The sequence below is a fragment of the Cupressus sempervirens genome, chromosome 5 (genome assembly GCF_028749045.1).
Source record: "Cupressus sempervirens isolate cs-2001-9-10 chromosome 5, ASM2874904v1, whole genome shotgun sequence".
Lineage (NCBI taxonomy): Eukaryota > Viridiplantae > Streptophyta > Pinopsida > Cupressales > Cupressaceae > Cupressus > Cupressus sempervirens.
The window spans coordinates 988,573,061-988,717,239 of NC_143122.1; the positions used below are offsets into that span (position 1 = coordinate 988,573,061).

At 34.2% G+C, this 144,179-nt stretch overlaps 1 protein-coding gene and 1 pseudogene across 1 annotated transcript; one reads left to right on the forward strand and one right to left on the reverse strand.

Annotated features, from left to right (window-relative positions):
- The first annotated feature begins 30,295 nt into the window (after positions 1 to 30,295).
- Positions 30,296 to 31,748, forward strand: LOC149559244 (pectate lyase 1 pseudogene; annotated as a pseudogene).
- Positions 31,749 to 50,030: 18,282 nt separating this feature from the next.
- LOC149559245 (defective in cullin neddylation protein (DUF298)) lies at positions 50,031 to 99,158 on the reverse strand. Its single transcript, XM_089833172.1, has 9 exons — positions 98,876 to 99,158; positions 87,900 to 87,987; positions 85,918 to 85,992; positions 85,806 to 85,842; positions 84,920 to 85,003; positions 84,681 to 84,741; positions 84,502 to 84,608; positions 50,571 to 50,636; positions 50,031 to 50,491 (listed from the first exon to the last, which is right to left on the reverse strand). Exons 1-9 carry the CDS (start codon positions 99,123 to 99,125, stop codon positions 50,396 to 50,398), a joined length of 864 nt encoding a protein of 287 aa, XP_089689298.1. The 5' UTR covers positions 99,126 to 99,158; the 3' UTR covers positions 50,031 to 50,395.
- Positions 99,159 to 144,179: the final 45,021 nt, after the last annotated feature.

Here is a 144,179-nt window from a genome sequence, read left to right on the forward strand (position 1 = left end):
ATAATTATGGTTTCAAAACTACATTGGCTTATTTTTTGTCAAGATGCCAAAAATAGCTCAAAACAATATTGACACTAGGGATGATGTAAAAGGGAGATACATAATTTTATACCTAATGTAGCATCACATGATTGGTTTCTATTTATAACTAAGAGATAATTTCATTCAATTATAAGTAGTCATCATCAACAAAAACAATTTTAAAGTTTAATTATTGATATGATATTTCTAAAAATGTTTAACATCAAATCAACAAAAATAATTATTAAATCTTGTAAGCAAAATGGAATGTTTAATGTAAAAAAATGAATATCAAAGATGACCAAACTTGTTGGCCACCTCTAGAAATGAGTTTTTTTGGATAATATCCCTTTCAAAAATATGAGATACTTTTTCTCTATAGTTTCTCGTGAAAATATGTATTTATCATTTGTGCATCTTCCCAATCAGCAACATCCTTCTTTCTCTTTTGTAATATCTTATTTAATTACAAACTAATTTTTTATGTTGTTAAATACACCCAAATTGGACACCATTAGAAATTAAAGTAGAGTAACATTTATGTCTCTTGAACTTGAACTTAAAAGATCAAAAAACATGACTAACCTGACTATCTCTTATATAATGACTTTAGACTCTCTCTGAAATCTTAAAATTCATAGTAAAACCCTTTAGTACCAACTTAGAAATATAAAATAGCTCACATATAAAGGTCTAGTACACTATAGATACAAAATATCCAAAACAAGGTGCAACATCATAGAGCTTGCAAACCATAATTTCCTAATCACTGGGAATGCACACCAAAATATCAAATAAGATGTAGATGCAAACCAACAACTAGAGATGTACAAGCTTTATTTCTTGGTTTATTACAAAACTAAAATGAAAACTACAAACATAAAAATAAATATAATTTCTGCAAATAACTCACAACATTGTTGTGATATGCACAAAACAACTAGAACTACATAGAATCCTTACAAACTAATCAGTGCGATCTAGAGGTAATGTCAAGAGATATTATTGCTCATTGCTCATTCAATATCTTGCACACAGTATTTTGCACAAAACTCAAGAAATTCCTTTTTTTGTTTCTTACACAATCTTAATCAACAACAACCGAAAATATATATCTCTTTTATCTGGTAATCTCAAAAAAGAATTCCTTATAAATTCAAAATTCAAAATTAGTCACTAGGATTGACTAACTTGAAATTTTTTTAACATATTCTACAATGTCAAGGGCTACGTGGATCTAGATTACATTTAATATAATAATTTGAATTAAAATAATATAATATTCAAACACTTCCCCTTTTTCCTACTATGAGAAACACTAATCATGCTTGATATAAATAAACTATGTATAGATTTCTCCTTGGGCACTCAAAACTTAAAATGCCTAAAGGGTTGGCAAAAAAGTATGCTAGTTTCTACATAGATATACCAAAATCCATTTTTATTTCACCATTCTCAACTAATTATATGATTAAAATGATTCATTATTTCAATATTATTTCTTTTTCCATTAAATGTTGGACCTTTCATCAAAGTTATAAAGGAAATATTGTGGTTTCATCATCTTGGTGTTCCTTCAAATTTGCCAAGATCCTTCTTAGCCAAACAACTTGAAAGATTGTGATCTTTGAAGTATGTGAAGTAGTGTCAAGTTTCTTCTTAGAATTCCTTGAGATTATACTCAAACCCATATGAAAAAAATAATCTAAAATCCTCTTCCTATCATCTAATACAGGAGCATCCTAGGGTAGTTGGCAATCATATATGTTGGACTGGTTTTGATCTTGAAGTTGGTGAACTTAGTTGAAAGGAGGTGATGCTTGGTCACTATTGGGGTAGTTCTTGGTTGTAGTTTTCCCAAGGAACTAAATCATAGAATGACCTCGATGATTCTTGGATGGAGTTATTATTGTTGGAACTTGTGCTTGGTGATCTTTGCAGCTCGACGGATGTTGAGATCAATTGACACTATGCTCGATAGGTGTTTTGGTGTTCTTGCAGTGAGTGGCACGATGGTTATTGGAGATGCTCAATTGTTGTTGTTGTTTCTCATTGGTTTGGTTCACTAAGGAGTGTAGTCTTCTTGGATCTAATAGGTTGACCTGTGCATTTAATATGTGCTACACATGATTGTGGCATAGATCGATCGTGAGATGTGTGAAGGCCTATTTGGGGTCTTAGTTCTTTCTCCTATGTGCGTTAATGATTTTTGTAAGCTGACTAAGCCATATTTTGTTTCTAATTTGGATTCTATATTATTCTATTTGTAATAGGATGACTTGTGGTTTTGCAAGTATAAAAGAAGGGTTTGGGTTATGTTGTAGGAGATTTAGTGAACAAAATGGAAGTTAGCTAGAGAGGTGTAGTAGAGAGGAGAAAATTTTAGCAGAGCTAGTAGCTGAGTATGGGCTTAGAATCAAGAAGGTCTTTTGGTGACTTGTGAGCACAAGTTTAGATCTTGCTTGGCGTTCTACCAAATTACTGTGTTGTTACAAATTTGGGCTATCTTACAAATTTGGGCTATCTAGGGTTGGGGGTTTCTTGGATTTTGTGAGATCTTGCAGAAGTGATACTATAATTTCTTACAAACCTCCATTGGGGATTCACTAGGCCTTGCACTGCATCACTATCCAAACTTACTCCTCAATCACTATTTTTCTAACCAACCAACACATAATCATTTGTTATAATATGAAAAATACCATATCCTTTGGTACAATTCATATACCTTTGAATTCTCTTACTCTCTTTCCGATTGGATTCCTTCGGATTTTTCATAAATCTACAAATTAAACTTACTAGATGCACTATAACAAACCTAATTTTTGGTAAATATATCAAACATTAAAACAAACTTATATGAAAGGTCAAATTCACATACTTGTCTCAGTCATTCTTACTCAACTTTAGACCTACAACTATTTATGTTTGCAAAGGTTTATTGGTCTACATTCTAAATATCTTCAAGATTTGATTTGAATGTTTTCTTGAGAGATGAAAATACCATCATGCATTTATTTTACTTCTATGCCTATAAAACACATCAGATACCTAAATATAACATTTCAAAATCTCTTTTCATGATCTTTTTAAAATCAATAATGAGGAAATCATCATCCTTGTTAAGAACCAAATTGTCATAATAGTAGTGTCATGCCCAAACTACGTGGGCAAAAACACACAATTTTTTTTTTTAATTATAATTATTAGAATGCTCAAGTTGATAAGTTTGCGATCACATTTCAAGAAAAGATTCTCTTCATTACATCATAAGTTTATAAACTCTTGTGGAGGAATACATTGTTAAATTGAAGCTCTCATTATAAGAATAATATCGTCATTTATTTTGTTTCATATTAATCTTAAAACAATAAATTTAAATTTCCTCTATAACATTATAATTAAAGATAGATTTAACATTTATTACATAGCATCTTTCATCTCATATAAGGTTAACATTATAAAAAAAGAATTTTAATCAAGTTCAACTAGATCAAGTTCAATTATAAATCTCTTAGACAATTATCGATTGACAATTTAATTGATATTGAAAAGTCACTTTAAGAAAAAAAATTAACTAGAATTAAAACATAATATATATATATATAATTTATTAACTTTGAATATTTCGACTACTTTAACATAATAATTAACTATCAAAACCCTACTAAAAATTAATTAACAACTAACTAAATTCTAACTAATTTAAAGCTTTCTAAATTAATTAAACAACTAAATTAACATAATATAGAAACTAACTAAACTTATTATTACAAAACTATATTAAAATGACAACTATCCAAATCACACTAATAAACTAATACCACTAAATATATCTTAAAATATAAAACAAAAACTTAAAACAAATAACAAAATTAATAATTAACTTAAAACTTTATAAAATATTTAAACAACTAATTAATAAATTTTTTTTAAAGTACAAAATTACATAACTAATTAATACAAAACTTAACTAATATTATTAACAAATAAATTAATCTAAAACTAAACTAAACTATCATAATAATAAAAACTAACTTAAATCTTTATTACATTAACTAACTTAAATCAACTTAGTTAATAACTACAAACTAACTTTAAAATAACTTACAATTAAATAAAATTATACTACTAGCAAAAAAAACTAATCTAACCTAACTAACATCTAAACTAAACCCTTCTCCCCCTACACCCTACTCCATGCACAATCAAATGCGCTTCCCCAAGCACTACACTTTGGATAGTGTGTTGCCCAAGTGGGGGAAAAGTATCTCCAGACTGGGCGACCAAGGGGAGACATCATGGTTTGCATTAAAAGCAAACATAACAATTTGATAAAAGCCTTCCCTTAAAAAAAAGAAGATGAGCACCTACAATGCTCAGGGAGAAGGGGATGTGACGTGGGGACAGGGTGATGTCACCCCCCATGCACATTTGTTGACTAAGTTTAAAATTTTGCAGCAAAAGTCTTTTCAAACTTCATCTAAAAGCTGTGTCCAACAAGGGGATATGGGGAAGCATTAAACCCATAAAGTTTTATAGGTAAGATTATAGATATTTAGGATATATTTTCTTCTCTTTGTTTTTTTGATGGATATTTTAATATTGTTTTTTAATTTTAAAATTAATTAACAATAAAGAAAAAGGTATAAAGAGGGAATCTTTAGATTCTCTGTTACCAAAAAGGTAACAATTCCTATCCCATACAAAAGACAGAGAGTTTTCACTCTCTTGTAACACATGTTTTTTTTTTTTTTTTTTAATTCTAAGTATAGATTTACAAGGCAATGTATATATTTCTTTTTGGTCTATATTTTAAGGTGTATTTTTTTGAATAGATTTAAAACATTGATACCATAGTTTGAGTCACATTACACCATAATCATTTGTTCTCCAATATAACTTGAATTGAAATAATTCGACCTTTGTCATTATTTTCTTTTTAATGAAAATCTATAGACTTGTTACAACCTTAACATACCAAGAATATGAATTATCTATTTTATTCAATAATGCAATAATTGTTTGATTCTAATAATCATGAAAACTGAATCTACATGCATGATCGTAATTTTCATTTTCAACATAAAAGAAAACTTTGAAATTTTGCCAAATTGAACATCATCAATTCCATCCTATTTTTGATGTGCATCCATCTAAATTTAAATCACGATAAAATCACATGATAACCAATTATACTCAACACCAATTTTATTGGCAAACCTAATTCAAAGGCTCAGTCGGGAAAGAACTAGGAAGAAAACCCGGCTTAGTTGCCATTACAACAAAGTTTGAAATACAAATTACATAGGATATCAATCCCAAATTACAACAATTTAATAGAATTTTCTTCATGACCCTCATCAAGGGATTTATAACAATTTCTAGAACCATGGAGGGAATAGAATCTGATCAGGTGACCACAAGCATGACCAAGAACAAAACAAACATGCATATTCATACAAGGCTTTCACAATAGGATTCACAATGAATCAAAACTAGGGAAAGGTGGATTTTTCCAACAGGAGAAGTCAAGCACAACACCAAAATAGATGCTGAATCGGGGCTATAAACCAAGAACTTATGTTCTTCCATTTTAACATGCCATACTCATATGAGGTTGTGCTGATAGGTAGCGGCCCATAACACCCTACCCTCTCTCCCTCTTCTCATCCTGAGAAGAGACTCTACACTGGTTGGAGTCCAACTAAACAGACCTTTCCCAAAATTGGTCACTTCTGCCCTATCCAAGGGTGAGTAATACCAAAATATCCATGCAAGAAAATCTCAAAATTGCAAACATAAACATGAAAGGAAATCATCCAAAATAACATGGTTTTCAAATCTTCCCAACATACCCACAATCATACAAACATTCAAATAACAACAAGGTAACATAAGCATGAAACAAACATGAAAATCTATACAAGAGAGATGAGAATTCTTACCTTCACAAAAGGTAATGGAAAATGAACAAGTTTGAGTAGAGCTTTTCCCTTCTTTCCTTCAATCTTCCAAGACTCCTCTCTAAATGTAGAGATTGGGTAACAACCTCAACTAGACCAAGAAGGGCCTCTAAATAAGCCTCAAACTCAACCACCAAAGGGATCAATAACTTCACCCACCCACCTACAAATATAGAAGCTCCTAACTCAACCCACACTATGGTTAACCACTAAGTGGAGGTGAGGCGAGACAACTCATGGTAGCCATAGTCAATTTTCGCACAAAAGCAAAAAGAGACTTTTTGAGTGGCCTCAAAAGTCAATAAAAGGGGCTTAGGGGTTGGAAAATACCCCCAACCCATACCCATACCCCTTGGGTATAAATATTACATGTTTTAAAATCTTAGGAATAGGTTTAGAGCCAAACAAAAGCTAGGAATAAAATAGGACCATCTAACAACTCTAACAATGCAGATTAAGCACTAATCCGAATTAAGGGATGACTAACCTGGATTAAGAACCCAATTAGCAAACTGACACTAAATTAAACCAACATAGGTCCAAAGGTTACACAGCTAACCCAAATAAACACACTGAAGAACATACACAATTCACAAGTGTCAAGCGACACTAAAAGAACATAGTTACAAACATTAACATTCACTGAACACAGAAAGAAAATACATACATCTCATAGTTAGAATAGTTGAATTACGAACAACAAGGTTTCCAAAATTAACACATAGAGATCAGTTATGTTCCTCCGTCGATTTCCTCAACTAAAATATCTTCACACTCATTGCACACATCAGTAGTCCTGAAAATCACATGTACATATGTATATATACATATCAGAAATTCACATGAATTGAAACATACATCAATCAGGGTTTCTTGCATTCTACTTATATCCTTAATCATAAAGATTCCAAAATCAATGTGTTAATCCTACATTTTACTTAATTCATCAACATACATATATCTAAAACCTTAAATGACGAACATCAATTATCTAGAAGTAACATCACACAGCATGAAATAATATAATATGTTATAAGCATCAGATAATGTCTCGACATCTCGAGTCATGAGTATCAAACTGATAAAGTAACAACTAAGGCTACGAAGGTTCGGGGTGAGGCCTCACAGGTAGATCACAAATAAAAAAATTACATCGTCTACCTTGTGTGCCATCTTAAAATGGAAGCACTCATCATTTAAGATCTTTTAGATCCTTCCCTTTAGTAGCCTTCTGGACCATAGATGGATTTTTTCTCAATCATCTCTTTCTCTTATTCAAACTTATGGACAAACTAGCTAAGTTGAGGAATTCTTAGTGGGATTGAAGTCTCCCCAGTCTTCCATTAATGAAGGGAATCTTCAACCAGGTGGTGAAGTTTCATCGACAGAACCTTACTACTCTCCCATTTTTTGCCATGGATGTTTGGGATACTTTAGCCTCAACCTAGCATTGCAAGTTCCTAAGTCGTCTAAGGTTCTAGAGAGCTTGATTATCATATTCACTCACAACTACCTAGGTGGTGTTAAGCAATATTCAAGCTACCTATGGAAACAAGGTCTTGGTAGCCTTAGTTATTCTTCATGTTGAGGATATCTCTCTTAGGGCCAGTGGATCTCATTGTTTTGAGAATGGATCTAATTTTGTTAGGGCAAAAGAGGGTTCATTGAATCTCACCTTTATTGCTAAGCATAGTGGTGATCTAAGGGCACTCACATGTCCCCTATTAGAATGGAGGCATCATTCGGTAAGGAGGAGGCCTCTATAGAGGATTCAGGTAATGAAGAAGACTTTTTTGGTATTTCTAAGGAAGTATGAAGCAAAGAGTTTCTCTCAATCAATCAAACAAAGGTCAATCTTGGGAGCCAACAGTCCTGACCTAGGCATTTCATCGAACAATTTCTAGAAGATGTTGGGAACATGAAGGGGAAGATGAAGCTCAGATCTAGGAGAGATATTTTCTCTTCTAGAGCACCATGAAGTTCCTTACTTGGAATGTCAAGCATTGCAATGTCCCTGACAAGAGGCACCTGATCAAATGATCTTTTGATCAAGAGAAAGTGCCTAATCAATTTATTTTACACAATTGGGGGGTTTTGTTGCTTAAATTTAGGAAAAATATATCTTTAGGTGAAGGGATTATTTCTAAATTGGGAGTCTTTAAGTAATTAATCATAATGCATTTGTATAATATTGGAAGTCATAACTAACTTTGTGACTATGGATGGCACTAAGTTGGACAATCTAACTTCCTAGTTGAACAATTTAACAATTAAGATCTATGTTTTTAAAACATAATTTAATAGTGCTATCATAGAATCCAAATTATATTTCACTTTATTAACATTAAAATTAAATATTAGACAACATGGTGATTGCAATAGGAACTATGTTCCTCATTTTACATATTTTTCTATTCTTTGTTACCTTGGGCTCAATGCTCGTAGACTTGTATAATAGTTCATTATTTATTCTAATAGACTTGGTTGATATAAGGTAGATAGAAGAACGTAGGAGGAGGAAACAGTGGAAACCCTTAAAGAGCAGGAGGCAATACAAACATTGATAAATTTGCCTACCTCGGGAACTCCTTCACACCAGCCATTGCAAATATCTGTACCAACATCTAGTACTACAAAATTTGCAAGGGTACTTCACTATGGAGACCTCGAATTAGATGAGGAGATAGTCATACTAGGGTATGACTCAAAAACTATAACCATTGATCAAATAAATGAGGTTCAGGAAGCACTGAATAGGAGAAAAAGACAAGAGATACTCAGGAAAGAGTATAAACAAAAGCAGACACTACATGAGATTAAGGACATCTTTATGGATGCCTTTAGTTTTCAATCACCAAATGAGTCAAAGCATATTACGGAGCAATTGACAAATATTGTTGACCAGGTGACAAATGAAGACCAAGAGACAAATGCAAAACTTATGGAATGGTCTGAAAGAAAATTCCAGGGAAAATTAAATGAACAAATATCAAGTCAAATTGCACTTTCCAGGTTGAATTGGAAAAGCTAATTGACAAAGTGAAAAAGGTACTTGAGAATATATTCTCATTGTACAAAAAGTTGTGTGACTTTTCATACTTCACACAGGAGACTAACCAAAAGACAAAGAGCTTGGAAAGAAATTTAAATATTTCTAGCATGCAGCTACCTAAAGATCCAGCTCAAAGTGAGAAGCATTTTACCTAGACGCTTCATACTCAAAAGGAAATAGCTGTGTTAATAGCAGAAGAGGCCAATATCAAGGCAAAATTGATATAGCTCCAGTCCTCCATTACCCCACATTTAGAAATACTCCATAAAGAGCAACTCTATGCTGAAACTGTTCTCAAGAAAGACCCTAATCTTTCTACATCAGATGGACTTATTCATCTTGCTGCAGAGTCTATCATCTAGGATAAGTCACTAGAAATTGCTTTAAACAATTGGGATGCAGCTCTCAAGATGATTATGGAGGAAAACAGCACATTTTTGGCTAAATATGGTCTTAACCCTTAAACATTCTTTGACATAAGTGTCAAAAAGGGAGAGAACAAAAAGAGATATAATAGGGGGAGATACAGCTATTATGAAGATGAATTAATGGGGAAGAAAAGATAAAAGTAGGAGCATGATATACAGATAATGGCACAATCAACTCAGGGGGAGTTACAAAATTTTTTGAGGAATATATTGTAAGTTACAAATTTTGATCAAGTTTTCTTTAAACTCTGTATATACCAAACAAATTAGTAAATGTACTCATAAGGTCAATTAAGTGTTTTTGTCACTCATGTCAAAGGGGGAGATTGTTAACTTCATAATGGTTTTTGACACTTGAGTGCCAATACACTTACCTACTTTCTACATTGGAGCCGAGTACACCATGAGTACCGACCCACAACATGAGCCGAGTTAGGAAAGACTTTAGGTGCCAAGTGATCTTCATGACCTGAGTAGTTTTCAGATGTCGAGTGAAGATCAGGTGCTGAGTAAAGTTCAAGTGTCGAATGACTTTAATTGCCGAGCAGAATAAAGTGCCGAGTGATATTCAAGTGCTGAGTCATAGATGATGCCAAGTATTACAGAAATAAAACAAGTGCCGAGTAAGCCAGTTTTGTTTAAGTGCCGAGTTATCTAGGAAATAGCATGTGTCAAGCATCAGTAATGCTTTAGGGGCTAAGTAACTCAGAATATCAACATAAGAGTTTGTAATTGCATAAACTATGATGCAAACAGTTTTTGTAGCTGACATAAGGTAAATCTCAAAGGATTAAATGATAAGATCAAATCTTTTATCTTTCCTATGCAATCTACATGCAGCCAATAAGAAAAATGATGAAGGCATGCAACCAATGGAAGAAGTGCAAACAATGAGCGAAAAATAGAGATTCAATATGGATCGAAGATCCATACCTAACCCTAAATCCTCAAATGTCTTTATAAGGAAGACAAAATTTCATTGTAAAATATACAAGCAAATATACAAGGGTGTATAAGGAAATCTACTTTCAGAACAAGGGTTATCAGATCAGAAAGGATCAAGATCAGAGAAAGCAGAACAAGTGTCTGCATTCAGCAATCAAGGATTGTAATCTATCAAGTTCATTGTACCTAATACTTTCTAGCAATTGTATTAGAATGAAAATCCTATGGTGATAGGTTAGCTTAACAGCTATTTTGTAGATCCTTTAAATAGGTGATTAAATCCTTTAACAGGGTGACACTTCATGTAAAGTGTTTGTAAATCCTCTAACCAGGTCACTATTGACATAGTGTAAAGTCTTTAACAGGGCAGACCATCATAAGTGGTTGAACAATATTGTTGCAGCAATTTTTGTGGGTATCATCCCCACCCCGGTTTTACCTTCTTATTCCTAGAGGGTTTTTGGGTTACCAAATTCCAGTGTTATCTGTTGTTGATGCATGGCTTAGTTTCATGTTTACTTTTTGTATTTACATGCATGCAATTTACTTCCACCTAAAAGTTTTATTGGTTAAAGTGTGATAATTCTAATTCACCCCCTCCCCCCCCCCCCTCTCATAAGTATTCTTCCTATTTGAATATTCCAACAATTGGTATCAGAGCGACCAGGTTCTCACAAGGAAAAGTTTGATAGCTTGGAGAAAAAGATCTAAAGATGGAAGTTTTCAAACTTGGAAAGATCATTGAAAACCAGGTGATTGATGTGCATCTCGCTCTACAAAAAGTAGAAGAAGCAAGAGTGGAATTAAGAAAATCTTTAAAGAGAAGAAAGGAGATAGCCATAGCTGAAAATGATATACACTACAAGGAGGTTGATACCACACAAGTGTTTTCCAATGGAGACACTAAAGAATTTGATGCAGTAATAGCAGAACTGATAGAGAAAAACAAAGTTCAAGCAGAGGAGATAAGATCTCTCAAGAAATAGGTAATGAAACTTCTAATAGTCAATTTTGTTTATATGAAAGTGAAAATATTTTTTTTCTACATATTAATCTCTACCCTTCATTTTAATAAGGACTTATGTAAGAGAACATTGTCTCCTCTCTTTGAAGTCTAATGGTTATGGCAATTCCAACGAACTTATGCATGTGTGTTTGCTTATATGATCTTTGAAGAACCCTTTCTATCATCATTAACATTTACATATTTGTAGCATCTTCTTAGTTACATCTTTGGATTAATAGACCATGTTCCATTCCCTTAATGTCTTATTCTACATATACTTAAATTCTAAGAATAACCATCCTTATGTACAGAGATATTAAAGGATTGGAAAATAGCATGGTTAACTATTTCATAAGTGCATTTTGGTATATATTTTATAATTTTATTCATATGCATTCATAAATAAGATCTCCATTTATATGATTTCAAGTTTATTTTCAAGATCTAGGATGTTTTTTTGATTGACAGGAGCATAAACAAGGTATGTCTAGAATGTTCACCCAAGTTTCTTAGAGAATTGTCTTCACCTTAATTATTGAATATGTGATTGAAATAAAAATATATATCAAGTCATTAGAAATAAATTCAAGCATTTTCCCTATCTCTACCCCTTATCTATGTTTCTCTTTCTTATCTCTCGCAATATATTCGTCTCTAATTTTATCTATCTTAAACTATCCACATTTTGGGAAGGAACTTTGACACTTTGTTTTCTTTATTCTATTGAAGGGTTTTTTTCGCATGTTTTGAATTTTCTAGAAGCTTGTCACATTTTAAAAGAAACAAATTTTCATAAATTATAAAAATTTCTTACTCTTCTTGATGCTTTAACTAGAGTAAAATAAAATTAAGTTATGTATCAAGATAGATATCTTAGGGTACATATGAAGGTAAGAAAAATCTAATAATATCTATAAAACTTAGAATTTATTTTCTTCCTCTTCTTGAAGTTTCCTGACACACAAATAGTGTATACTAAAATACCTTAAGAGTTTGATGTCTAAAAGCAATGCATTTTTTGGGGAGAGGGGGTTGGGAGAATGATAAATTAATTTGCTAATATTCAATTGTGTTAATTTTTTTTAGTAATTATCATCAATCTTTACTAGGAAAGTATTGAAAGAAAATGAGTTATTTACAAATGTTAAATATAATGCCTTCATTTTTTCACATGAGTGTAAGTGAAAAGATAATATGTACCACAAGTGATCTTATGAAGCCACTACTCTCAATCTACATACGGCCTCTGAGGCTCTTGCCATGAATCTATTTGATACAGATCTCCAAGTTTGGCTTGCCAACCTTCGCCACCAAAAGCAGGTTGCAGATAGTTATGCTACTAGGGAAGCTCAAATCAAAGCTTGTCTCCATTGGTTGGAGGTTGGAAATCAGGCTTCCAAGGAATTTTTTAGTGCTTTGATGGCTTGTCATTCTACTGTGGGTATTAAGTGCATTCATGAAGATCAGTAGGTCTTTACTGACCTAACTCATATTCTCCAGGCTTTTGTGCATCATTATAAGCAGTTTTTATGGCTCAGGGGCCCTCTATTATGTGTGATCAAGCATTGTAGACCTGCCTTGCTATTACCCCCAATAGGCTTGCTCTAGAGTAGTATGCCTTTTGTGAACAAAAGCTTACTATTTTAGGCTTAAAGGAAGCTATCTTATCCATGGCTGATGAAAAAGCCCCTAGATGTGATGGCTTCCCTTGTGAATTCTGCAAGATGCTTTGTGATGGCATTTGTCCTAACTTGCTTCAAGTTTATCTTGAAGACTAAAATTCTATTTCATTAGGTAGCATTATTAAAAAAGGGAATATTAAATTCATACATAAAGCTGGAGATCCTAAAGAGATTTGCAATTGGAGGCCCATCACCTTGTTGAATGTATCCTACAAGATCATTCCCAAAGCCCTCTCTCTTAAAATTTGGCATTTGCTTCCTCAGATTATTCAACCTGAACAAATTGGCTTCATCAAGTCCCACTATATCTTGGACAACATCATTGTTGTCTAGGAAGGAATGGAAGGGGCTAGGCAATTCAAACAGTAGGCCCTTTTCCTAAAGATTGATTTCACCAAAACATATGACCATATTGAATGGCCCTTTATTCTTGCTATGCTTCAAGCTCTGGGTTTTGGCCCAGTTTTTTGTCAATCTGTGCAGATGCTATTTTGGGATGCTTCTTCTTGCATCACCATTAATGGTCACCAGTCTGAAGCTTTTGGGCTCTTTAGATCTATCCGTCAAGGTTGTCCTCTTTTACCTTCTCTCTATATTTTGGCAATTAAGGGCTTTGGTTATTTGCTGGCCAATGCCATCTCTCGAGGGCTAGTGCATGGCATCTCTTTACCAAAGTCGACCACCTAGCTAGTTAATGGCCATTTTGCTGATGATTCTTTTCTCACATTGATTGAGGATGAGGAGAATATTTCCAATGTTTTATTGTGTTTAGATATTTTTTGTCTTGCTTCTGGATCAACTATACAATGGCACAAAACCCTTTGCTACCGACAATCTTTTCCACCAAGCCCTCGCTGGTTGTAGTAGTATGGCTAGAAATGGGTCCAACATGGTGAAAATATTAAGTTCTTGGTCATTCCCTTTTCTTTTCAAGCTTCTCCTCTAGATTTTTGGAATGTTGTGCTTGCTCGAATTGAGAAAAAGCTAGAATATTGGATCACTAAGCCCCTTTCACTTGTGGGGAAGTTCCAAATATGCTCCAAAGTTCTTGCTGATACTCATGTATATTATTCCTCTTGTTGGGTTCCCTCCAAAACCTCATACCTTAAGCTTGAACATCTTCTCAAGGAATTTCTCTGGGCCTCTGATATTGTGCATCATGGCTTTCATAGAGTAGCCATGGACTTGTATTATTTACCCAAGAATTCTAGTGGTCTTGACTTGCTTTCCACTTGCAAAAAGGGGATAGACCTCTATGAAAAATGGGTCATATGGGCTCTCCCTAGAGATGGGCCTGGAAATTTTTGTTACATCACTGCATTTCTTCAAGCTTTCTAGTTAACTGCCTGGCCTAGAAAGGCATTGGTTTTCAAACCCTTCTTGTGACTTCTAAACTTATTCAGATTCAGGGTACTTTTTTTGCTAAGAGCATTTGGAAATCCTAGGAAGCCATTAAACCTTGGCTTCATTGGGTCGGTAATGGATTCAAAGATGGTCTCTCAATGAATCAACAAAACCTTTCATGGTTGCCCTTGTTTGCCACTCAAGGGGTGCCTTTAGCCAAGATTCAAGGAGCCAGTGCTTTGCATTTATTTCATAGGGGTATCAAAATACCCAAATATTTATTCTCTAGGTTTACCATGAGCCTTCCCTCATGGGAAGAATTGCAGGTGCAGTATAGGCTTATCCATCTAGATTGACAGATAATTGATCTTCTAGTTTCTGTGATTCCTCCCAATTTTTTACACAAGCTTAGAATTCACTCATCCTACCTTTGGTGGAAATATTGGAAGTGGTACCCAACCACTCTAATGACTAGTTACAAATCTAGGTTGGGGTATCGATGGTTGGTGCCCCATCTTCCGATGGTTGATACACTCAATCAGCATTGGAATTTGCATTATTCACATAAGACTTGGAGTCCTAGCTTTTCCATTGTTTGGCATGCTATCACTGAGCCAAAGATTTCTTAATTCACCTGGTGTGTCCTCTTCTAGGTTTTTCCTTTGGGTCCTTAGCTCCAGCATCTAGGGGTTCCTAATCCTAGATGTCGTTTTGTGGCCAAACTGAAAGCTTTCTGCATATTTTTTGGTTTTGCAGAAGAGCTCAAAATTATTAGCTCTGGATTTTTTATTTCTTCAAGCCTTTTCAACCATAGGCTTTTACTTGGCATATGGTGGTTATGGGTGATGCTCCTAGACTCCCTTTTAGATATGCCCAAATTTGGCATGCTTTCAAAATAGAGATATTGTTCACAATCTGGAAAGATTGCAATGTTGTTTTATTTTCTCATAGCTTTCTTGAGATTTATGTTGTAATTTACTCTAAATCACGTATATGTAATAATGTAATAATGCATATCCAAGTACAAACTAACAAAGTCATAGTGGAAGTGGCTCACCTATAGGAGCTACTTGCTCACTAGGGAAATGCCCCTTGTACAATTTCCCAAGTACCTCTGGATGCTTTATTCAATGACTGTACTCCTCCATATGGCCTTCAAAGAGGCTAGAGCACTTTTGGTTGGTGTTTATAGACCCCTAGGTCACAGGCTCATCATTGCTATCCTAGTGGTGGCTTTGTGTGCTGTCGTTGCTTGGCCTCACCTCCTCAGAGGTTAAGCTCAAGTTGGTCCCTAGTGGCTCCCCTTGCTACCACTATTGTAGGTTGGTCAGCTACTCACCATGACCCAATGTGGGTGTTCCCCTGATTGGATTTAGCCATTTCTCCTCCCAAGTCCAAAGAAGATAAAGATAAAGACATAGATGTTGCTACTGCTAACGGTTGAACTCCCCGTAATCCAACCACAAACCCCAAGGATTTTTAGGTTCTGATGACAAAGACCCTCCTTCTGCTGGGACTTCTCTTGTAGCCTAAAGTTTTATGTTTCTATTTATATATGTTTTTTGATGAATAGTTGATCTCCAGCCTTGGGCCATTTGAAATCGTGGGATGATCATGTATCCCACATCCCCTTTTTTGTGAATATATATCTTTAAAGTTTCAAATTAATGGAAAAGGTCTATTCATGAAAAAAAGATTAAAAAAATTTATATCATACTGGTATCCTTTAATTTAAGGAGAATTGTATTTATGTCTATATATAGAAATATATGCAAGAAATTGTGAAATCTGAAAAGAAATATGGAACTTTCTCCATAAATGACACATATGAATATACATGGGCTAAAGAACATTAATCTTCACTTTGAGTATGATTAGAGGAATATTCAAAAGGATTTCATTTCATAGACAAAGAGGAAGTAGGAAACTAGCTTTCTAGTTCATCAATCATCATCAGTAAAAGAAGACATTGTTATAAAAAAGAGTAGAAAACCATCCACATCCCCATTATATCAAATGGAATCACAAAATTTATAGAACCCTATTTATCTATATCAGTACAAGGTAGAACGAGAAAAAATTACTCAAATTTGTTGCTAGGGGAGAGGACATAGTGGTCGAAAGCATTCAATACTTATTATAGTATTTTCCATTTAATGCTCCAATTTTTTTTGAAAATATTACACCATTAGTTGTCACTTTAAATATTTTAGTGTTGACATTACTACACATGATTAGATGATTTTTTTTTTTCTTAAATTTTTTTTTTTTTTTTAAATTGATGTTAGATTAGGACACCAATATAACATAACAGGTCTTTGTGGACACCTTGAATAAAAGAATACTAATGTGGAATTATAGTTGAAGATGTGGCCAATGTATGTATTTATATATAATTGGGAGAGATTTGGAATTTTCATGTAGGATTTTTAGATGCATGATCTCTCCTACTAAAAATCATACTAAGAAAATGAAAGAGATGCATCATGACTCTAGAAGTAAAGGAGGAAGAAGTTGGAATTGTATTATTAGCAAATGATCTTGGCCTATGGTGAGTATTGCACTCTCATAAGTTATGGAGAAGTATTTCTACTGCTCTTTTCCTCAATATATTTTGCATCTACTATATTCTTTTCCTTCCATCATTATCTATATAGGTCACTATTTTCTATCAACATGACATGGTAGTTTCTTTTCCTTTTTCCTAATAGTGTATTCTTTTATCTTGACACTTTTTCTTGATTTGTATTCTTTTATCTTATCTTGTAATAAATGTGTAATTTCTCATTATCCATACATATATTATCTATTACCACCAAGATACCTAATTTTTTCTTCATACTAACACAACTTTTCGTTGTGGCCTCTATAATGCACTTATTTCATAGGTAGTTTTCTATAATCATCAATAGCATTACAAAAATGACTTTCGTACACAATTTTACAATGCTAAAATGAATACAAAAAGATGATATTTATTTACAAGATAAAAAGATTCAATATATTATTCAACGTAATGATCCTTGATGGTAGCTTTCATAACTCCTAATATTTGTAAGCCTTAAGGAGTCATGTTGCCTTAAAAACTATGTAGTACATATAGTAGGGATTAATATAGTTAAAGCATACCTTAAAATTTAGTAAGAGTTGATGGAAGAAACCAAAGGTTCTATAACCACATATTTTTTAGGTCTAAGTACAAACCTTTTGAAAATATAATTAGAGATATTCAACAACCTGGAAAAAAGGTAAGAGGCAGTGAGTGGGTGAATTAATTATTGTAAAATAATTTTCTATTCTTCTTAGTCTTTTTAGATCATGAACACTAAAATTGACATGAAAAAAACCCAAATGTGAAAAAGGTCATGAAGAATGCTAATTCTCAATTAACGGTGACACTAGTTTCAAGGCAATTTTTACAAAGAAGTGGATCATTTCCAAGTTACTCACTATGCCAATACAAAAACAACTTATTACTAAATAGTCAAGTACTTTCAAAATATGAACTAATGCAATTGCAATTACACATGCATGAAGTCGGCTCCTTTTAAGAACATAATAACTATGTAATTGTATTCATCCAAAGATACATATTGATGAAAACTCTAAGGTAATAACCACATGCATATGAATCTACCAAATAGATTGGGATAAAACAAATAGATAATGACAACTAACTAATAGAAGGGGAAAAAATGAAAAGTGTTTAAAAATTAATTTGAAACCCTCAACTCTAACACATCTAGGTTAGTAGAGAAATACATTATGACAAATACAAGATTTTTTAGTCAGTATTAGATCTTTATTTTTTCCATTTCTTTATATAGCAGTTTTTAGTTAGAGTGTTTTTTTTTTAATTTTTGCAATTTTTTATTTTTTTGATTGGTGACATTATTTCATAAATTTTAAGGTTTAGCTTTATAGGATAATTGGTTATGAAACTTCAAATAATAGTTAACATTGTTTGCCTTTGTAAATTGTTGTGTATTGCCTATTTAAGGCATGTTTGTTGGTTTAGTAAAATATCAAACACAATCTAATTTATTCTATCAATTATAGATCATTTAAATGTATCAAGTTTATATTTAAATTTTTTTAATTTGGTATCAAAGTGATCTCCTTTAATGTGTGTGATGGAGAATAGACTATTGTGTCATTAAAACAATGTGTGGAATGAAGAAAAATATTATACTCAATCTGGCACGGAGAGGAGAATTGGTTAGAAAATTAAGATTCTATCACATAATTTGAAGGATGATGAGAGTAGAGGTATGCATATTGAAACAAGGGAAATAAGAAGAGCACAACATAACACAAATAAAATGCTAAATTTGATACACTAAAATATGAATCTTTTATTCATAATTCTCAATACACATTGAAGGCTACTACACTTTCTATTATGTAGCTTATTACTACAATATCAGTACATTACATTTATTTATTTCTTGAACATTATCAAATATTTAATCTTAATTTTGTAAAGCCTATGTTCACTACTTATGACAGCACTTTGAACTACATATTCAAACTGTCATAAATTCATGATGGCAATTTAATCTACAGTGGTATTATTTTGACTCACTTAGACCCAAACAAAACTCAAACAATTTAGACTTCCATAAATCTTGAATTTCTACAATTATCACATGTTAAATTCTTATTGATACTTAATAGAATGTAATTATACATGGAATTGTGAGTTGAGTAGCGGTTATCTCAAAACCCCCCCTCTATGCTAAGACTCACAGTTCGATCTTAAGATACTCAAATTTGACTCATGCAACTCATAATGAAGATTATCATCATTAGATAGTAATTCTAGTATAATTCAAGTATCTCTTTAACAAATTCTCTCTTTCATGAGATATCACAAGGCTCGATCTTCCCTTCCTTTCTCAAACATAGAAAAAAAATCTTGACACTTCTATGTGCCAATCAAAACAAGTAGTAATCAATTACTTCCCTCAAATATCTTAACCTTGATCCACCACTATCACTTTTGACATGCAGACTTGGAGGTTTGGACAACTTTCTCAATGTCCTTGTCACCTATTACCAATGGAATCCATCAATCCATTCATACTCAACCTATATACAACCTTTTATAGATTCTCTAATACAACCTTTTGTATATTCTCTATCACAATCTCTATCCAACAAATCTTTTCACTATAAATTTTCAACCCACAGATGGTACAAGGGTGAAGATCCCAACATCTACCCTCAAAATGTGCTCTGTGACAATGGGAACATGAAATGCATTCTTTACTTTGAATTGATTTATTTGAACTTGCAACACTAGCAATATCAAATCCATATCTTTTACCAAATCCAAGGCCTTCAAATGTTAGCCTCCAAATGGGTTTGATGGGCTCCTTTGTGCCTTTCCCATGCTTTCATAATCTCCTTCTTGAAAAGCCCATTTTCTACATAATCTTCAAACCAATGCTATTTTTAAAACATCCATTGTTATTATGATAACATTTTCCATCTATAACTACAAACATGTTCTTCCCTAATCTGTGCACTCTTTTCCTATAGAAAATTTGATTACATCATCAATAATAAACTAACATATATCACTCATATCACATGTAACATCACATACTAATTTCTTTAATTTAAAGTTTTTGTTATCTTTTTCCAAAACCTTTACCTTATTTCCCAAATCCTCATTCATCTTCTAAAGATACTCTAATTCCTTTTAAAGGTTCTTATTTTCACAAACTTTCTCATAAACATTATTTCTCAACTCCTTAATGCTATCTAACAATTTTGAATTTGACTTTTGCGATTTCAAAAATTCCTCACTCAACGTATCTTTTTCAAAAATGAGACTTTCATTCTCTTTCTTTACTCATTTTCCTATCTTCCCCATCGAAATAAATCTAGTTGTAGCCAAATCAATTACCTCAAACTATGACAATAATATCTTCTTATCTAAAAGCTACAATCTTCTTCAATTTCTTTAAACCTGTTCATTTTCTAAATCAAATTTGTTTTCCTACAAACCTTCTATAAAATTTATGTCAAGGATCATTCCTTACATCTCTAATACCACTTGTAGAATCTAAAAAACATGTAACAATAATCTAAAATAATGGAAATAAGAAGAACATAACATAACACAAAGAAAACATTGAATTTGATACACTAAAATATAAATCTTTTATTCATAATTCTCAATACACATTGAAGGCTTCTACACTTTCTATTATGCAAGTTATTAATACAATACCAGTACATTACATTTATTTATTTCTTGAAACCTATCAAATATATGTGCTTAATTTTGTAAAGCCTATGATCACTACTTGTAATAGTAGTTTACACTCCATATGAACTTCCCTAAATTCATGATGGCATTTTAATCTATGGTGGAAGTATTACTTTGACTCACTTAGACCCAAATAAAAATCAAACAACTTTGACTTCCATAAATCTTGAATTCATGCAATTATTGCAAGTGAAATACTCATTGATAGTTAATAGAATGTAATTGTAGGTCAAACTATGAGTTGAGCAATAGTTATCTCAACATTTATGAAGTCTTTTGATGTAGAACTTGAACCATGAGTTTGGAATCATTTTTTCCTCTACAAAGATCATGAGACAACTATGTTGAAACTAGTGGTGGAGGAAGAGTTCTTCACTATTTTAAGCTAACAACCATATGTAATGAAATGCATTTGTCTCTTAGACACCAGTAGATCTTTCTTCTTATTTGTATGACATCTATCATAAGGAAAGAAAAAAAAATTAACAAGTAAATAAATAGGATCAAAAAGAGAAATCATCTTGAGAAATGAGATCATAAATTTGAAGATTTTAACATGATTGCAGAAGTAACTATTTAATGAAAAGTATCCTATGGGAGTTTCTACATTCAGTTTCCTAGGTTCGCCTACTTGAGAATAGGGCATTTTGAGGAAGAACCAATCAAATTACCAAGGTATTCTCTAGATTGTTTTGTTCTTGCTAAAAATTTTAGGCAAATGTTTCTTGTGGTTAAAGACAACCTTCCTAAAGGAAAATGGGAATTTGTATTCCCCATTACACTTGGTTCCTTGGCTTGCAATACAATGATAAATTATTCAATTAGGAGTGATTTATTGAACTTTAATTAAGGATTCTATCATGAAAGGAGGGATTTTGATAATAAGAAGTTTCTAAGACTAGTGCTTGGTTTGGGAGACCAGATTCAGCCAATGTCTCACCTTGAAGACTAATGGGAGGACTACAATAATGAACAAGAGGTCACCAATAGAGATCACTCAATGCTGATATTCTCTCAAATCACCTCACTAAAGTTGAAATTCAAGCTAGAAGTGTTGGATGAGGATGGTTCAGAAGCCATTGAACTAGGTTACAAAGACATGATTGAATGGGATCAATGAGATAAAAAAAACCTTGGGTCTACATCCATACTGGATTGAATCAATAATTGGTTATGAGGGAAAACCACCAAGTCACCTAGTGTGATGCAAATTGAAAAACCTACAAAGGTTGTTTCTTTCTCTAAATATTTGACTTCTGACATTCCCCTGTCATCCAATGATGTAGGTTTTGTTTCTAAACTTAAGAAGAAGAGAGGAGCGGTACCACCAAACCATTTGATAGCTCCCAAAACTAGGTCCAAAACTAGGCCTATTGTATCAGTTCAAACAACAGTTCAAGAGCCTAACCTTATGGATTTAGAGCAGTATAAAGAGGACAACCTTAAAATGTCAAGTAATAAAGAAATGGAAAAAATGTTGTGGGCACTATGAATTTGGTTCAATCTGGTATCATGACTCCCCCCTTAAACAAAAAAATGGGTGATAGTTACAAGCACCATACCTCCCTAGTTATCTAATTTGATGAACAAGAAGTGTATTCTCAAGCATGTCTCTATGCCCGTTAAAGACATAGTCACCAGATATGCCACTCACACTCCTAAGAACAAGAACATAAATAATGATCCTCACCTAACCAAAGATCCTATCATATGGAAGGTGATTGTAGAGGTGACTACCTATAGGCAAAAAGAGGGTTCACATGAAGTGGAAGCTAAAGATTCCAAGGGTCACAACCAAGGATTTGGGAGTCCTCATGATGCAGAGACCCTAAAGACCTAACCCAAAGTCAGAGTGCACAAGGTTAAAAGATGGTCAAGGGGATCTAAATAATGAGGAGAAAATAGCCAAGTGATCATATTTGATCAACTCCACCATAGACTTCAAGGTTTCAAAACAAAAGAGAAAATTTAGTTTTATTATCCCACTTTCTAGACCCGTACTCAGTAATTAATAACTTTAAACCCAAATATTATTTGGACAATCTAACTATTGGAACTACAGAAAACTATGTTTACTAAGACATATATCAAAATTATAAAGATCCAATGTTGCATTAAAAATTTATTACCTCTACATTGAGACCTTTTTTGACTGTCATAGATAAGTCACATTGGCATACTTGACAACATTGTTTTGACCACTCTTCTATCCACACTCATTGGGTCCTAAATTTCCACACCCAAAAAGAGACCTCCTCACACCTTCAACACGATTTTTACAATTCTCTTAAACAATCCACCAATTTTCATGGTGAACAAAGCCCACTTTACTTGACTATCCCACTTAAATCTGCATTTTGATTGTCATTACAGTCACCATTCTTGCATCCACATGTGCAAAACTCTCTTCCCTGCACCTAAAATCATCATGGATTGATAAAATACATTATTATACATAATTCTACCAAGTTATACCCTTTTGTCAATCTAGAAACATGATATATTGCATTTTCTAACTCACTATGAACCCTAGGGCAGATTTATGATTATTTTCACCAAAATTTTGATAACTTCTTCAAATCAAAACCAAGTCAATTCTAACTTGATTCAAAAGGAAGGTAATTTAGATTATAATAATCACCAATTATTAAGGAATTAATATCAGTCCATTGAATAATTCAAAACAATAGATTTCAAACTGTCAAAATGTTGCAATTCTGGAAACGCACATGGAAAATAAAACTTATTGCTTCAAAACTCACAAATCTGACCCAACTCTAATACCACACCCTAAAAATTATTGACTCCAATGTATTTATATCCCTCAATACCTTATAGGTTGAAATCCCACCTAAAACTAATTTATAACTAATAAACGCAACTTTGACAACTTTTTATGACAAGAAAAGTTGCTCAACATAACAAAAAGTTGTAAAACTCAACCCTAATCATTCTATCACCTCCAAAATATCAATATGGTCATTAGATGACCTTAAAAACTCATTTTATTCATAAAACATCTATTTTATCCATTTTCACCCCATAGACTCATTTCTAGCCCTTCTAGACCTAGTTTGTCATAAGTGACAACTTTACACATTTCATTTCATAGTTTAGCTCTATTGGACATATTAATAGGTTTTTGGACCTCATAGGTAAAATTAAAAATCATATTCATGTTTGATTGCCATTTTAGGTTACTTAAGTGCTCAAGTGCCCTGCACCACCTCACCAAGACACTAGAAATCACACCTTTAAATTCTTGGTTGACCACATGCTGAATCAATCAGAAAAGCATAGCAAAGAAAAGAGACAACTAAACAGGTTGTTTATTATTATGGTTGAATACATTGATTCTCTGATGAATGTTGGCACACTTCCATTAATCTACATTCCCCAGTCGTTTGACCCCAATTCTTTTGATAACTAGCAATCGATCAAAAAATGCAAAAAGGGAAGATCTTCTTGTAAGCCATAAATAGTTGGATTGGGTTTTTTGTGGAAGGAGATAAATTCATCCTTAATTTATGTAGAAGGGAAGGCACTACTTTAAGAAGTCAAAACCCTCATTCATGTGTGGGAAAAGGATGATGCCTGAGGTCATGCAATAGTTTTCCAAGTGCAGGAGGTGGAAAAGTATGACGTAATGAAGTTCTTCTCTAAAAATCCTATGAAAATTGTGGCTCCTTGCATGCTTTTCATATTGAAAAACAACATGATTTGGAAAGTATCCTTGTAAAGGGTCTCCTTAGAAGAGATGCAGGAAATTGAGAATGAAATTAAGGAAATGCATAAGGGGGTCTTGAAGGACATGCAAATAATTAATCCTATTGGTATTCTATAGTTAGAGGATAGAAATGCGGATTCAAAAATTTTGATAAAAGTTTCCAAGATGCCATGTTTAATATCAAGGATAGTGACACTCCTACTCCTTAGAATCTCATTGTCATGGACAACATGGGATCCATGTTGTATTTGAACAAGGAACTCATTCCCAAACTGAGCAAAAGGATTAAAGAGTTCAACTAGAAAAATGATGCTTCCAGGTTAAAACTACTCAGCCTAAAGAACTCGCATTCTCATACAAACAAAGAATCCTTGAGCACTTTTCAGAGCTGGAAATTAGTTAAACAAGCTAGTTGAGAAGATGATAAACTCGACGAAGAAAATTAGTTTCATAGAAGTTGTCTTTCTGAAACTTTTTTATCGAGATAAGTTAGATAATTGTTTTGTAACTAAGACAGATGAGTTTTGATGGATGCCTCTCATATTTTAAAACTATATATGTTTGGGCATAAATTTAATAAAGGATTAGCTTTTAGATAGGGAAAATATAGTCTTAATAGAAGTATGATGTTTTTTTTATGGTAATTAGTGAAAAGTGGCAAAGATAATTTGAATGTTTATTTAAGACTTTGAGCTTGAAGACTTATATTTATATATCTATCAATACACTTTACAGTTTGAAACTTTGTGTTCAAACTTGGATATGGTGGTTACTTTGAGAACCATTGTGTCAATTATTTTATGACATTGATTACTATTTTAAGTTTTTGATCTTTACTATCATGTTATTTGATGAATTTAGAGTTTCTTAATTTCTCAAAAGTTTTGTTCATACTAAGAGAACTTTGTGTTTCTTAGTCTTTTTATATCTCTAAAAAAATTAGATTTCACCTCCATACCAAGAGTGTGTGAGAGATCCTTAAGTGCTTTTAGGTAAAAGTATGTGCATATGTTTTCTTCTTCAAAATTAAATTCATTGATATTCTATCAAAGCCATTTGTACCTCTCATAATTTAAAGGGAAACGATTAATAAATCATTTACCTAACTATTGTGAACTTCATTATTTTCTCATCCTAAGTATTGAGAAAGTTATTTAACTTTCATAAAAAGGAAGATAATTTGTTCACCAAGAGATACTAAATAGAATGTAACTATAGGTGGAACTATGAGTTGAGCAATAGTTATCTCAACACATATGAAGTCTTTTGATGTTAATTTCAATTTGTAAATTCTGTTTCATTATATATGAGAAAGATTTTTAAAAATCATATATTTCTATTAATAAAGAATATCATACATGGAATGTGAAGCATCTATTTTAATAGGAGGCTAGAGGAAATACAGGTAAGAATGAACTTGTCATCTTGAGCTAGCTTCTCACTCAGAGATGATGATTACATGAGAAGAAACTATTTGTGTCAATGTAAAGCTAGGGCTTGGAAAATTTCTCCCTAAAGAGAGTAAGGGGCTTGACTTATTTGTGTCCCTAATGAAAAGAGTGGGCTTGATAGCATGATTTTTCTTCCAAAGAGTGGGGCAAGCCAAAATTTGAATATGATTTGTCAAGAACATGAAGGGCCATCATGCACACTTGGAGCAGATGTGAACTTTTGTAGGAAAGACATCTCATGGGTAGACATATTAGTGAAGATATTTTTCATAGAGCTACAAGAGGTATTCGATACAATCAGAGGAGATGTGGATTTTGGAGGAAACCTATCTCATGTGTACCACTATAGGAGACATTACAAACACTCAGGTAGATGTGGAATTTTGAAGGAAATGGGTCTCATTGTGCAGGGCACCTATAGGAACTCTTATATTATGAAGACAATTATAGGTTGTATGGTCAGAAAATCCACTAATGTGATTAGTTCAGTGCTCTTGAGTGAAAAAAGGATTGGAGTTGGCTTAAAATACTTGCAACTTCCACCCTTACTCAAATTAATGTAATAAGGAGGGAAATGTTCTCCTTTTCTTTGTTAAGCGTGTGTTTCATGTGGTGTACCTTTTCTCTTCTTCCCACCTTCCCTTCTCTTCTTATTGTAATCTAGGTATGTACTTTGTAATTTTTTTATTTTTTTTAATCTATCTTCCTGATGATGGATAATGTAGCATAATTCAAATTATTGATGATAAAAAAAAATTATACAATTGAATCCAAAAGTTATCCTCAACAGTCATCTAGATTATGGAAATATAGTAGTGCTACTTTGAGAATTTCGAAAAAGGGAAGAAGCGTGTAAGAGTTGAGTCTATCAAAATTGTAACAAATAATCCTGATTATTGATGATAAAAAAAGGATACAGTAAAATCCAAAAAAATTCCTCTACATTTGTATGGATTATGGAAATATAGTAGTGCTACTTTGAGAATTTCCAAAAAGGGAAGAAGTGTGTAAGAGTTAAGTCTATCAAAATTACAACAAAACTTGAAAGAATTTTTTTTTTTACTTTTTTAGATTACTCATATTCTTTAGATACTCCACTCCTCATATGTTTGCAATTACAAATCTTGAACAATTCTCTATTTGTATGAGCTTGAATTATTGATAAAGTATGACATAACCATTTCCAATTATATTTAATATATAAAAAATTACGAAAATAATTTTAAATCTTAGTGGAGATATAAGGAGATTTATGAAAAAATTATAATATAAAAATTTAAGGGGGCAGTAGTAATATGACATTTGTAGACTTTATCATTGTATGAAACATGGAAATCTTAGAATTACAATTCATAAGAAGCCTAAGGGATAAAAATAAGAAAACTAGATAAATTTGGAAAACCTATTCTAATTAATAAATAATAAATAAGTGAAAACTTAAAGAAGCTCATTTAGTACATAAACTTCTCTATAATTGAAGTACCATCATATTTGTAAATTGAAACTATTTAAATATTTTTCCATTGTTTTTGAATCAATTCATATTGATGATTGTAAGAACTACAAATTAAATTAAATTATAATTTAATTATTTACTTACTTCTTACAATATTCTATGTTTAATGAGTTGATGAAATAAAAATAGGTGATTGCTCTTAGCAATGTCTCAAATATAGATAGTGTTAGTTTTGTCAATGATGAGTTTAGTAGAATAAAGTTTCTTTTTCAATATTGGGATATAATATTTACCCATCTTTAATCCACCATATTTTTCATTTTGAGATCATTGTAACTTGTTTATTTTACATATGTGGTTGATAAGGTTGATAAAGTTGAATTTGTATAGCCTTGTAGATTAAATAAATTTAGTTTAAAAATAACGGTCTTATATTTTTATAATCTTACTTTGAGATAGTATAAATGTAGCCTTATAAGTTTATTTTCTTCTAACTTCAAGAAATTTTTATCTATTTACATACAATATTGCACCACATGACATGTAAATATCTCATGTTTGTTAATTTATTATTTTTTCTTGACTTAAAACTTCAAAAAAAAATAGCATCATCATAGAAATCAAATTTAAAATTGATTCAATCTAGATATTACATTATAAAAATGTATGATAACAAAAATATTGTTAGTTTATTTATTTTAACCTTAATTTCTACTACTTGTAGAGCCTAGGTAGTCTTTCTTCGTTGATGTAAGTATAAAGATCGGTAATTATATAATTGGTGATTTATTAAATTTTATGATTCATAGACATGATTATGACCATGTCTATTTATAAATAATAAATAGAATATACTAAGTGTCACATGTAGAAAATAAAATAGAGGATCTTCTTGAAGACAAGGTGTATCTCGAAGGAGAATAAAAGCATGAAAATATGAAGTTGAAAACACAAAACATATCATAGATACCATAAGTAATGAAAACCTTAGATGAATGTAGTTGTGATGACTTTCTCATTAATGGGCGTGGGTAACACTTAAGGAAAAAAGGCTAGAAATATACGTGATTTTAATGATATCACAATAAACGTAATGTGTGGCACCAATGTACTCTGATGAATTGATGAAGCTCACAAAAGATTTGATAGTTGATTCATTATCAATCACCAGATGCATGGGAAAAGACCACAATGCATGACAATCAATTAGAGATATCTAGGGATTGATGGAGCTTAAAAGAGATTTCTTGAAGAGAAAAGATTCAACAATGAACAAAAGGAAATCAGAAAAGTTGTTAAATCATCTATGAATCCATGGAGCTCATAAAAGGCTTCAAAGATGAGAGTGATTTCACTGATGGGCATAGTAGACAAGTTGTGGGTCTAGCAACTTAAATGTCAAAAAGCATATGTGGAGGAACCTATATGTTTCTAGGAAGGGGAACATAGCCAACACATGATAGGATGCACATAAAAAGTGGGCTTAAAATCTTAGACACCCCAATGTCTATAAAAGCCCTATTATAATGACACAATGGACTTTCAATAGAATACTCAAATATTATGAACTTATGTTTCAAAAATATGATAAGACTTAAGAATCATAAAAGAAAAAATGTTAACCCTGATTTTATTGTACTAATTTGATGAGACTTAAGCAAGACTACATATCATCCACCAGTCAATGTACTTTCAATACTATAATAATGCGATATTAGATATTATATAAGAGATAATACATAGTTGTACTCAAAGAGTTCAAAACCAAGAAAACTATAGACTAGTACATATTATATTTTAGAAATTTACTAGCATTTTTTTTTTTGAGGATCAAATTTGTTCTTGCTCTTAAGCAACCACACAATTGTCATTCGAGTCCACCAAGGGAACGAGGATGCAAAACTGTCATCAAGCTGTTTATTTACTTCTGAAGCAGAAACCATGTCCACCTGTGAGGGCAAATGCAATATCAGATAGAAGGCCGCAAAACAGAAAAATTGCGCTCAAGAGAAACTATTTACCAATACAAACAATCTATTGTCGCCATGGTTTCAGTGGAAGTTGTCCTGAATACAGTTAGTAAACGGAGGGAAGCGTATCCGATTGGTGGTTAGATTTTGAAGCACACACTTAGACAGAATTAAGAAAATCGGATATATCTTATCTCCATTATTATATCTAACCGTATGGTGGACTTTAACCAGAGAATGCAAATCAGAACAACTGACAAGAGTTATCAAAGTTGACTAGATTGCAGAAAGGCTGCTGGAGTTTGCATTTTATAACACCAAAAAAACATGTTTCAAATTTGCGTAAGTTGTGGGCGAAACGGCTTCTCTAAATCGTCCTGCAACAATGTGGTCTACGTTGAATTTTAATCCTCACTTCCTTCTTTGATAAAATAAAGAAGGATACGACGAGCTAAGGCTTCTTCAAATGTTTATGAGCTACACGCGTAGTTTAGTTTTGAAGCAATCGGAATACATATCCAACACACTATGATATGCCTTGAATTCTAATGGCGTTGTAAGTAACAAACAGAGTGAGCGATTCAAAGAATCACAAGGCATAACCCGCAGGTTGCTCAATTCTTAAGCCATTTCCAGCTGTTACAGAGGAGGCTATATATTATCTCCAAAATTTTATGGCGAACTCTATCCATATAATGCAAAATAGCACTGCTGATAATAATCAGAAGCATCAGATAAAGTTTTAGAATGTTTTAAAGTCACTAATTTATATTTAAATTCGTATTTAAAGTTTTAGAACGGCGGCTAGATGCTAGGTATTCATGTGTCGTGTGTGGTGAGCCCTATAAATACAAGTCAATTGAGAGGAACGAATCCATTCAATTGAGCTCTTTGAATACAAGGCAAAGCAGAAGAAGTAGTGTTTACTAACACAATCAATTCACTGTTGCTTAGTAGATAGTTTGCAATGGCTAGAACTGCAGGGTGGACGCAATTCCTCTTTGTTTTTCTTTCGGTTTCTTTGTCTTCTTCAACGTCTTACAACCCTATTGATAACTGCTGGAGAAGAGATTCAAAGTGGGCACAAAACAGAATGAAACTCGCAGATTGTGGCGTGGGCTTTGGAAATGCAGCCAAGGGAGGCAAAGGAGGAGAGATGTACACAGTCACCAGTCCAGATGACGATGCTGTCAATCCCCAGCCCGGGACTCTGAGATACGGAGTTACACGCGACGGTCCTCTTTGGATAGTTTTCGGCAGGGATATGAAGATAAAGCTGGAGATGCCCCTGTTCGTGGCCAGCCACAAGACTATCGACGCAAGGGGCTCAATTGTCCACATCAGCAATGGGCCTTGCATACGCCTCCTCAACGTTAGCAATGTTATCATCCACGGTTTGAACATCCACGACTGCAAGCCAAGTGTCGCCGGAATTGTTCTCCTCTCACAATCCTTAAGCCACGAGACCATAGATACTCAAGATGGAGATGCAATTTCAGTCGTTTGTTCGCGAGACGTTTGGATCGATCATAACAACCTCTCCAGTTGCGCAGATGGGCTTGTAGATGTCACGCTTGCTTCTACCGCAGTTACCGTTTCTAACAATCGCTTCTCTTATCATGACAAGGTATGTAAGCCAACTCCTTTTAGACTTTAATTGCGAGGTACACATGAATTCATCTACTATATAAATGCATCGCGAATCTTGACTGTTAAATGGAACGCTACAGGTGATGCTTCTGGGACACAGTGATGATTACACAGCTGATAAAAACATGAGAGTCACTGTTGCATTCAACCACTTTGGACCTGGCTTAACTCAGCGCATGCCAAGGTAAATAAACTTTTTATTTTTATTTATGGAGGTTCAGTATTCGTTCTGCCAAATTCATCCATCCAGAGATTCTTTTAAATGTAAGAGGCCTTGCATTCAACAAGACTTGATCCACCTTTCAACTTCAACAAAATTCAACCGAAAACCGAAATTTCTTTGCTTCTGCCTACAAGTTGTGCTCCTTTGACCTAATCACATTGGTGGTAATTGGTAATTGGTATTGTGCAGGTGCAGACATGGGTATGTGCATGTTGCGAATAACAATTATGAAGCATGGGGAATATATGCAATTGGAGGCAGCGCAGGCCCTATTATCAGAAGCGAAGGCAACCGCTTTGTGGCCCCCAACGAGGAGTACAAGAAGCAGGTGACGTGGCGTGAGGGTTCTGATGGAAATGGTTGGCTGTGGAAGTCTGTGAGGGACATATTTTTGAATGGGGCATACTTCGCTCCATCTGGCAAAGGAAAAGCACTTCCCAGTTATAACGCTCAGCAGAATTTCAAAGTATTCAAAGGAACACTTGTACCTATACTCACACAAACTGCTGGAACCCTGTCCTGTACTCCCAACAAGCCTTGTCTATAACCATCGACATTGAAATATAAATGGTTGAAATGCTTGTACTGACATCAATCAAAAACTTTGATTTCGATGTTTATGTATTGGGAAAGAGACTAACATAAGGAAGGAAACATTAGATTATTTATCTCATTTAGGAAAAGAAAGTGAATAAAATTTGAGTGTTGTTGCATATTTGCGTCGGATAGCTGGGCTCAAAAAACTCAGTAATGCGATGCAATATAGGAACTTTTTGAGCTTGTGGGTTGCTAATTGTGGAGATGATTCTCTGGATCATGGGCAGTCTTTTCTTTTGACAAAGTAAAACTAAGCTTAGATAAGGAAAAGAAATAGAAGAAATGTCATTATAATCTTATATCTACCACTAACAGCTGATACATAAAAAGGGCTGAAATTAGTATATTGATAAAAGTATTCACAAAATTATTTAATTCAAAGATTATTTATCTTACAGCTTAGATCAATATACTTTAAAAAAATCTATTAAAGGTTATGATTTTCTAATAATTAGAAATATGAAAATGGTATTTTTTTCATAGTTTTATTATACAAAGAAATTAAAAACAATCACAAACCTACAATAATATGTTAAATTTTGTAATCAATATTTAAGGGTCTTTTGTAAAATAAAGGAAAAACACAACATAAATATCACATTCACAACAAATATCAAGACATTCACCATCAATATTCAAAACTAAAAATGGAGAAGGAAACAAATTTTTGTTATGAAATATCAAGACTCTCCTACATTATGAGGAATAAATGTTCATTTATGATCTACAAAGCATTCATGACCTAATAAATCACTCTCGAAACTTTGAAATATAGAAAAATGTAGAAGAGATGAGAACTTGTAGATATACAAAAAATCTATAAGAGATCAAGCAAATGAGAAACTCCACCAAAAAGTAGGTGGAGTGGCTACTATTATACAGTTGTGATATTGCCATCAGAATTTATATAGCTTACTACCTCAAAACTCTTCTATAAGGAAACTCCACCCATGTGGGGCCCTCAAACTAGTGTGTAAATGCTCATGAAGTAAACAATTACTCTCTCATTCACCTTGACAACATTTTGAATCTTCTCTTATTTTTAGTTTGACCATTAATTGACTCGTACTTAAATATTATTTTATCTGCATTATCCATAATATTAACTAAAGTTATGTATAAAACTTTATCCAATATCTCATATTTACATCTATCTAAATAAAAAACATGTCTCTAAGGTTAGAAAAGGAAAGAAAAATCTCCTAGTTTTCATGCATATGTGCTTAAGTGGTCTACAATTCATACTACTTAGGACTTCTACAAAATAAGTCCATTTTAAAACTTAAAAATCATGATAAAGTATTATAATTACTAGACAAAAATTTAATTAAAAGATAGAAATGTCTCCCTAAATTAATGGCTTGAATTAGGGTGTTAAAAACTCTTGATATAAAAGTTGTCTTTCATTTCATTTTGATCTTTTTCATGATTTTCTTTTTATTTGATCTTTGTCACTACAATTTCAAGGGTTTGATGGAAATCACTAGTGTAGATCATAACTCATCTACAGGGATGCTTTTAATTTTACGATAATATTTTTTAACTTGAGCACTTTGTTCATGTAAAAATAATCCAAATAGTCCTTCCCTTTCCTCTTTGATAAACTAGATCGAGTTGCTTGTAAATATGTGCTTTTGTTGGTTTATAAATAGATGGATTTCATATTTTGAGTTCTTTGTAGAATCCATCACCTCCATACTTGTATATTTTATTTCCCCATGTTCTCTATAGGAACCCTCGAAGGCTTTGTTCTTTCTTGTGAGTTACGCGGCCCTTTATTCCACCATTATTTTATTAGATCATGGTTCCTTATATATTTTGGCTTGGTCATTTGAATTTTATCATGATAATTTTATTCCAAAAGTAATGGTTTTATTCCACCATTATTTTATTAGATCATGGTTCCTTATATATTTTGGCTTGGTCATTTGAATTTTATCATGATAATTTTATTCCAAAAGTAATGGTTTTGTCAATGTTAAGACTAATCACTTTGTATTTCTATGCTTACAATTGTATTTGTGTTTGAATCTTCCAAAACCACTACCAAATGTCTATATTCTTGTGCTCTCACTTGCTGCACTATTATCTTGAATTGGTTTCTATTTGATGATGTTATTTATGTCCATGTCATATAGTTATTTGGAAATAATCAATACTTTATTATTATATTTTATTTAACTCTCATTTATGTTGTTATTTATCATTGGATTTGCAACGCAGGAGCATCCTTGGTGTAAGAGCAATCTTGCATCACCCAAAAATATTTCCTTTCAGTTGTTTCAATAAGGGTTGTCTTAACACAAAGTTGTTGTCTGTGGAGGCTTGCTATTTAATAAGTTAGTCATATGAGTACGAAATATTCTAATTTCAGAGGTGAAGGTTCATTTTAGATATATCAACTTGTCAGTGGAGTTTGATGGCTAGATTATATGAATTTGTGAAGTTATTACAGATTTTTGGTGTGTATTTTGGTAGAAAAACTTCAAGCTCAATTTTGAAGGCCTTAGAGGCCCCAAATGAGGTCTAAAAACTCAAAGAATGGGTGCTTGCATCGATATCAATATGTATAGAAATAGCTAAGGTTTCTAAAAAGTGGTTATAATAGCCAATCGGAGCAACAGTTCGAGAGTTATGGCCTTCCAAAGTTGGGCTACCCAAAATTTATAAAATAAATGTCAAAGGTGTATTTGGTCAACTCTATATGTATTGTTAGGGTCTATAGACCCTAGGTATTAAGTTTGAGTATCTAGAACCTTTCGAAGAAGCATAAAATTGCCTATTTAAAAAATGCTCACACATTGTCTAGGACAGCTCTGGGTGATAGTTCACAACTTTGTCTTGCAGATTACTACAATGAAGGTGCCCATGAGGGTTAGCATATTGTAATTCTAAATTTTTTGATTCCACATTTGTGACGATAATAAGAAGCTCATATTTTGTTCTCGCAAATTGTTATTGTTTCTTTGTTTTTGTTACATGTTAATGGTAATAAGGAGAGCACCCTTCATCTAGTGGTATTAGGGCCAGGTTCTTGAGTGTGTGGATAGATCACCAACTATGAGGCAATTGGCACCAAGACCATGGTTTGGGCTAAGCGTGTAGACAAATCGTCGATTTAAGAGGAGTAGCACAAGATTGGTGGCAACATGGCCTTAACAACCAAGGACATAAAAAAATTAAGAGTTATGATGAATTCACCCAAAAACTCATAAAGTGATTTGATCAAATAGACACAGAATAGTACTTCAAAAGATTGACCCAACTTAAACAAGAGGGATCAGTGATTAAATTTGCTAGGGAATTTGAAAGGTTATCAGCCATGGTACCTGAAATATCACAAAAGAGACTCACCCATTTATTTATAGATATATTAAAGGAATCAATCAAGAGCACAGTGGGAGCACATGAACCAAAAAAATTAGAAGATTCTATCTAGAAGGCATTAAAATTTGATATGCACCAAATGAAGGATAGGTCCAAGAACCATGCATTGAGCACACATTCTAGACATTATGAAAAAGAAAGAAATCACACCAAGGAATTCCAGAAGAATGAGCTATGTTACCATTGCAAGGAACCATGGGAACATGGCCATAAATGTAGAAAAGAACTCAAGAGCTATCATGACAAACTAAAAAGAAAAAATTCATGCTTTCAATACAAAGAGAGTTGGGAACCAGGACATATATGTGGAAATAGAAGCCAAGTTCAAAAGATGGATGACACACTTGATGGGGAAGCAAAGGGAAATATGAACAAGAGACCTAAATATAATCAAGAAAGTAATGAAGATGCGAAAGAACAACAAGAACTAGATGAGCTGCAATTTTAGTGGTGACTATGTGTGTGTGTGTGTGTGTGTGTGTGTGTGTGTGTGTGTGTGTGTGTGTGTGTGTGTGTGTGTGTGTGTGTGTGTGTGTGTGTGTGTGTGTGTGTGCGTGCGTGTACAATGTGTGAATTATAATAATTAGTGAGTCAAATTACCTCCTAAGTAGACCACCTTGATGGATGTCAAGTGCTGCCATCAAGGTCAAGAGGGAAAATGTTTCGCTCTTGGGTTTAGGTAGGATATCTAAGAAGGAAGAGAATTTTCATCTAAGTAAATCACCTTTATGGATGCCAAAGTGCTGCCATCAAATCCAAGAGGGCCAAAGTTTTGCTCTTGGACTTAGATTGGGAAAAGAATGTTAAGATGGACATCTAAGTAGACCACATTGATGTAATGGTAGAATATTTTCATCAAGGCCAGGAAGGCCAAAGTTTTGCTCCTGGGCTTAGATTGGTCAAGTTAAGAAAAATTTGACATCATACCAACTTAATTCAGTTAAGAATCTATCAAGTAGACCACCTCATTAGATGACCGATGTCTTCCATTGAGCCAAAAAAAATTAGAAGATGCAAGGAACCATGGGAACGTGGCCATAAATGCAAAAGAGAGCTCAAGAGCTATTGTGACAAACTAAAAAGAAAAAATGTATGCTTTCAATGCAAAGAGAGTTGGGAACCAGGACACATATGTGGAAAGAGAAGCCAAGTTCAAAAGATGGACGCCATGCTTGATGGGGAAGAAAAGGGAAAGATTCAAACAAGAGACCTAAATATAATCAAGAAAGTAATGAAGATGCGAAAGACCAACAAGAACTAGATGAGCTGCAATTTTAGTGGTGATTATATATATATATATATATATATTGGTGAGTCAAATTACCTCCTAAGTAGACCACCTTGATGGATGTCAAGTGTTTCCATCAAGGCCGAGAGGGCCAAAGTTTTGCTTTTGGGCTTAGGTAGAATATCTAAGAAGGAAAAGAATTTTCATCTAAGTAAATCAGCTTGATAGATGCCAAAGTGTTGTCATCAAGGCCAAGAGGGCCAAAGTTTTGCTCTTGGACTTCGATTGGAAAAAGAATGTGAAGATGGACATTTAAGTAGACCACCTTGATGGAATGGTAGAATATTTTCATCAAGGCCAAGAGGGCCAAAGTTTTGCTCTTGGGCTTAGATTGGTCAAGTTAAGAAAAATTTGACATCATAACAACTTAATTCAGTTAAGAATCTACCAAATATACCATCTCATTAGATGATTGATGTCTTCTATTGAGGCCAAGGGGGCCAAAGTTTTGCTCTTGGGCTTGGTAGGGTATTGGTTTAGAACTAATTTATCATGAATCATCTTTTCTTTAGAAATATTATATACACATACATGTTAACGATTAGTTGTTCTTGCAAGATTCATGATCAATTAAATGCACTAGGGAAGTATATTTTGTAAATCATTTCCTTTACTTCATTGTGAGAAACAAATTATAATATTAGTGAAGAACATATGATGTGTCTGCATCATGTATGCTTCGTATTTTCATGCATTCATGTGACTACTTTGTTTCTGCTTCGTGTTTTCACTCAGTAAAGATGTATATTTCCTAAATTTTCGAGGCCTTTTGTATGAAACTATGTTTTTTGTCTATGAAGAAACTTGTGTATGAATTATTTTTCTTGAGGACAAGCAAATTTGAGATAGGAGGACTATGATATCCCTATTTTTGACATATAATTTAATAATAAATAAATAATAAAGAATAAATAAATATTACAATTACATTATAAACCAATAAGATGATATTTTTTTAAATATTATCACATTTGAATATAAATACTATTATTAAATAATGATAATAAATTGATTAATAAATATATTAATCAATATATATATATATATATATATATATATATATATATATATATATATATATATTAATAAATGTGGTACAGTAATTAATATAAAATGATAATACAATATGGATATATAAATATAAAAGTAAATATTGTAATATATTTAAATAACATATAATAATAATAACAATATATGATATAATATATATTATAACATAACTATAACAAATTAATTAATTGATACCTAAGGGACATGTCTATTAGTCACCACTCTGAGCAACATGTATAAAACTAGGGTTAACTCGATTTCCTAGTTTCGATCGGAACTAGGAAAGCGATTTGCTAACTATGTGGTTAAGCTGCCAATAGTTTCGATAGAAACTAAGAAATTTTGTTTCTATCGAAATTTTTTAAAATAATTTTGACAGAAACTAAGTTTCTATCGAAACTAGCTAGTTAGAAGCCCCCATGAATAGTTTGAAGTTTTTTCAATGATTTCCTTTCTTCGGAGCTGAATTACTAGGTTCAAATGGAGCACTAAAGACCTAAAATTGTACATGATTGAAGTACTCTGAACTAGCTTTCTAATGACTATGAATTTGGTGCTTTTCAAATTTTTTAGGTATATATTTTTTAACATGAATTAAATATAGGTTTATTGTAAAAATAAACTAAGATATTCAACGCTCATGGAAAAATAGTAAATATAAAAATAAAAATTTTGAAAAATAAGTACGGTCTCCGTATTTGAGTCACCTTTCAATCAAATTTTACTTTTTAAAAATTGGGTAAATATATAATAAGTTACATGTGTCAAAATTCACGTATGTCTAAATTAGTGTTATGCCAACTTTAAACTACAATAAAATATGAAATACTAATGATAAAGATATAAGACCAACTCTACGGTTTAGGTATGGATGTTAAAAAACTAATTTCAAAAGAATCACATTGATATCTATTGTAGAAAAAAAGTCATGTGTGTCAAAAACAGTGTCACTCTTTAAAAATCAGGTTTTTGATATCATACCAATTTTCGTAGGAGAAAAAACAATTCAATAAAATAATTTTTTTTTCAAAAAAAAAAAAAGATTTAGAATCTAGACACAAAATCCTAAAAGACTCTAGTTTACTTCATCTTCAAATTCCTAACCGTTAAACATGAATTTGCATTTGAAAGTGAACGTTTTCTTAAAAATTCAGAGTTCAGTGTCAGTTTAGGCAAAAAAGTGTAACCCACTATTGTGGGTTCACCTAGATTGAAGGACGTGGAGGGGGATATACACCATCAGATGGCATTAAAGCAAAAAGAGCAGAGGGTACGAATCAACATCAAATCATGTAATGAAGAATCTCCATTGAGTTCCACATCAAGGTACCAACCGCAGTGCATCAAGTGACATTGGATGTCAACAATTATAAACTTTGTGGAGGGGGATTGAAAGGGGTCAATATTATCAATAGGAAGGAGATATTAAAGTGATTTATCAAAGGGGCACAAAATTATTAATAAGAGAGGAGTATAAAGTTGATATATAATTAGGAGACATTCCTAATTATAAATATATGATTTTGTGGGGGGGGGTGGATTGAAAGGTGTCAATATTATCAATAGGAAGGAGATATTAAAGTGATTTATCAAAGGGGCACAAAATTATTAATAAGAGAGGAGTATAAAGTTGATATATAATTAGGAGACATTCCTAATTATAAATATATTTTAATCTTACATATAAGTTATCAATATATCTATATTTCAAGAGTTTGGAAACCTTTAAAAATAAAAAGACAAATTCAATATATTTCGAACTATAGAACAATACTTGAAGTTATTCATAAGGTCTTAAACTGAAACAAAGAGAAATTGGAGGTATAACCCAAAATGTCACATCACATCTAAAACCAAAGGAAGAGAGACTTTTTAAAGCCATCTCCAAGATTGTAAAAAGACCTAAGTTTGAGGTTTCCACATTTTTCGAGAAATCTTAACCTAGAGGAGTTGATCGATTGGATCAATGATTTAGAGGAGTACTTTGAGTTGGTTGGCTGGTTAGGGGTATCTTACCAATAGTTCTATTGAATCTATCAATAAAATCTCTCATGACTTCCCCTTCTTTGATCTTGATTTGAAAGAAACTAAATAAAATCTTAGCAACATCAACCATAGGCATAAACCTTTGTAGAAATTTTACCTCAAGATCATTCCAGCAAGTGATGCAACTATCAGGTAAATTCTGGAACCAATCTGTTGCACTTCCAATGAGGCTTCCAACAAATAATCTAACAAAGACATTCTCCTCCTATACACCAAGAATCCCATAGGCAACTGTAATTGCTTTAATGTGATCATTAGGATCTTGATTTGCATCACCAGAAAACTTCGGGAGATATTCTAATGAATTCTTAGGTGAGGCTAAGTATTGAGATAAAGAAAATGGCCCAATCTGAGCCCCCTATGGTTGGGCTGCAACCAAAGCCATAACACCAAAATTATTTGACCACAATCAATTAGAGTCACCAACCCCCATCCTCGGGGAGGTAACCTTCAGATTTCCAAGAAAAGAAAAGAACTGGAACTTGCTTTCTTTCCCTAGTAGAGTCGCCAAAAACTATTAGTAAACAGTTTTGTTCTTCCAAAATTAAATACAAAGAATGACTCAAGATGCCCAAATAGAAGAACAATTGCCACTAACAATTGGATAGATTATCATTTTGTTGATAATCTTCCTCTAAATTGAGAGGTACAGCTCCCTTGTAAAGATATTCAATGAATGTGATATATGCTTATGTCTTTAACCTGAAGACACGAAGGGTTTTCTAACATTCATCCATAAATATGGAATAAATGCGATTATCAAATTAATAAGTTTGATTATGAGGAAAAACTAGCAAACAGCCATAGGACTATTCACCAAATCTTTCACAATATTAGAAGAGAATAGAGAGAATCAAACATATCATTTTTGAAGAAGATAGCAACATAGGACTATATTTGAAACAGGATAGAAAAGACCACGGGATCTTTTTCCATCAGAAAATAAATATTCAGACCTTAAGATCTGACATACAAACATTCCTTTCCATTTCTAACACATTACAAAATAACAATAGTATTATTTCATCCCTTTTGTTACCATCAAATACAGAGAATAAAAGAAATCAACTCCCTACATTTCCCTCTACAAAATAGAAAATATTCTTCTCCCTATAGCAGCAGTTGTAGAACTCCAACCCTTGGAAAAGAAGAACCCTTTACAAATGTTTTTACCCCTATTAAATAAATTTTCCAAGAAGTTGGGCAACTGCCCTAACTTCTTACTGAACCCATTTTCCCATTATAGTGATAATTGATTCTCTTAAAGAATTAATTATATTCAAACTTTCCAATATACCTTAACTAATACAAATTACAATAATAATAATTAATTCTTTTTAAAAGAATTAATTATTTTTAATCATTCTTTTCCAAATATAATCTGCTCCATCAACTTACCCAATTAAATCTTCTACCTTCACCCCAATATTATAATTATTTCATTATAGAATTAATCATATGAGAAATTAGAGTAATGTTTTGATAATTAATAACTTTCCATTTAACTTGAATATATTTAATTCATCAAAGAATTAAATAATATAAATGCAAAATAATTTGTAAGTTTTAAAGGTTTCTAGTTTCTCATGTTATTGAGCTAAGAGGGGAAATATTTAGGGTTCCAAAACCTTAGCTAACAGGAAGAATATTTTATTTTTATGTCTAAGCATTGATGGATAGAGACAAAATGGTCAAAGGAAAATGAAAGGGACTACGGGTCAATTCAATCTAAGGATTTGGGAATTTACGTAGTTTTGGTATCCATTAATATTATATTTATTAGATAGATTATTATTCTATAAGTGTTTGAAACCTTATATATGTTGACCATGTTGAATAAAATAATCATTAATGTGAATAATTATATTATATATACACATAGATATATACATGTACATGTATACATACATATGTACATATGTGTATATATACATGTACATGTATACATACATATGTACATATGTGTATATATATGTATGTATGTATTTATATATGTATATGTATGTATGTATATACACATAGAGGAAGATAGTACAAATAATGATGAAGATCGAGTCATCATGTGGATCTAACTAGGTGAGTAACTATGACTTCATTCATCATCATACAAGCATATAGATAATTATTAGGATCAAGCAACGTGTAGAGGGAGGATGAATCGGTGTTGTAGCAATTTCGAATATATCAAATCTTTTACCATAATTTTATACCACTACTAAAATGAGAAAGCATTAAAAAAAGTAAAGCATGGAGAGCAAGAAAACTCATAACAACATTATTTATTCTTGAGGAAACCATGGCCAATGGAAAATCCTAGTAGGGATTTAGCCCACAAGATGGTGCACTCTTCTAAAAATATCCTTGTTCAAGGACATGGCCCTATTAGGATTCACTATAATACATTTAGTACATATGTCCTTTTTATGAGACAAGGCCCTATTAAAGGTCCTCAACCATATTACGAGTTGAGAGAACCAAAAGGGAGCTCACTGCTTGAGGGTGAAGGTTATAAATACCTTTTGGACTCCCTGTCCAATATGGAAAAAAAATATTACATCAAAATAATGAATTAGACATAGAATCATAATTCTTGATTATTTCCTTTGAAGCTCTCATGTGTACTAATCTTAAATAAAGAATCAAGGCTCATGCATCACATAATATAGAATCATAATATGATCATATGTCCTCACATAACAAAAAAGCTTTACTTTATACCCTTAATTTGTTTTAATTTAGTCTGCTTCACTAACACCATACAAAATGTGTTCATTCATTCATCAAAACATAAAATTGGATCATGTTATCCAATATTTAAGTCCTTGGATGTGATTCCATTATTGATAAGAAATTGAATTGATGTGGCAAATCAATTTGCCAAGCCAAAATACTCGATAACAAAAATTATCCTAAATCATTGTCATCCTAGAATTATTCTTCACATCACCATAACTCATGCTAATAATAATACTAACACAAGAGACCAAATTAGTGTCTCATATACATCATATGTGTCATATTCCCAAGCTTGCAGCCTTATCTAATAAGTTTTCTATTTTTGCTGACCAAAACTATCCACTTGTATAATACTATTTATGTTTGCAAAGGTTTATTGGTCTACATTCTAAATATCTTCAAGATTTGATTGGAATGTTTTCTTGAGAGATGAAAATACCATTGTGCATTTATTTTACTTCTATGCCTATAAAACACATCAGATACCTAAATATAACATTTCAAAATCTCTTTTCATGATCTTTTTAAAATCAATAATGAGGAAATCATCATCCTCGTTAAGAACCAAATCGTCATAATAGTAGATCACAAATTAAAAAATTGCATTGTCTACCTTGTGTGTCATCTTAAAATGGAAGCACTCATCATTTAAGACCTTTTAGATCCTTCCCTTTACTAGCCTTCTAGACCATAGATGGATTTTTTCTCAATCATCTCTTTCTCTTATTCAAACTTATGGACAAACTGGCTAAGTTGAGGAATCCCTAGTGGGATTGAAGTCTCCCCAGTCTTTCATTAATGAAGGGAATCTTCAACTAGGTGGTGAAGTTTCATCGATAGAACCTTACTACTCTCCCATCTTTTGCCATGGATGTTTGGGATACTTTAGCCTCAACCCAGCATTGCAAGTTCATAGGTCACCTGAGGCTCTAGAGAGCTTGATTATCATATTCACTCACAGCTACCTAGGTGGTGTTAAGCAATATTCAAGCTACCTATGGAAAAAAGGTCTTGGTAGCCTCAGTTATTCTTCATGTTGAGGATATCTCTCTTAGGGTCAGTGGATCTCATTGTTTTGAGAATGGATCTAATTTTGTTAGGGAAAAAGAGGGTTCATTGAATCTCAGCTTTATTCCTAAGCATAGTGGTGATCTAAGGACACTCACATGTCCCCTATTAGAATGGAGGCATCATTCGGTAAGGAGGAGGCCTCTATAGAGGAGTCAGGTAATGAAGGAGACTTTTTTGGTATTTCTAAGGAAGTATGAATCAAAGAGTTTCTCTCAATCAATCAAATGAAGGCCAAATCAACAAAGGTCAATCTTGGGAGCCAACAGTTTTGACCTAGGCATTTCATCGAACAATTGCTAGAAGATGTTGGGAAAATGAAGGGGAAGATGAAGCTTGGATCTAGGAGAGATATTTTCTCTTCTAGAGCACCATGAAGTTCCTTACTTGGAATGTCAAGCGTTGCAATGCCCATGACAAGAGGCACTTGATCAAATGATCTTTTGATCAGGAGAAAGTGCCTAATCAATTTCTTATACACAATTGGGGGGTTTTGTTGCTTAAATTTAGGTAGAATATATCTTTAGGTGAAGGGATTATTTCTAAATTGGGACTTTTTAAGTAATTAATCATAATGCATTCGTATAATATTGGAAGTCATTACCAACTTTCTGACTATGGATGACACTAAGTTGGACAATCTAACTTCCTAGTTGAACAATTTAACAATTTAAGATCTATGTTTTTAAAAGCATAATTTGATAGTGTTGTCACAGAATCCAAATTATATTACACTTTATTAACATTAAAATTAAATATTAGACAACATGGTGATTGCAATAGGAACTATGTCCCTCATTTTACATATTTTTCTATTCTTTGTTACCTTGGGCTCAATGCTCGTAGATTTGTATAATAGTTCATTATTTATTTTGACAAACTTGGTTGATATATAGTCTTAGACTGATCTAATATCTAACTATTTATCCTTGCTTTTGTGGACTTACAGGTAAAAGAATCAATATATGTAGAAAAAGGTCGATACAAGAACTAGGGATCATTTTTTTAAACATGGGACACCGAAAGTAAACAAGGAGATGTGAAATGTCACCCATTGTCCTAAGTTGATGAGTTAGGGAATAACTCAACACTAATATCACATTGGAATGATGAAGGCCATGATATCACACTATGTGATGGTTGTCTTGAAAAGACTACCAAGGAGGCTATATCAAGCCTTAATGCTATGAGCAAAAGAGGATAGAAAAAATGAGGATACTAAATCTCATGTTCAGCCCAATGGAGGAGTTTAGTTCTACAAGGTCACAAACGAGAATAGAGGCTTCTTCTTTCATTAAGCCACAGATACAAGGATTGTGGTCATATATCAAAAATTTTGGTTCCACATAATATTCTCGGTGCTCAACTTGGATTGCAATGCACTACATGGAATAAAGAGATGCATGATATGATAATGGTGGTAGTTGCAAGATTTTAGTACTATAATCATATTCCCTTCAATGCTTTATGCGGTCCATATTGGGATCAAATGGTTTTTGCAATCATGGTGTCTAATAAGGGTTCAAGCCCAAAGTCATTATGAGGTGAGTGGGTGGTTGTTGAGGACGAGACCTAAAAAATATTCATCAACTTGTGAAAGAGAAAAGAAAAGTTTGGGGATAGAGAGGGTACAATATTATATTTGAGGGGTGTACATATGAAATGAATAGGATTCTCATCAACTTTGTGTTGCTTCAAGGGGGCGATTAGCATTTTTAAAATAGATTAGTACATATGATTAATCTAAAAATGTTGAGAGTTTGTGCAGCATGTTGTATGAGGTGATAGTGAAAGTAGGAGGGGTAATGTCATCTAGATTGTGACAAAAAATGCATCTACATATGTGGCAATCAATAGACTTCTGCTGGAGAGGCATCCCACATTATTTTGGAACCTTTGTGTTGTTTATTATCTTGACTTGCTCCTTGAGTACCTAGGAAAACTTAGTTGAGTGAAAAGTGGGGTTAAAAATGGAAAGAATATAACAAAGTACATCGAGAATCACATATGGGTTATGAGTCTTTTAGAGAGCATATTGGTGGTAAGGATCTTGTTTGAATAGGGGTCACATGTTTTGCTACTAATTTTCTCAACTTGCAAACTACACTTATCATATTGAACGCCATACAACATATGTTTCTAAAAGTGAAATGGTTAGAGAGTTCTTATGCCAAGAAGCCTGAAGCATAGAAGGTTGTGAAGGTTGTGTTTAATGTTAGATTTTGGCAAGCAAATGGAAGAGATCATCAATTTATGTTTTCAAACCTTAATTGATGATCTTTTATTTAATTTTTAAATATTGAAATTTGCTCATTTTTGTTAGATTTTAATTATCAAGCGTCAGAACAATTAGAAAGAGTTCTACAAATTGTTGATGGGGAGAAAAAACCCACAGGGTATCCATATGGGACCAAGAATTGGGCCAAAGAAGTCATTTAGTATAAGGTATAGGTTAAATGAGACCAAATATAGAGATCCATATGGAACATAATCGATCATAGTTAAAAAAAACCAACAACTACACCAACATATTCATGTTGATGTCTACCACTTGAACCCCAAGTATTACTTCTCCACCACTTTCAAAGAAAATGCTAAAGGTCAAGATGGCATGGACATTTTTAATCAAAGATTGGTTGTTCATTTGGACCTTTGGGACCTCGTAAACAATGTGTTACAGAGCTACAAGAGGGAAGATAGGTCTTTTTTTTCTTCACTTAATAACAAATCTAGGAGATACACCTTGCAGTTAGGTAAACAAGGACATTTATTTTTCTCTTTTACTGAAATCACCACCACATTATAAATGATTTTTTTTATCCTTACAAATTTGTAGTGGGAAGATTATTGTGCCACAACACCTAACATTCAAAAGCTTGTCATCCAAATATTATCACATCCGTAAAGTGTTTTTGGTTACAAGAAAAACTTGAGTACTTTTGAGCACATATACAAAAATATGTTTAATAGGTTGACTTAGAAGAAAATGACTTGTTTTAAGGGTGGTATAACCTTTGATTTTGCAAAAATAAGGTGTGAGGGTAAGCTTCATACAAAGCACTTAACTTGGATAAGATTGATCCATATGTAGCAGATTGGATTGCTAATCCTGATGTTGATGATGTGGATGTGCATGTGCATGTGAATTGAATCATTTGTTGACTAATGAGCAGCTAGTTGAGTTTTAGATTAAGGCAAATGATTGAGATACAGAAGTTGCAACATGTGGAAGAAGGAATGTGAGCTTAGTCATGCATTAGAGGCTTCTATTTAGGCACTTCTTTACCATTAGTCGTAGATGCAATTTATGGTTTCTACTAGTTTTCATTAATATTGAAACTTAATACGTATTTAGAAGTTGTACTTTTATGGAAATGTATTGAACTTCTTTTTTTTTTTTTTATGTCGAACTTGTTTTTTGGCATATGATTCTATGCTAATGTGCTATGTTCTAATTGTTATGTATTTATTTCAAAGTTTTGACTAATATATGGTGAATAGCTCAAATCAGTATATGTTCTACGAATTTGGTGTTTATTTGTATGATTTTAGAATATTTTTAAAATCATATATTTTCTAATGTTTGATAAACTTGTCAATTTATTACCGAATTTTTGACAATGCCAAGTTTTTGAATTTTTTTGAGTTGGCCACACTAAAACCTAGTTTTTCAACCTCACCATCCACTACTCAAAATGTTCTTTTGGTATTCTCTGATCATTCATTTGCTATTCCAAATAGGATATCAAAGCTCAAGAGAATTAGCATAAAGGAGAGTATAGATTAAAAGAGTCATTCAAGGATGTTCTTGATTAGCTCTCATGTTCTTTAGTAATTTTGATAATATCCCTTTCACAATTAACATCTATTAAAATTAAATATTTCACTTGTACACTTTATTTTAAAAAGCTAATAGTCTTTTGTTTTGTGTCAATTGATGGAATTAAAAATAAAATGAATTTAAACATTTCCCTAGCAATTACTTTGGAGGTGAGATAAAAAGAAGTTAGGATTTGCAGTCAATCAGCAGAGTGGAATTGAGATTTTAATCAAGAATATTCCAGTGGTTACAAAATGAAATTTTGCTTTTGAAAAAGGCAAACATTTTAGAAGAACATTTTCTTTAGGATTGAATGATATTCTCGTGGTGATTAATTATTACAAAATAATCTTTGAAGTAGACCGTAAGGAAAAATATTATAATGTTGGTACTGAATGTCGAATTAAAGGAAATCAAAGTTCAAATTTTATTATTGATAGTTTTTTTCATTGCCATGAATTCTCAGAGGAACGAAGCTAATTTTCTAAGGTTCAACTAGCTCTCTGCAACATTACATGATATAATTAGACTAAGCTATCCTTTGAAGCTTTAAGCCTGATGTAAGTGGTTGTAACTGAATTAATGCAAGGAATGTCATTTATTTCTTATAAGTTTAAATAGAAGGAAAAATATTATTGTTTGTTTCTATTATGCATTCTTTATTACTGAAGCATGGACTAAGTTAGGTTCACAATGTATGAATTTGCTTAAATTTGCAACTTTTCGACACTATAATTTTGTGTTAAATGGTTAATCTGAGCTTTAGCACGTGATATGGCTTGAAAAAAAATTATTCACTAATGCATTTCTTCTAGGTTCCTTTTTCGAGACATGCTTGGAAGGAGTTTAGAATGTGTAGTCTTCATGTCATTAAAAAAGGGTCCACATAAATCTCAAGGACCTTCATGATTTCAAACAAATTAAGCTCACTTCTTTAGAATGAGTGTGAATTTTTGAGTGGACTTTTTATTTATTGATTGATCTATCTAGTGGTTTCCTATCTTGCATTAGTAGGACCATCCCTCTAGCTGAATCCTTAGGCTCGTGCATTAAGGTTTCATGAAAAGGGAGTCAAGAACCAAAAAGAATTCCAATTTCAATTAAGAAAGGTTACATATATCTAACCAAGATCATGAGTCTTTTCAAGTATTGATTCATATTTGGGTTTGATTTTTCAAACCATGGTGAACTGATTGGAAGTGATGCCCTCCTCTAATCACACCTTGGAAAGGCTATTTTTAGGTTCTGATTTTCTTTAAACTATTTTTTACATTATCTATTTCGTTATTCTTGAACCAAAAACTTGTCAATTTGTCTATTATATTTATTCAACACCTTCTACTTAAATTAACCTACTTTAAAATATAAGATCATCAAAAATCTCTTCAAACTCCTATCTATTTTTGTTGTTGAGTTCAATTATTTTTTCTTTTTTCATTTGTTTAAGGCTTTACCAACCTAAATTATTTTCTTGGCACATGGTTTTATAATGATATTAGTCAAGAATCCCTTCTAGACTCCTTCATGAAATATGTTTTGATGAAAGACCCTTAAGTGCAGGCCAACAAAATTGCACTTTTAAGTTGCTCATATTCAAGTGCTACTAGATCACCGTACATATATTGTTGCTAGAGACTCTAACCTTACCTTATGGGTGCAATTAAGGACTACAATCATTTTTATCATGTCAATCAATATGCTCATTCTCAAGTATCTCTACTTCGCATGAGAAGATAGTACACTCGAGAAAGTTGGATACAACTTTCCAAACATTGTTTGTTATTTCTCTTAATTGTGTTGTTAAAATACGAAAGATTAATTGGAATCCTCATGAATATTGGGTACCCCACTAACGTATATATATCGTAATGAAATGATTGGGACCCACCTTGTTCTAAAGATCTTGTTTTTGCCACAAAATGTCAAGGTTTTGGAATCTTAGGATGTGTCTCTTTCTACTCGATTTCTTTTTCTAATGTGTAATTTTAGTTTAACAAAAATTATATGCACGAGTTCATTAAAAATGTTATAAAAGATAAAGATCATATATATAATTAATGTTAGAATCTTCAATGTATTATTTTATATGAATGATAATTATAACCAAATTAAAAGTCAAAATATCAATTTAAAAAAGCCCAATGTGTAGTCTCCTTAAATACCTTTCTTTACATTATTGATACTCCCACACGTCAAGTGCTAAACAATAAAGATAAATTTAAATAATGCCATCTTACAGTAAGAGGGGCCTACCTTAGCCTGCTTAGACAAAAGAGGTGAAATGCCTAAAATCCAATTCCTCCCCTACACAAAAATGGAACCCCGTCCCTAGTTAACATTCACCATATGAGCACAAAAATCGTCTTCGAAGAAGTGGCGTACTCCCAAAGAAACTCTTGTAATATTTTTCTCTCAAGTAACTTACCAGTAATAAAAAGTAATATTTATCATTGCCATGATTGAAACAATTTTTTGACATAGAAGACCAAAACCATGGTCTGCGTGATGAAAAAAGATAATGGCATCAAGGCCTACACCCTCAAACTGATGTGAGAAAACATCTAGTTCAATGCACCTATTAAGGTTTTTGTATTTTACTTCTTGATGCAACCATTAAGATTTCAGACCAGGACTAGTATATGAATCATTTAATCAGTGAAATAACCATTCAATTTTCATTTTTATGGATTTGCTATGAACGTACAGTTACGAGCTTTGACTCTTGAATTTCAATCTGCATATTTACAAGTTGCGGTAATATCATCAAAATACAGGTTAAGGCCAGATAGTGTACATACATAAAATCTTAGTATTAAGCATTCAGAGATTTACTATAGTTTAGATCAGTACAAACGACGACAAATTAATTGGAATTAGACCACTTTTGTACAAGAATTCCTTGCAGAGTGCTATACACTCGGTACAGACTAAAACGACTTACCTTAAAAATGTAGTCTTGTTGACCCTTCATTTGAATACAATATTTGCTGAACTGTTCATTCCAAAATTGTTGTTCTCCATGTAGAGAATAAAGGAAAAATAGCTGGACACTGAAAACCAGACTATAAATCACAAACATCCATTGACATAAACTTTAAGAGATTTTATTTTGATCATTGGAGAACTTTACAAATAAATTCTCAAAAATAACAGACACAGATGCATGTCGTTATCAATAAAATATTTTAATGTGGATGCTGTCTCAACTTCGCCTCCCTTGTTCCCATTCAACATATTGGTCCAAAATCAATGGCCAAGCCATGCTTGCATCATAATTATCAAAGCTTGGATACTTGACCTGTAACGGATGAAACGGAGACATTACCAAATATAATAGATATCTAAGATCAAAGAACCAAATTAAAATTTAACCATACCTCATCACAAAAACGAAGGAAGGATAGCCACTGATCAAGATTTATGGCTTTGTACTCCTTTTGATTCTGAATTTTGAAAACATGAAAAAGCTTCAGTTGAGAAATACCACGTATGAAGAAAGCATAGACAAGTCAAAAACAAGCTTCAAGTTTTCTCAAAAAAAAGAATTTACAACAAAGACAGGCATTTGTGGCAGCTTAGTAAAACCAGCAATTACAGCCTTCTAAACATTATAAATGTTATGTCAACTGTACCCTACAACAATCACCTCAAAGATGTGATCTGCAACAAAATATAACCATGAACCTATAAATGAAATTGACTAAAGAACTATGCCTGCAAAATATTCATATTAACGTAATCGAGAAAGTTAATGCTTTCCACGGCAGCATATCAATGCTATCTCAAGACTAATGTTAATTAGTAGAAAATGTAATTCAATATTATTCCACTTTGGAAATCTTTAATTATAATTTCATATTAGTTGGCATGAGTTGTTCATAATTGAGAGAGTAATATTAAGAATGGTTTGGATTCAATATATGCAGTTGTCTGATGTCTTAAATTATGCTCAATAATCAGAAAGAGAATGATTGAAGGGAAATTGGACATCACAGAACAACAAGAGATCAGCATGTGCATCCAGAATCTAGTATTCTTTTACAAACAAATGATAATATGATGATACAAACACATACTATCATGCCATAAAGCAGCATCAAGCACAGTTGTTTTCCACATTTAAGACCTTATAGGAAAGTGCTTGCTATGTTAGATCTATCAGCTTTCCATTATCCATGTACACAGATTGCGAAACAATTGTTGAAGCATCGCATGGTCTGGTGATGACACAGGATTTAGTTGAACATACAAACTAAGATACCGATGTGCCCAGGAAAGGAGTGGAGGCGGAAGCAGGCACAGAAGCCCTGTAGATGCCTCCAGAGTGCACTTCCGGCTGCTCTGGGCAATTTTCACTCTCTCCTTATTATCATTCATGCTTGTTGCCTTTGGGGTAATTCTTCTGCAAATCCTCTTGGGGAGAAAGGCCGTCTACTGCAAGGCGTCCAGACCATGGCAAAGGGTAGGAATGATCACAGTCACTGCCTCATAAGGAATTATTTTCTGACAATTAATGGCAGATCTGCTAAAGAACACTGTTCCCTTCACGAAGATTATGATCAGTCCAAATGATAGGTTTGCTGCTAACTCTGAGTGCCTTCGCAGAACACTGTTGCCTTCACAAAGATTATGATCAGTCCAAATTATAAATTTGCTGCTAACTCTGAGTGCCTTCGCTGCTTTTTAGAGGCAGATCATTGCTAAACAAAATGCAGAGACAAGCCTGATTTGGAGTGGTGGTGAACTGAATTTCTTTTGCCTCTTTATATAGGTGTGCAAACTTGAGGAGGCTCACTCCCCACTGCAGGCCGACTTGGCCTTAAAATATTTACATTAATATCTATTAAGGAAGAGAAGAGTATCTGTTAATATAATCGTGTATGGATTAATGTCTAAGGATACATACATACATACATATGTACATAGTTGAAAAATCTTGCCATAATATTTCCTGTAGCACAATATATCAGGAGTCAAACTCAACAAAGATATAATCTCTGTTAATATCTCCAGCAATATTTTCATATATGCACCCCGATATTATCAGAAAAAAACATGGAAGTGGCGTGATGTATCAGAGTTTAAATCGGTGGGAGTGTGGACATAGGCACGACAAATCATATGTACGTGGTTGACATAAAATAGTGAAAAAGACACCAAATGTAATTGCAGCCTATTTTAACTCTGGATAATTAAACTTAGAAACTAGCAGCTATGCATTAAATTCAAAACTTTGATTAATATATGGTGGATATGTCAATTCAGTATATTTTCTACAAATTTGGTGTATATGTGTATGTTCTTTAGATTATTTTAAGAAATTATATATTTTCAAATGTTTGATAAAAGTGTCGATTTATTAACAATTTTTTGATTGAATTTTTGACGATTCCAAGATTGTCATAACTTTTGGACTGGCCAAGATATTGCGAAATCCAAGTTTTTCAACCTTGTATGTGTGTGTATATACATATATATGTTATAATATATAATTAAAAATATAACTTTATAACACCCCTCCCCCTCTCTCTCAAAAGTCATGCATCTGCACACCTGACTCTCGCATCTGCACCTGAATTGGTAACTTAGCATACAAAGGATAATATTCAGTTTTTAATAGATCTACTTCCTGTTTTTATATCGGTGTTCATTGCAGCAGAATCGTTGCCTACAGTCTGATCAAAGGAGGCAGTTTGAATGATGGTAGAATAAAATTAACAAGTGTTCCATGGGGATGTGTCCCTGCTCTGGAATGCCTGGCTCCCGTCTTGGGGTATGAAACAGGGATGCAGGGATGGGAATTTCCCGTCCCCATTCATCCCCTTATTGCCAGCCATGAAAACATCCACGTTTTTTCTAAAGTGACTTTTTCCTCCTCCTTTTTTTTAATTGTTGGGCGAGCCCCATGTGGGTATAAGTACCAATTAAAATTTATCAAACCCTATTTGGAGGCTAACAACTAAAAAGATAAGATCTTCTTCATTTCTTCATTTCAACCATTCTTGACAAGAAGAAAAAGAAAGAGGAGCAGCATTATACATTTCTTCATTTATGGAGTTGAACTTCTGAGTTATTGTTTAGTATTTAGTATTTTAGTTGGGCTTCTCTTCTAGTCATTTCACGCATGAAACTTGGTGCCGTGGGGTATTTTCGCACATATACGTCATATTTTTACAATAAAAGTATTTGAATTTGTTAATTTTATGTGTTCATTATATTGAAATTCTAAACAGTATATGGTAAATAGTTTATTGATATTATGATACACATTTGAATTACCTCTAGATATATAAAAATTCCCCTATTTTTTTAATAGTCATTCCCTGCTATCCCCTGAAAATTGGCTCTGAACCGTACCTGTACCGGAAACACATAACATCCATAAAACTTCGTGGAGCATAGATATCAACTGAATGTATACGCAAAATACTGAATATTTCAATAGAGGAATATGAGAGATACTTGTTGACTGCTTGCTATCTTGTGGCTTTGTATTACATCCAACACAAAAACCCCTCAAATTTTATAGTTATTTCAACATGGCTTCCGACAATTCAGAAATCCTTAAGATACTTATCTGATCTTTTATCCCAAAATTGTTATTAATCAGCTAGTCTAACTGATAAAAAACAGTCCATAATAAGTACGTTGTATCGTGTATCCCATTACTGGTTCATAAGATGGAAATGACATTAACTACAACAAAATATCCAACAAAAATTCTAACACAGTATAGGAAAAAAGAGAGGAGAGAAATTTTCAGACTTAATAATTCAAGCAAAATCTATTAAGTGAATCCAAAATCCCAACCGCAATACAACCGTCCACATATTCTGCAGATGCCATGCTCACAGAAATGTGATCAGTTGAAGAGGAAATGAAGGATATGTCTCTCTTCACACAATATAAAGCCCCTGCATTTCCCTGTTATGGTAGATATTACATACAAGAAGTTTTTAGACTAGCTTAGGACAAGACTTTGCCACATATGCTTGTTTTGGCAACTACAAATCATGAGACGCTCAAATTCACCACTAATTCATGTCTCACTAATTTTCCATTGATAATTTATTCTTGGAATCCACCGCTTTATCATATTCTAGTGTAAATAATTAAAATAAAAAAATTATTGAATTAATTATCTTTTGTCACTGAATTACAATTGTTCATTTCACTGAGAAAGGATATCTAGTCCTTCTCTTGTATGTTGTTGTTGTTTCCTTTCTTTGTTTTCTTGTTCACTTTTCCCCGGACACCGTTTGGTGCTCCTGCTGGGTTGTTTCTCTTCCCAGTTGTAATCTTCCAGTCCCTCAGACCCTTGTTAGTCTCTTGTTGGACATTAATATCATTATCTTATCTAAGGTTGATTAAGCATCTCATTTAATTAAAATACCTTAGCTCCTAATTCCCCACCTCAATTAATTAGCTAATCCATGATTGATTAATTAACCAAATGCTAATTAATCGCCATTAATATTTCTTCTAATTTTTTAAATCCATATAACCCTTATCTTCCAACTTTCAATCCTAGCCTTTTAGCCTCCCGACATGAATTAAAATCAAAACTTACCATCAATGTGGCTCCTCTCCCCATCCTTCTGTGTGTTACTATGCCTACTCATCGCACTCCTTGGCTCACATGTTTTATTATGTAAGCTTGTACACTTGAAATCCTCCCAAATCTACTTCTCAAATACTTCCCACTAAGGCCCACTACCTTGTTGACACATGGGAGCATGCTCCTCACATATATAACCTCCAATTCATCTTATACTCATCACCACCTCATTTTAAACATAAAATGTTTTCTTCCATCTTATGACACTTCAATCAATGTTTCCAATCCAATCCACTCCAATCCTAACCCTCCGTCAACTTTGGTTCTCAACCCTCCCATTCCTCCATAGAAAATCTATAAATCTATCATGTTGTTGATTTGATCATCTATCATTATGCTATCATCTTCTTAATCAACCATCTCATCCAAAAGTCATGATGTTGGTTTTTTAAGGGACATAAATATATTATTCCAGTATTCATCTAGTTCATCTTGTGAGCACATCACAAGAGTATTAGATGTAATTCTTCTTCTAGCTCAATTTGAGGAGCAAAGAAAAGAAAGGTAAAAGTTTGTTTGCATGCATTTCACCTTTGTTTCCCTTGTCTCCATTTTAGCATGTGAAGTGGGATCTGCATGCATGTTTTTCATTTTTTTTATCGTTACGTGTTTTTATCATTCCTTTTTTATCTTTTTGTGTGTCCATAACATACCTCTTTGTCATTTTCACCATTTCTGACATTCTATTTTGTAAGACTACACAAATTTTGAAAAATAATCACTAGCATTTGCCTTTTGTTCTTTGTAGGTTCTTGATTCAGCACTTATGCAAGTAGAAACATGCACATCAGTACCTCACATATTAGTGTGTCCACAAAGTGACACTTTCACAAATCAGTGCCTCCACAATTTCCAAGAATCTATAACCCCTTCCACTTCTGCCAAACTCAACAAGAACTTCACATCTTGTCTCTACACAATAATTAACCCATACTAAAGTGGATTTGTCAAAACATGCACCATCAAGGCAAAGCGTGAGATTTCCATGAACAATGAAGCTTAGAACCCCTCCATATCATAAAGCAAACCCAGTTTCTCATGGCCTTGGATATATACCTCAGAGTTGGTATTCCCCCCAATCCGCAACATTACTTCAGTCAAAACATGCACTAGCAAGGAAAAGAGTAAGGCCTCCATGACAGTGCATCTTAGAACCCTTTTTTATCAAAAGCATATCCAAATTCTCATGGCCTTGCCTACATAGCTCATACCCAAGACATTGGTATTCATCCTAAATCACATCCCCATCCACCAGCCTCCAAATCTATTGTGGACCCTTCAATCACAAAGCCCATTCCTTCCTCTCCCATATCCATTTTAAACACTTTATCACAACACCAAATCCTTCATACTCCCATCCATTTTGTTTCTTCACATTTCTGGATTGATCACCCTCAATCACTCCTATGCCATATCCCCACATCCTACCCATTCATCACTCCCCTAATTAGGATCAACAAAGGTACACATTCTTGAAGCTATTCCAACATCCTCTTTTACCCCATTCAAAAGATATCCATATTGTTCAATCTCTTTACTCTTTGCAATAATGCAATCTCCTTTTCCTCCTCTTTGGGTTTCTCACCCTCTTTCAACTTTATTAACCACCTTCATAACTCCTCTTTTGTTTTCATGACAAGAGGTTATGCCACTTGTTTTGGTATTTATTCCATAAGTATTCCTCCCGCTTTTATGGCAAATGGGAGTATTTCAATCCTCTTTGCAATCTTTTTCTTTTGCTTTCATGGATGCATCCACAGTTCCTCTTTTAACACCATAAAATTATTTTTTAATGGAAATCTAAGATGATTATATATCTGATAAGACACGGATATTCTCGTGTTACAATGGGACTAGAAATTGACACTAATGATGCTATAGAAAAGATAAAATGGTTTAATAAATGTGATGAAGCCTTTAGTGCTTTTTGTATATCAGTCTCCCCCAACCTTCTTTTTCACATTGAATCTGCCATTACATCAAATGGAGTGTGGGTCAATTTTCGGAAACCCTCTTTGGTGAGCAAGAGTTAAGAGGTCAATTGGAGAATGAACTCACAGGGTTGAGTCCAATCAATGTTGGCAAGACTTCTTCACAAAGCTCAAATCTGTAAGACTGCAACTGGAAGAATGAGGAATCAAGAAGGATGATGAGCAGCTGATATTGAGCATTCTTTCTAAGCTTGATCCTAACTATTCAGTGTTTGTTTCTACATACTATGCTACAAAATATGCCCTAGGTTCCACATACTAAATGCCTTCTCTAAATGAATTTGTTGCAGAGCTCACTAGCAAGCAGGACAAATTGGTTCCAAAGTGTACAATCAGGCCCTCAAAGGGTCCAACAAGCAAGATGAGAAGCAAAAGAACCAAGGAGAGAAGAAGAACGATCAAAAATCTGCTACTTCAAAAACAGATACTCAGACTTGTTCATCAAAAGATGAACCTAAGGAGAAGGTTAATTGTTCTTACCATAAGATGTTATGATGAACCTAAGTGTTCTAAAAGAAAGTTGAAACAAATAGATCACCTTTCCCATCTTCGAGAAAATAACAATATCAAGGTGTCTGATTCAATCAAAGTTCATCAGAAGGATCTTGTAAAGTACACAAATAAAAGTCAGGGAAAAGAAAAGAATAAGGCCCTAACAGTTGCTTCGCAACCAAATTCTTGGATAATTGACAGAGGTGCTGCACATCACATGGCTTCTTCAGAAGATGATTTCACCTCTTTAGAGACGTTCAATGTCTACTAGATACTAAGGGGTGATGGCACTCCTATAGCAGTGCATGAGAAAGGGTTTGTTAATGTGGGTGAAGGAACATTTGAGGATGTCCTTTGTGTTCCATCTTCACCAACACCTCCTATATCTGTATAGAATCACTCACACAAGTTTTGGCAAGCAAGTTGAGTTCCCACCAAATACAGTGATAATGGGTCTACTGTTGTTGTGGGAAATGCAGAATCAATCCAGGTTATATCAATTTTCTCACTTTGTTCTTGACTTTCCTTCTTCAACATTCTTACTCATGCAGCTGAGATGAGTTGTTTGTGGCATCAACTGTTGGCCACTTGAACTACTATTACTTGTAGCAACTCAGTCAATAGGACATGGTTTCAAGGTTGCCTTTTGTTGGCTGCAGACTGTCTTTTCCTCTTTAATTCAAAGAAATGACTATATCCCTTTGTAATGAACAAATCTAAGAGCACAACAGCCAGGTGATCTTTTACTGACGCCCTCTAAATTTTGACCAGACACAGCTCCCTCGGATTGATATTCAATGATATATCAACTAACTACTAGCACAAGTACTTGTTACCAGAAAGTACAAAAAAGCATAGACATTCACCACATCAATATACAATGAATGCATCAAATACAAAAAGGATTCTTTTTTTCCAAAAAGATACACAGATCCTATCTTGCTGTAATGAAACAGATTATAGGAATCGATCACCAACATTCCATTACACACTTCAATCAGATACACATAAGCTGAAAATGACAAACAGGTCAAATTGAAATGAGCTTCAACAGACCACATATTCCATAAATCTCAAAACACGCAGATTTATAAGACTGATATATTTGTCATTAAAAAGAAAACTTTCATGCATAGATAAGAGTTTTCAACATATATCTATATCCAGAAAACAAAAGTTATGCCACAGAATGTACTTACAGATCAATACTTAGAAAAAGCATCAGCACTCCTTGCCAATCATACAATCCACTCTATATAGTCTATTTACATAACCAGTTATTGAAATATGGGTTAATTTTTAACCCATTGTCTATTGAAAGTTTTCAAGAAACTAACTAAAAACTTGTACATAAGATAACTATCACAGTACCTAACTGCCTACAATCCTAAAACTCCCCAAAAATTTATCCAAGTCTATTCATGCATAGGCTAAGACTGGGCTGGTTCTTTGGATCCCATGGGAAGAGCTGGTTGGTGAGTGGCTTCCATTCCTTGTATACCCCTACAAATTATCGAATCGCCTGCACATTGGGCACATTAATTTAAGCCATTTGCTGCCTCCAGACATCCTTCTCCTTTCAATCTCCTTAATATTGCTCCAACAAGCAGGTAGGTGCTTAGAGCACACGTACAACAAAGCCTCAATCTGCACTAGTTTTGAGATGTCTTCTGAAGATATAACTTTGGCTTCTCTGACCTTGTCCACTTATTCTTTCTGTCCACGCAGGATAGAAACTTTGTCCTGATTCTCACTAGTCTCAGGCACATACAGCACTATGTTGCACCTTAGTTCCTGAAGTAGTAATTCGATGAGCTCATTCAGATCTTTTCCGAACTTGGCATACTCTGCCTTCCCCTGCTTTATGATCGAGTTTCTCCACTGCGTATTCCTTCTGCAAGTGTAAAGCACATACTCATCCACGTTCTTGGAAGGTTTCTCTATCAAAAATTTGGCAGCACCATACTTCGGAACTTCCTGCATTTAAGCTACCAGATTAACCCACTTGTTCTCTTTGTCCCAAACAGAGGCTTGAGTCTCTAGTTGATGCAAGTGCATCCCAAGTGTAAGGGCAATTGCATCACCCAAAAATATTTTCATTTGTCTTTTCAATGAGGGTTATTTCAGTGCAGAGTTGTTATTTGTGGAAGCTTACTATTTTTAGTAACTTGGACATAAGGGCTCAGAATATTCTAATTTCATAGGTGGAGGTTCATATTAGATATATCAGCCTACCAGATGAGTTTCATTGCCATATCATTGTTGTGAGGTTTTCACACATCGCCCCAAAATCTTGGGGACCCCCTTTTTAATCGCCTTTAGGGCCAGTGGAGAAGGTTAGATGTATTTTTCACCCGGTTTCAACTTGATTTTCCAGAGCTATCAGTTCTATCCTTAGGCCGAATAAGTTCAAAATTGATTTCAACTTGGCAGGATAAGATTGTGAATTTTGTACTTAGACGATTTCTTTTGAAAATTTGGATTTAATTGTAAATTTGAATGATTTTCAAATAAGGAAATTTTTCGTTAGACTTAGGTTCTTGGAAAATCTTATTTTTTTTGGTGAAATAGAATTTAATTTTGTAAGATGAAGTTAAATTGCAAAATCGATTTTTACTCTAGAGGCAATTTTATTTTTTGTCATAAAATTTTAATTATTTAGCAAAATCGATTTAGAGGAAAATTGCAAAAATTGGCTTTAATAGATTAAATTTGCCTTGAAAGCTTTTGGTATTTAATGAAATTGGTAAATTAATATTAAGAAATGGCTTTTGGTTAGCCAAAATTCAACTTCAAGGATGTATTAATTAGCAAACCCTCATTAAATAGAAATTTTTAGCATCCCCAAGGCACCATTCAATTTCGTTTTGCAATTTGTGGTTAATTAGTAAATTAAAAGTGCAGTTTTCATTTTAGAAAATTAAAATTTTGGCAAAGTATTTAAAGTGGGCCACTAACTTAGCTTTAATTTTGGTCTTTTTTCCTCTATAGGACCAAGTCGGCCAGCCTGGGAGGAAGGTGAAAGCTGCTATAAAGGGAGTCCCCTCCCATTTCATTTTCATCAATTCATTTGCTCCTCATGCTTGGGCGAATTTTGTGGAAGGGCAGATTTTTTTTTTTCATGCTTAGCCGAATTTTGTGAGGGCCGAAATTTGTGGAAGACAAAATTCTGATTTTTTAGAGGGGCTGCAATTTTTATATCAAATTTGAGCAATTTTGTTGGGAGAAGAGATACATATGAAAGTTTGATTTTTGCATAGAAGGCAAGTGTTGGATAAGCTTAGAGGCTTTGTTTTCTAATTTGCAAAGGGATTTGTAATTCTTTGATGTCATATCCCGGGTTCCGAAAAGTTGCTGTAAGATTATTAGTTAAGGTGAAAGTCATCATCTAGAGTTGCAAGGAGTGCTTAAGCTGACATCCATTCTTTCGCTCTTTTCTAAGAATTGCACTACTTGGTTCTTCTTGCCTTTTGGTCCACCACTCTACCATCCCGTAATAGGGCGACGAGCATGGAGGATGATAGTGCAAGTAAGAATCCCAAGCGGGCAAACGCTAAGAAAGACAAAGAGGATATGACGCCCAAAACTTCCTTCTTCTCGAAAATGAAGAAAATAACCGATACTAATATCGCTACAGTGGACATGATACGGATGAGGGACAGACTAAAGGAAGGACAATCCCCCTTGGCAAAGAGGATATACAAGAGCGGAATTGTACATGCAGCAGCTTTTCCTCCTACTTTGCCTTGTCCAGAATTGATTATGGAGTGTGCATCCAGATTTTGATCTAGACAGTAAATCCATCATTTTTGGCGAAGGGAAGAGAGTGTTGGCCAACATTGGCGAACAAGCAATTGAAGAGACATTTAATATTCCCCAGAGCAAGGGCATGACAGTTGTAATGGTGGATCAGGCGGCCAAATCATTTCAAGGTAACCAAGAGGCCTACTTCTCACATCTAAAGCGGAATTGGATACACGAAGGAAGGAAAGGAGTTAACAAATCAACGAGGCTTACAGTGGCAGATTTCAAGCCGGAATATGGCGATCTCATTGTTCTTCTCAGCCGGATCATGGGCCTAGCTCAAGCTATGCAATTCGAAAACTGGATGTACTTCTTCATTGATGAAATTGAAAAGGGAAAAGGAAAATTTGATTGGGCTAGGATCATAAGTGAAAATTTAGAGTTGCAACTTAGAACAGTTCAAAACCAAAGGCAATTCTACATGGGATCCTATCTGTTTTACTTAATTGCTAGATTGTATGAGAGTCCGGGACTTAGGGCCTTAGGAGAGATTGGTAATGGGCCGGGGCAATATTTGGTGCATGAATGCTATCCGCAGCTTCATTTGCACAATAACAAGGATTACAAGATGTTTTGCGATGCATTCGCCATGAAGACAGTAAGGGTATTACAAGGGGCGCCTGCTAAGAGACTTTCATCAGAAGCAGAAGCAAGGATTAAGAAGTTTGGGAGTTGGTTCATCCAATTCCCGCAATTCACATACATTAGAGTGGCAGGAAGTACAGTTTGTCCTAAGAGGCTTCCAAGATACCCGCCCGACAAGGTAGTTTTGATGGAATTGGCTAGGCAGCTTGAGCACTATGATAAAGTAATGAGGAATGAGGGGAAAACAGGCGTTTCCTTCTCAATTATAATTGGCAATGATAGTTGCCCAAATCGGGCCACCTTTGAGGCTGCGGAAAAGGAATTGGAGTGGTATCATCTAGGATGGTACAGAGCAAGGCAAGGATTCGACCCTGTTGGTCTTATCAAGGCATCTCATGAAAGCGAATTTAAGCATGTTCCCACTATAGAGGACTTTTGGGCCAATGCAAAGGATGATTTTCACGTGAGAAAGCTAGCTTTCTCGAGATTGTCGGTGAACATGATGAGAGATATCAGATGGAGAGGCCTTGATATTCCCGATCAATTGGAGGATGATCGTAGTGTGTTGAGAGAAGACTATGAGACAGTAGTTGGAACAGAGTTGAATCCAGTGGATTGGGACGATCATCAGGATCCTTCCTTGGAGGCAGTCACAAGGACAGTAGATTTGCATACCAAGTCGTGGTATAATGCCAAGTTGAGAAAGCTACAAAGACAAAAGGTTCTCCTTACTTATGAGATGATGAAACCGAAGGAAGGTCTAGTAGAATCAATCGGACAGAAGGGTGAAGGAAGTGGCCGGCAATCGGAGGCAGTTAGAAATAGCAAGAAGAGGGCTTTGGAGGTAGAGAAAAGCCAAGAACGTTCGGAACCTCCAGCCAAGAGACAGCGGGCAGCGCCGTCAAGGGAGAGTATAACTAAGACTAGAAGCCAAGAGGTCAATTCGAGTGATAAAGGGGCCGCAGTGGAGGTGAGCTCTGATTCGGAATCAAGTGGCTACAGTGAAAGTACGGAGTACTCCCCTCTCTCGGAGAACCAGCAAGGAAATATGGCAGAAACTAGTAGAGAAGAAGATGGGCCGATTGATATTGAAGAGATAAGTCAGGCGTCTAAGGCCGTTGGTGATGCTTTGTTGGTCGAACCGAATCCGGATTTGGGGAGATGCACTGCACCACTATGGTTAAGGCAAATGCTTATGCCGAGAGGCGAGGTGGTAATGGCTCACGCAGTTGATGATATCCAAGGACTAATAGAAAAGGATGATAGCGAGAACCAAAAACAGATGGCAAATACGGTGGCAAAGGTAATCAGAAGCGACAGTGATGGTCACCGAAGGGTTCAGATTGCTATACCAACAGTCAATAAGGCAGCGGATGAGATTGCAGCCCAGGAGTACGAAATAGTAGAACATAATTTGGGAAGAAATACAAATGATATGGAATGTGAGGAGGTTCAGGAAGGCATAGCATCAATCAGAAGTAAGGGGTTGGATCTATGATACAATCCAAGATGGGCGAAATTTCCTGCCCTCCTTCATCTCAACATTCCAGTCATTGGTGACTGTTAGAAACAAATTCAGATTATTTGAAGAGGAATGGAAGAATTTTCTTCCCATCAAGGATTTGGTTATTCCTAGGCTGCAGGCGTTCATTAGGCTACCGGAGGCATATTTGGAAAGAGCCCGGTTGGTTGATGAGAGAGGATTGAGCATAGTTGAATCTTGGTATGTCGCATTGACTACCAGATTCAGAACACTTGAAGAAATTCATGATGAGATTGCACAACACGGCCCAAGCGTCGACACTTCCATTTCGACCATGATGAGCGACGTTGGGGTGGCGCTTGATTTTGAGGGTATTAGAGAGGAGGATGTCAGTGAGACAGGATTTGGATCGAGATTGGATGAGTTAGGAAAGGTTGCTGTCAAAAGGAAACCTCTGAACACCCTTTCCTCACTCAATGCTTTTATTGGGTTTGCAAAGGAATATGAGAAGGATCACGAAAGGATACTACAAGCAGCAAACAGCGTGGCAAAGTCAGCAGAACTCCGAGCGAAGCACACACCTTGTCCTCCTATGGAAGAAGTTAACGAAAGGCTAGCTAAGTTCATTGCCTTAGCTAAAAGAACAAAAGAAAAAGGAAGAATTATATTAGAAGATCATCTTATGTAAGCCCAAGTGGCAACTTTCTCTTTCTTCTAGAATAGGACAAGTGTTTTGTTTCTGATTGGCCACCATTTTGGTGCCTTCTCATTGGTTGCCACTTTTGCACTTTTTTCATTGGTCCATTGATGAGGTGGCATCTTCTCATTGGCCGATGGGGTGGCAACCCTAATTAGGGTTTTTGGATCCAATCTGGATCGTCGATCTTGTTTTGATCTCTACCGTCCATTGTATTTTGGACCTCTATATAAGGCCATTGGCTCTCATTTGTAAAGGGGGGGATTGGAGAAATTGTTGCGAAAATAATACCAAAGTGCTCTCTTTTTCATTGCATGTTGACTAAGAACATTGGGTGTTATTGCATGTTTTCTACTTCCACATAGTTAAATTTTCTTTTCAAGTTGAAGCAATTTCATTTCAAGTTGTTAGAGTAAGAGTAAAATAAAATGGATTGTTGCATGGTAGCTTTGGTAGATGTTTGATAGGGGTCAACACTAGGCCACTAGCATCCTAGCGGCTGGTTGGGAGGCTTTGTGTGGTGATCTAGTTTACTTTCCTTTGAAGCGTTGCATCTATGGAGGTAGGGCCGCTGGTTAGCCTTCATTAGATTCGATCCCCGTCCATCTGCTAACCTTCCATTCTTAGGAGTAGGAATAGTTGAGTAGCCAAATTTCATGCTTAGAAGAGGTTAGTTAGAGAAGTAAACCAAAACATCGGCATTCTCACCTTCCATCGCCATTCACCCTACATTGCCATCATCGCGCCATCAACATCATCTAGCATTCACACCGAACCACCATCTCCATTTTCTCACCAAGATCCAAATTTTTCTCAAACAAGAAAACGTAAGGCCGCCTACGTGATTACCAGCAAATCACATTGATAAAACTGAGCGAGTATCCAACGGTGTAAGGAACATTGGAGTTATACTCATGTCCCATGAGAGATAACTTTTCAAGAGAGGAATTGTGTATTTGATATTCTGTATCAAGCATCCAATTACTAATATGTTATGTAGTGACACAAAACTCACATCAACAATCATGTGTATTGAATGTAAAGTTATTGTAGATTTTCAGTATGAATGTTTGGCATAAAAACTTCAGGCTCAATTTTGAAGGCCTAAATGGCTCTGAAATAGTCAAACCTCAGCTGATGGATGCTTGCACTATGACCTATTATAGAATAGGAGCTGTCCTTTCCGAAAAGGGGTTATAATAGCCAATCAGGTCAATGGTTTGTAAGTTCTAGTCTCCAAAAGTTAGGTCATCCCAAAATGTATTTTGTAAATTGTCTTCAGCCAATTCTATGTAATAAATTGTAATGAATAATATAATTTGAGGTTGGTCGGCCTCAAGAGTTAGGGCTAAGTGTCTAGAACCTTCCCGAGCAATGGAAGTTTCCTATATAAGGAAGGCTTGTAGGTTGTCTAGTGCAGAATTTGGTTGTGGTTTGCAGCTTTGTCTTGCTCAATATTGTAAGGAAGGTGTCCATGTTTTGCATATTATATGTCTAAATTTTGTAATTTCATACTTGTGGAGATAATAAGAAGCTCATATTTTGTTCTCACAAATTCTTGTTGCTTTTGTATTTCAATTCATCATATACCTTTTTGGATTTTCAATATAATTCTTTCTCTATTGGATGACATTCTGCAGCCACTCTTCAAACTCATTAACAACCATTTTTCCTCTTTATACCTGATCAAGGAATTTCTGATTGGCATGTGACTTGGGGTCAAAAGATTGCGGTTCTTGGGCTAAGGGTTGTGGGCAAGGTCCACATATGGCATCAATATATTATGCCATAGCCTTGAGCATCTGCTTCAGCTCTTTTTTATCTTTTTCGTCTTTCTGGGATCTATTTAAAACTTTTTTCACAGTAGCCTTAAAGAGATTGTTATCTACATTCACGTTCATGACCCCGAGGTCTACCTTCTCTATCTTGAAATCTCCCACAATTGGCTCCTCGACGTTTTTTGTTGTCAATGGTTGGGCAACCTCAGGTACCCACCTTCCTATTTGAGGGTCTACCTACATTCGTGATGTTGCCTTGAGCTTCATAGCTTTAGTTGCCATGCCTAGACCCTTGCTTACCTTGTCACAAATCAGCAAAGCAACAAATGCTAACTTCCTCTTTTTTTCTCACGAACACCTCGAGCCATTTTGGGGTGGACTAGGATGCACTAGCAAGAGCAACATGTTGGGTAGGTGTTGAACCCATCACACTTAGTGCCTAGCAGAAGTTTGTAGTGTCATCCCAGTTGATGGTGACTTGGGAATTACAATCCATATCCAGCTTGTTTAACTCTACTCTTCTTATGGCATAATCTTCTTATTATCTTCCCCTAAATCAATATCAATCACCCATTCTTCTGCCTTGACCCCTTTTCCTCTGTGCTTTGTCTTTGATCATGTAATCTTGAGAGTAGAGGCAATAGATGGAGGACTGGCAAGTTTCTTCTTAGGACTTGGCTTCTTTGCCTTAAACTAGGCTTTACCTACATAACAAATTTTAATACTTTTTTCAGCACTCTTACTAACCAGCCACTTTCTTGACCTCCTTATTACAGGGGATGTTTTGAATTCTAAGTTGTCACTATCAAGATGAGTCCAATCAATCTCTTTTGTGCAGAGTGATTGAGATTTCACATACATAGGGTCCAAGCTACTATCCTCTTCCTCTTCTACTCCTGTTATATCTATCTTCAAATCAAAACTGGCAATCTACAATAAAGTAAACTTATTCCACAATCTTTTCAATATTTCTTGTTCATCAGCACAATCAGCCAAAATTCTTCAAGATGGGGAATCGTGTTGGCTAAATATTTTGTATGTCCGTAGAACTACAACTTATAAAATGGGAATTTTAGGCAACGATGTAGTGAGATAAATCTCTCCTCTCAGCAATAGGGGAGGCTCCCTTCTCACTGTTGGTGGCTACAACAGCAACCAAACTGGGATTGACAAATGGGTAGTTCTCTGAATCAATTCCTCTTTTGTCAAGAAAGATTATACTCTAACAACTATATGAGAATCAACAAAAGGTAATTGCTATGATAATACCGGTGGCTATGAAATTGACATAAGAACAACTTCTAGGACAGTAGTTACAACTTGATTTGTGCCATTGAGAATAAGATCCCACAGTCTATTATGAACAATCCTTTTGAATAAAGGACGAATGGCTAACAAGGCACAAAGCCTCTTATCAACTATTCAATTTAAAATGATGTACTAAGACTTAAAACACGAAGTCTTTAATTCTTCGTACTTACAGCAACTAATAACTAAAGTAACCATGTTTCCTAAAGCTCGAAGTCTTCAAGAACAACGCCAAATGCTCAAATGCTTCACAAAAAGAGAAGTGGCAAAGATGAATTAATCAATGTAACTTAACAAACAAAGATTAATTCCATGCCTCACAACACAAAGTTTGAAAAAACTTACTTCTTTATTCACTTCGGAAATTTGCAACAAGAAATAAAAAGCCTTCAAGTTACAAGCCCAACCTTCTTCTATAAAGCAAAAGATGATTATTTACAATGAGCTCTCTCCTTTATATAGGAAAATAGGAGAGAGAAAAGTGGAGGGAAAAGAGGAACTCTTCAACCACTTTGACTTATTCACTAACAAACTCCTAACTAACTAATTTAACTTATTCAAAGTTGCATATCTAATATAATTACAACTTGACTACATGAGTTGATTGTACAGGGACATGTTATCATATACTAACAACATAATTGCTCTTTACATGTAATCTTTGTCATCTTACTCTATAACATATAGAAATTTTGAAACATTCACAGAGTCTCAACTATCTTTGCAGATTTTTGAGTTATGCTAACTTCAACATCAAGCTCACTGGTATATTCACAACCATTATGATCTTTCAACATGTACTTGCTGCTTCCGAAATTTCTTTGATATAAACTTCCTTTTTGCTTTGTAGTTCATCTAGTGAACAATTCCACCTTGCAAATGCATTCATCACACTGATATTGAAATCATCCACTTCAAGCTGTAAGCGAATTGCTTCAGTGAACCTCGTAAGAATATCCTCTTCTTTCTTGAGTTCATTGTTATCAGTAATGACTCCAAATGACAGCTTCTTGTAACATTCATTGATCATATGTCTTCTTGCTCATTAATCTTCATTACTGTTGTCTTCGCATCTTTCATGAGTTGGTGCCAAACTTGTTCTTTGTTAATCATCAACTGCTTGCAATTATGATACATCTCAACAGATGAGATAACTTCATAATCACATAAAGCATTCAAATCAAACTCCATCATGCTTCTCCAAGAACCAATGTCTCCATCCAGCAACTCTAATTGTAGTTTAAGTGATTTTTTAATATCACTTAGTAGGGCAACAGCTTCCTTTCCTTTCTTCAACATCCTATAGATATCTCGAATGATCTAAACACCTTGTGATTCAATACTAGCAGCCCATCATATACAACTTATGCCTTTCTTTTGATTCTTTCAGTATAGTCGGAGGAAGCATCTTCAACACTAGAAGAAGATTTCTTTATCTCTTCAATTGTTTCAAAAGATGCACATTCTCTCTTTTCAGCATATTCTTCTTTTCCCACAGCCTGTCATTTTTCAGAGCTAATGAGTCAAGTGCATCTTGAGCATCTTGTTTGCAGCCCAAACGTGTTTGTTTGCCAAGTTCAATCCTAGAAAACTTGTAATCAACAAGTTACATTTTTTCTGTCAGTTTTTCAACAAGAGGTTTGGCAACTTCTACATACTTCATATTGTTATCATCCACCACAACCTGAGATACTGTCTTAGCTTTTTTAATCTTTGAAACCCTTGGCTTGGCAACTTGTCGGTCAAACTCCTCAAGTGGGATTTCTTCTTTCTTTCTTTTCTATGTGATAGTACTCAACCATGGGGGAAGGTTGAAAGAAGATGTAATAGCTGAAGTAGTAATCACCATGGTTAACTCTGGATTGCCCAACATGACAATGGAGACTATAGCGGATGTCTCAGTCTGAATAGGTGTAGAGGTAGGATTGCTATGTGTAACTTCAGCCATGAATTGCTCAAACTGAACTAAAGTAACATCCATCAATGTTGTAGACCGAGTAGTAGCAAAAGGGATTGATAAGGAATATGTATCAAACACACTCTCGTATCCATATTGATCTCTGCCTGTTTCCAATGAAGGTGCAGCCGATGAGCAATGCTAGAGTTATTGTCATAGGATCCTCAAGAGATGGATGCTCAGTGAAGAATGCATCCACGGCCATGCCTAGGGTTGAATCATGAGATTCATCTAATGCTAGTGTTGAATCTGGAAGAGAGGTTGCTACAAGAACCTTAAGAGGACACGGAACCAGTGGTTGGGGGGCTCCTTTGATTTCCTAGCATCATCATCACTTGAGCCAATTTGGATTTCTTGAGTTTCATTCCCCTTTACCTCAAGTACTCTCAAGTCTTTCCCTGCTTTGATGGATAGTTTGGGCAAACTTTGAACAAGAGGTTCAAATGTTGATGATGATGTCTCATCTTTATCTTGACCCTTTATCTCGAATCAAAGTATTTCCCAAGCTTTATCTTGATGCACTTGAGACCTCTTCTTTTCATCCAGGTATTTTTATTAGCAAGAATGGATTGAAAACAATCCCAAGTTGAGGTACTTTCCTTGCATGACCATGTAAGAAGAAGAATGGGTAATTTTTCCACATTATGTTGAATACAGTTGAGATCCAAACTTTAATCATCGTCCTCAAATCCAAGAGGGATTGTTGCTAAGTTGAAATCCACAATTTGTTTTACAGTCAACCGAGTGTAATCCATGTGCAGTATATCCACTTCACTGCATACATCAATCCAAAGATCTTCTAGGTGATGTATGTGTAGGAATTGCTTCCTCATCTTGTCATGCAATCCTCTCCAGCCAAAGCAACTTCTAGCTGCGAACCTCTTCAATGTGATTCTTTGAAGTTCAAACTCCATGTTCTTTGCTTTAGGCATGATATCCAAAGAGTACCCACCATTTTACATGATGAAATCCCCACTCCTGGCCGGTGCAAACTAGATTGATAAGTGTGTACCTTCATGAGTTGTCTTGCCAATTCCATGTGTATAATCTCGTTTATAGGGTACCTTGGCAAAGTGCATGGCTCTCCCTTGAAACATCCAATTCGCAAATATGTGAGGTTCAGAAACTATAGAAACATACAACCATACTCATTCACTTTGTTCCAGGCCTCATCAAAAACTCGCTTGTTTGGGAGTTCTTTGTCAAACAAGCACATGTAATGCCCAAATAAGGCATCCTGAACCCTTCGAAAATGTATTCGTTTTTGTTTCAGAGGCCACTGATCATAGTATTCCCACACGTGCACTATAGACCTATCATTTTTAGTTGACAAACCTAAGAAAGAACCTAGGGCAGCAGCAATATACACCAAGTAGGAGTTCATGTTGAACACGCTTGTAGTCAACACGTTCACCAATTGTTCACAGATTATATCACTCACTAGTTCAGCCCAAAATACATTATTCTTTAACCTTATAATGAGAGATGTACTCTTACATCCAAGGTTCAAAGATGTTTGAATCCTTGAGCCTTGCTAAACGACTAAGCAAAGTGATGAGGTCATATGAATTTCTTCTTTGAAATAACAACGAAGCACGCCTTTTATGTGCCATGTAACATGATTTGGCCTCTTGGCGATCAACCAACTTGGTGCAATAGGAGGTATTTGTTCCACCACTCCAGAGCCTTTTGCCTTGTGATGTTTGTGACAACTAGAGTGTGAGGAACATGAAAAATACAATCAATAGTCTAAGGATTGAGACTAATGATAGTATTACCATCTTGATCTCTGATGGTTCGAGAGGGTGCATCAAAGTGTCTTGCACATGCAAGAATGAATTTTGGCTCATGAGGTGCCAAGCAAAAAGTGGACAACAAATGAATGACTTCGCTTGATCCATGTCACTCTCAATAGCCTCAGCATCAACTCTCACGAGGAAATCTTCAATGTTCATATGAGATATGTTAGTATCCCATACTTCGTCACAATAGGAAGTTACCTGTGATGGTGGAATGGAGTTATGATACTAATCATACTGATACTTCATTTTTTTTCTATCTTTGCCTTTTGCTAGAGTAGGTTCTCATTGACATTGGAAAATGGTATCCCTACACAACTGTCACATGAAAAACCCATAGTGTGAGAACATCTTCATGTGAGGGGTAAAAGCACAATTTGGGACAAGGTACGGATAAGGAAAATGAATGAATTGATTAAGGATGGAAAATGAACAAATGAGTCAAGCTCAGAATGACTCAAATATGAGTAAAGTAGCCCAAACGGGTTTTTTTGAGTGAATTGCATATACGGCCAGCAAGCTGGGAATAAGTGAATAAGGGGTAAAATGAGTAACACATTGGGCATAGCACATTTTAATAAGTGCAAAAAGTGATACTCTATCTAGAAAGCATGTGGGAGAAACTTCAAACCATAGGGCAGCCATATGGAAGTATATGGAATAAATGACAGTAAGGTCTTAACTTGCATTTGCATGTGGGGTTAAAGTGAACTTGCCTTTCCTTTGAGAACAGGATTTTAGAACCGACTGCATATGCAAGTAATATGAAACCTTGCACATGCAACTTGGAGAAGAAGACGGAAGATAGAAGGAGCAACTTCGTGCACATAAAAGAGATGCAAATCTGAAAATTGAAATGACAAAGATTTGCAAGAACAAACGAAATAAATATATACATTAATGCCTTAAGGAAAATAACAAAGAAATTTTACCTCAACTCCACCAAAAATGAGAAAACAAGTCTTTATCCAAATCTTGAGTAAATTTTAAATAAATCCAAAAGATTTAGGATTTTAGATCTGTCCAATAGTCAAAGACAGAGATTTCGAAATCACAAAATCATGGTTCGAATTTGGACATGTGGAGATAGAGAGATACAATGCCCAAAAAGTGGAACAAACTTTGACTTAGTAAATCCATATTCAAAAGCATGCAAAAACAGTGCCTAGGGCAAGAGATTAGCTTGCAAAATAATGAAGAACAAGCAGGAAATGTAATTTACTTACCCTATAATGCTTCTAGACGAGATTCAATGCAAAAAATGCCTATGAATGAACCGTTTTGGTGAAGATCATGCTCTAAACGGGTTGTTTCTATCAAAACACATGTATTGAGAATACATGCAACGCCTTCAGAAATCATCGCTTGCTCTTAATAGGAAATTTGCAGCCTTCAAACACCTTTTGGAGAGGCATCTACGTGATTTAAAATACATGCATATTTGCTAAAAATCGCCGCTTTAGCTTTGATAGGATGTTTGCTAACCAAAACACACTTTTGTGGAGTTATTGCACATTTTGACATGTGTGTGTTCTCTTGGAAAATCACCACTTATAGCCTTATAGGGGAAAACACAACATTTAAAGCCAAACACGTGTATTGGAAACATGTGTAATGGCAAACAAAATCACAACTCTTAACCTTTATAATAATACCTTCATGAGACACATTTTAGGAGGTTATTGACATTTTGAAAAACACATGTAATAGGGTAAGAAATCGCCACCAATGAGTCTTTAGCTTATGACTTAATGCATAACACAGTTTTGGGATTCATTGACATTTTTTAAATGATGTGTTATCGAGCCAAAAATTGCCACTATGCTTTTAGTGTTAATGTAAGTCAAAAAACACATTTCTCATAGGCAGATACATGTATTTTAAACATATGTAATTGGGCTAAAAAACGTCAGTTTGACTTGGGCTAGGTGGAGATGAGTTTTAAAACATCATATACACATGCAGTTGGGTCAAAAATTGTCACTTGTCTTCGAAGAGCATTTGCATATCACAAAAACATGCAAGTTGATTTCAAATGTCCACTAAGTGATTATTTTAAAAGATGTATACGCAATGAGTCTTAAAAACTCCATTTGAATGCATTAATCTAATTATAATAAACTATATATACAACATATGTAAATGAGTTAGATTTCCTCACTTAAATTAATTAAATATAAAAAGTCCATTAAATTTAATGCTCGAACTTGTAATTTATTGGGAGTAGATTTTCAAGAAGTATTTTGTGTCTGGATGTATGCAATGTGTAATAAAAATCTCTATTTTATGCATTTCCGTTATCTCATGTATTTATATTTAATATTTAACTATAGTTTTTAATAAAGTAACATGAAAAATACTCTTGAAATAGGCAATTTTCATAAAACATTAAAAACTATGGTCAAATTAACTCAAAATGAGTCAAAATTTTAAAATGGACATCAAAATCCACTTTAGATATTAAATATAATTTTATATCATGCAATTGCCAATAAAAAACCACTTTATGAGGTTTTTAATAAAAATATGCAGTTGACCTGAAAAACCCCTCTTTTTCCCTCATAACTTGAGCTAGACTACTCAGAATCGGACCTAAATTAGCTCGAATCAAGCAAAATTCCAAGGGTCATTCACCCAAGGCAAAAACAAGACCAAAAACTATTTACAACATGAGGAAAAAATAAGAAAGGACATGAAAGCTAACCAAAAATCGAGAATTTGCAATACAAGAAGGAAAACTCTTACCAGCAAACAATTGGGGATAACCTTGACGCAAAACCTTCAAAAGAACAAATAGACAAGCCTGAACAAAGTGCAATTTGAAGATGATGAATTGTTTTCATGATGCCTCATCATGGTTAAAACAAAGAGGATGCGCCTACGAATCCAAGAGAAAAATGTGCATGATTACCTGATGACAACAAATTGAAAAAATATTCTAGCTTCAAAACCAAATGCTCTCTTGCAAAACCTTTGTTATCAAAGTTCATTCGTTGCTTACAGAATTGAAAACTAAATTTAAACAAACCGACTTCTAGATCAAGGGCATCTAATATCGTTTTGCACTCGCATGCACCCAATTCAATAGGAAAGGAAATGCCTTCTTCACTCTTGGGAGAGTACCCCTTGCTGACATGGCCATGTTGTCTACATACATCTACCAACATAAAATAGTCCAAGGCATACCTTGGCAATTTCACTGGAGCTCCCTCACACCCTCCTAGTCTTTAATAAGTAAAGTGTGGGAACTGTACGTAGTACCATCCATATCTACTTATCATCTACATGGCCTTATTTAACATTCTCTGAAGAGGGATTCCCGTCAATTAATGGGTTTATTTTCCTACAAAGGCATCACTGACTCTTTTGTAGTGTTGAATGCAATATTCCTTTGCAAACATGTATAGTATGCATACACTTTGTAAATGGCTCATGTGGGAGTCCGGCCCATTCCCTAGTGCAAGCGAGCCGGCCCATTCCCTAGTGCAAGCGAGAGTATAAAATAGATATGAGGTCAAGCGAAAAAATACACGCCTTCTAAAGTGGCTATTATTGAGATGATCATCTAGCTCCTCCGCAATAATCTCTTCCCAATCAAGAAACTAAGTGCCCTGTAGTACAATTTGGAATTTGCAGATTTCATGAAGACTTTGCGTGAAGAAGTGAAAGAGATTTTGGAAAACAATAATTTGAAATAAAAATAGAGAGTAGATAAGAAGAAGAGGCATAATTCTTTTGAGGTTGGAGATGAGGTTATGATTCATTTGAAGAACAGATTTCCAATCGGTACCTACAGCAAGTTGAGGATGAAGAAGTTTGGTCCTTGTAAGATTCTAAGAAAGTTTGACAGTGGAAATGCTTTTGAAGTTAAATTACCAAAAGATACGGATATTTCACTAATATTCAATATTGCAGATATCTTTGAGTATTTTGAATCAAATGATGAATCCACAAACAACCTTGATTATCCTCAAAAGAAAATAGACACATTGAAAGAATCTTGAATAGCAAAATAAGCAAGAGCACCAAAGGAAAGGACTACATGGAATACCTAGTTCAGTGGACAGACAAACCAATGGAAGACAATTCATGGACTACACAAGCTAAGTTGGATCTTTATGATTCAGGCCAGAATATCAATAATGACTGATGTGGACATCAATTCTTTATTAACGCTCGATGTCTAATGCAGAAGCATCTTGGGTCTTTGAGCAATCTTCCATCAACCAAAAATATTTCTTGTTTTTTGTACCAGTCTGTTGTTCGCGAAGTAGCCATTGCTGCTTTTGGTCTTAGGTTATGTGCAGTTGGCATCCTGTCAAGGACCTATCCTTGATCCTTGTCCTACGTGTGCATACTCTAAGGTTTCATATTCTTCGAGTTTTGTGTCATTCTTTGCAGTCTTTGTTTCCTACAGTTTTCATCCAGTGAGGCGCGTTGTTTCCTTTGGCAAAGTTCCATATGATGACATGGTGTCTTGCACAGTTGAGAGCCAACTCCCAACTCCGTGTGGACCTATCCTTAAGAGCACATGATCTTTTGTTGTCATTTGCTTGGGTTTAGGTTTACTCTTCCAAGATTGGACCTATAATGTAATTAAATGCTTGACTAGATGACTTGTGGCTTAGCTGGTTGTATAAAAAGTTTGGTTACATGTAGGAAAGGAAGACTTAAAGATCTTAGAGGAAGAAGATAAAAGGATGCAAGCTTGGACTCTGATTTTGTAATTCTCATTGTATATGGCCACAACCTAGAAGGCCTCACAGCCAAGCATGTTGCTTTCTTTATATGTGAAGTGAAATAATTACACCTATTGTGATATTGCATATGGCTTCTTGTTCCTTGTTGTTTGATTGAGTAAAGCTTCTGTGTGTAACTCTGAGCAAAGAGGTTGTCTATAGGTTTATGTTGCACTTATTCCACCTTACTCCTACCCTTCATACTTCCTTGCATCAAATAAAGATCCAGTTTTTGAATAGACATTCTTAATATATTTTTAACCACTTTAAAGACAACGATTAAAAGATAACAAAATGTGAGTACAGACATATCATGCGAATAACATATAATGCAAAGAAGATTGGTCAAGCGTAACTAGTGAATGGTAAACCAATTTTATGATAAGTCAACATGAAGATAGTTTCAAATATACTAGTGATGAAACAATTTATTTGTTAAACAACGAAAGAATTGAGGAAGGCAAGGAATAGTTGCATTAAAAGTATTAAAAAATATCAACATAGGACGTAAACAATGATCATACTCATAACAAGCATTTGTCGTAGCAAAGAAATCAAGGAAAGAGGAAACATATGAAATTAACAAATAATCAATCAAAGGAACATACACAAAAAATGATTATTCAACAAAGCATTAAAACAAAAGCATTGCCAAATCTCTTTGTTGGTTGACAATTTGTCCTTCCTATATTTGGCTTATACCTTGACTCTTTATGTGCCCAATGTGGTGGAAAGACAAGATATAATCAACAGATGGGTCAGTGTATGGGTAATATCAATGCCCTCTGAATTATAAGGGTACAGCACCCCTCTGCAAAGATTTGCAATGAAGTCAATCCTACTTCTAACTTGGGGTATGCTCTTAACCTAAGAGCACAAGAAGAAATTACTAAGCCACCCAAAACTTCAAGCAACTTAGGCAGATTGATGTATACGATAGCTCACAGCATCAACATGTATGAATGTATGTAAACCACTTTTCACCTTTACTGCTCTAATTCCTAATATACATCTATTTTAACTCCTATATGCGTGACTACACTAACTAATGCAAACTGCAGGGGAGATATAAATGACAAGACCACTCAAATTGCCCAAGTTATTTAACTCATAGCAACACTCTCAGATTATTGTTTTTTTAACTTCACTACTTTCCATCAACCATATCCCAACTCGTCATACACAAAAATGAACATGTACATTAATCTAACTTATGCAAGAACAGGGGAAATGAAATATAACTGAGAATGACAGCAATACTCAGATTACAATCTGTTAGGGAAAATAACAATGCACGGATTATTATTACTCAACAGATTCATCAACAATTCTACTCCATTCTTATGCACATCTAAACTAACATGGACAGCAAAATCTTATTGTAAATGCAGAGTCTCACTCAGTAGTCACAGCAACAGGGGTTTGTTTTAACCAAAATTTGCCCATCTTTTATTCATAATTCAAATTTACATTTATAGGCCCTCATAAAGTTTTGGCCAGTTACATTCATGATTATAGTACAAAGCTAGTAAGGTAGAATAGCCCAATATTAGGATTCACTAACAGTCATCCATTACAAAAATGCAAACGAGGAGAATTGCCAAAAGTGGCTACAACACAAAGAGAGACTTTTGACTGAAGAAGCATCATGCGAAGAATCAGTAACGCTTTTGGATATATAAGTTCTTCTTCTTGGGCAATATAGCCTTGGCCTATGCGCCTTCATAGCATTAACAACTGTCCTTGGCTCCTTGACACCTGGAACGAACACATTGTCAGTTCTAACCACCCAATAGTCATGGTCCTCTATAACTGCTATCATGGTGACCTTAGACTGGAGCTTATCAAATGCCTTAGAGTCATTAACTGCAGTGAGCTCTACAACCTTTGAATCTTGATAGTTAGCTGGACTAATTGCTTCCTCAGGGAATTGTAGGAACTTTGCCTACTTGTTAGGTACACATAGACTTTCTCCATAATTTTCTTCACATCATCATACACTCTTCAATTCTTGCTCTGATTTCTCCAAACTCTCTTTCTTGAATTCCACTGACTGGTTCCAGTGGCGTAATGGCTCCTTCCCTATTCTTAGGATACCATGATTGACGGCTACATCAGTTTTCATGTCTATCATCTCTTGGAGTAAAATCAACTCCTTTGCTAATTGTTGAGCTTCAACTTGCATAGAGGCTTGGTGACTAGTCACTGTCTCTTTTAGCTTGTTCGCATCCAGCAACAGGTTGCCAAGGTTCTCAATTAAAGGACCTCGAGTCTTCATATCCTCTATCCATGTGCAGCCTGTTTGACCAAAATACCTCTGTTGTTGTAATTTAACTGATAGGTTCTTATGCTCCCTCCGCGGTAGGGTCAAAAGTGCTCAGAGTAGCATTGTCTGCTAGAATAATTGCAAGGGGCCCAAGCATAGCTCTTATATAGTCAGCTAACTCCTTGTTTCAAGCTTTCAAAGTCACCTTAGTTTGCATCAACTCCTCCAATCTATCCTCAATCTTGACACTGGAGTCCTTCCACACATTGAGCATGGTATCATGGATTGGAGGTCCCATATCATGTGTCTTTACTTGGAAGTCTCCTGGGGCTAGCTCTTCTTCTCTCCTAAGGTTCAGCAATTTCTATCACCATGTGCCCCGTGTTAGCATTAGCAGCAACTACTAATGTCTTCTACTTCTTAGCCTTCTGAGATGGGGGTTGTGATTGCATAACCTGGGCTATGAGATTCTTCGATGGTGCACTATCCTCCAACCTTCTCTTCTTCCTCTCAATAGTATCTTCCAACCAAGAATCATTGTGAGACATTTAGTGCTGACTGTAGTGCCGGGGGATCAAACAACTCCTCGCAACTAGAGGAGTCTCCTTCCTGCTAGAGAAAAGAAACATTACAGTTTTAGTTACAAAATGTGTGGGTGGATTACCTTGATCAGTTGCTCCTTCTTGTTGTTGTTGTGGAGTCTCTTGAGCTTGTTGATCTCCATCTAGTGCATCACCTCTATGTCTCAAACATTTCCCGTGTCAGGCAGAGAACCTCCTCCAGAAGTAGGAGAAACTTGAACATTTTTATCATCTGGAGGCTGATCACCTCCTCCTTCTACCGATTGTGAAAGTCTCATGGACGTAGAAGTGGTTGCCACAATAGTAGAAGTGGGTGCAGATGTGGTTTGAGCTCCTCCAGATACGCCTACAGATGAACCGATATCTCCCGTCCTCTTTCTCTGAGCTCTCGTCCACTCTACCCATTTATCTGTTCTCTTAATGATGTTGCCCATCAAAATCTCAATTTTATCAACTGCGGGGCCTTAAGGCGGAGTAGACACAATAGGTGTGTCTTTTTATCTCTTTCTCATATGTAGAGGATCTCATATGTGATCCATCATGCTCTATATCCTCTACATTGATGTTCACCTTATATAATTTCACTTGCTCCACTGTGAGCCTTGACCAAAACTTTTCCTAGGTCTGAACTTCAATATAACAATCAGCCAATCTTCTATATCTGGCACATGCTTAAAACTGGAGCCAAGTTGTAGGTTGTCCTTTACATACTCTACTAGATCAAATTGCAGCCTTATCACTTCATAATCCTTCATCTTATATTTTCCTTGAAAGGCCTTTAACAAATTCTTTGCATCTGACCTAGATGCACATGAATATGATCCTATGACAATTGGGAAAGGGATTTTTGCTTTCTTAACTGCTAGACACAAGGTATGAACTTCTAGCACTTGTCTACACAATTCAATTAACACTATCTTATCTTCAGGTACCTTGGTAGTCTCCATGGGAATCCATCAAATCCACCGATTTCAATTTAGAACAAAGCTGGAAATCAAATGAAACAGCACCCAAATTGAGTGACTACTGAAATAGCTTCTGGTAAAAATCTTCTCTCTGGGCATCCTTCAAGTTCTTTGCATAACCTCATGGTGAAGGCATCATTCACATTTACAAACTTCTCATGACTCTTCTTCAACTGCAAGCAAGGGTAGAAGTCATAAACTTTTGTAGTCTCATCAAAATCTTCAATACATGGCAAACCATGCTACAAATGATGTGTTCCCAAGACATTTATGAGATAGGGAGACATATAGAATTGCTTAAACGTCATGGTCAAGCCCATCCAACTAGTGAGTTCATCACAAATAATATAGGCCCAATCGATGAATTGACCATCCGTAATGATAGCTTGCACCAGGAAGAAATGGTGCTCCATAAAATTTAGAACTTCCTCATAACCTTTTAGTCTTCAGTAACAAGGCTAGAATGTCTACAATTTCCCACTTGAGACTGGTTCCAAACAAGGTCTTGGCAAGCTTACTCTTCTTGCTCTTTGGTGGCTGGAACCATGTTGCCAGAATGTCTCCTCGTCTCAGAGTCTTCTTTTCATTGAACATGGAGGCAAAAGACCCAAAATCAATGTCGCAATATTCAGCAATATCAAGGATCCCGAATGCACTCTGTATTTAACCTCTATCAAATGTGAGCAAGACAGAGTTGTCTGGCATCATAATTTGCTTTGTTGTTGGGTTATATCTGGTTATGCACTCCTTAACGAGCTTTGGTGCCTAGACGGCCATTGGAAAACCAGCAGCCTCCACTAGCCCACTTTCTTTAAGCTTCAGAGTGATGGGATGAATGGGCTGGGCATTGAGTCTTCTAGATTGTAAAATTTGAAAGATGTGTCTATATAGTTGTTTAGCTCGTTTTCAAGACCTGGCAATCTATCAATACCACTAATTCTCCCTACCATTCACTTTATAGCACACAGAGCAAGAGAAATCTGTACTTACATGAAATTGTGCTTGTTGCAAGATGAAGAAATGAACTCACCAATAATCTGATCTTATTGAATTCAAATTTGAACATTGGACATTGGATTTCCCGCATCACACAAGTGAAGAATGGCCCCTTAACTCAAATCTCTCCTTTAATGGTGCAACGATCAGATTTGCATTTAATCTGGTAAGTTAACAACTTCTTTAGACGTAATTCAATCAAATCCACCATTAGCAAGAAGCCGTACAATGGGTTTTAACCTTTAAGTTCTGCCATAGCAAAAAATGGACTTTTTGATTCTCCATCTTTGCCTTTTCGGAGGACTAACTCTTGTATGTGAGAACCCTACTTGAAGAGAAAACAATTTCTTTTGGCTTGGTCAGGAAATAAGCCTCTTCTCTACTTTTGTGCTACACTTCCTTATAGTTATTTTGGAGGAGTAGCACTTTCATTGCTATCCCGAAGAGCCTAAATATATTAACATTTTGCCTTTGTCAGAATCGTAGCCTTCAAGCCTTTTATCCTAGTGTGGAGAACTTCATTTCCTATTCTTCTGAAATCCTTTTATACTTGGGCACTTTCATTTGGAGAAGCATGATATGAGCATTTCCAAAAGAATATTTGCTCTCACTATCAAAGATATACTGCAAGTATGCTTTGTCAGAGAAATGGCTTATAAGTTGCTCCTATGGCAAAGGAGTAGCTGAGGTAGTGCAACTCCGACACAACTCAGATTTAATTGAGACTTGCTCATCCAAATGATCCTTTGGCTTAAGGCCTATCTAAACGACTTCAAGAATAGAGATCCTGATCATACACTTTAAGTACTTGACCAAATCCACAGTTTAGGAAAACTAGGGTCATAGGTACTCCAGGAGCCTTTGCACACTTAAAATGGCCAATTCCTGAAATAGCCAATACTGACTTCGAGAAACTCCATAGTTTGTTCTTTCACGCTCAAGATACCTTCAAGTGGCTCCATAATAAAAAATTTTGCATGCACAGCTCATGAAATGGCTAGATTCACACCTTTGGAAAAGAGCCTATCGGGGTGCTCCACTGCTCAGAATTGCACTCTCAGAGGTGATATCTTGTCATTTTAGCTTCGAGGCTCCTCATAAATATTTCCTTTTGGTTCAAAATCCCTCCAAGGTACCTCCAGAACATGAATTCTAGCCTCTATAGAGTGAACCCCATCTTCATACTTTCGGAAAAATGGGTAAAAGGCTTCGTAACACACCTAAAGTAGCCTATTTCCAAAGACATCCAACGTTCCACATTTCTTCAATTTTAGGAAAAGCCTTGCGGACTTGATTCTCTTCAAGCATCACCAAAGAGATCCCTATAGGCACGTTCTTCATTCACATCACCAAAAATACAGTTGTATTTCTGTTTCCTTTGTCGAAAAATTAGGTTTCAGGTTACTCCTCTTGCAGGGGGCGTAGTCACAGAGGTAGATTTCCGACTCAACATAATACTGAGTTGTTCCTTTATTTCAAGGGCAAATCAAGGACTTATTTTCTTTAGATACATTGCTTTGAATGTCTCCACTTTGTATTCCTCCAATGATTTGCTTTTGGATATTGTCTTCCTTCCCGTGTCGGAAACTCACTACTCACTTCTAGCAAAGGAGCAGATGAACAAGTGAAAATCCAAAGGGAGCATACTTCTTGCAACTTTTGATGGTTCAACTTGAGATTTTAGCTTTCTTCTCATCATGGGAAGACACTCAACAATAGTCTGACCCAATCCTAAGTCACCTAAGACCAATACGCACTTGATTTACACAAATCCCGCAATGGAAGGTCAGGGAAGAAGGCGTAGCAGTGAAATCCTGAAATCCCACATGGTGAGGAGAAAGATGAAATTAATGAGAAGAAAGCACCTAAGGGGCAAACCTAGACTTGGACTTTGACATATTTACATTGAATTGATTCCAAACTAGAAGCTAAATAGGGGGAGACTGAAAGTCTGGCAACACAGTTATATTAAGAAGTAATAATCAACAATTCTAAGCAAATTAAGAGACGTTGCTGATATATAAATTATGAAGGTAGTAGCAATAACATTATTCATGCACGGTTCAAGAGATTATAGTATGTCATCATTATTGTGTGGCATTTAACAGTAGATAGATATAATTAACGAAGACACCAAGAGATAGGAGAGACAATAAGAATATAACTGATAGTTAATAAATCGGTTTATCAAAATGAATAAATGTAAAACCCAGCAATTCAAGTAAAGAAGACAAAAGCAATTAAAAAGTATTATTCATAAAAATAAGCAGCAGTGATTCATTTTCAAGAAGATAGATGCTGCTTTTGAGCACTGTTAGGGATTTTCTCAAACATACAAATTACCAAGCCACATCACTTATTGATAAAAATAAGCAGCAGTTAATAAGATAACATCTGAGAAGATGTGATCCAATTTGAACTGTTTTTCCGGAAGGTGCAATTCAAAAACATTAAAGTATGTTTCCATTATGTTAAAGAAAATATGTTCCAAAAGGTGTGATTTAGAGGTTAATTAAAAACAACAAATGTATCCGAAACAATGTGTCCTTTCATGAAGAGGGGTATTAAGAAAGGTATAAAAAGAACATTGCTTGAGAGATGCGGGTAGAGTGGTGTGGAGTTGTGAATAAGAAGGGAGTGTGTACTATGAAAAAAACTATTCAGATTTATTAATCTGATATATAGATATGTATCAGAAAAAAAGAGTATGGGAATAACAAAAGACTCAAAAATTCATACACCAAAGAAAGAGCAGTATAAAGTAATTTTGAAGAGGATATGAGAAGATTATGATCACATATATATATAGCAGAATTATTAGAAAGTGTATGCCAATACATGTCCATCATCCATCAAAGAAATCAGCATTGTTAAGGTGGAGAATCAGATTTTTGTGAAGTGGGTAGGTGCTTGAAAATTCCAAAGTGGGGATTGGTGCTTCCAATGGGTTATTGCCAACAAAATGTAGAAGTTGGTGATTCGAGAGATGATGCTCATAAATTCAGGGGTCGGTGCCTTTAGTAACCATTGTAAAAGAATTATATAAAAGCACTTATTTACCATGGTTTTATCCCACATGGCTTTCCACATAAATATTGTGTTATTGTGTTTTCCTGTGCGTAATTGTTAAATTCAATAATTGATGCTGTTGTGATAAACATTACCAGCTAGGGCAGTAACTAGGAACCCAAAAAGAAAATCTAAACAGGCAAAGCATCAAATTTACCATCCATTACCACTGGTAATCAAGTTTTCAAAGCCTTCAACTTTTGGGGGGGAAAGCTGAAGAATACAAGATTTTGGAGTTAGAAGACTAACCAACCCCATTTGAGCAAGCACTAGGAAGGTCTACTGAAAAGGGTAGACGGATGTAGCATCCCATCCAGCCCTTGTTTTTGTTTAAAGCACTGATCTTGAAAAAATATGATATTATTATCTTAACAAAGGCTCCTTGACATGATTTGTGTAGCCAAAACATAATTTTAGTTCTACTTGTCAGTCATCTTGTGCTCTTGAGAGACAGGTCACGAGTTCAAATCCCAAAAGGGTAAGGTTGTACTATGTATGCCTCATTTGCAGTACAGTTAAAAAAGTATTTCCTGGAAGGACTACAAAACGTATCCATACGTAGACCCAAAAACATATGACTCATATCGTAGACTATTAAAGCTCCTTTCATTTCCTTTGAGATCATTTTATGAAATCCAAAAGAATCATTGCGGATTAATAGTACTTATGATTCGTTTACAAATCCAGCATATGACATATGATCATGAATTTAAGAATTTGTTTAATCTGATAGTATGTAGCATGTGTTATTTTCTTTTGTAAAATTAACAGTAGTGCAGCCATGGAGGAGGCACAGTGAGTATGCACAGGTTAACCACTGACATATTCACTGTTTCAAAAACCAACCTTACCATTTCCTTTCCCCTAAAGATCCATAAAATATTAAAAACTATCTAAATAGTATAATTCAATATTTTAATATAAACTTAATAAGTGCAATAAAATGTAGGTTAACAAAAGGGCAAACTAATAAGGATGTTACTTATAGTTGAAGTAAAATTACTCTTAAAACACTGAAGATTACAATTAGTTCTGGTGATGAGATCAAATAAATCTTGCACTTGAAGATTTATAATTAATCAAGATATACAAGAAAAAGGCAGTATTTTCTAAAGATTCTTTAATTTTAGGCATCTTAATGTTTGGTGCTGCCTATATGCCTCTTGAAATTCAACTGTACCTTTAGAAAATCCACCAAAGCCTCAACCTGAGCATGATTACGCTTGCCTAGTACCAGCTCCAGCAACTGACACACACTTTCCATGTCTAGACTTTTTTGCCTCTCCTCTGTACCATAAAAAATGAATTAAATGGGCAAAAAAGCATGAGATGAGATCTCAAAAGCTAGTAAAGGAATACCTGTCAGACAGTATCGAAATGAGTAAGTATAGAAATCCAAGAAGCTATGGGGCCTCATAACCTGAAATGCATCGACACAATAAAATATCAGCATAGTAATATCAATCGTTACTACACTTGCAAAATATGTTCTGCTGTATTACATGCATATATGACTTCCCTTTGTAACCTCAATAACACATTTTAAATTCTTTAGGTTTATGTGTGAAATAAATTTTCATACAATACAACCAGTACACCTCTAGCTCTAAAGCAGGAAGTGCCTTCTTCAATTTATCAATGGAATCAACTTTTAATGCTTTAAGGCCTCTGCGCCACTCCTCCTGCAAACAGCAAATAATGATATATTTAAATTCAAAATACTTTGGGAATACAACAACTGATTTTCTCTGCAGGTTCTACAAAGAAAATATTTATTATGCCAGGAGACATTACTTAAAGTGACGATTGGAGGAAGAAGCATGTAATGTCATGACTGCAAAATGATTTTGAGAAGAAAAGGTATTTACAGCTGAAATTTATTATTTTCAATTTAAGACCCGGCTCTAAAATAAATAAATAGGTCTACAATAAAAGATTAAATAAAGTAACAACACCACACACTAAATTTATATACATAGAGTAATTAAAATATGGTGTGCAGAGTGCAGACTGTAGTGCCCAACAAAGGACAAACTTGCAAGAAAAATGCTGTCAAGTAAGGGTAGCTTTTCCTTTTTGGTTCTATTATCTCAGTGGGCCTATATGCTAGTATCCAGCAGTCTATTCTGTATATAAGGCAATATAGTTATTTTTCTTAGTACATACAGTCCCCTGTAAAGAGGGACATTTTGATATCTCTCATAAGTTGCAGTCAATACTGTCCAATTGATAGGAATGTGAAAGGGTAAACTATACTTAGAAAATCATGGCTATAACCCATTTCACAATATGTAATTTTCTGGTATATTAATAAAAACGGGACCAGCCCCTCGTCTTTTAGATAAATGTAATCACAATATGATAATATCTGTACTCGTATAACATTAAAGAAGACAGAAGAATAGAAAGCAGTTGAACTACATCATTGGAAATTTACTTTGATTAAATTCTAGCTGGTACATACTACATAGATAGCAAACATACCAATGTGAAATATCCCTGTTTTGCAGCTCGCATCTTCCTGAGGTATGATTTTGGTCATCAATATCCGAAAGCAATTCAAAGAAAAGATTATCTCAAAACACATTTGACTTACCAAGCAAGCATTAGAACTCTAACATCCATTATCTCTACTCCGAGATCCATGCACAAATCCTCTATTTGCTCAGGGCTGCTTTGTCATCAAACAAGGATACCATTAAAGGAGAACAAGAAAATGATCAAATAAGAAGCGCTGAATCTAATCTCATGATCCTCTTAAAAGTTAATTTGATCCTCTTCTTTATAACTTAAGGTACTAGAATGTGTTGAAAGAGTATAAGATAAGAGATGGACATTATACAAGAAATCTCTTCTACATGATTGCAACCCTCCTTATTGCTAACAGGCAGTGTGATGAATAAATATTAAGCCATAGGCCCAAAATTGAAATGAATGAAGGCAGTCCAGAGAGGCTTTAAGAACATATCTACTTCATGATCCTCTTATAAGTTAATTTGATCCTCTTCTTTATAACTTAAGGTACTAGAATGTGTTAAAGAGTTTAAGATTATACATGGACATTATAAAAGAAATCTCTTCTACATGATTGCAATCCAACTTATTGCTAACAGACAGTGTGATGAATAAATATTAAGCCATAGGCCCAAAATTGAAATGAATGAAGGCAGCCCAGAGAGGCTTTAAGAACATATCTACTTCATGATCCTCTTATAAGTTAATTTGATCCTCCTTTATAACTTAAGGTTCTAGAACGTGTTATAAGAGTATTAGATCATACATGGACATTATAAAAGAAATCTCTTTTACACGATTGCAATCCTACTTATTGCTAACAGACAGTGTGATGAATAAATATTAAGCCATAGGCCCAAAATTGAAATGAATGAAGGCAGCCCAGAGAGGCTTTAAGAACATATCTACTTACTAATTCCCATGTCATTAACTGATTCCAGTTCCACACCATCCATGGATTTGTTAAGAGATTGCTGACACTGTAAGACCTCCGCTCTCTCTCTCTCTCTCTCTCTCTCTCTCTCTCTCTCTCTCTCTCTCATAATAGAGATATGGAACCCAAACCAAATTAATTTTTAACACAACGAGTGTTGAATTATTGTCATTGAACTATACATCGAAGATCTAATAATGCTGACCGATCTGTAAGTGATTCAAGTTTATTATGCTGAAGTGACCAACTTGTTCATTGGTGAAAACAAGCAAGACAAATTCAGTTTAAGGTAACCCTCCTCATGAATATGGTACCCATTTTGGGGAAATGAAACCATCTAAGCTAGAAAAAAAATTGGGGCTATCTTATTGGCTATTTTTCCATGGGTTGACATGTAATTATTCTAGCCCTAAATTTGTAAGTGGCAAAAATCCTGTATAAAATGGCTTAGGGTTGTGGATTTCACCAGCGTGTGATGAGATAGTAGGTTATTGTGGCAGTCTTCAGCTGTACGGGATTACAGATTGTAATAAGGTTGTAATCACTGGATAATAAAAATATTGGAATCGCTATTTGGTGGGCATAGCCCAAGGATTGGGTGAACCACGTTAAATCTTTGTGTCTTGAGTTCTCTTTTGTGTGCATTATTACTTTTTCTGATATTGGATATATTTGCATGTAATTGTTAATTCTGTCTCGTTAAAAATATTCTCTTGCATGTGGATTCGGAATACTTGCTTGCATAAATTTCTTTTTTGGATTATGCAGAAATTGTCATTATGTAGCTACAAAAATCCTTTACCAAATAACGACACTAAAAACAAGCAGCAGAAAACATACCACAAAAGATTGATAAAGAGCACTTGCGTAATTTATGAACTAGTATAATACGAACTGAACTAATGAATTACGTTAGTTTTTCACACTAACGAATTAATATGAGATAGCTGAGAATTACAGAATATTAGATAGCAGAGGCATTATTTACTATTTCATAGTAAATCGAAAAGGGTAGTAGCAATTGCATGTGCAGATTATTAAAATGTTAATAGGACAAAACCACCATATGGTTGAACAATTCAAGAGAGCTAGGCATGTAGATATTAACATATGGTAGGAAAGTAGCTTACCCTATCATGCCCAATGAGTCCTGGTCTGCATATCGTTGAAACAGTGCATCTATTCTCTCCAACTCCTTAGCAGCTGCTTTGTTGATCGCTGTTCAATTCAAACATTAAATTGTTACTACATAACAAGATCACAATCCTAAAATTGTAAATAGCACTTAACATAAGATACCTAAAGGAATATGTGCAAGTAAATAATGTTAGGGTTAAGGCAGAAAAACGGCATACACAAATATATTAAACACGACTGTGTCACCAAGAATTTGAAGGCATAGAATATCCTATAAAAGGAGAGCCCAGAAAAATCAGTTTTTAAAATCTAGGAAATCTATTTTTATACTTTATGGCATCCAAATCAAAATGTGTTTACATACGTGAACTCCTCTTGATACATTTTGCAAGTTTTACAAAAAATGGTACATAACCTCATATACAATGCAAAGCCTTCTAAAAAGAGTGGGGCCAAAAATGCATTCATGAGAAGTAGGCACCCCCACTTTGTCTTTTGCATCAACAGAGCTCAAATTATAAAAGGGAGACAAAAGGTTATAGTGTCTCTAACATTTGTAAAAAGGGTGCCACGTTTCTTCATTTTTAAGGCTTAGAAAGTATATATACAACATGAGATTCAATTTAAGTATAGGAAAAATGTAATATCTGCAGTAAAATATCCTAACAATTTAAATATATTAATAATAAACAGCAAGATATGATGTAAATTATGTTATTCAACATAGATGTGATTAATCCCAACATAAACCCAATCCATAAATTTCATCATCTCAACGATGTTTGGGCAACTAGTTTGACAAAAAACTTGCATCATTCATACTTTGTTAATTCCATGTAGCAAAATTGCAAAACAATCTAGGAATTAGTCAGCACCAAATGACCCCGCAAATGCTTGCAGCTAAAAACAATGAAATGAATCTGATTTTTACGTCAAATATAACTCTTATGATAGTCATTACAATGACATGGAACAATAACAAACCCTAAAATACACTAGTGACACCAATAGCAATCTTCAACCCCACAAACACACATAAAACCAAACAAGTTGACTACATTATCTTTGAAGCTCTATTGCAACCTCTGAATGAGATCAACCTCATGTACAAAAAGGAAATTTGTCCTCTGATTTCTACAACCAATGGATTTTAATTCAGAAATTACAATCTCCTGAGTTTTCATCCACAAAAGTAACTTGAACACAAAGTATTCCAACAAATAAATTGGCATAATATGAAATAATCTCCAAAATCGAAATGTTACAAGTTTAATATATTGCAACCCACATTTGGGTGCCCAAAATCTCATGACCCCCTTTGGAGAGAAAAATATTAAAATCATTCATCAAAACCATCAGCTATAAGCCTTAACCCTATTCGGGTGCTTTGCCCCAAAACTCAAAAATGACAAAGTGCACAAAAAAGTTAACCCTAAAGGACTTAGGAGAGATAAAACATCTCATTTGAATTAAGAGATTTATTCAAGAAGCTAATCAAAAATCAGACATGACAAGTCAGGTCTTTGTTTGCCTGGTGCCATCAATAAATGCGAATTGGGATGCTCAAGAATCTTAGATCCTTCCCAAGTGTCAACCTCAACTGGTAGATTCTGCCATCTAATAAAATATTCTATGATACCCTAATTTCTCAAATTTTTGATTTGGGCATCCATCACTTCTTCAAGTATCAACACAACATGCCCTCATTGTCCAAGGATGACAATCCTCTAAATTCACAATATGCTAACCAAGAACATCTTTTGAGAAAGACACATAAAAAAAATTGTGAATCCCACTATTCCATGGAGCTCCAACTCATAGGCCACTTCACATATTCTCCTCACAATTTTGCAGGGTCCATAGAATAAGGGTTTAAACTTCTCAACTCCAGTCTTCTTAATAGAAGTCTACCTATATGGCTACAATCTCAAGATAACCAAATCACCCACCTCAAAATACCTTTTTATTTTTTCCAGTCAACACAATTCTTGACATGTTCCCCTTCCTCTAACAAGGTCCTATTAGTGATTTTTTTAATAGCTCATTATGACCCTTCGGGTTATTATAACTGGAATGCAAGGGCGTCATTTTTAGGGCAGTTCTATTGCCACGCTACTCATTTTGGTCTCTTAGTTTCTCTTTAATTCTGTCATCCCTCTTCTTGGGCCACTTCAATACAATTAGAGGGGCCGACTAGCATTGGTTTTGGTGTGAGCAACCTCATATTTATCATCGACTTTAAGAGTCTTGGACCATCGGTCATCCATTTCTTTCTTTGCAATTCCAAGTTGGAATTGAATAAGGTGTTCGCAGTTTCAAAGTATTTTTTGCTTTGTAGTAGTCTTGAATTATCTCATTTACTCAAGAATTACTTTAACACTTAAAACTATTTAAAAAATATTTTATTTTACGTATATTTACTAAAAAAAATTATTATATGAGGGTTTCATGTGATCTTTGAGTTTCCTTGCGTACGGCTCTCTGTTTGAGCTTTCCTTCTATGTTTTCCACCTGTAAAACCGCATTTATTGCAGGAGTTTTTAGGCTAGTTTATAATGGCCCTAGCTAGTGGTGACCCAGTTGTTGATATTGGTGTTCATGCTGCTACTTCGGCAAGCCATGGCGCCTCCATCGAACAAACGTCCTCGCAAGTTCATCTCGAAGGTTTTTCACGAGGTAATCCTGATATTATCCTTCCTTTACAAGAATTTGATGCTACTTGTGATTGGTTAGAACAACATACCTTAATAGGGTATTTTGTGGGTAGGACTCCTCTTGAAGCTATGCTCCAAGAATGGGTTAACAAGAGCTGAACTCCTCGTGGAGTCTGCCTGGATGCTGTGCAAAACCTTACCATAGGCTTTTTTAATTTCGCTTTGCCAACCCATCGTAGGCAGACGCAGTTTTTAGCAATGGTCCTTGGTCTGTGCATTCTTCCCTGCTTGTTTTTCAAAGATGGTTGAGAGATTTCACCATCTCTGATGACAAAAAGCTTAGGGTTCCTATGTGGGTGGAGTTCTTGAATTTACCCTTGCCATGTTGGCCTTTTATTGAGTCCATTACCAATACTCTTGGCAAAGTTATTAAAAAGGAACATGAAAAAAATTTCAATGCTCGTCCTCAGAAACGCATTTGCATTGAGGTTGATCTCTCCAAGGATCTTAAGGATTTTATGGAAATACAAATTGGTTCCCAAACCTTCTCTCAGAAGGTGCTTTATTTGAACCTGCCTAACACCTGTTATAGGTGCCAGTCAGCGGAACACAAGATTAGGGATTGCCCTTTGGCTATGCCTAGGGTTAAACCCCCGACTAAAGAGGTTCTTGTCAAACCAGCAAAAGGGAAGCAAAAAGAAAAATGGACTACTGTTGGGCACAAGGGCAAGGCTCCCTTGGCTCCTAAACAGTCATATGCCACTGTCGTTTCGGTTCCTCCTATCTCAATAGAAGCACAAACCCCAACTATTGTAGGGACGCGAGCAATTTTTTCGGAACCAAATCCTGGTGTTTCATAGGTTTCAAACTCTGGTTTATAGAGGATTAAGGCTGCCGCCAGGGCTAACACCTCGGTTGCGATTCACACCCTTCTTATTGCTTCTTCCATAGCAACTCAGAATGTGCGGCATTCTCGCAGTCCTCTCGGATGTGCTAAGAAACTAGAGGAGAAACGGCGAGCCATCAATCCAGAGGATTTTCCTTCTGGCTTTAACCCAATTTCAACTTTCTTGCAGAATAGCTGCTACTCTCTCGAGGACGAGGAAGATATGGAAGAATTTTCATGAATATTTTATCATGGAATGTGCAAGGTCTTACAAACCCCTCCAGAAAGTACTATGTCAGGGATACCCATCATAGACTTGGCAATTTAGATTTTCTCTGTATTCAAGAAGTTAAGATCTTTGGTTTCATACTTTCCTCTACATGTAGCATCATCTGGCTAGATGGCATTATGTTTTCCTCTCAGCACGATTCTGGCAGAGGTCATGTAGTTACTCTTCTATCAGCTCGTCTTAATTTTGCTATTATTTCGCACGGTTCTAACCCCATGCACAAAATCATTTGGCTTTTGCTTTCTATTAACAATCATTCTTTTGGAGTTAATGTTTATGCTCCTAATGATGTTGTGGAAAGATCTCAATTGTGGGGCTGGCTAGCGGACAACTTGCCTCCAACTACTTGGGTTATGTGTGGTGACTTCAATAAGGTTGAGCTATCCTCTGACAAAGATGGCATTTTGCCTTTTCGCTAGACAGCTAGGGAAAGGGAAGCTTGGTACTGCATGCATAATAAATTGAGCCCTTTTTATCCCAATACTAACCACCGCCAACATAGTGGGGTTTGGCACACTTGGTCCAACTTTCAAGCTGGCTCTGACCACATTTTAAAACGTCTCGATCGTGCCATGATTACTGCAGAATCTTTTTTCTTCTTTTTTGAGCATTGAGATTTACCTGTCATTCACTTGCCAGATGTGACGTTATCAGACCACTATCCCATTTATTTTGTTATCCCGTGGCACATAGCTGTCCAGCGAGTTGTTAGGACTCAGTTTTTCCTCAACATGTCAGTGTTGATGCATGCTTCCACTATTGTTCATATCCTACATGTCTGGAATTTGGAGCCACGTCCGCATTCCCAGACAGGGTGGATTCAGTGGTGGAATGATGCCATTACCAGAACCGCTTGCAATTGGCAGTTTTCAGAAGGCAATCTTATGAATCCACTACCACTACTTGTTAGATTGTGGTGACTGATCAGGAAAGTACTGTACATACTTCATAAATTCTTTAAAAAAAAAATTTGTACCCTATTTTATCAGGATTTTGGGCCGACATGTAATTATTAATTATAACCCTAAAGCGGTAAAAATACTTATATAAAAGAGCTTAGGGTTAGGGATTGTTTCATAGTTGTGATGCAAAATTGGTTCTTGCAGCGGTATTGAGCTGTAAGGGATTACACAAAACAAATCTTGGGTATGAAGATTTGCAGAGATAGGAAGAACAGAACATTGACGCTATCTCAAGCTGATTATGTGGAGAAGGTGTTGCAATGTTTCTCTATGGAGAATGCTAAAGCTATCAGCACACCTTTACCTAGTCATTTGAAGTTGACTAAGGAAATGTGTCCCAAGACACAAGAAGAGAAGGATAAGATGTCAAAGGTACCCTATGCTTCAGCTGCAGGAAGCTTGATGTATGCTACGGTATGTACCAGGCCAAATATTTCACATGCAGTGGGAGTTGTTAGCAGGTATATGAGTCATCCAGGAATTGAGCATTGGAATGCAGTCAAATGGATTCTCAGATATTCGAGAGGAACATCTAATAAGTGTTTACACTTTGGGAGCTCTACTACTGATTTACAGGGCTATGTTGACTCAAATTTGGCAGGAGATATTGATATTAGGCGGAGTACTACAGGTTATGTCTTTACTGTTGGTGGGGCAGCCATGAGCTTGGTTTCTAGGTTACAAAAGGTTAATGCTTTATCCACTACAGAGGCAGAGTATGTAGCTACTACAGAGGCAGCCAAGGAGATGATATGGCTTCAATTCTTCTTGGAAGAATTGGGACATCCTCAGAAGGATAATTATTTGTTTATAGATAGTCAAAGTGCCATTCATCTTGCCAAGAATTCAGCTTTGCATTCAAAGACCAAATACATACAGTTGCGGTACCATTTCATTCGGTCCGTTTTGGAGGATGGACAGTTAAAGTTGGAGAAAATACATACAAATGACAATCCCACAAATATATGTTGACAAAGACAGTAACAAGGGAGAAGTTGAACTCCTCTTCAGCTTCGGTTGGTCTTCTAGATTGAACATGAATAAAAGAACAGCAGAGTTCAGGGTGGTTTGATCCAGTGGGAGCCTCATGGAGTCGCTGCATACCTACAGGATCAATCTCCAAGTGGGAGATTGTTGTTTAGTGTGGAGCCTGATCAGTCCCAAAGTGGGAGATTGTTAGATTGTGGTGACTAATCAGGAAAGTCCTGTACATACTTCATAAATTCTTTGGAACTTGAAAAAAAAAAATTTGGGCCCAATTTTATCAGGATTTTGGGCTGACATGTAATTATTAATTATAACCCTAAAGCAATAAAAACACTTATATAAAAGAGCTTAGGGTTAGGGATTGTTTCATAGTTGTGATGCAAAATTGGTTCTCGCGGCGGTATTGAGCAGTAAGGGATTACGGATTGTAATCAAGTTGTAATCATTGGATCATAATAATATCAGACTTGTTGTTTGGTGGACGTAGCCCAGGGATTGGGTGAACCACATTAAATCTTGGTGTATTGTGTCCTTGTCTATGTGATCTATTATTTTCTATTATTGGATATATTTGCATGTAATTGTTATTTTTGTCTGTGGTTTGATCCTATCACTGCTCTCAAGAAAGCTTCTGAGGATCTCACCCTTAACCCTTTTGATGTTGATTTGCAAATTCAACTTGCCAAACTGCGCCATGACAAACATGTTGCAGATAATTATGCTACTTGAGGGGCCCAAATCAAAGCTCGCCTCCATTGGTTGGAAGTTGACGATAAAGCTTCGAAGGAGATCCAGGCTCTTCAAGCCCGTCATACCAATTTTGGGATTAAAAAAATCAAACAAGGCACTTTTGCTCTCTCCAGTTTCCCTGACATCCTGCAAGCTTTTGTTCATCACTATGCAAACGTGTTTGCTTCATAGGGAAATTCAGTTGCTCCAGAGGAAGCCCTCAAAAAGTGTATTTATGTTACTCCAAACCACCTAGCAGTTGAGCAACGTGCTTTCTATGAGCAACTTCTTACACTCTGAGACCTCAAAGAGGCAGTTTTCTCCATGGCTAATGACAAGTCCCCCAGGTGTGATGGGTTTCCTTGCAAATTTTACAAACACCTCGAGGAGTATATTGGTCTCGATCTGCGCAAAGTTTATCTTGAAGCCTATCATTCTAAAAGCCTAGGAGCTATTATCAACAAAGGAAACATCAAATTCATACCTGAAGCTAGAAATCCTAAGGATATTTGTAATTCGAGGCCCATTACCCTTCTTAATGTGTCCTATAAGATTATTGCTAAGGCAGTTTCTCTTAAAATTTGCCATCTCCTTCCTTTAATTGGGCGGCCAGAGCAAACTGGCTTTATCAAATCTAGATATATTCTTGACAACATCATTGCTATCTGAGAAGGTATGGAGTGGGCTCACAAGTCCAATCAGCTGTCTGTTTTTTTGAAAATAGATTTTGCTAAAGCCTATGACCGGATTGAATGGCCTTTCATTTTGGCTATGCTCCAGGCTCTTGGTTTTGGTCCCAATTTTCTGCAATCTATGGAGATGCTCTTTGAAGATGTTAATGCTTGCATTACTATCAATAACTCCCAATCTAACACCTTTGGGCTTTTTTGTTCCATCAAGCAGGGTTGCCCTCTGGCTTTGGCGTTATAAGTTCTTGTTGCTAAAGGGTTTGGCTACTTGCTGGCCCACTTTGTGTCTTTAGGTTTGGTTTATGGCATTTCTTTACCAAATTCCTCTTCCTAGTTGGTCAGTGGTCATTTTGTTGATGATTCTTTTCTCACTCTTTTGGAGGATGAAGAAAACATCAACAATGCCTTGAATTGCCTTAACACTTTTTGTCAAGCCTCTGGCTCTGCTATTCAATGGCAAAAAATGCTCTATTATCACCAGACTTTTTTGCCAGCTCCACCTTGGCTTAATAAGTTTTAATGGAAATGGATCTGAGGCATTCCTTTTTCCTTTCAAGCGTCGCCAGTGGATCTATGGAACGCTATGCTTGCCAAGAGTACAAAGAAGCTGGACTATTGGCTTACAAACCGCTTTCTCTTGCGAGCAAATTTCAGATTTTCTCTAAAGTTCTTGCAGCTACGCATGTCTATTATTCTTCCTATTGGGCTCCTTCAAAAGCCTCCTATCAAAAATGAGAGCGATTGCTCCGCGATTTTCTTTCGGCTTCTGGTTCCGACCATCATGGCTTTCATAGAGTTGCTTGGGATTTTTGTTGTCTCCCCAAAGAGTCTGGAGGCCTTGGCCTCCTCTCCACACAGAAGCAAGGCCTTACTCTATGTGCCAAATGCATTATTCGTGCCATCATTGGAGATGAAGCTTGGAAGATGCCGGTTCGGCATTGCATTTCTTCTGAGTTTCCTGTTAACAGACCTGCATGGAAGGGGATTGGCTTTCAAACCCTTCTCATCATGTGAAAACCCGTGCACATACAAGGCTCTTTTGTTATCAAAAGCATATGGGAAACCTTGGCTTCGCTGGTCTGGTGATGAGTTCCGTGATGGGTTCTCTATGAACTAGCAGAACACTTGGTGGTCTCCTCTGTTTGCCATCTAGGGTATTCTCCTAGCCAAGACTCAAGGTGCTAGTGCTCTGTGTTTTTCCAAACAAGGCATCAAGACTCCTAAAGATCTTTTCTTTAGGGTCGTCGTGAGTTTCAGATCTTGGGAAGATATTCAAGTCCAGTATCGTCTTGCCCATTCAGATCGGCAGAGTTTTGACTTGTTGCTTTCTGCAATTCCAAGCCGCTTAATTCATAAAGTGGGTATCCAGTCTGTTCAACCTTGGTGGACTGACTGAAAGTGGTATCATGCCACTCCTTTCACTAGCTACAAGCCAAGCTTGGGATATAGATGGCTTTCTCCCCATCTGTCGATGGTGGATACACTCAATCAGAGATGGCATTTGCAATCTTCCCTTTCTTAATAGAGAAAGCGCTTTGACACTATTTGGAGTGCCATTACAGAACCCAAGATTGCTCATTTTGCTTGGTGCCTAGCTTTTCAAGGTCTTCCCCTTGGGCCTCGGCTTAAGCATATTGGGGTTCCGGATCCTAGTTGTCCATTTTCTGGCCAACCAGAGTCTTTCCTGCATATTTTTTGGTTCTGTAGACGTGCTCAAAATTATTGGCACAAGATTCATAATTTTTTAAAGTCGTTTCGGCCTAAACCCTTTTCTTGGCATATGGCTGTTTTGAGTGATTCCCCGAGGATCCCTAGAAAATTTACCCAGATCTAGCATACCTTCAGGATGGAGATTTTGTTCACTCTATGGAAAGATAGAAATGTTGTTCTTTTCACTCACAGTTTTCTTGATATAAGTATTGCTATGTACACTAAAGCGTGCATTTGTAATAATGTAATGATGCAGATTCAAGTGCAAGCAAACAAGGTGGCCCTGGAGGTGGCCCACCTTCAAGAGCTTCTCAATCACTAGGGCAATGCCCCTTGTACTGTTGCCAAAGTACCTCCAAATGCCTCAGTTGATACCACACCGCCCAAACGCCACCGTCGGGGGTGCAGTTCTTCAGGCCGCTGCTCGCACACGCCACGTTCACAGGCTTCACGCCATTGCTCTCCCAGCGGTGGCGATGGTGGTTGGCGGCACCGCTCAATTTCCCTGCCCCGTGGTGGCACAAGCTAGTCCCTGGCTCCTCCTGATCCTTGATGTGTGGTTTCTAGAAAGTGGCCCTTTCACCTAGAATTGGCCATCTCACCTCCGTGGCCTGATACAAAGGATGCTGACCAAGCCCCTAATGATACTGCTGATGGCCGGACTATTCCCAACCTGCCTGCCAATCCCAGGGATGACTAGGGATTTCATGATCGAGATGAACCACCCCCCTCAGTTGGCACTATTTTAGCTACTTGAGGGCTGCTTCTTTCATATTTATTTTTGATGAATAGTTGTTGATTCCGACTTCTACCGTGTGAACTCTCGCGGGGTGATTTTGTATCCCTCGGCCCTTTTCTGTGAATTGTAATCTTAGTATATTATTTATTAATAGAAAATGACTATTCATCAAAAAATATATATATTATTATTGTTTTATTTGCATTTAAACTGAATTGTATTTATTTATCAATTATTTTTATCCTTTTTTTACATGTTCTCACAACATTACACAACTACAGCAAGGGATATTAAAATTATTTAATCCTTTTGCTTTTCATGCTCTCACAACATTAATAAATAAGCTTGCACTGCTTCCAAATGAAATAAATACCAATAATAACCTTCAACGTTAGAATAGGAATTAGAGGAACGAAAGCAACTTCTATCGAAGAGGATGAACAAAAGGCAGCCGAGGATGTGAAATTGCAGAAGCAAGACAGAGAAACTACAAAAAGTCCACAAAGAGCCCTGCAAGTCTGGAATCAAGGCCAATCACAAATGCTCATAAAGTACTGTGAACTCGGAATAAAAATAAGAGATAGATCATTCATTATTATTATCATTTTATAAGGGTTTAAACTTTTGTAGGACCAACAGTCTTTTCTTAAAAAGGAAGCAGAGTTCCTTTAGGATTGGTAAAAACAACTCTACTTAAAAATTAAATTAGACGACATATATTTCAACAGAATTATGCATCCAAATTGGACCTAAATAGTGAACTCCAACATACTATATCCCACCATCGAACGATTAAAAACAATATTTAGTCGAAAATGCAAACTTCCATAGGCTTTTTGTTAAAATTACATCCTCCGATCCCAGCGTAAATAATAAAACCACTCATATAAAAATTGAATACATTTACGACTTAAAGTACGTTTGAGCCAAGAGCAAGTTCAAAATCATCGCTATTTTAACGTAATTAATGAGATCTTAATATAAACTGCTTGTCTAAGAGGACTAATATAATTTAGTACCTTTTGACAGGCAGTGACGCGAATTTCATCCGGTTTTCATTCGGATGAATACATCGTCCAATTTAAACGTAATTAATGAGATCCCTCATATAAAATTTACATTCGTGGAAAGAGATAAACTATGAACGACCTGATTCACGCTTAAATTCGTCATAAGATATGAATATTTTACAGCCAAGGACACTAATTTCCAGGAACTCCATCGAATGCAATCCAGTATCCAATCCAAACCTATGTAACAAAATCCTTCAAATAAAATCCCATCCGCTTTCAAGATAATGTTTAAAGAAAACAAAATTGAATACCTGAAGAAGTCAGAGCAGCCGTGTTGGCAGCATGATGAGTGCTCGAATTTGAATTAGCTCCGTTGGATTTCCTTGTGGATGACCGCCGCATCTTTAGAACTCTCTTGCAACTCACAGCGAAAGCGACCGGCAACCTTGCACAAGAATAACAGAATCTTACAAACCCTCCAACCCCCCTTCTTATATATAATACTGATCGGCCCTGTAAAAATCTGAATAAACCCTTGGCCTTCAATTGCCTCTGTATCATTAAGATTATTGCCCTGTGTTAGATATTCGCAATGGGTGTAAACGATCGCTGTGCGTTATATATTCTTGTTCCGAAATAGCGGGTTTTGAACGCTACCCATTGCACTTCCCCTCCCATACAAGACAAAACTATATTTTGCAATCTGAGCTGGAAATTTTTTTTCCCTTAATCCTGTATTTTGCTTCTTTATTAGGAGCGTGTTTTACTTAATGTTGTCCTAATCTTTCAGAGCTTATTAATAGTAGCATTTGTATTAAAAATGATATTATACTTATGTCACTAGTAATATACACTGTAAATGGGAGTAGTAATAAAAATTCATAAAATTGAGAACAAGAGTTCTGAGTACTAATGTGATGATTGGATAAATTTGGAGAATATAGTAGAAAAAATTGGGAACAAAACTAATGATGTCTAATTTTATATGTGGAGGTTCATCTTAGATATATCAACTTGACACACGAATATCTCATATGTATTAATGAAATTATTGTAGATTTTAGGTATGAATATTGACTATCCAAACTTTAGGATCGGCGATGAAGGCCTAAATGGCTCTAAAATGAGGTCAAACCTCGACTAATGAGCACTTACACAATTAGATGATGTAGAACAACACTTGGCATTTCTAAAAAGGGGTTATAATAGCTAAAGGGGTTACAATAGTGAAGTTATTGTAGATTTTCGGTATGAATTTTGACTATCCAAACTCCAGGATCAGCGATGAAGTCCTAAATGGCCCTAAAATGAGGTTAAACCTTGACTAATGAGCACTTACAAAAATAGGTGATGTAGAACAGCAATTTCCATTTTCGAAAAGGGATTATAATAGCTAATCGGCTCAACGGATTGTTAGTTATGGTCTCCAAAAGTTGGGTCATCCAAAAATATAATTTGTAATTTGTCTTGAGTTTATTCTATATAATAAAGAGTAATAAAATAATATAATATGAGGTTGGTTGGGCTCAACAGTTAGGGCTTAGTCTCTAGAACCTTCCGAGTGGTGAAAAATGTCTATATAAGGAAGGTATGTAGGTTGTCTAGAGCAATTCTAGGTGATAGTCGCAACTCTATGTTGCAATGTGTTGTAGGGAATCGAAGGCGCCCATGTGGGTTTGCATATTGTCATTCTGGGTTTTATAATTCCACACTTGTGAAGATAAGAAGAAGTCAATATTTTGTTCTCTCAAATTGTTGTTGTTTATATATTTCTATTGTATGTTTGTGGTATTAAGGGAACACCCTTCATAAAAAAATTAAAATGATGTTTAACTTTGTTATGCTTGCCACATCTCTTCATCGTTTCCTCTAATCATGGATTTGATCACCCACATTCCAAAAGAGACAAATTTGATCTAAAGTTTCTTTGTGTAGGGTTTGAATTGATTAGTTTGAATTTAAAGATAATTAGCTCCATAATATCTTTGATTAATATATGTATGTGTAAAATTTAAATGTTAATTGGTTTAAATTAAAAGCTTATTAGCTTTACAATGTGTTTGATTAAAATTTATATGTATAAAAAATTAATATTGGTTACTTTAAACTTATTACATTCCATTAATATGCTAAAATATAATACACAAGTTTTTCTATTTTTTAATTATAATTTTGATTAAGAAAAAATAAGAATCAAAATTATATCTAACATTTTTGATATAGACATCTTTAAACTTTAATAGCCTCCATATAATACTCTATATTAGATAGGAGAACAAATTTTAAAATTCCTCCATCTTTAAAAAAATAAGATTTAAAGTATGAAGTATCTATCATTCAATATCGTGCACACGGTTGTATTTTACACATGTCAATGAACATGTAGAAATAAGCTTTAATTTTGGTTAATAGATCTATTAAACTTTTCTTTACTTGAACAATATAACAAGTTAACTGCATTCACTCCTAATATACTCATATCTTAGATCTCATACCATATAATCATAAATCTTAATGCTGAAAATAACATCCATGAAAATATAAACACATAAACAAAGATTTTGGTAACCCAGAAACCCTCCAAGGTGAAGGTAAAAATGGGGTGGGAATGAAACCCACATATCTTTGTTGATGCAACAATAAGGTTTGCTAGTTAGGGCTACAACTTGATCACTTTTGATGATCTACCTTATGAGGGTCTACTCGATTAAAAGTAAGATAAGACTGTTAAGTCTAACTTGATTAAAGGATTTAAACTCACAATAAAGTACTTGCACTATGTTAGGAGATTTGAACAAGGTCTATTAATTCCACTCTATTAAGAGATTTTCCCTTATTCACTTGTTAGAATGTCTCAGTACCTAATCCTTCAATTTGCTCTACAAGTTATTTGTGGATCTCCTCTCTTCAATGTCTAAAACTGATCTCCTTATATAATCTACTTTGTTTTCCTCTTCACTGCTAGGTTATTATGTCTGATCTCCTTATCAAACTTAGCCTTCCTTGCTCTATCCTTAGCTAGTTCTCACTTTCATGCTTTTATGTCACAGTCAGTACTGTCTCATTCTCCATATCATGATTTAGAGTTAGATCCCTCTTTGAATAGATAATTGTAGAAAGTTATAGATCATAATCAACAATCCATAATTCATCCTTTTGTCGTTTAACCCTTCTAATTTTCTGATTGGTTGATCTGTCTTTCTTGGGATTAATACATTCTGACAAAATGTGTAACTTGCTCCTTGATTGTCTCTACAATCCTTAAATGTCACATAGAAGTCATCCAAAATGGTTTACACTCGATCATAACTAACATTCATGTTGTCTCTTAGCTTCTATAGGCTTGGCATATATTGACTCACTTGGCATACATTAACTTTACATCACTCGATCTCCATTGTTTTACTCAACATATATAGTGGCTTGGTCTCTACTAGGGTGTATAGCCTATAGTGATATATGAACAAGTCCTTCTATCTCAACCTTCTCTAGATGGTTTGGTTGTAGTGATGACTGACCAATGTTGCCTAGAAAATGACTAAGTGTTGGACACTAATGGGCAAGTAGGCTTAGAGATCAACAATCTCCCTCTTTGAAATTATTGGCAAAAATACTTTGTCATGACTTAGCAATCAATACACAATAAAAAATAACACTCCCTCTAAGACTGTGATTCAGTCTTCAAAGACTTAATTATGCTATACAATATATACATGTATGTGAATTCTGATGCTAACTCATCTGATAACTCTATTTCTAATTTGATCTTCTGACTTCTCCTATCTATAAATGATTTCCCCTTTATGAATTTATGTCATGATAACCTTTCCACCTTGGTGTACATGTCTCCCCCTTCATTTCTATCATGAGTAGATTTCCCCCTTTTTTGGCACTTATTGCTTGGGGTTTGCAGTGGTCAACTGATATTTATCCAAAAATGTTTGTTGAGAAGCCAAAATTTCTTCAAGTCCTTGATGCCATATAGATCTCACTAATTCCATGACTTGAATGTGAATTTCTAGCTGAGTAGCTAAATCAATTAGACTCTCTACAGTTGAAATACGTGGATCTCTCCTTGTTAGATTTTGAGTCATAGATAATTCCTTTGAATTATCTCCAAATGGGGTAATAGCATGAATTGAATTGAAATCAATTTATTCCTAATGCTACTATCTCTAGCTATCAACTTGGCTAATCTTCCCTCATCAAATGTCAATTTATTATAAGATTGTGAGCTTGAACTTGCATTCTTGCATAATGAAAGGTTATAAGCCTTCACTTATGCATGTATTAGATCAATAGAGCATTGATTCTCCAATGTGAAGAAATCATCATCACAAAGTTTCATATATAAAGAATGAATTGCTTTCAAAATTCCTTCTAGACTAGTGATAAGGTTATAAAGCTCAACCTACCTAATTACAAGTTCAGTTGAGACTTTCTCCAAAAATTTGTGCTCAAATCTCTTCTTAGACCATCTCAACATTTTATTACTGGTCTCTATATCCTATGTTTGTACCTTATCAACTATGTACACAAGTTGATCCAAAATTTGATGTTGCTCATTAACATCATAAAGCTCAAAAGAATCAATAAAAATGTTCTTGACATCATGTAATACCTTCTTTTGCTTGAGTTCTCTCCTTAGTTGCTCTTGCTTTGTCTTGCGACTTAACAAAGTTTGTAAATTATGCATCTACTCTAGTGTCATATTGTTTAGGTCATACATGGGTAGTATGATTACCTCACCCAAACTTATTGTCTCCTCTAGTGTATCAATTGTATGTGTCAATATCTGTGACTGAGGGTTGTTATCATTAGGTAGTGATATCTACAATTGTTTTCCCTTAGTGCTTGGTCTAGGTGTCTATCTTGGGTCTTGTGAACTTGATATAATCTATTGAACATGTGTAATAGTTAATGTGTCTATTGGTATGACACTTGCAATTGTATAAGAGCTAGTATAGTCTCTTGCTCTTTTGGTTTCTCTAGCTCTATGGATTCTTCCTCCTTTTCTACATCTTCCTCATCTATTTTTTCAGCTATGACATGAGTGAATTGTGGAAAGACAATAATTGCCTTGCCATGTTGCTCGACACTCATGTCAAAAACCATTGTAACTGATGTAACTTGAAAACCATTAGTTTGTGCACTTTTAATCCATAGATAGTCTTATATTTGTAGCAAAATTGGATTGGTGCATGATAGAGAGGTGTTTGAGGCATCTAATTTCAGTTAATACATTCTGATTCGGCGGTGATGAATCAAGAATGTCCTGAATGGTGACAATATCCTATTGTTCACTCCCCTATATCAATTGTTTCACTTCATTTTCTAATTTTGTGAGCTCTTACTCATCATCTTGACCTTCTAACTCTACTCTATCTCTTCCTTCTTCCTCTTTCTCTTATAGCCAATAGAACAAGCAATCAAAATACTTCCTTCCATTATACTAATGCTCCCTTTTTCTACTTCATGAGTTTTATTCTTCAAAATTTTGTATGCCTTCTCTTTAGGTATAAATTTCTTTACAAAATCTTTTAGGGCTATAGACATATGTGTATTTCCCAAGTCAAACATTGTTTGTACTAAGGTAATCTTCTTTATTTGCCTCTCAGTGGATATTGCCCACTTCCATTTAGCATCTAATTTATTATACAAATCTTCAAGGATGCCTTCATCTAATTCTATAGATGTATATCTAAATTTTATCATCATATCCAACATAGCCTTTTCAATATTTTCTTGCTCATCTTTATTTAAAGAATCATAATTAATTTGTTTAAGTCCTATTATTCCAGCTGAATATCTAATCTTCTCACATACCTGGTCATCAGGGGTATCATGGGTACAATCTAAAGTTTTCTCAAATCCTCAAACTCAGTTTCTTCATCATCTTCCTCCTCCCCATTAGGTGTCACAACCAATTTTATTCTTGACCTCTTAGGTAGGATATGGTTGACTTTATTTGGCAAGTTTCCTCTTCCCTAGGCTTCTTTTTGTCTTTGCAACTGGGGACTAAGTTGCCTTGGATTTGGTAACTATCCTCCTCTTTGGCTCAAGTTTAGGAGGTGTGACATCTTTCTTCAGATTTTTCTTTAAATCCTCCTTCATCTTAGGATCAGCAATCACCACTTTCTTTTGTTTAGTTGCCTTGGGCTCAACAACACCTTACTCTTTGTATTTTGACTCCTTGTCTTCTTCTTCTTCATTAGATTTTTCATCCTTTCCTTTTCCGTCAGTTATTAGGAGTTGTTTATGCCAAGTTTTCCCTCAAGATCTTCAATCATCTTTCATTTTCTATCTATCTTGGGTACTTTAGTTTGCATTAGCATTTTGATCTTGGTACACTCATAATTGCTGAAGGGCTCAACATTCTTGTCTATCTCCTCAAATAATATTGTAGTAACTATTGCAATAACCTCATCTACATTAACCTCATATAGTATTGGCCTTAGCCATGCAACCCTTGGTAGTACTGTCTGGGCATATGTGAAATCAGTGTCCACTATGAAGCATATATCATCAAAATAGTTATCTACCACTAATTTTGGTATTCTCATTGTGTTCTTCATTTTTCCCTTGAATTCATCAAAATAATTATCCATGATAGCCTCAAAATTTTCTCCCAATTGTTTGATAAGATCATTTATCTCCTCAATAGTTGATCTACTCCTATCCCATGCAACTATGCCAATAGTAGGGAATGAATTCTATACATAGGAAAATATACACACAAGTAAAGATTCAAACTTTCAAGAATTGTTCTTTGCCTTCCTTATCACTCCAAGATTTTTTGATAGTTGTTACAATTGCATCTCAACCAAATCATGACTATGATCTTTCTTTACCATCTTATAACCTAGGTCATTTTCCACACAAGGAACATTGTTCATTATGCTTGAGTGATAGAATCTCACTACAACATTTGGGGTCAAATTGTAATGGTGGTGTAATTTATGGTGATTTTTATTTTTATTTGCAATTGTCCCCAACGTCATTGCAATATCGACATAGGATTCATAATTGCAAGACCCGTGTAAGTATAAACTATAAAAACAAAAAACAAAAAAACACGACATAAATCATTCCCCATTTGTTTTGATTGTGGAAAGTTGGGCGCAAAAGAAAGTGGAGAGCCTTGAACAAGGGTGAAGAGCTCTCAATGTCATCATGCCCTTGTGCTTGGTGCATTTTGTTCCTATGATATATATCTTTGCATTTCATTTCCATTCCCTTGCTATACGATTTCGTTGTTGTGATCTCTGCATTTCGTTGTTGTGTGTTTGCTCTGTGATTTGGTTATTGTGACCTTGTGATCTATGTGTTTCATTGTCATGCCCTTACTCTATGATTTCTTTATCATGCCCTTGTCATCTCTGTGTTTCATTATCATGCCTTTGCCCTGCGATTTTGGCATCGTGCCCTTTCTCTATGATTTTGTTGCCATGTTGTGCCCTTGCTCTACAATTTTATTGTCATGTCATGTCCTTCCTCTATGATTTTGTTACCATGCCCTAGCTTTGAAATTTTCTTCAAGGGCATGTAAATGTTGGTTTATTTTCCTTCTAAACATATATCTCTTTATATCTCCTTCTAAACATGTATATTTAGAGATATTTTTTAAGGTGCTTGTTACATCTTAGCACAACAACAAAAATGATCTAGTTGAATACATATTCCAGAATCCAAATAATAATAATAGAATTCAATCGACCCATGCTAAGTGACTTAATCAAGATCCTCCACAAAAATAATGTAGACCAGGAAAAATGGACAAAGTTCCCAAGAAATTTTACAAAAAAATATCATAGCAAATTTTTTTTAAACAGAAACTAGCCATAATCAATTAAATGGATCTAGTTGTTGATTATCTAGGTTGATTACAAATTTCTATAGAACTGTCATCAAATTAGGTACAATAAAATGAACAATCAGTTGTTCCTAGTTAGCAGGATCAAATACAGTTTTCTAAGGTGATAAAATTGCATATATGCAAGGAATTGAAGAATAACTTCAGTGAAGAGTTGAGTGTAACGAGTTGAAGAAGCAAGTTTTTCTTCTGTATAAATTTTATAATCACGAGGATGATTCCCTCGAGGAAGCCTTTGTTACAATGGCATTACCTCTAAACCATGAAAAGGATGTTGAAGTGGTTTCCAACCTTGAAACACTCTTATAAGCTTTTGATACTTGGGATCATCGCAGAGAGACTCTACCAATACTTGAAACACTCTTATGAGAATTTGATATTTGGACTATAAATTCTCAAAGACACTTGCAAGTAATTCCAATGTCATAGTACCTACCCCAACACTTTCCTATATTCTATACAGTGGCTCTCATAACATTCTCTATGTTGTCTAGTTGTTGTTTCTCTCGTGTAGTCTCTTTCTAAAGCCGCTCCTCCTTCTCTCTCGTGCCTTAAATTTTAATTATCAAACTTCTGAATGTCTACCTCTACTTTATCTAAAATCAACTCACATTATGTTGTAACTCTGGCATAGGTGTTTGATCATCAATAGCTTTCATTTCAGCAGTCAAGTTTTCAAGATTGGTCAACACCCTCACTTGCAGACCTCTCATGTCAAGCACTTTTTGTATTGTTTCAACACCATGTTCTTGCTTTTGAGCTAACAGTTCTTCAAGTGCATTTTCTTGTAAAACATTAATTTTTTTGAACAATTGTAAACTTTTAGAAAGTGCATTGTTATTTTCATGTATATTTTGTTGTATGCATATATAATAATGAATGATACTAATATTTTCATGTATGTCAAAATAATAGCTAACATTACCATTAGATCATACAATAATGAAGTAATCAACCCAGTTAATCAACAACTACACCAATTTAACTATTGTTTCCAATGTCATTGTACCTTCAGATGCATTTTCTTGTAAAACATTGATTTTGTTGAACAACTATAAACTCTTAGAAAGTGCATTGTTGTTTTCATGTATGTATGTATATATGTATGTATATATGTATGTATGTATGTATGTTATATGTATGTATGTATGTATGTATGTACATATATATATGTATGTATGTATGTATGTATACATAGAGAGATCTTGTGGATTGTGGATTAAAAAAAAAACACGTCATTAATCATTCCCCATTTGTTTTCATTGATTATGGAGAGTTACGCTTGAAAGAGGGTGGAGAGCTCAAAACAAGGGTGGAGAGCTTTAAAGATTGGTGGAGATCAATGGATCATACAATAATGAAGTAATCAACCCAGTTAATCAATAACTACGCCAATTTAACTATTGTTTCCAATTTCATAGTACATTTAGATGCATTTTCTTGTAAAACATTGATTTTGTTGAACAATTGTAAACTCTTAGAAAGTGCATTGTCGTTCTCATGTATGTATGTATATATGTATGTATGTATGTATATATATGTATGTTGTATGTATGTATGTATGTATGTATGTAAGTATATACAAAGAGATCTTGTGGATTATAAACAAAAAAGAAAAGAAAACATGACATTAATGATTCCCCATTTGTTTTCATTGATTGTGGAGAGTTGCATGTGAAAGAGGGTGGAAAGCTCCAAACAAGGGTGGAGAGCTCTGAACGTTGGTAGAGATCAATGAAGATCTAGGATTTTTTTGTCGTTCCCTTGTGATCTTTGTGCCCTTGCTTTGCAATTTTCTTCAAGGGGAGAAGAAGTACCTATGTAAATGTTCTTTTTTTTTCCTTCTAAACATGTTTCTCTTGTTCATATATAATAGCTTTGGTCAGATTCAAAGATAACTTATTATGATGATTGTATGCATATGTGCACGTATGTATGTAAATCAGTTCACTATGTGAGCTACTTTACATGCATGCATACACACTTGCATAATACTTGTGCTAAATTAAATTAATCATTCATGTCTTGAATTCACACAAGGAATTATCCTTGTATTCAATAGAATTTATTCATACCAAACTAACTATGCAGAAATTTGTACTTATAGATTATATTATCTCTTGGTGATCGAGTAAAGATCTCATGCATAATATTGTCTAGGTAATGATTGGTTGCCTTTACATTAAGTCATAATAGGATCAAGTAGATGGATCCATATATGTTACTTCATACTTATTTTATTGAACATTTTGTTTAACATAATCAGTAATACTAGAATTATACAACTACACTAGTACTCTTGTTTATTTTATTTAATCATATACATTTAAGACTGTTATTTTTCTTAAAATTAGACTATATATTTGTTATCACTAAAACAAAAATATAGATCTCCGATGGTTATCTTTTTTAATTTTAAGATCTTCATATTTAGCTCGAAGAGTTTCCACTACTGGAAAGTGGACTAGCCACAATGTGAAGCTACATAGCTCATGGCTTTTTCCACCAAATTATGTTTTTATTATATCTTTGTCCTTAAAAAATATTATAGGTGAATATTTGTAATGCCTACCCCTACTTGACTTTTTTTTTAGTGCTGAATTCTTATAGGCTAGTTTTATGATTATCGATACTTGGTTACCATATTTGATTAGATGTATTTCATACTTAGTCGATTTATGTGATGAGTTACTTGGTTATTTCAGTTATTTTCATGATGTTAGTTATATGAATGATTTATATGCAATTTTATGGTTACTTACCCCATACTTGCATGTGTATGGTGTACTTGTCTATTTTACTTTATGATTGACATTCCTAATGTGGTTGAGGGAGGGAGTCGTAGTCACCTGCTAGTCGGGATCTACATCATGCATCACTTCCCACCATTGCCTATTTAATTTAGAATATATGTGTTTGTACATGCATGGATTTTATGCAGATTGTAGGTATTGGGCACCGACTTACCTGAATTGCCAAGATGAGCGTACCCTATTGCAGTATCTCAATGGTATAAGTGGGGAGATAACTCTTGAGTCCAAATCCTAACCTGTTGGAATATGATTGAAAAGATCAGTGTTGAAGATATTAAAAGAGGGAGATTGTTGATAAAGAATGTTTTCAATCATTGTTTTGTCACTGATGTCAAACCTGCTATTTGTTGGAATGACAATTGCTTATAAGATCCAAGTACTATCACTTAGTTGATTAATGAGAAGGAATTAATCAATAAAATGTAACAAAAGAACCTAAGGGAAAGGTTGAGTTATGATGTTGTAATGTAGTACAAGGATCAGTTAAGACAATGGTAAAATGATGTATTGTTAATATACTTGAAGATACAGAGGTTGGTCACACTTAGAAACATTAGAAGAATAAGTTGTAACAAGGTTGTCTGCAAAGCTTGACTAAATTTATTAGTGGGTACCGAGAAAGTTAATTCATGCCCAACAAATTTTTTAGTTAGTGCTGAGCAAATGCAAAATTTAGTATGTGTCGAGTGAAAGTGTTCAAGTGTCAAGCAATCAGTTGGTGTGAAGCAAAGTTTAGGTGCCGAGCAAGAAAAATGTAATAGGTGTCAAGCACTAGTAAAACTTAGTTGATGCCAAGTAACACAGTATGTGTCAAGCACCCATATTTCAATAATGTTGAGCTGTTGTGCTCATTATTTGAAAAGTGAAAGATTCACCAAATCTGAGATGATAAGATTGTTACCTTGAATTTTGTGAACCAGGTGGAAGATAAGGATGGTGAGTTGGTGTTACATAATTCTATGTTAACTATTTTTAGGCGAATACAAGTGAATTCCACATGATGTTTCTAGAAGAAATAAAATGGAGGGAAAGATACATTGTATCTTATCAAATCAATTCAAACCCAAATATTAGTGGGAAGAATAGAGCAAGAAATGCATTCTAAACTTCTACTTAAGAAGTTATAGGTCAAAGAATCGGTGTGTGTGGTTAGAGAGTGATTGGCTAGAGTGTGAAGTGTCAAGAAGAAGGTACAGTGAGGGAAGAATAGAGCATAGAGAATCTGCTTTGATAAGTGACCATAGAGAGAAGATTGCATTGGCACAATGAGCAAGAAGACTCAAGGAGACAAAGCTTGAAAGAAGGACAAGTTGTCAGAGTTGCAGTGATTGAAGGCCAAGCAAATGTGTGAGCTAAATTGTGATCTAAAATCTGCAAGTTAAGTTGTAAGTTGTATCAGGTCAAAAGCCCTTAATTGTTACTCTCTTGCAAATTGTATCATTTGAGGAAAAATCCTATGGACTTAGGTTGGCCTAACAGCCATTGAGAAATCCTTTAACAGGGTGACATTCCAAGTTGAATGTTCTAAAGTCCTTTCACTAGGCACACTCCTAATAGGGTGTTTGAAATCCCTTAACCAGTTCACATCTAACAGTGTGTTGTAGCCTTTAATAGGGCATGCCTTTCATAGGGCATCACTTCAGAAGGGTGGGAAACAAGGCAACATGTTATTGGTGGTTTTTCTCAAATTGGGTTTCCACGTAAATCACTATGTTGTGTGTTGAACTTATGTGTTTGATTTTTGCATATTGATTTATCAGTAACTTGTTAGGAAAAATGTTAAGCTTGGATGCATGTTCAGTTTGAATGAGCTCACTATACTTAGTGAAAAGTTTGATTAGGCAATTTTAGACCTTGAATAATTTATTCACCCCACCTCTTAGTTATTCTAAAGCATTTCTAAAAATTGGTATCAAAGTTGTTTGCTGATTTGGTTTAAAGGTACTAGAAGCAGGAAAGATCAAGATGCCTAAGAGAGAAGTTCCCAAGCTCAACAGAGATAACTTTGCAGCATGGCAAAGTTTGATGAAGCTGCATCTTGGATCTATAGGTGACCATGCACAAACCATAATTATAGTGGAACATGTTGATCCAGCTAATGTCCCTACTACAGAAGACATGAAGAAAAAGAAGGAGCATAATCAGGTAATGTTGGAGATTGCCTATGCCCTTAGTTATGTTGAATTTGATGACATCAAAGTATGTACATTTGCATTCAAGATGTGGGAAACTTTGTAAAATATCTATGGAGGAGATCAGAATGTCCAAAGAACAAAAAGAGAAAGCCTCAGAGGAAAATTTGATGACATGAGAATGGAGGAAGGTGAGAACATTGCCCAATATGCCTCTAGGATAAAGGAAGTAGTAAGTGTAATAAGAAGTGTTAATGGTGTTCTAGATGATGAAACTGTTAATAGCAAAGTATTAAGAACCTTGCTCCTCATTTATGCTATTAGAGCATCAACCATCCAAGAATTGAGATGCATACTAGGAACCAAACACACTCTTGAAGGAATAGTGGGTAGGCTTACTGCATTTGAGTTATCTAACTTTGATAACTATAGACTTGAGAACCTTGAATCAGCTTTCAAGGCCAAGCTATTGTTGAAGGACACTGAAGAGGTAAAGCCAAAGAAGAAGAAAATAATGATTAAATATGCATCCAGTGACAACAACACAGATGAGGAGGATGTAGAACAGTTGGAAGCATTGCTAGCTAGAAGATTTCACAAAAGTAGAGGTAAACTTCCTATCATTTGCTTCAATTGCAATGAAGTAGGCCATATTGTTGCAAGGTGTCCACAGAAGAAGAACTACAAAGAAGGCAACAAGTACAAGAATAGAAGAGAAGATGATAGTAGAGACTACAAGGACAAAGGCAAAAAGTGCTACACTGTCGAAGAAGAGGACTTAGATGAAAATGATGATGAAGTAGTCTATGTAGCCATGAAAGATGAATCAAATGAAGATGAGGCAACAATATTGGTAACCTGCATAAACAAGAATGACAAGCGGGTCATAAATAGTGGATGCTCTCATCACATGACTAGAGACAAAAGTAAGTTTGTTATCTTTACTCAATATAATGGTAATAGTGTTAGATTTGGAAATAATGCTCCATGTCTGATCAAAGGAAAAGGCTCTATTAAACTTATAGAGAAAATATCATGTGATAATGCATATTATGTTAAAGGTCTGAACTATAATCTGTTGAGTGTGTCACAGTTAGGCAATGTAGGGTGCAAAGTAGAATTTGGAAACAAAACTGCCAAAATCTATGACACTGATGGAAATCTCATAGGAAAGGCTGACCAAACTAGGAGCAACTTGTTTTACCTAGATATGGAAGATGTTGCTTGTCTTTTTGTAAGATTTGATGATGTGTGGCTATGGTATAAGAGGCTATGTCATGTCAACTTTGATAATCTGATTAGCATTAGCAAGATGAAGAAGGTTAGAGGATTGCCAAAACTAAAGAAGCCTGACAACACAATGTGTAAATAGTGTCGGCTAGAGAAGATGACAAAGTCAAGTTTCAAAAGCAAGACCTATACTTCCAAAGAAGTATTAGAGTTAGTCCATACTGAATTATGTGGTCCAATAGAAGTGCAAAGTTATAGAGGAGACATATACATAATGTTGTTTGTTGATGACTACTCTAGAATGATGACTATCATGTTCTTAAAGCAAAAATTAGATGCATTCCAAATGTTTTAGTGGTACTTGGCTATGGTTGAGAAGAAAATAGGAAAAAGCTTGAAGTGCCTAAGATCAAACAGAGGAGGTGAGTTCACATCAAGAGAATTTGAGGTGTTCTGCATTGATAAAGGAATTAAGAGACAAACATCAGCACTTAGAACTCCCCTACAGAATGATATTGCAAAAAGGAGAAATAGATTAGTGATTGACTGTGCCAAAACTTTAATGATGGAGAAGAATGTTGCACTAAAGTACTGGAGAGAAGTTGTAAGTACAACCGTCTATATCCTCAATTGAGTTCAAATCAAGAAAGGTACTAATGCAACACCTTTTGAACTATGGTATGGTCACTCACCTAATGTTAAGCATTTCAAAGTGTTTAGTGGTAAGTGTTATATTCTTAAAGAGTCTAGGAATGGCAAGTTTGATGCAAAAAGTGATGAAGGCAGATTCCTTAGATACTCCACTAGAAGTAAAGCTTATAAATGTTTAATTGCTACCACTGAAAAAGTTGTGGAGAGTGCGAATGTAAACTTTGATGAGCATGCAGAAGTTCAAGATAATGAATCCATCAAGAAACCAAAAGAATACAAATCCTTTGTATACCTCTATGAAGGAATGCTTGCTAAAGAAGAAGCTGCCAATCAAACTAGGAATCAACAACAAGTTTTAGTATCTGTTGAGTCACAACCAGTGAATGTCAAGTTGCATTCAAATGCTGAGTTGCAAAATGGAGAAAATGCACATTCTGATTCTGAAATCAATACACATGAAAGAGATGTAGAGCTACTTGATAGAAATGTGCATAGTGACTCTAATGCTAAAAGACCAAACATGGAAACAAGGATAGAACCTAGGCTTTCCAAGTATGTGAGAAGGCATCATCCTATAGATCAAATCATTGGTGGCAAGGAGGCCAGACCAATGACAAGAAATAGACTAAGGAATGAGTCATGTCTACTGAGCAAAGTTGAACCCAAGATAGTAATACATGCACTACAAGATGATGATTGGTGCAAAGTAATGGAAGTGAAATAGAGCAAATAGAGAAGAACAAGACTTGGACTTTAGTTCCAAGACCAACTGATAAGAATGTGATTGGAACCAAGTGGGTGTTTAGGAACAAGCTAGATGAGAGTGGTGAGATCACAAGAAACAAGGCTAGAGTAGTCTACAAAGGCTATGCACAAGAAGAAGGACTGGATTATGGGGAAACATTTGCCCCTATTGCAAGAATGGAAGGAGTTAGAACTTTACTTGCATATGATGCCTACAAAGGTTTCAAGGTCTACCAAATGGATGTAAAGTCTGCGTTTCTTAATGGTATACTGGAAGAGGAAGTCTACATAGAATAACTAGAAGGTTTTGTTGATGAGAACAACAAGGATATGGTTTGCAAACTACATAAGGCTCTCTATGGTTTGAAACAAGCTCCTAGAGCTTGGTATGAGAGACTTCATAAATATCTAGGGAAGATAGGCTTTGAAAGAATAGATGACAACAACAACTTGTACATTGATTCAGAAAAAAGGTAAGGATATCTTGATATCATAAATCTTTGTGGATGATATAATCTTCAAAGGAAAGGATGCACTATGCAAATATTTTGTTGACCAGATGAAACATGAGTTTGAAATGTCAATGTTTGGAGAAATTAAATTCTTTGTTGGATTACAAGTACATCAACTAAAACATGGCATATTTGTGACCCAATCAAAGTATATCAAGGAGATACTCAAGGCATTTGGCTTAGAGGATTCAAAACTAGTCAGTACACCAATGATAATAGGACAAGAAGTTATCCAAGAATGATGAATCTACTGAAGTCAATTAGAAAATGTATAGGTCTATGATTGGAAAGTTTTAGTATGTTGTCCATAGTAGACTAGACATTGCATCAACTATTGGGATAGTAGTAAGATTTTCTACAAATCCAAGAGAAAATCACCTTATGTCAGTAAAGGGAATATTGAGGTATCTAAAAGGAACATATGGCTTTGGGTTATACTACAAGAGGAGTGAAAATTTTTAATTGAATGCCTACACTAATGTAGATTGGGGAGGTAACATTGATGACAAGAAAAGCACCAGTGGAGGAGCACTCTTCTTCGGAAAAAACTAGTCACTTGGACTAGCAAAAAGCAAAGTTGTACCTCGCAGTCCACAGATGAAGCTTAGTATATTGCAGTTGCCATCAATTGTACCAACATTATATAGATCAAGCACCTGTTGAAAGGAATGAAGGAGGAGATAACTAAGACAGTGATACTCTATTGTGATAATACAAGTGCAATCAACATATCCAAAAATCCTATGATGCATGCAAAAACAAAGCATATTGCAACTAAGTATCACTATGTAAGAGAATTGGTGGAAGATAAACAAGTGAAGATGAAATACATCAACTCAAAGGAAAAAATTACTGATATCTTCACAAAACCATTACCTAAAAATGCATTTGAGTATCTTAGAGGTAAGCTAGGGGTAAAACCCCTATCCTAGGTTGTTTGAGCAACAACAGAATTGCCCTACATCAAATAAGTTGATTGATTGAAATAATATAAGTTGATGCAGAGGAAACTAAAATGCTGAAATTCCAAATCAGTCACAAGCATGGTGATAGAGGGAGAAATTGAAAATTGCAAAGTCTACATCTACATAATTAAAGATGCTAAGTCTTTGGCATTGTTGTCAAAGAGGGAGATTTATATAGAAATTGATCAAATAGCATAAACTAATCATAGATGATCAGAGGGAGATATCGAAACTAATCAGTCAGAAGAAGAAAAATAGCAAATCTACATGATTAGATGTATAGAGGGAGAAACAACAGAAAGGAAATAGTAGCAAAGAGGGAGAAGCAAAAGCAAAGAAATCAGGATGACAGATCTAAGAGGGAGCAGATCAAAGGAATAAGCATGTACCAACAAAGAGGGAGATATGAAAGACAACAAGTTTTCTTTTTGGCATATTAGCATTGTAGTAACTTGATTGATTAGCTTGGATGGTTGATCAGTTTGGTTTGCCATCAATGCCAAAGAGGGAGATTATTGGAATATGATTGAAAAGATCAATGTTGAAGATATTAAAAGAGGGAGATTTTTGATAAAGAATATTTTCAATCATTGTTTTGTCACTAATGTCAAACTTGTTATTTGTTGGAATGACAATTGCTTATAAGATCCAAGTACTATCACTTAGTTGATTAATGAGGAGGAATTAATCAATAAGATGTAACAAAAGCACCTAAGGGAAATGTTGAGCTATAATGTTATAATGTATTACAAGGATCAGTTAAGACAATGGTAAAATGGTGTATTGTTAATATACTTGAAGATACAGAGGTTGGTCACACGCAGAAACATTGGAAGAATAAGTTGTAACAAGGCTATTTGCAAAGCTTGACTAAATTCATTAGTGGGTGCCGAGCAAGTTAGTTCATGCCGAGTAAATTTTTCAATTAGTGTCGAGCAAAAGCAAAATCTAGTATGTGCCGATTGAAAGTGTTCAAGTGTTGAGCAATCAGTTGGTGCCAGAAAGTTCAGATGCCGAGCAAGGAAAATGTAATAGGTGTCGAGCACCAATAAAACTTAGTTGATGTCAAGTAACACAGTATATGCTGAGTACCAGTATTTCAATAATGCTGAGTTGCTGCATTATTTGAAAAGTCAAAGATTTGCCAGATCTGAGATGATAAGGTTGTTACCTTGAATTTTGTGAACCAGGTGGAAGATAAGGATGGTGAGTTGGTGTTACAGAATTGTATGTTAACTATTTTTAGGTGAATACAGGTGGATTCCACATGATGTTTCTAGAAGAAACAAAATGGAGGGAAAGATACATCGTATCTTATCAAATCAATTCAAACCCAAATATGAGAAGGAAGAATAGAGCAGGAAATGCATTCTAAACTTCTACTTAAGAAGTTATAGGTCAAAGAATCGGTGTGTGTGGTTAGAGAGTGATTGGCTAGAGTGTGAAGTGTCAAGAAGAAGGCACAGAGAGGGAAAAATAGAGCATAGAGACTCTACTTTGATAAGTGACCACAGAGAGAAGATTGCATTGGCACAATGAGCAAGAAGAATCAAGGAGACAAAGCTTGAAAGGAGGACAAGCTATCAGAGCTGCAGTGATTGAAGGCCAGGCAAATGTGTGAGCTGAATTGTGATCTGAAATCTGCAAGTTAAGTTGTAAAATGTATTAGGTCAAAAGCCCTTAATTTTTACTCTCTTGCAAATTGTATCAATTGAGGAAAAATCCTACGGACTTAGGTTGGCCTAACAACCATTAAGAAATCCTTTAACGGGGTGACATTCCAAGTTGAATGTTCAAAAGTCCTTTAACTAGGCACACTCCTAACAGGGTCTTTGAAATCCCTTAATCGAGTCACATCTAATAATGTCTTATAGCCTTTGATAGGGTAGGCTTTTCACAAGGCATCACTTTAGAAGGGTGGGAAACAAGGCAACATGTTATTGGTGGTTTTTCCCAAATTAGGTTTCCACGTAAATCACTGTGTTGTGTGTTGAACTTATGTGTTTGATTTTTGCATATTGATTTATTAGTAACTTGCTAGGAAAAATGTTAAGCTTGGATGTATGGTCAGTTTGAATGAGCTCACTATAGTTAGTGAAAAGTTTGATTAGGCAATTTTGGACCTTGAGTAATTGATTCACACCCCACCCCCCACCCCTCTTAGTTATTCTAAAGCATTTCTAACATAACTTAAGCTAATTGTCCTAGAAAATAGGACAAGTATTTGAGTTAGTTTCATCTTTTTGAATTCATCAAGTAACGTGAATATGATGGGTATACGTATTTCATCTTGTGGGTCTGTGATGATTTTCTATTATAATTAAATTAAATTAAAAGATAAATTAATGATTTAATTTAATAGAAATTTTATACAGACAATTCAATATTTAATTATATTTAATTAATTGAGAAATTAATTAAGTAAAATATTTTATCAAAGTTCTAATTTTGGCATTTTATATTTATTTAGTTTAATAATAATTTATTTAGGAGTTTATTTTAATAATAAAAGTTAAATAACATTATTAGTTAAATTAATAAATACTATATGAAAAATGTCTCGCAAATTAATAAGAGACAATAAGCAATAGTTTTATTGTGGTTTATTTTAATTAAATTACATAAAGCTTCTGCATGAAATTAAAATATAATAAATTAATTCAAGAGAGAGAAAAATAATTTAATAAAGATATTTTAAATTGCAAAAAGTGTTCATGAAAATGTAAAAGATAATAAAAAATTAAAAAAAATTGATCAGCAAGTTCCCTCGCGTGATTGCATAATAGAGCCCCAAATTAGGAGAGAACTATTTATTAGAGATCTAGAGCTCATTTTGCAATTACACAGGTTATGAAGGAGCTGATTTTAAGGAAGAGGGATTTCAAAAGGAAAGGGAATTGTTTGCGAGTTCTGTGCATTCATTGTTTTAGCATAAGATCCAGCAATTTTTAGGGAAAGAAGTTTTTAGAGGAAAGGGGTTTTCTCATGTTCTTCATGCGATTATGTATTTGCAAGTTAGCATCAGATTCAGGTAGAATCTACTATTTAATTTCACAATAGTTTTAGTTTTTCAATTTTCTGTCTGCTTCATATCTAGATAACTCTGTTCTTGTATAATTGTTGATTTGTTTGATTTCTTTAATGAAACCCTGTTGTGAATCTGAGTTTATTTTTGTTTCAAAGTTATTTGTGTTTGAGGAATGGAATTTTTGGAAAACTCTTGTGCTTGTAAATTTTAATCAATTGGGTTTTTGTTTAAAAATCAAAATGTAGAATGTAAATTCGATTGGTTTATTTGGGTTTCCCTATCAGAGTATTGTTCACAATTATTTAAAAAATAATAATATAAAAAATGAATTTGATGGGAAGAATTTTGAAAATATTTTTAAAAATAAAATAATATGTATTAATTTGGGGACGGGGCCACCAAACCCCCCACCCCCCCTCCATACCTATCTGTGGCAATAGCTGCTACTAACATAGCAGTACTTTGATGTCATCACAGTAGAGCTGCCTATGGTAGCCTTTTCAAGCCAAGTCGGCAGGCCTTTAAAATCATAAGAGTTATTTTTTTTAATATGTTTTTAATAACATTTAAAATTAGTTTTAAATTAATAATTAGTAAATGTTAAATAATATTATTTATTAATCATTTTTAATTCATGATTTTAGTATTAAATGTCATTTAAAGAATTTGAATCAATTTTATTATATATTATTAATTAGTAATTATGTTTACTAATAATTGTATTATTTTATTAATAAATTGATAATTATTATTAATAATCTAATAATAATTATTTAAATTATTTTACAATTTTTAATAGAGGCATTATTATTTTCAAAAGTTAATAGTATTGATGCATTCAAATTTGAAAGTGGAAATGGGTTCTATTATAGGGGAAATTTATAAACTTTATAAAGTCAAAAACTTAAAAATGAAAACTTGAACTCTTATGTTTTGATAACAAATTGAACTATGAAACAATGTTTAAACAACTTTATATGAGTCATTGAATTGTCTAAGATTCTAATGGACTTGGAAACCCTAGAGAATCTCGCAACTAAAGAATAGGAAACTGAAACCATGGTTGTTATTTAATCTTTGTGTTTTGAAAATGAAAATGAAAATTAAACTTGTGTATTTTCCAAAACCTAAAGAATTATGAAAATGACTTTTGTATGCACTTTATATGACGTGTAATTTATGGGTGTTGGAGTTTCTGGGTTTGACTTAGCTTTGACCAGATCAGGATGTTTAACAGAGGCTTGGGGGTTTTGTCCTATGATGTCATGATGATGTTTTGTACACAATCTTTTATACCCATCCATGGTGATGTGTCATTTGTGTGCTATGATGAGTTTGATCATATATTTTGATATGCTTTCCAGTTCTTGTGTAGAACTGAGGTGGATGATGTGTCTTTCTTGATATAACTTTTGAGTCTTCGATTAATTATCTTTGGATTTCTATCTAGTTGCTTACATAGGACTGTTGGGCCCATTTGCCATTGCACCAAAAGCCATGACTGTTACTGAACATGGAACACCACATAATTAACCACTTGTGGGCAGGGGAGCACGTTGCATCACCCAACAATCCCCCCCTCGATGCGCATACCAGGTGCTTATGCGAGTCGAGAAGGCAGCGAGGAGATTTGAACCCATGACTAGGCCAAAACCAGGCTCTGATACCAATTGTTGGGCCCATTTGCCGTTGCACCAAAAGTCATGACTGTTAGTGAACATGGAACACCACATAATTAACCACCTGTGGGCAGGGGAGCGCGTTGCATCACCCAACAAGGACTAAGGTGATTATGTGATTTGTTCTTGATGATGTCATGTTATGACATAGATTTGGCTTATGTATACTTATTTTGGGATCAATCTTATTAGGATGATTGTATTGGTGGGATTTGTGATTATGATTAATGATATTTAAGTGTGTTCTAGTTGCTTGTTTAAGAACTAATGTGTGGTTTATGGTCATTTGAGATCTTTTTCTTTTGTTGAGCTTAGTGTAGGTTATATGTATGACATGTTGGGAAGTGGCTTGCAATGGAGGTCGAGGCCCTAAAGAGGCTAGTGGTTAACCCATTGTAGGTTATTTTAATAAGTGATAACATTTAATTAAATGGGCTTAAAATGCATTAATAAGATATTGGTACCACAGAAAGTCACTAGGGGGTCTAGAGTATTAAAAGATTACCAGGGTAACCTTAGAGTTGACTTGTTAGTATGCCTAGTCTGTACGAAAGGATACTAATGCCACATAGAGACACTATGGCATTTGCAGTCCTTAGTAGCTACCAGGGTAACCTTAGAGTTGTCTTATGTGATGACACTTACCCACTTGCATAGCATATTTCCTATGTGTTTGTGTTGCCTCCAAGTTTAGTTGATACTCTTGTCTTGGTATCTTGAGATAGTTTTCTTTTAGGTGTTTCCTTGAACCTAGATGTTGGTTTTGAATTTTGATTTTATTATCCATTTGGGACTTGATTTTATCTCCTCAATGCAGTGGGAGTGAGTCATTTAGATTCCATGAGATCAGGTGGTAGTGCTTTTTCTTATACCATTGAGATCCGACCTTTGGATGTCATTGCTGGATGTGTTTATGGAGATGTTTCTTTTTATCTAGTCTTGTATTCCTATGATGGATGGTTGTACTGTACTATATTGTATTTTATTTCATAGATCTTATGAGACCATTTAGTCTATTTCATGATGTATAATCTTCTAGCCTTTCATACCATGTGTCCTGTGTAGTGGATGATTGTGCATTCTATTTATTGCTAAGTGGCATCTTATATAATTGTATATTTTTAAATGGATGTGTAGGTGTAGTTATTCTTTAATATGAATGTGTTATATATTGGATTTAGTATTAATGAAACTTAAATGTGATTCAACATCACGGGACCCTAAGAGATGTAATATGTTTATGATGATTGTTATGTATGTGAGTTAATACTTCCGCTATTGTTTTATCTCTTGTTATTATTACTTCTGCTATATTTTATGTTGTTTTGTACATCTTTATATTTTAAAAAAAAAATGTTTGATAGACTTAGTGAAACTTTAGGATAATTTCTTTTGGATTCCCTGGCAGGACGTTACAATGTTCTTCTATTTTTCATATATTTAATAATTTGTCACTTGTTGTTTGAGGTAATTTTCTATTATGAGATAGAGATAACTATCATAAAGATGGACCTGCCAATTTTGATCATCCCACTTTCAAAGTTGATTCCCTTATCAAATTAATGAAACTACTTGCAACTGACACCCTAATTTTCTACAACTTTCTTGGTCAACCATTCACACAACCATCTTCCTCCTACCCTACCATCTAATCTTTTGTAAGTCTCTCTCCTCTAAAAACCCAATACATGGAGTCATTATCATCATGACTCTTCTTAGAAAAATTCAATCAAAACTATTCATACCAAACTAAGTATGCATAAATCTATACTTACAAATTATATTATCTCTTGTTGATTGAGTAAAGATCAAATATATTTTTTTAAGGAGATAAAATTGCATATGCAGATGTACGTATGTATGTGTATATGTATGTATGCATGTATATATGTATCTATGCATCTCATTGTTGTGCCCTTGTGACCACCTGTTGGGGGAAATATAAAGAGATACATGTTTAGAAGGAAAATAAAAGAACATTTACATAGGTACTATAACACCCCACTAAGGGATCCAAAAGAATTAACCTAAAGTTTTACTAAGTTTGTCAAACTTTTCTTTTTTTAAAGAAAGAATAATTTATATGTCAAACATAAACTAGCGGAGGCAATAACATACAATCATACATAAGCAAACATATCAGATTACATTCCTTCAGGATTCCAAGACATTGAGTCACATTTAATTTTAATCAATACTAAGTCTAATAAATAACACATCTACATGAAAGAATAATTAAAATTCCAAAGTCTATTTAAATATTATACATTTGTTCTAAATGCCACTTGGCAATAAAATTTGGAATGCTCAATCATCCACTATACATATCATAGGGTATTAAAGGCTAAAAGAATATACATTTATAAAAATAGATTACATCATCCTTTTTGGATCCATGATACAAAGTACAGTAGAATAAATGAAACCATCCACCATAAAGATATAACTATCCATCATAAAGATACAACCATCCATCATAATACATAGAGATAGAAAGAAAGGAAATGTAGACAAGGAAACTTTAGCCATGGTATCGAGGAATAGATCTCAATGGTAAGAGTAAAAAGCACTACCACCTAACAGTGTGGAACCTAAATGGCCCACTCCCACCACACTGAGGAGATAGTATCAAGTCCCAAATAGGATATCAATCCAAAAATCAAAAGTAATCTCTAAGTCCAAGAAATCCTAAAAGTAATCTAACTCAAAGGTTCCAAAATAGATTGACATCTAGACCTAGAGGCACACAAAGACACGTAGGAAATCTATACTTCTAGTGGGCAAGTTTCATCACATGAATCAACGCTAGGGTTACCTGGCTAGTCTTTTAATCCTCCAGCCCCCTAGTGACCCTATGCAACACTAATATCCTTTCATACTAACAAGACATACTAATGAGTCAATTCTAAGGTTACCCGGCTAGTCTTTTAATCCTCTGACCCCTTAGTGACTTTTTGTGGTACCAATATCTTATTAATTCATTTTAAATCCATTTAATGAAATGTTATCACTTATTAAACTACTTAGAATGAGTTACCCTGGCAACCACTTTGGGCCTCAGCCCCCATTGCAAGCCACTTCCCAACATAACATACAAATTACCTACCCTAGGCTCATAAAAGCATAAATCAAAGAATCACAAATTTCACCTCAGCCCTATACAAGTGACTGGAAAGCATCAAAGATAATTCATAGTAACACATCAGTTCTCTACGAGTAACTGGAAAGCATCCCCAAAAATACTGATCAAAGACTCAAAATGGTTAAGTCAAATATGTCATACATTCACCTCAGCTTCACAAAAGAACACTGGAAAGCAATAACGAACAATGAATACAAACTCATCATAAAGCATACCAACACATTTCCATGGTTGAGTTTAGAAATATTGAAAACAAATCATCATAACATCACAATTATAAAACTCCCAAGCCTCTAGTAATCCTAACACTGGTCAAAACTAGGACAACCCCTGAAACCCCAAAACATAAACAACATACAGATAACAAAGTCTAGGTTTCATACTTTGGTTTGATTTTGGAAACATAATGATGAGTCAAATGTAAGGTTTCAGTTTTTGTTTTATTGTATATTTTCAAATACCTACAATATACCATTTAACCCTTACAATTTACCCCATTCTTATATTATAATAAAAGTCCAATTACCCTTATCAGATTTACACATTCTATAAACTTTAAAAGTAATTGCCTATAAAATTTTTGATTCTAAAATAATTTCCATATTATTAAAAAAATCAAAACATTAATAATAATAATTAAATAAATTTAAAATGTATTTAAGAAAATACATATTATTAATTCAACTTAATTAAAATAGGCAAGAGCCTACAACGCATTGGTAAATTGCAAACCTCTCATCGGGGAGGTCTTGGGTTCAAATCTACTCAAGATTAACACATAATAATAGTTAATCTTAATAATAATAATAAATAACCTAGGCTTCGGTCGTTTACCTATAATAAAAAAATCAACTTAATTAAAACTATATTCAATTAAATTAATTAATAATTATTAAACAAACTATATTAATATACATATATCTTATTAAATAGTAAGTAATTAATAAAATTACTAAATAATAATATACATTATATATTTTTTACAATAAAAAATTAAGTTTAATAAAACTATTAAATAAATTTTATATCAATAATAAATAAATTTAATAAAGTTAAATTACATTAAAAAAAAATAAAAAAAAATAAACAAGCGTATTTTTATAGCCTACTGGCTATTACATCCATGGCTATGGTTGTGAGCCTGCGGCTACTACTGTAGCCATGCTACGGCTGCAACAATTATTAACCACTGCTGCCATGACACTGCCACGAGCAACAGTTGTGGCATCAGAGCCACAGACAAGTAAGGTGGGGAGAGGGGGGGTTGGGGTGTCACAGCCTTGCCTCCCCCTTTTTTATATATTAATTTTTTATTTATAATAATTTTTTAATAAGTTTTATTTTTTTAAATTTTATATTGTTTAAATTATATAAAATTTAATTTAACAAAAACCCCTCCCAATTATATTTTTTTATTTTTTTTATAACTATCCTAGCAAATCTTTGATAGGAAAATACGGTCAACCGGTTAAATTTTCCTATTTAAATTTTTGTTTTCAATACAAAAACCCTCCCCGTATAATTTTCACTTTTGAATCTACCGAAGGAGGATTATTTGATATACCAATCTTTCCATATACAAAAATTTAACATGCATACTAGAATTTCACCATATTGAAACACTCGTCATAGAGAATCATTCAAAAAACCATTCGTAGACACGAGGAAGATAGGAAAAGAAGAAATGTAATAAAATGTGTAAATAATCACAAGCATCTACTTGGACTTTGATGCTAATCACTACGCCCAAGGAGATTGTGAGAGAAATTTCTCCTCTCAAAACCTTCTCTCTTCCGAAATTCTTTTCCTCTTCCCAAAATTGTCATACTTCGAAAATGAACCCCCAAATTGTGATATGGAGTTCTCTCCTAAAATCGGGGTACTAATTGTGCGATCACCTGAAAGAACTCCTTGCTCACCTGACTTCACTCTTTATTATCTTTTCTTCATCTTTTCCATGCACGTTTATTGAATTATAAAATAACTTTATTTAATTTCTCTTGACTTCTCTTTTCAATTAATTTATTAAATCTTAATCTCATACACTTTTTTTTTTTGATTGAAATAAGAGGCTGAAGACAAGATTCATTATTATTTATTAAGCCTGTGTAGAGTCAAACACAAGACCTCCTCGATAAGATGCTCACAATTTACCATTGTGTTGTAGGCTCTTGCCTAATCTCATGCACACATTATGCAATTAAAATATCTTTATTAAATTCACTTGTTTTATCTTTTTAATTAATTTCTTATATTTTAATCTCATGCATACTTTATGCTATCTTAAAACTTTTAATAAATTAATATCTTTTCACTTTTTAATTTATTTCTGAATGTTTTCATTGAAAAATATTTATTAACTTTTTTTTTTAAAGAGGGGTAAATGCTTTTGACCTAGAGCTATGAACCAGTGAGGCCACAAATGGGGGATCTCATCCCCATCAGATTTGAACCTTGATGGCAAGGGTAACAACTCAACAACTTAACCATCACAACATGCCACTATTGGCAAAATATTTATTAACTTAAATAATAATAGTATTTAGCATTTATTTAAAAATGAACTCTAAATATATTATAATTAAATTAAATAAATATTATCATGTTCTAAAATTAAACTTATAACTTTTATCTTTAAATTTAATTATTTTTATTTAATTAATTCTAATTAATTAAATATAATCAAATATTAATATATCATAATAATTTTCCATTAAATTAAATCATTTAATTTTGACTTAATTATTAGAAATATTAGCAAAGATTTATAAAACAAAATATGAAAACTCATCATAGAAAAATGCATACAAGATCAAACTAAAGGGTTATAATCACGAATTAACATCATACAACGCTTTTGGAAGGTAAACAATTCAGATACTTGTCCCAATTTTCTAGGAAAAATGGTTTAAAGGTTTTGGATTTGGACTTAAGAATTTATCTCCCCTCTCATACCATTGAGATAATGTGATAGAGTACGCTCATCCTGGCAATTCAGGAAGTCGATACCTAGTACTTGCAATTTGCATAAAAATTGACACATGTACAAATACAATATTCTAAACTAAACAGGCAATGGCAGAAAGTGGTGCATCATGTAGATCCCAACTAGCAGGTGACTACAACTCCCTTCCTTAACCACATCAGAAACGCCATACATAAAGAAAACATAAATGTACACCATACACATGCAGTATGGGATAAGTACCATTAGAAACACATATGATAATCCATCTAACTAATAATCACCTATAACTGAAAACACTGTAATAATCATCATGCATACATGAAGTATAGAGTACTAAGTAATATCATCATAAATCAACTGAATCTAAAACAATAAGTGATAATCTCAAAACAATGTTACTAATCATAAGCATAAAACTAGCCTAAAGAGTTTGGCAATAATAGCAAAAAAATGGAAACTAAGGGCAGGCACTACATCCACCCCCCTGGACTTAGGCTTAGTCCTAGAAGCCTACACGAATGGTAAAACTAAAGAAATCACTGAGCGGGTCCCATTGGACCCTTTCCCCCTATAGGAGGATATGAATCCATTGAGAACATTCTCTGGGAACATTCTCTGGGACCTACCTATGTCACCAATCGTAGGTTCTAAAGTTGCGAGTCTCTAGCTTGAGAATTGTGATTTTCCTTGAGGGCAATGGGACAACTTGTGTCCACATTGTCCACATGAGAAACGCTCTCCATAAAAACTCCTCTGCACTCTAGGTGCACTAGAGTGCTAAACAATACCCCCACTAGGATAAGAATGAACACTCTGAGATGATCGATCATACTGCTTATGCTTATTGCGCTGAGCATTGTGATATCTCCTAGCATTGGAACCACTGCCACCACTCTGTGCTAGAGGATAAGTTTCTCCCTGATGCTAATTACCTCTAGAAGGAGGTTTCCTACTACCACTTGCTCCCTGATTACCCTTCGATCCTGATGCTAAAGCTGCTCCTACAAAACCCCCATGTCTTAGGTTAACTCTCTACTCTACAAGGACGACTCAATGTACCACATCTTTGGGGGTGTTAAGGTGTTTAGGGTTTTAGGTTCAAACACCTTAACACCCCCAACTAGATAGTTATTCAATCCTCTGATGAAATATTGTGCCAACTATGTTGGGTTGTCGCTAATTCTCGACAAAGGCACGAGCTCATAGAACTTGCGCTCATACTCTATTACAATCATAGTGAGTTGTCTCAAGTTGTGGAACTCATCTGCTCTATGCTACTTCCATTCCTCTAGTAGGAATCACTCACATAATTTTTCCAAGAATAACTTTCATGTGACATTGTTCATGTCAATGCCCAACTTCTTCTCTTTGATAGGCCACCAAGTGGCTCAGATTTTTTCCAAGTTGGTAATAACAAACCTTGCTTTGACATTACTGTCAAAGTCTTGAGTCGCAAAAACCTTGTCAAGAGCAATAAGCCACTACTCGGCTACGTAACCTCAACCATGCCCATTAAAGGGCTTGACCTTGGACCTCTAAAGGTCCTTCATTTGAGCATATGTAGTGGATCTCTGTCAATCCCTATGAGGGATCCTAGACCTAGGTCTATGCTTTGGTCCTGTCTGATGTGCCCTATCTTGGTCATGAGCAAGAGGTAGGCGATCAATGATGGATTTCATCATTTGTCTCAGGTCAACCTCCTCAGAGTCAGCCTACCACTCACCATGGTTCTCTTCCTAATACTCATTGGCATGCCCATCCCTAGTCCCTTCTTGAATAGGGCCTTTTTGGATAGACTCATGTACACTTATGTCTTTGCCTCGTCCATGGCCTCTAGCATGACCTAGACTATGACCTCTAACAAAAGATCTCATCCTAGATAACATCCTATAATAATATCCAGCTACAAGATGCTATAACAACCATAAAACATACTATTGAAAAGCATAGATAAAAGACACATGTAAATTGAAAATAGTATAAGTTCAATTTTTAGTTTTTCCTATTTTTAGGTTTACGTATAATTCAATTTTGAAGTTTAAATGTTCAAGTTTGAAAATATACAACTAAAAGTCTAAGTTCTATTTCAGTTCAAGTTTCAATTTGAAATAGATATACATAATAGTTTAAATTTTCATTTTTGTTCAACTTGTTAACAACTAGTGGTGTTCCAATATAACCAGAGCTCCCAATGTAGAACTCGTGCTTTGATACCAGATGTAACGCCTTGCCAAGGGATCCAAAAGAATTAACTTAAAGTTTTACTAAGTTTGCCAAACTTTAAAAAAAAATAATAATAATAACTTACACGTCAAACATAAAGTAGCAGAAGCAATAACATACAATCATACATAAGCAAACATAACAGATTACATTCCTTAAGGATCCCAAGACATTGAGTCACATTTAATTTTAATTAATACTAAGTCTAATAAATAACACATCCACATGAAATAATAATTAAAAGTCCAAAGTCCATTTAAATAATATACATTTGTTCTGAATGCCACTTGGCAATAAAATTAGGAATGCTCAATCATCCACTGTACATGTCATAGGGTATGAAAGGCTAAAAGAATATACATTTATAAAAATAGATAACATCATCCTTTTTAGATCCATGATACAAAGTACAATATAATAAATGAAACCATCCATCATAAAGATATAACTATCCATCATAAAGATACAACCATCCATCATAATACACAAAGATAGAAAGAAACGAAACACAGACAAGGAAACTCCAACCACGGTATCAATAGATGGATCTAAATGGTAAGAGTAAAAAGCACTATCACCTGACTGCGTGGAACCTAAATGGCCCACTCTCATTGTGCTGAGGAGATAGTCTCAAGTCCCAAATAGGATATCAATCCAAAAATCAAAAGTAATCTCTAAGTGTAGGGAATCCTAAAAGTAATCTAACTCAAAGGTTCCAAAATAGATCGACATCTAGACCCAAAAGCACACAAAGACACGTAGAAAATCTATACTTCTAGTGGGCAAGTTTCATCACACAAATCAACGCTAGGGTTACCTAGCTAGTCTTTTAATCCTTTGGCCCCCTAGTGATCCTATGTGGCACTAGTATCCTTTTGTACTGACAAGGCATACTAATGAGTCAACTCTAAGGTTACTCGACTAGTCTTTTAATCCTCCAATCGCTTAGTGACTTTCTATGGTACCAGTATCTTATTAATTCATTTAGAACCCATTTAATGAAATATTATCACTTATTAAACTACTTATAATGAGTTACCCTAGCATCCACTTGAGCCCTAATCGCCATTGCAAGCTACTTCCCAACATAACATATAGTTTACCTACCCTAGGCTCATAAAAGCATAAATTGAAGAATCAAAAATTTCACCTCAGCCCTATACAAGTGACTAGAAAGCATCAAAGACAATTCACAGTAACACATCAATTCTCTACAAGTAACTTGAAAGCATCCCTAAAAATAATGATCGAAGACTCAAAATGGTTAAGTCAAATTTGTCATACATTCACCTTAGCTTCACACAACAACGCTGGAAAACAATAATGAACAATGAATACAACCTCATCATAAAGCATACCAACACATTACCATGGTTGAGTTTAAAAAGATCGAGAACAAATCATCATAACATCATAATCACAAAACTCCCAAGCCTCTGGTAACATCCTAAGACTGGTCAAAACTAAGACAACCCCCGAAACCCCAAAACATAGACACCATACAGATAACAAAGTCTAGGTTTCATAGTTTGGTTTGATTTTGGAAACATAATGATGAGTTAAATTTAAGGTTTTAGTTTTTGTTTCAGTGTATATTTTTGAATAGCTATGATATGCCATTTAACCCTTACAATTTACCCCATTCTTATATTATAATAAAATTTCAATTACCCTTATCAGATTTACACGTTCTAAAAACTTTAAAAGTAATTGCCTATAAATTTTTTGATTCTAAAATAATTTCCATATTATTAAAAAAAATCAAATCATTAATAATAATTAAATAAATTTAAAATTTATTTAAGAAAATACATATTATTAATTTAACTTAATTAAAACTATATTAAATTTAATTAATTAATAATTATTAAACAAACTATATTAATATACATATATCTTGTTAAATAGTAAGTGATTAATAAACTTACTAAATAATAATATACATTATTTTTTTTTACAATTAAAAATTAAGTTTAATAAAATTATTAAATAAATTTTTATCAATAATAAATAAATTTAATAAAGTTAAATTACATTTTTTAAAAACAAAATTTAAAAAAAGAAACAAGTGTATTTTTTATAGTTCGCTGGCTATTACATTCACAGCTATGACTATGAGCCTGCGATTGTTGTCGCGGTTGTGCTATGGGCACAACAGTTATTGTCGTAGCATTGCCATGAGCAATAGCTGTGGCATCAGAGCCGCAAATAGGTAAGGTGGGGGGTGGGGGTGTCACGGCCTCACCTCCCCCTTTTTTTATATATTAAATTTTTATTTATAATAAATTTTTTATAACTTTTATTTTTGTAAATTTCATTTTGTTTAAATTATATAAAATTTAATTTAAACAAAAACCCCTTCCAAATAAAATTTTAAATATATATTTTTATAACTATCCTAGCAAATCTCTGATAGGGAAAATACGGCCAATCGGTCGAATTTTCCTATTTAAATTTTCATTTTCAATACAAAACCCTTCCTTGTATAATTTTCACTTTTGAATATACCGAAGGAGGATTATTTGATATACCAATCTTTTCGTATACAGAAGATTTAACATGCATACTAGAATTTCACCATATTGAAACACTCGTTACAAAGAATCATTCAGAAAACCATTCGTAGACACGAAGAAGATAGGAAAAGAAGAAACGTAATAAATTGTGCATATAATCACAAGCATCTACCTGGACTTTGATGCTAATTGCTACGCCCAAGAAGATCATGAGAGAAATTTCTCCCCTCAAAACCTCCTCTCTTTTGAAATTCTTTTCCTCTTCCCAAAATCATTGTACCTCAAAAATGAACCCCAAAATTGTGATATGGAGTTCTCTCCTAAAATTGAGGCACTAATTGTGCAATCACCCGAGAGAACTCCTTGCTCACCCGACTTCACTCTTTATTATCTTTTCTTTATCTTTTCCATGCACATTTATTGAATTATAAAATAACTTTATTTAATTTCACTTGACTTCTCTTTTCAATTAATTTATTAAATCTTAATCTCATGCACACATTATGCAATTAAAATATCTTTATTAAATTCACTTGTTTTTATCTTTTTAATTAATTTCTTATATTTTAATCTCATACATACTTTATGCTATCTTAAAACTTTTAATAAATTAATATCTTTTCACTTTTTAATTTATTTCAAAATGTTTAATTGATAAAATATTTATTAACTTAAATAATAATAGTATTTAGCATTTATTTAAAAATGAACTCTAAATATATTATTATTATATTAAATAAATATTATCACGTTCTAAAATTAAACTTATAACGGTTATCTAAAAATTTAATTTTTAAAATTTATTTAATTATCCAATTTATTTAATTTTTTCTATTTAATTTAATCAAATATTAAAATATCATAATAATTTTTCATTAAATTAAATTATTAATTTAATCATTTAATTTTGACTTAATTAATAGAAAAATCACCAAAGACTTATAAAACAAAATACGAAAATCCATCATAGAAAAACACATATAAGGTTAAACTAAAGGGTTATAATCACACATTAACATCATACAACGCATTCAGAAGATAAACAACTCAGATACTTGTTGTAGTGCCTGCCCCTAAGTTGCATTTCTGTCATCATTGCCAAACTCTTTTAGGCCAATTTATGTTTGATGATTAGTATTATTATTTTAGAGATTATCGTATGTTGTTTTACACTCAGTTTATTATATGATGAGATTACTTGGTACTCTATATATTTCATGCATGTATGATGATTATTCAATGTTTTTAGTTATCGATGATGATTAGTTAGATGGTTTATTATCACACGTGCTTTCTTATGGATACTTACCCCATACTGCATGTGTATGGTGTGCGTGTTTGTTTTATTTATGTATGGTGTTTCTGATGTGGTTAAGGAAGGGAGTCATAGTCACCTGCTAGTCGGGATCTACACGATGCACCACTTCTTGCCATTGTCTGTTTAGCTTAGAATATTGTGTTTGTACATGCGTGGATTTTATGCAGGTTGCAGGTACCGAGTATCGACTTCCCTGAATTGCCAGGATGAGCGTACCCTATCGCATTGTCTCAATGGTAAGAGAGGGGAGATAAACTCTTAAGTCCAAATCCTAAACCCTTTAGCCAATTGTCCTAATTGATAATTAGGACAAGTATCTGAGTTAAGTACCCTCTGAATGCATCAAATGATGTAATTTCAGGATTATAACCTTTTTGTTTTTATTTAGTATATGCTTTTCTATGTAGGGTTTTCGTATGTTGTTATATGAGTCCTTGATGTGTTTTCTATTAATTAAGTCTAATTAAAAAGATTAATTAATGATTTAATTCAATAGAGAATTATTATGATATCTTTAATATTTAATTAATTGAGAAATTAATTAAATAAAAGAATTAAATTTAAAGGTTAAAGTTCAAAGATAAATTTAGAACAGGATAATATTTATTTAATTTAATAATAATATATTTGGAGTTCATTTTTAAATAAATGCTAAATATTATTGTTATTTAAATTAATTAAATATGTTATCAATTAAGTTCTAAAATAAATTAAAAGTTGAAAGATATTAAATTATTAAGAATTCTAGATCGCATGATCTAAGCATGAGTTTAAATATGAGAATTAAATTAAAAGATTAAATTATAGAAATTAATAATGTTATTTTAATTTCTTAAAAGTGCACATAAGATTAAAGTAATAAATTAATTTAAAATAAAAGTCAAGTGGAATATTAAATAAAGTTATTTAATAATTCAACTTAATGTGCATGAAAGTTGAATGCAAAATAAAAGAAAAGATAATAAAGGTTAATTGGGAGTTAACTCAGTTGTGCAAAGAGTCTTCTCGGGTGAACGCACAATTAGTGCCCCGATTTGAGGAGAAAATTGCTTATCACAACTTTGGCGGTTCATTCTAGGGGGACACGTATTTGGACGGGAATTTTTGGGGAGACAATTTTTGGAAGCGAATTTCAGAAGGCTGATACCAAGAAAGTTTTCGAGAAGAAGGTTATTGAGAGGAGCGAATTCTCTTACAGTTCCTGGAGATTGCATAATAGCATCAGGTTCAGGTAGGGTCTTGTGTTTTGATCACTGATTGAAATATGCAATTTGATATTCCTGTCTACTCCGTGATTGTAAGAACTTACCTTCTCGAATGTGTCATTTCTTCGTTCTGAATCTTTTGCTATTCGTTTTCATTTGTAAATCTAGATTGAAAAATTGTTTACAAACCTCAATCGACAATTGAAATAAATAAGAATTAAATCAAGATTTGAGTTTGAATTAAATGGAATTTGAGAAATTTAATAAGGTTAGGGTTTTGAATTTGGATGAAGAAAACTCTAAGTTGGAAAATAAATATGATTGATTTATTTTATTTAAATTTTATGATTGATAAAATTTAATAAAGTAAATTTACTTGAAATCGATATATAATACATGACTTTATTTATAGAAAACGATTTAAAAACAAATTGCTTTTATACAAAAAAAAAATATACAAAAAAATATATATATATATAAAATTATTGTTTTAAGTGGGGGGGGGAGGGGATCACCCGTACCCACCCCCCACTGCCAACGGCCGACAGTACCTGCGTCGTAGGTACTGCGACGGCAGGCCTACGGCAAAGCCGACTGGCTTTAAACGTATGTATTAAAGTTTTCTTTATTTCATATTTTTTTTAATATAGTTTTTATTATTTATAAAAACAAATTTTATTATTATTTAAAATTTTTAATTAATAAATTTTTAATATATTTTAAATTAATAAATATTTTAATCTTTATTAATATTTAATAATTAAATAATAATACATTTAACATAGTTTGTGAATATTAATTGATTAATAATTTTGGTTAAATATTAATAAATTAACAATTAATGAATAGATTAAAATAAGTAATTAGAACAAGTAATTATTGATTAATTTAATTAAAATTAGTTTAATTAAAGTTAATTAATAATGAATATCAAATGATTAAATGGCAGATTTAGAATATTGACTTAATGGAAGTTATTATAGAAATGGGTTAATCAAAAAAGGGTAGTTGAGAAAACCTAGTTACTTGAATTCGACGTTAAACTGAAACATAAACCTTACCTTAACTCAATAATATACTTTCAAATCCAATCTCTGAGACTTTGATGTTGTCCTTGTGCTTTGAGTGTTTTGGGGTTGGTTTAGCGTTGACCAGTTTAGGTTGTTACCAGAGGCTCGGGGTTGTGAATGTGATGTCATGATGATTTGGTCTCGATCTTTCTTAACCCAACCATGGTAATGTGATGAAGTGCTCTATGACATGATTGTGTTTACTATTTGTTATTACTTTCCAGTTTCCTTGTGTGAAGCTGAGATGTATGTATTTGAGATACCTGACTTAACCATTTTCAAGTCTCGATCAGTTATATTGATAACCATTTTTGAGTCTCGATCAGTTATACTTGGATTGCTTTTCGGTCGCTTGAGAGGACTGAAGTGTTTGTTATGTTCTTGATGATGTCATGTTTTGACTTGACCATTTTGGAGTCTTCGATCAGTATTGTAATTTACTATTGGGATACTTTCTGGTTGCTCATTAGAGAACCATTGGATTTTGTGACTTATCATTGATGCCTTCAGTTGCTGATAGAGAACTGTCATGATCATATGATTACTATTTGATATTATCGGTTGCTCATGAAGAAATGATGTAATTTTGTGGCTTATCTTTTATGATATTTTTCAGTTGCTTGTATAGGACTGAGGTGATTTTATTATAATTCTTGATTTGTAATTTCATGAGCCTAGGGTAGGTTATCTATGTGTAGTGTCGAGAAGTGGCTTGCAATGGGGATCGGGGCCCTAAGAGGCTGCCTGGAGTAACCCATTGTAAGTTGATTTAATAAGTGAAAACATTTACACTAAATGGGAGAAAATGAACCAAACAAGATAATTGTATGTTCTCTCCCATGCCTTGAGTGCTAGTACAGACTAGGATGGGGTAGAGAGAACGCTTGGTTACGACCTTGCATTCCATAGTATGCCTCATCAGTACGAGAGGATACTAGTGGCCGCAGGGATCAGTAGGGACCCGGGATTCCTAAGGGATTGCTCGGGTAACTTCTACGTGACTTTTGCGATGACACTTTCCCGCTTGCATATTAGGTCTCCTACGTGTCTTGTGGTACCTCTGGGTTTAGATGTTGATCTTTTTAGGAACCCTTGAGTTAGCATACTTATAGGATTTCCTGGACTTAGAGAGTATTTATGATTATAGGTTTTGTTATCCTATTTGGGACTTGAGACTATCTCCTCAGCATGGTGGGAGTGGACCATTTAGGTTCCACGCGATCGGGTGGCAGTGCTTTTTACTCTTACCATTGAGATCCGTTCCGTGGTCACCGTGGTTGGAGTTTTCGTGATTGGCCTTTATCTTCACTATGTTCTTGGATTATTATGATGGACGGTTAGATTTTATGATAGATGTTTTATCATTATGGATGTATGGATGTATCATGTATAGTGTATAGTTTCATATATTTTTACTGTACTTTGTATCAGGGATTTGAGGATGTTGTATCTTTATCTTTACATATGTATATTCTTTTAAGCCTTTCATACCCTGTGACTTGTACAGTGGATGATTGAGCATTCCAAATTAATTTGCCAAGAGGCATTCGGAACAAATGTATTATATGGACATGGGACTTCTGATTATTCTTTCATATGTATGTGATAATTGTTAGACTTAGAATTAATTAAATTTAAACGTGACTCAACGTCTTGGGATCCTTAAGAAATGTAACTTGCTATGTATGGTTATCGATGATTACATGTTATTGCTTCCACTACTATGTGTTTGATGTGTATGTTATACATTCTTACTTTTAAAAAAAAAAATGTTTAGTAAACTTAGTGAAACTTTAGGTTAATTCTTTTGGATCCCTTGGCGGGGTGTTACACTTGTCTTAATTTTCTAGGACAAATGAATTAAATGTTTAGGATTTGGACTTAAGAATTTATCTCCCCTCTCTTACCATTGAGATAATGCGACAGGGTACGCTCATCCTGGCAATTCAAGAAAGTCAATACCCGATACCATGTACAAACACAGTATTCTAAACTAAATAGGCAATGGTAGGAAGTGATGCATTGTGTAGATCCCGACTAGCAGGTGACTATGACTCCCTTCCTTAACCAAATCAGAAATGTCATACATAAAGAAAACATACATGCACACCATACACATGTAGTATGGGGTAAGTATCCATTAGAAACACATATGATAATCCATCTAACTAATCATCACCAATAACTGAAAACACTGTAATAATCATCATGCATACATGAAGTATAGAGTACTAAGTAATCTCATCATAAATCAACTGAATCTAAAACAATATATGATAATCTCAAAACAATGTTACTTTATAAGCATAAACTAGCCTAAAGAGTTTGGCAATAATAGCAAAAAAATTTAAACTAGGGGTAGGCACTACAGGTACCTCTTCCCCCGTTGAAGAAAATCATAGAGCAAGCACTCCTACATTTGGACCCAAACACCACAAATTACACTGCAATCACAAATTATCATCACAATTTGACCCCAAATGTTGTAGTGTAGCTGTAAAGGGCATAGAGATCACAAGGACATGACATGACAATAAAATCATAGAGCAAGGGCATAGAGATCACAAGGGCACGACAATAAAATGCAGAGATCACAAGGGCATGACAACAAAATCCTAGATCTCCATTGATCTCCACCAAGGGCATGACAACAAAATATAGATCAGAAGGGGATGACAAAAAAATGTAATGATCACAAGGGAACGACAATGAAATCTCCACCAACATTTAGAGCTCTCCACCCATGTTCGGAGCTCTCCACCTTCTTTCACATGCAACTCTCCACAATCAAAATAAATGAAAAATGATTTATGTCGGTTACATATATACATATAGATATACATATGTATGTATATGTATATGTATGTATATGTATATGTATCTATATACATATGTATATATATACATATGTATATGTATCTATATACATATGTATATATATACATATGTATATGTATATATATACATATGTATATAGATACATATACATATACATACATATACATATACATACATATGTATATCTATATGTATAGATATACATATGTATGTATATGTATATGTATATATATACATATACATGTATATGTATATATATACATATACATGTATATGTATATAGATACATATACATATACATACATATGTATATCTATACATATAGATATACATATGTATGTATATGTATATGTATGTATATGTATATATATACATATGTATACATATACATATACATATACATACATATACATATACATATGTATATGTATGTATATGTATATATATACATATATCTACATATACATATACATATGTATGTATATGTATATGTAGATATACATACATATACATATACATACCTATACACATACATATATTTATATATACATATACATATTTATGTATATGTATATGTATATATATACATATACATACATATATATATGTATATATATACATATATATATATATACATATATATATGTATATATATACATATACATACACACATATATATATATATATATGTATATATATACATATACATACACAAACACACACATATATATATGTATATATACATATACATATACATACATATACATATACATATGTGTATATATACATATACATATACATATACATATATATATATATATATGTATATACATATACATATACATATGTATATGTATATATACACATATGTATATGTATATGTATGTATATGTATATACATATATATATGTGTATATATACATATACATATACATATACATATACATATCTATATATATACACATGTATATGTATATGTATATACATATATATGTGTATATATACATATACATATACATATACATATCTGTATATATACACATATATATGTATATGTATATATACACATATGTATATGTATATATACATATATGTATACGTATACATATATGTATATATACATATACATATGTGTATATATACATATACATATATATGTGTATATATACATATATGTATATGTACATATACATATATGTACATATATATGTATATACATATGTATATGTACATATACTTATATACATATATATGTGTATATATAGGTATATGTATATATAGGTATATGTATATATACATATATATATGTATATATACATATACCTATATATACACATATATATGTATATAAGTATATGTACATATACATATGTATATACATATATATGTACATATATGTATATGTACATATACATATATATGTATATACATATGTATATGTACATATACATATATATGTATATACATATGTATATGTACATATATGTACATATACATATATACATATATGTACATATATGTACATATACATATATACATATATATGTTATATACATATATATACAACTTCACATTGTGTTGTAACTCCATCATAGGTGTTTGATCCTTGATAGCTTTCATTTTAGCATTTCGACATTCAAGTTTTCAAGTTTCATCTTCATTATATAGTCCATTCCACCCTAAAAACAACTTTGTTATTTCATTAAAATAAAGACTTGAACAAAGCCATGATAAAAGAAAGCCCATATTATAGAATCCAAATAATAAAACAATAAAACTCACTCAACCCGTGCTAAGTGACTTAGCTCAAGATCTTGTACAAAAATAATGCTGACCAAGAAAAATGGGCAGAGTTTGCAAATTTTTTTAGAAAAACATATCATAGCAGATATTTTAGAAAGAAACAACCCATAACCTAGTTAAATTGGTCTATTTGTTGATTAGTTGGGGTGATTACAAATTCTAGTAGAATTGTCATCAGATTAGGTACAATAAAATGAACAATAATTTTTTTTTGGGTATTTGGATCAAATACAATTTTCCAAGGTGATAAAATTGCATATGTAGATGCATGTATGTATGTATGCATGCATGCATGCATATATGTAATTATGTGTGTGTGTGTGTGTGTGTGTGTGTGTGTGTGTGTGTAGAGAGAGAGAGAGAGAGAGAAGAGAGAGAGAGAGATCTTGTGGATTGTGGAGATCAATGGAGATCTAGGATTTTGTTGTTGTGCCCTTGTGATTGCTTCATTTCATTGTCATGCCCTTGTGATCTCTGCATCTCATTGTCAGGCCCTTATGATCTGTATATGTATGTATGTATGTACGCATGCATGCATGTATGTATATACATATATATACATTTGTCTATGTATATATATGTGATATGTATGTATGTATGTATACAAACAAAGAGATCTTGGCACAACAAAAATAAAATAAAACTCACTCAACAAGTAGCATGGTCACGGGTATTATCACAAGCTTTTAAACATAACTATATAAGGAGTGAGTTAGGATGTATATGGGTTAACCTTACATTAATTGTAAACTACAACACAAAGGTTGTACTAGGGTATTATAGTATTGCAATTATAGAAAAATGCCTGATTCACTCGAGTGGGTGTATGATGGTGAAGAGTTGTATTAGGTGATCCTCTTTCACATGCAACTCTCCACAATAAAAAAAAATGGGGAATGATTTATGTCGGTTATATATATATACAATGTGAAGTTGATTATATATATATATATATATATATATATATATATATATATATAATCAACTTCACATTGTGTTGTAACTCTATCATAGGTGTTTGATCCTGGATAGCTTTAATTTTAGCATTTCGACATTCAAGTTTTCAAGTTTCTATTAGTCTCATAATAGTTTTGACATTTGAGTGCCAACACACTTAACCACCTTCTACATTGAAGCCAAGTACACTATGTATGTCGAGTCATAATTCCAACAAGTACCGAATGACCTTTAGGTGCCGAGCAATCTTTAGGTGCCGAGTGAAGATCAAGTGCCAAGTGACTTCAATGTCAAGCATGATACAAGTGCCAAGTAATATTTAGGTGCCGAGTCATAGATGATGCCGAGTAGGATAGAATCACTATAGGAGCCAAGTGAGCTAGTTTCTTATATGTGTCAAGCATCAAGAATTGGAAAGTGCCGAGTAATACAGAATGCGCATATGAGTTTGAAAATGCACAAACTCAGATGTAAACTATTTTTATAGCCGACATATGATGAATCTCAAAGGATCCAAGTGATAAGATTGAATCTTTTGTATTTCCTATGCAATCTACATGCAACCAATAAGAAAAATGGAGAAGGCAAGTAACCAATAATGAAAGTGCAAGGACTGAGTAGGAAATAAAGATTCAATATGGATCATAGATCCATACCTAACCTTAAGTCTTCAAAACTCTTTATAAGGAAGATGAAATCTCATTGTGCATGAGAGAAAAGAAGTGTATGAGGAAAATATATTAAAATTCAGAGTGAAGAGTGAAAGGACTTAGAGGAAGAGAGCAACAATTAGATATTCAGTTGATCATACCAAAGCAAGGGATATGAACAGATATCAGATTTCGGAGAATCAAGATCAGAGAGAGTAGATCAAGTGCTTGAATTCAGAAATCAAGGATTGTAAGCTATCAGGTTTATTATACCTAATACTCTCTAGCAATTGTATTAGAAAGGAAATCCTATATTGATAGGTTAGCTTAACAGCTAGGTTGTAGATCCTTTGAAGAGGCGATTAAATCCTTTAACAGGGTGACACTTAATGAAAAGTGTTTGTAAATCCTTTAACCAGGTCACTATTGATATAGTGTAAAGCCTTTAACAGGGTAGGCCTTTCACAAGGTAGACCATTAGAAGCGGTCAAAACAATTATTGCTGCAGTGATTTTGTGGGTATCATCCTCACCCTAATTTTACCTTGTTATTCTTGCAGGGTTTCCGGGTTACCAAAATCTAGTGTTATGTGTTGTTGATGCATGTGTTTACTTCATGTTTATTTCATATGTTTACATGCATGCAATTTACTTTCAATTAAATGTTTTAATGGATAAAGTGTAATACTTCTAATTCACCCCTGCCTCTCAGAAACATTCTTCCCATTTGAATATTCCAACAATTGGTATCAGAGCCTAGGTTCTCCCAAGGAGAAGCCTAATAGCTCAGAGAAAAAGGTTAAAAGATGGAGGTCTTCAAACTTGGGAAGATAATAGAAAATCAAGTGATTGATGTTCAACTCACTCTACACAAATTGGAGGAAGCCAGAGAAGAATTACAAAAATCTTTAAAAAAAAGGAAGGATATAGCCATAGCTGAAAATGATACAAACTACAAGGAGATTGATACCACAAAAGTGTTTTCCAATGGTGATACTAAAGAGTTCAATGCAGCAATAGCAGAATTGATGGAAATGAATAAATCTCAAGTAGAAGAAATTAGAATCCTGAAGATTGAACAAGAATCACAAGCCATAATGCTTTGTGAAGTGACTGAACAAAAGAAAAGGGCTATTGAAGAAAAATCCATGATAGAAGATGACAAGAGAAATATTACAAATAGATTGGAGGAAAAGACAATTGAGTTTGAAAGAATCTCAAACATGCAGCTAGAAACCTTAAGCTAGATGATGAATGCATATCATGAGTTGAATATGAAGGATATTGAGATCTCTACACTGAAGATGCAAAATGAACAATTGTAGAATGATTTGAGAAGAGAAAAGGAAATTTTAGAGAGCTTTAACAAACCTGACAAAGCCATCAAGTACTTTGAGCAGTTACTAAAATCCCCAAGGTCCAACAATGACACTCAAGGATTAAGATATACCAGCACTAAAGAAGGAGAGTCATCTAAGACTACAGAAGAAAGGAACAACAAAGGTAAGAACACCAAACCTACCTGTCATTTTTGTGGTAAGAAAGGACACACTTCTAATGTGTGTAGGAGCAATAATGCCCATCAACATGATAACCCTAAGAGTGCAAGCTATTGTAATAAGTGCAAGAAGCAAGAACATCAAGCACATGAATGTAGAACTAGGATTATCAAGACACCAAGATTTCAAGGTCATTGCTACAATTGCAAGAAGTATGGACATAGAGCCTTTGAATGCAAATCAAAGCCCATGTGGACATTAAATCAACCAGCAAATACAAAAGGAAATGGAAATCACTACTGTTGGGATTACAACACCAGGTATAGCTGTCATTACTGTCAGGAATATGGACATGTTCCTGAAAATTACATAAGGACACATTTCAAAGGAAACTATAGTAGATGGTTGAATCAAACCACATGTTTCAGTTCCTTAAAGACTGGTCATATTAGTAGGAATTTCCCAACAAGGTCTAAGGCACCAAGTTCTGAGTTCAACAAAGGGAAGGCAAAGGTGGGCATTGAACACATTAGAGGAGAGATGAATAAGACATGGAAGAAGAAAAATGAGTGCAACACATCAAGTGAAGGGATCACTTCATCCAATGGGTCAAGTGATCACACTTCATCAAACTAAGCATGAATAAGGTGTATGGGATTGATATACAAAGTTATATAATACATTAGTCCCAAGACAAAGAAGTATTGCAAAGAAGAAATCAGCATAAGCAAAGATGCCAAGTCAAAATTTGAAGTTCTTGCAAATATTGTTGAGTCATCCTTAGATGTTGAGTAAAGCCCCAATGCATGTTGAGTTGCTAATAGTGACCAAGTCGATGGTTGATGCCAAGTTGAGAAATGTCAATTGAAGCCAAGTCATGTTGAAACCTTCAAGTGCTGAGTTTACAACTGTACATGCACTAAGCATTTAATGCTATGTTTTGAAGGGTGTAAGGTCAATTTTTTATCATTTCTTGCCATTCAAATGCAGAGCAAAGATGAGAAGAGCATAGGAGAGATCAAAGAACTGCATCAAACCCATTTGCATGGATTTCAACAGTGATTCAACATAAATTTCGTCGATCAAAGGTATTTATCTAGTGTCAAGCTACGCAATGTTAAAGTTTTAATCTTTTAAAATCCTAGATTGGTATAATGGCTTCTAGTTCTAAGAACCCCAAGGGAAAGAAGGCCACGAGGTTCAGCTGGTTAGTAATGAGGTTAAACAACCTGAATTTAGGCCAATTCCAGAAGTCACCTACAAAAATGACCCTACTGGTGCATTATCCATTATTCCATCCAAAGCAGTCATGGTGCAGGATGTACATACATGTTATAAATGCAAAATTGGTGCCATAGGTGATCTTGAAATATTCCAAGCCTATGACAAACTATGTGAGAACAAGATTGTGAAGGATGAATCCCAGATAGTCAAGAGAAAGGGTTTGACCAGTGCCCTAGTTTACCCTATAGGATTCAAAATTGAATGGATACGAATTGTTTTAAGAAAAATTCACGATGGATGTTTTTGGTTGGAAAAAGGCCTAGTAAAGATTACAAAAAGGATAGTGCATAGGATTACAGGTTTCCCAACCCTAGATCGAACAACCCTGTGCAGTGATTCCAAAGAGATCATTGAAAATAATACAGGTGCAAAATGGAATAAAAGGGGTATGACTATTGATACTATCACTAATTCTCTTCTAGATTTTGCTGTGAGAATAATATCCCACAAATTCTATCAATCTAGCAGATTGAATAGCGTGCCATGCATAGCTATTGATGTAGCCTACAAATTGGT

What these genes read in the sequence shown, in the direction of transcription:
- LOC149559245 (XM_089833172.1), bottom strand. Translation starts at nt 99,125, where the DNA reads ATGATACAGAGGCAATTGAAGGCCAAGGGTTTATTCAGATTTTTACAG. An exon ending in TTCCTGCTTTAGAGCTAGAG is followed by an intron (nt 84,742 to 84,919) that starts GTGTACTGGTTG and finishes GATGCATTTCAG; the next exon opens with GTTATGAGGCCCCATAGCTT. An exon ending in TCCTTCGTTTTTGTGATGAG is followed by an intron (nt 50,492 to 50,570) that starts GTATGGTTAAAT and finishes CATCCGTTACAG; the next exon opens with GTCAAGTATCCAAGCTTTGA.